This window comes from Macaca mulatta, chromosome 13, assembly GCF_049350105.2.
Source record: "Macaca mulatta isolate MMU2019108-1 chromosome 13, T2T-MMU8v2.0, whole genome shotgun sequence".
In the NCBI taxonomy this organism is placed as follows: domain Eukaryota; kingdom Metazoa; phylum Chordata; class Mammalia; order Primates; family Cercopithecidae; genus Macaca; species Macaca mulatta.
The window spans coordinates 68990402-69134580 of record NC_133418.1 but is presented as its reverse complement, the minus strand read 5'-3'; the positions used below and the strand labels follow the sequence as shown (position 1 = coordinate 69134580).

Sequence of the window (144179 nt, the reverse complement as noted above, 5' to 3'; positions counted from 1 at the left end):
CCAGGCTGGAGTGCAGTGGTGCCATCTTGGCTCACTGCAACCTCTGTCTCCAGGTTCAAGTGATTCTCGTGCTTCAGCCTCCCAAGTTGCTGGGATTACAGGCACACACCACCACATCCAGCTAATTTTTGTATTTTTAGTAGAGATGGGGTTTCACCATGCTGGCTACCCTGGTCTCAAACTCCTGACCTCAGGTGATCCGCCTGCCTCAGCCTCCCAAAGCACTGGGATTATAGGTGTGAGCCACCAAGCCCAACCCAAATATTACTAATTCTTTCAAAGATGCCATTTTACAGTTGTTTTGTTCAAATTAAGACTGAATTATAAGGGACAGTCTATAAACTAATATAAAATATGTCAGGTGGTTATTAATACTACAGAGTAGGGAGGTGAAGTAAAAGGGACTATTTGGTTGGCTATTTAACCCAGAGAGTTCAGGAAAGTCCTCTATGAGAAAGTGACATTTAAACAGAGGTGGGAATAAAGTGTTTCAAGGAGAACATGATCAACTGTGTCAAACACTGCAAATGGGTTACATGTAAGAGGATGACTGAGGCTTGATCTTTGGATATGACAACAGGGAGGTCACTGGGTACCTTGACTAAAGCTGCTTTTGTGGAATGGAGGAGGTAAATGCCTGATTGAAATGGGGTCAGGAGAGAATAGAAGGAGATGAAGTGGAAACAGTAAATATAGAAAAATTTTTTCACATAAGGGGAGAAATATAGAAGAAACAGTAAATATAGACACGTTTTTTCACATAAGGGGAGATGACAAGTGGGACATTGGCTAGAAGGGATGTGGAACAATGGATAGTTTTTTTTTCTAAAAGGGAGTATTAGAGCATGTTTCATACTAACAGGAATGATTCAGTAGGAAGAAAACATTGATGGTGCAGGTGAGAGAATAATTGCTGGAGAGAGGGCCTTGAGAATGTGAAAGAGGGCCAGGCACGGTGGCTCATGCCTGTAATCCCAGCACTTTGGGAGGCCGCGGCAGGCAGATCACCTGAGGTCAGGAATTCGAGACCAACCTGGCCAACATGGCAAAATCTCATCTCTACTAAAAATACAAAAATTAGCTGGGCATGGTGGCACACGCCTGTGATCCCAGCTACTCACTCAGGAGGCTGGGGCAGGAGAATCATTTGAACCCAGGAGGTAGAGGTTGCAGTGAGCCAAGATCGCACTCCAGCCTGCACTCCAGCCTGGGTAACAAAGCAAGACTCTGTCTCAAAAAAAAAAAAAAAAAAAAAATAGAGTGTGAAAGAGGATGGAATTCAGTGCACAACTGTAGAGTGTGTCTTTAGACAGGAGGATGGACAGTGTATCCACAGTAACAGGAGAGAAGGCAGAATATGTGGGCACTGATGCTGGTAGCTATGGAAATTTTCTCAATGAAGTAGGAAGCAAAGTCATCAGCAGAGGGATCAGATGATGGAGAGTTGAAGAGGGAAAAGGAATGAAATAGCCCTTTGGGAGAGTTGGAGAGTAGACGGGCTAGGGAATGTACAGGAATCTATTAAGACTCATTTGAAAGTGGAGCCATGAATTTGCAGTATTTTCTGCATGGTTGGTTGTTTTTCTCTAGTCACATTTAATTGCTGGGTGTGACACAGGAAGAGAGCTGGATTTAACTGGGCCTGGAGTTTGGCCATAAAGCACAGTGAAGGGAAAGACAGAAAAGATATTTAAGAGTTTATGCAAAAAGTAATTATAATGATGGACCATGAAATACAAGCTGGAGAAGTAGGAAAGAGTGAACTTAACAGGGAGTGATGGGCAGTGAAAAGGCGGTAATGGCCTATAGGTTTCAGGAGTGGAAAAACTGTGGGAGTCAAGGAATAGTTAGAGTGAGCTGGAAAAATAGAAGGTGCTGGTAGATTTAAGGCAAAAATAAGGAATCTAAATTTAAGATAATTGAGAAAATATGGAGTCATATGAACTGATAGTGGTAATGTAAATTAGTATCACCTTTTTCGTGTGGTAGCAACATGGCAATATCTAAAATTGCCATGTTACCGAGCATGGTGGCTCACACCTGTAATCCTAGGACTTTGGGAGGCCGAGGTGGGCAGATCCCCTGAGGTCAGGAGTTCGAGACCAGCCTGGCTAACATGGTAAAAGCCCATCTCTAATAAAAATACAAAAAATTAGCTGGGCGTGGTGGCGGGTGCCAGTAACCGGATTGCTGGGTCAAATGGTATTTCTGGTTCTAGATCCTTGAGGAATCACCATACTGTCTTCCACAATGTTTGAACTAATTTACATTCCCACCAACAATGTAAAAGCATTCCCATTTCTCCACAGCCTTGCCAGCATCTGTTGTTTCTTGACTTTTTAATAATCGCCATTCTGGCCAGGTGCGGTGGCTCATGCCTGTAATCTCAGCACTTTGGGAGGCCGAGGCAAGCAGATCACCTGAGGTCAGGAGTTCAAGACCAGCCTGGCCAACATGGTGAAACCACGTCTGTACTAAAAATACAAAAATTAGCCAGGCATGGTGGCAGGCACCTGTAATCCCAGCTACTTGGGAGGCTGAGGCAGGAGAATGACTTGAGCCCAGGAGGTGGAGTTTGCAGTGAGCCAAGATTGCGCCATTGTACTCCAGCCTGAGTGACTAAGGGAGACTGTGTCTCAAAAAAATAAATAAATAAAAATTTTTAAAAATCACCATTCTGACTGGTGTGAGACGGTATCTCATTGTGGTTTTGATTTGCATTTCTCTAGTGATCAGTAATGATGAGTTTTTTTTCGTATGCTTGTTGGCCGCATAAATGTCTCCTTTTGAGAAGTGTCTGTTCATCCTTTGCCCACTTTTTGATGGAGTGGTTTGTTTTTTTCTTGTAAATTTAAAACTCTGTAATCTTAAACTTGAATAGCCTTTTAGAGTACCTATAGACTCCCTGTGAAGAGGAGAATAAAATCCTAGTATCTAATTTTTCTGTCAATAATATTTACATAGTTAAAATGTGTCAATGATTATTAGTGGTTTTCAATTTTTAGCAGTAGCCTAAACACAAAACAGAGAAAATGTTAACCTTTGTAATGTCAAAGTAACAGTATAAGCACAGATAGCAGGAGGAAGAGGGAAAACATGAAAAGATGGGAATTAACCTCATCTACTACAGTGTTTACCAGTAAATCAAGAAATAGTAGTAAAGGCCCATTGTTTAGAATTAGAGAAGTAACCATTAAAAAGCCTTGGTAGGAGGGTCTGATGGCACATACTTGTAGTCCCAACTACTTGGAAGCCTGAGGCAGGAGGATAGCTTCAGTCCAGGAGTTCAAGGCTGCAGTGAGCTATGATGGTGCCTGTGAATGGCCACTGCACTCCAACCTGGGCAACACAGCAAGACTCCGTCTGTTTAAAAAACAAAAAACAAAACAAACAAACAAGAAAAATGAGAAAAAGAAAGCCATGAGATAGCAACAGTTAAAAGTGGTTTCCTCTGAGAAGTTCAATGAGGGGTGAGAGAGGGTGGGGCAGTAGAACACCTTTTTTATTTTTCATCACAAGCCCTGTTACATTATTGTTTTTTTTCCCATGTATGTAATTATTGTGATAAAATGTTTTACAATAAGAAAATTTTAATAAAGAAAGGGAATTACTTACAATTCATTATGCCTGGAGTTTAAATTTTATCAGTTTCCACAGAAGTTCCTGGGTGGGACTGGTTATTAGAGGATCTATGAGCATGAAAAGCAAAAGCAGAGGAGGGAGGAAGAGGGAGAGGGTAATGGGTATATTCAAATATAAAATTTGGTTGTCAGAGGTAATTTTCAGTATGGTGCAATGTATATTTATCATATTTTTTATCCAACTGTGTCCTAGCAACTAGGGCCTTGGGCCAAATCCCTAAGGAGAGATAGCTATTACTTTAGAAAGCGTGAAATCCCTGGAGTCTCTAAAAGTGAGATGTACAAAGGAACACTGTTCTGTAGAGGTCTGGAGGTGACAGGGAACACTGCTGTGGTCTTAAGGGACTAGGGCCCCAGTCTGGATATGTACCAAGAAGAATCCTGGGCACCAGGGCACTCCTTGCAGAAGCACGTGTAGTTAATTTTGAGGGAAAGACAAGGCTTTGCATTGCTGTGGGTATAGGTGAAACTAGAAAAATACTGTCCCCTTAATGTTATTATAACTTACAGTAGCCATAGCCTGGTGTGGTCTATAAAAACATGATAAGCACAGTTGATTTTATAGCAAAAGCATTTAGGAAGACAAGCAGCATTATACCATGATTAAAGACACATTTACAAATAAACACATAAATGCTATAATGGTAAATCTCAAATATAATCCAACAACAGAATTTTGATTTGACAGAGATGCGAGGATAATCCTTTCTGGTTACAGCATTATGGGGGATAACATGGGATAGAGTATGTTATTTTTCCCTATTATTTGCTGTCCTCCCTATGAAAGGATTATGTTTATCCATTTTCATCAACATTAACCTTATGACTTGCTTTGCTTATGGAATGTGTGCAGAAGTGATATCTAAGCAGAAGTTTTAAGAGACATCTGGTGATTCAGACGTGAGGTATGTGTGTCCTGGGTCGAGGTTGCTCCTGGAATAAAGATCCTAGAACAGAGCTATAACCACCATGTATAGTGGATGAGTAATTAACCTTTGTTGTTGTCAAGTCACTGTGATTTTGTTTTTTTGTCATTGTTGTTCTGCAACATAACCTACTGAAAGCTAACTATTATATAGCATAAGCTTAAAACCCTTTTGTTACCAACACCCAGAAAAGCTAGTTTCATTATAGCAAACATAATTTTAAATGCATAAACTCCCAAGAAAGTAAGGGAAATATCCAGGACCACTAAACAAAGGGGATAATGAAACAAAGTGTAAGTTCTTGAAATGATACTGCAGTTATAAATAGTAATAAGAAACAAAGAGAAATGAAATAAATGAAACTTTAAAAATCTACAAAAGAAAATGGATAATTTTATTTTTTGAGATGGAGTCTCACTCTGTTGCCCAGGCTGGAGTGCAATGGCATGATCTCAGCTCACCGCAAACTCCACCTCCCAGATTCAAGCGATTCTTCTGCCTCAGCCTCCCGAGTAGCTGGGATTACAGGTGGGTGCCACCATGCCCAGTTAAATTTTGTATTTTTAGTAGAGATGGGGTTTCACCACGTTGGCCAGGCTGGTCTCGGACTCCCGACCTCAAATTATCCACCCACCTTGGCCTCCCAAAATGCTGGGATTACATGCGTGAGCCACTGTGCTTGGCTAGAAAATGGGTAATTTCTTAAAGGCAAGTGAGAAAAAGGGAAATATTAAAAGCAAAAGCAGAAATAAACAAATTGAGTAATAGAAAACTGAACATAAAATACATGTAGCCAATGACTATATCTATTTGTTTAAAAATGGCTTCTAGAGCATTCCATTTCCCTGCTGTGGTCCCACTCTCTGATAATTAGGCTTGATTTCCAAAGTGTCATGGGTTTGATATCCACTGAGAGAAAGCAAATACATATTTGGCACATTAATAAATACTATTTAACAACAATGAATTATGGTTACATATAGAAATAATTTACATTCTGAACAAATGTTTATGCTTCTGTAAAAAATAAAATGGAAAATATTCTGTATCAGACACTCTACATCTTGACCATAGACTTGTCACGATCTAGGTCAGTGTTTTTCATTTGAGGATAGAAACCTACTGGTAAATCATAAAATCAGTTTAACGGGTTATAATTTACATTAAAAAATAGAAAAAGTGCTCCCTTTGGCGGCACATATACTAAAATTGGAATGATACAGCGAAGATTAGCATGGCCTCTGTAAGAAAAAAAAAAAAGAGTAGAATTTGAAAATATCATTGTGCAGTGCATGTAGGTAAGTACTATTTCATGAAATATTCCTCTTATTCCAAGGTTGAGATTAAAACGTATATTTTACTGTAGGAGGAGTAGGGTTTAAAAAAAAAGTTTGAAAGTTGCTGACTTTGCCCCCTGTAATCAAGCGACGCTCAAAATATTTCACAACTGGTGATGCTTAGTCATAGCCCAGTCAGAACTAAAGCTGGCTGTAATATTGGAATCCTGCTATGCCAGGGTTTACTCCTTTTATGCTAGACTGAGGGTCCTAAGGGAAGGGTCAGGATGGCCGAGGCACTAGGGGGAGTTGGTACAGTGACTTTATGGGTGTATTAGTTTTCTATTGCTGCAGTAACAAATTACCATAAACTTAGTGGTTTAAAATAACATAAATTTATTATCTTACAGTTCTTTAAGTCAGAAGTCAGGCACAGGTCTCACTGATCTAAAATGAAGGTGTTGACATGGCTGCATTACTTTTCCGGTGCGCTAAGGAAGAATAGGTTTCCTTGCCTTGTTCAGCTTCTAGAAATTGCCCGCATTCTTTGATTCATGGTCCATTTCCCCTGTCTTCAAAGCCAGCAACATTGCATCTCCCTGTGATACTTCTCCCATAGTCACATCACTGTCTCTGACTGCAGCTGGGAAAAGTCCTCCACTTTGAAGGATCATGTAAGATTGGGCCCACATGGATAATCCAGCGTACTCTCTCCATTTCAAGATCCTTAACCTTAACCCCATTTGTAAAGTCCCTTTTGCCATATAAAGGAACATTTTCACAGATTCCAGAGGATTAGGGAATGGGCATTTTTGGAGGTCATGATTCTGCCTATCACAATGGGTATGGAAAAGTTTCATATCTGAACAATCAGCACAGCCACACCTGTGAAATGACCCATTTGGAGTCTCCATTGCAGTATTCCATGAATGCGTCTTGAATGTTTACCCTATCACTTCCAAGAGGAGAGAGGGGAAAGTTTATGCTTCACAAATATAACTCAATCCATTGCTTTTGCATATCGGGTATTTTCCTAGAAGGTTTAACTATGAAATGGGTTGACTACCTCCGACCCAGGAGAACTGAGAGAGAATTGTGCACAAACTTAAGAAAAGTATGTAACAGAAATATTCTTCCTTTTATCACAAGTGAAAAATTTAAATGTATAGATGAGCTTATTTTAATACCTATATCAGTATTAATTTGCATTAGTAATATTAGGCATTTTATGATGACAGCAAGTGACAGCTTTAAAAAAATAACTTTTATAATTCTAAACTGTTTCATAATTCTGGAAAAAGTCTCTGGAACAGCATTTCAGAATAGTATCTCACAAAATATACTCATAGATGTAAGATGTCTGTGCACATACACATATGCCCTGGAAAGGAGAAAAGCTTATTTTAAAAACTAGTGTTTTAAGTTTATAAGATCTTTTAAAATTAAATGTGCTCTACTATACAGTAGAATTTTCAAAACAATCTTTGAAATGATTTATGCATGTTTACCATTAGTGTAATCCTTCTGCTCAGCATTGCTCATTGAATGCTTTTTATGCTAATTAACAGAATAGGAATTAACTCATTTTCGAATCATTTAATTCCGGCCACAAACCCTCAGTGAACTCTAACAAAGCACTTTATGAATCACAGTGAGGGTGGAGGAAATAAAAAGAAGCTTAAAAAAATTCCACATCAGGTATCAAATGATGGTAATGTGAGCCTTTTACAAATGCTTGTGGACCTGCCTGAGTGGTATATGAAAAGGAAGTTAATCTTGCGACATAACTCTATTATGCTGTTTTACTCAGTTGTCTAAAGACATTGAAGGATGCTAATTTAATCTAGCTTTTGTATTTTTGGTGACTTGCTCTTCTTCCATTATAAAGGAGACTTTACATATAATTAGTAAGCTAGCTTTTTTTTTCTTATGAATCTCATTGGCTCTTGCCACTTAGACAAAAGGAAAGGTTTCAATTGTTGCTCCTCTACCCCCATCCTCAATTTTGAAGACAAAATGCTAATTGGAAAAAATGGAGTCTTTTTCAAAATCCATGCTGACTTTTATCAAGTTAATTACCTGTAAATCTACTGTTGGACCTGTCTTGCACTGTTCATTTTTCCTTTCCTCATCCATCCTTAACTACCTATCTCGGTCTTGTGTTACTGCCATCCTTTTTAAAAAATTTTTTAAATTTTTGTGGGCACATAGTAGGTGTATTATTGCATCCTAATAAACCTCAACAGTAAGATTTCCCAAGAAATGATTGGGAAGTGATTAATGTTTTATATTTGTTCAGTCATTCAGAAGTAATTTCCTATCAAATGTAACTGATTAAAAATTATTTAACATTCTTTTAATATTTTTTTTTGAGATGGAGTCTTGCTCTGTTGCCCAGGCTGGGCAGTGGCAAGATCTCAGCTCACTGCAACCTCCGCTCCCTGGGTTTGAGCAATTCTGCCTCAGTCTCCCTAGTAGCTGGAATTACAGGCGTGCGCTACCATGCCCAGCTAATTTTTGTGCTTTTGGTAGAGACCATGTTGGCCAGGCTGGTCTCAAACTCCCGGCCTTAAGTGATCTGCCTGCCTCGGCCTCCCAAAGTACTGGAATTACAGGCATGAGCCACCACACCCAGCATAATTGATATTATTGTGCCAGTTACATTTCTTGGCTCAATGTCACGTTCCCTTTCTGCACTCTGTTTTATAACTGCAGGGCCTGGAAGCCTGTATACTCCATTTCCCAGAATCCTTTACCAACTGGCTTCCAGTCAAGTTTGGCCAATGAGAGTTACTGGTGGGAGGAAAGATGCCATTCTGATCTGGCACCAGTGGTGGAGGTGTTTCAGTGGCTACATAATGCTCTTCCGTGAAGGTGGAGAATAGGCACTGGCCACACCGTAACCTCCAGCAGCAAATGCAGCTAGAGGGCTCCAGCCTAAGACTGGTAGCAGCTCTCTCATCTCTGGGCAGTGTTCCTTCCTTTCTCTCCCTTTCTCCCTTAGCGCTTCCAATGCCTTTGCAACCACTTCCCAGAATTAAATCCCTTTGTGTTTGAATTATGTATAGTGTTTTTTGTTTTCCTGATTGGGACTGACTGGCTGATTATAGACCAAAGTATTCAGAAAACTACCAAAGCTTTGGGAAACCAAGGTGTTTATAAGTCAAAATAGTGTAACACTTTTCTGGAAACCAGCCTTCCCGCCAAACTATTATCAGGCAAGTTTTGTGCAGTTCTTTTTTTTTTTTTTTTTTTTTGAGACGGTGTCTCGCTCTGCCGCCCAGGCTGGAGTGCAGTGGCCGGATCTCAGCTCACTGCAAGCTCCGCCTCCCGGGTTCACGCCATTCTCCTGCCTCAGCCTCCCCAGTAGTTGGGACTACAGGCGCCCGCCACCGCGCCCGGCTATTTTTTTGTATTTTTTAGTAGAGACGGGGTTTCACCGTGTTAGCCAGGATGGTCTCGATCTCCTGACCTCGTGATCCGCCCGTCTCGGCCTCCCAAAGTGCTGGGATTGCAGGCTTGAGCCACCGCGCCCGGCCTGTTTTGTGCAGTTCTTAGTCCTAAACACTTGAGGCTCCACCCAAATGCAATGGATCAGGGAGTTTGCCTCCTGTTCCAGTGTGTGGTTTGGGCACCTTGGAAAGTGGCTATGGGCAACATAGTGGACATCCTTGGCTTTTGGGCAGTACAAATAGCTAGGATCACCTGCTGTTCAGGGATACCTGACTGAGGTCTCAGGCTCTGCTGGTTCCTTGAAAAGTTGTTGAGAATATTTAGCAACTTGCAAGTGAGGAAGGAAATTGGTTAGGCAATAGAAGGTTTAGGCACCTAACTGAAGGTGTAGTGGTGGTGTAGGTGCTCTCCTACCCAGGTCTTCATCTGTTTGACAACTGTGTCCAGTAGGAATATTTCTGGCTTTTGTTTCACAAACCAGGGACTTGGATGGGAAACCCCAAAGGGAATAGTGTCCATTAGGGTTACATTTCCTCCGGGTGGTTAAGGCTACATTGGGGAGGGTGTCTTTGGCTGCCAAAATTTCTGGGCTCCTCAAATTCTTTTCTCCAGGACCAGATGATGCATTTACCTTGGTCTTTACTTAATGTCTCTTTCTCCCTCAGATCTGTTTTCGCTTATCATTGTACCTTCTGGGCATAGCAAAGTGCTACATATATTCATTCATTGAATTCTTCATTCATTCAATTAATATTAAATACCTAATTTATTCCCCAAACATCAACATACCAATAACCTCTTCGAAAGTTTCAGAATTTGGGTGAGGCGCAGTGGCTCATGCCTGTAATCCCAGCACTTTGGACGACAAGGTCAGAGGACTGCTTGAGCCCTGGAGTTCAAGACCAGCCTGGGCAACATAGTGAGACCCCATCTCTAAAACAATAATTAAAAATATATAAAAATTTAAAAATTTTTCAAAAGTTTATGTCAATACATATTAAATACTCTTAAGGTGACTTTCTGTAACCAAATCTTCTCTCTACACCCTTGAATCTCTATGCACATATACATACAGAAATTATGTATTTCTTAATTATGTATTTCTTAATTGATCTGCAAAAAGAGATTCATAAATTACTATTTCTTAATTGATTTACAGATCTTCTGGAATGTTTTCCTACTGTTCTAACTCTGCAGGCAAGAGCCCTTTGTCTATATGTGATAACCCCAGCGCTCACAACTCCAGTGAGTCTCAAACTTGAATGAACATAGCATAAAAAGTAGGCATAACTCTTTTTTATTTTTATTTTTTATTTCCATAGGTTTTTGGGGAACAGGTGGTGTTTGGTTACATGAATAAATTCTGTAGTGGTGATTTCTGAGATTTTGGTGCACCATCACCCAAGTACTATGCACTGTACTCAGTTTGCAGTCTTTTCCTCACCACCCCCAACCCTTTCCCTTGAGTCCCCAAAATCCAAAAGTCGGTCTAACTTTTGATTAAGCAAATGGACAATAAACAAAATTTCCATTTTGTGGGAGACTAAAAAGCTTAGTAAAATGTTTGGAAATAAGGTAATAAACATAAATAAGGAAAAAACATAAATAAAATACATATAGTATATATAAAATATTCATGTATAAATTAAATACCATTTACAGGTACCAAAAATACTCAGTTTGAAATAAGTAATCAAAAAGGAATCCTAATTTACAATAGCAACAGATGTGAATAAGTTAATGAACTTTGAGGGAAAATATATCACCAATATGAAGAAAACCAGAAGATTTTTCTGAAAAGTATAAAGTATAAGAAAAGCAATATCATATTTTTAGAAGATGACTATTTTAATAATGTCATTCTCTCACCAATGAATTAATATGCACGGAGCAAAATCCCAATAAAAAATAATTTGGGAAAACTCGACAAAATAATTCTGAAATTTATCAAAAAGAATCAACAGATAAGAATAGCTAGTATCTCCAGCTATCATAGAAAATGATCTAACATTACATTATCTTTTTTTTTTTTTTTTTTTTTTTTTGAGACAGGGTCTCACTTTGTCACCCAGGCTGGAGTGCAGTGGCACATTCATGGCTCACTGCAGCCTCGAACTCCTCAGCTCAGGTGATCCTCCCATCTCAGCCTCCTGAGTAGCTGGTACAGGCATGTACCTACAGGTGTGTGCCACCAGGCCCAGCTAATGTTTTGTATTTTTTGTAGAGACATGGTATTGCCCTGTTTCCCAGGCTGATCTTAAATTCCTGGAGTCAAGCAATCCTCCTGCCTTGGTCTCCCAAAGTGCTAGGATTACAGGCATGAGCCACTACTCCTAGCTACATTAATTTAAAAAATAAATACAAAAATAACGAGGATTATCTCATGTTTTATATTATTTTTTGTGTTCACACTGTTATTTTAACAAAATATTTTTCTACAAAAAATGCAAGCATACATTTTATATCATAAATTATAAATTGGTGAGGTTCAGATGCCATGAGTAGCATAGTAAAAATAAATAAATAAATAAATAAATAGAGGAGCACCAAGGTAGTAACATTATATTTTATCAAGAATTGGGACCAGGCACGGTGGCTCATGTTTGTAATCCCAGCACTTTGGGAGGCTGAGGTGGGCGGATCATTTAAGGTCAGGAGTTAGAGACCAACCTGGCCAACATGGCAAAACCCTGTCTCTACTAAAAATACAAAAAATTAGCTGGGTGTGGTGGTGTATGCCTGTAATCCCAGCTACTCAGGAGGCTGAGATAGGAGAATTGCTTGAACCCAGCAGAAGGAGACTGCAGTGGACTGAGATCACACCACTGCACTCCAGCCTGGTCAACAGAGCAAGACGCTGTCTCAAAAAAAAAAAAAAAAAAAAATCTTAATAGGCAATTTTCTCCATAATAGAAAAATATATTTTAAAACTTGAGTTTGAACTGTTACATATTCAGCCAGTCCAATATTTCAACGTTTTCAATAGCTGGATTGCAGTCACATATAATTTCATTTAAAATTAGCTTAGCTTTTGGTTTTTTATATGTAGGCAGCTACCATTATTCCTAACTACTGAAAGATAATGACTTAAATGATGAATTCATTTATTAAATGATGAAGTTTCAGCATCAAATGAATGGTTGGTCCAACCTCTCTCCAACCTTTCTAAAAATGGTACTTTGATATCTGTTAATCAAAAGATAATTCATTGAAATAATTCCTTGTGTATGCCACCACTCCAAGTATATTTTTAAATATATTTTTTTTTTTTTTGTAGACATGAGGGATGGTGGGGGCTGAGGGAGGGCTGACTTGCTATGTTACCCAGGCTGGTCTCAAACTCCTGGTCTCAAGCCATCCTCCTGCCCTCCTGCCCTCCTGCCTCAGCCTCCCAAAGTGTTGGGATTGCATGCTTGAGCCACCACACCTGGCCTGTAAGGCTTTTTAAAATCTGTATTTTTCCATACATGCGACCTAACAAGTTACCAGAATGTGTTTTAAATATACATTTATACTCCTACAGAAATACAAGAAGCAATATATGCAGGATTGTTACAATAGTATAAACACCAAATCTTAAAGTTTCAGTAATAATGGATATGGCTGTGGATACTACATGTAAAACTGGTGTTTACTGAAGTGCATAGTTTTAGTGAGTTTTAAAAAGAGTGTAATTATGGTAATGGATTAGTACAATGGATTCATCTTTGAAACGTAGTTCAATGATATGGGTGCAATTTCAGTACTAAAGTATTGATTCTATTCTTATAGTTCTCATTAAAATTTTTTTTGTAAACTTTTTTTTTGTTTGTTTTGTTTTTGAGACAGGGTCTCACTCTATCACCCAGGCTGGAGTGCAGTGGCTCAATCTTGGCTCACTGCACCCTCCACCACCTAGGTTCAAGTGATTCTCCTGTCTCAGCCTCCCAAGTGGCTGGGAGTATAGGTGCACGCCACCACGCTCAGCTAATTTTTGTATTTTTTATAGAGGCAGGGTTTCCCCATGTTGCCAGGGTGGGTCCCAATCTCTTGAGCTCAAGTGATCTGCCCACTCGGCTTCCCAAAGTGCTAGGATTACAGGCTTGATCCACTGCACCCGACTGCCAAAGGCATTTTTTAAAATCACAAGACAGCCAGGACTAAATGATTAATATGTCCCTGGATGCTCAACAAAATAAGAACATAATTTAAAGATTAGACACAATAACCCATAAATAGTTGTAAAACCATTCCTTAGATTCTAGAGTGGAGGAGATAACTACTCATAAAAATGAGATATTCAGGGAACCCGTGGAGATGGATGTAACTGGCACTCTCCCAAAGAGCTAGGATGCCCGGCCAGGTAAACTTTTTTTTTTTTGAGACTGAGTCTTTCTCTGTTGCCAGGCTGGAGTGCAGTGGTGTGATCTTGGCTCACTGCAACCTCTGTCTCCTGGGTTCAAGTGATTCTCCTGCTTACCCATGACCATTTTTTGATATAATTATCCCTAATTTATACATGGCAAAAACCTCATGTCCAGTATTTAAACCAAATCACCTATTAAAAAAATAGCAAAAATTCAGTAGGATTAGATGTAAAAGTAGAGACAGAGCTAAAAGCAAAGTTAACCAAGGGAAACAGCAGCAACAAAATGCCAAAGGTGGGAGAAACAGATCCTTCTCAGAATGACAAAATAAGGAAGCTCAGATAGGAAGTGTCAAACCAAATTTTTTAAATGCCAGTATAAATAATTTTGGAGACATCAGCAGAGAATGATACTGATTCTCAATTGTCAAAATACTGGAAATGAAAATTATTTATGCACAATAAGGACACGTTTAGTGGTGAAACATTCTGAGTTTTTAATGTATTCATACTGAGTAAATTTCATACTTTGAAGCTGCACTGTCCAATATGGTAGCTACTAGCTGCGTGTGACTACTTAAATTTAAATTAATTAAAATTAAATAGGCCGAGATGGCGCCTCACACCTGTAATCCCAGCACTTTGCGAGGCCGAGGTGGGCGGATTACCTGAGGTCAGGGGTTCGAGACCAGCCTGGACAACATGGTGAAACCCTGTCTCTATTAAAAATACAAAAATTAGCCGGGTGTGGTGGCGCCTCGCCTGTAATCCCAGCTACTCAGGAGGCTGAGGTAGGAGAATCGCTTGAACCCGGAAGGCAGAGGTTGCAGTGAGCTGAGACTATGCCATTGCACTCCAGCCTGGGCAACAGAGTGAGACTCCTTTTCAAAGTAAATAAATTAAATTAAATTAAAAGAAAATTCAGTTTCTTAGTTGTACAAGCCATATTTCAAGCTCTCGGGAGCCACACTGGACACAGAGACACATTGGACATGCAGAAATAGAACATTTTCATCATGGTAGAAAGTTCTGTTGATGCGGTCATGGAGTATGACTGGTTGTGAGTGAAAAGGTCATAATTAAGCTTTATCAATATTACTCACCTGGAAGTTCATCACAACTACTTTTTAATTATCCATGCCATGAGTTACTTCTATTTTTCTTTTCTTTTTCTTTATTAACACACCATTGCTGGCTTGAAAAGTTACTTCTAGAGGCAAGATATACAACTAGATAAAACAAGGGTCAAATTCTTTACTGCCTTTTTTCTTCCAAGGAAGACTTCCTTGGAATTTTATTATCTATACGCTAGGAAGAAATGTAATGGCTTATTGTGGCTCTTATCTTCCAGCACCTAAGAAATGCAATAGCTTATTGTGAAAAGTAAATATGCAGCAACTTTTGACTTGGTATAACATTTCAGATGCTGAATCACTAGGCATCATTTTATTCTTTCCATGATTGAGCAGAACAGCTGAGGAAAATAAAAGGATTTTGTCTGCTTTATGTAATAGTATAACCCATAGCACACCCAGACAGAAATAATCTTTTATAATGGGTTTGGCAGGCACTTCTTTAACATGTTGGGGTAGAAAAAAAATAACCTCTATTAACAGTTAAAGGTTTTGAATTATAAAACGTCTCTACTGTGATATAGGCATTTATTTATTTTCTACTTTTAAATTTTAAAAATAGCATTCTTTTCAGAAATGCCTTAGGAATGTATAAAACTGATATGGATAAAAATCATTATATATTTTTCTGGAACAAAACAGAAAATAATTGTATATTATCTAGTTCTTTTATGAGCTAAACATAGTTCTGACACTATAATTCAGTAAAGATGTGATACACCAAAAAATTTTAGTAAGGCAAATCTTACTATAAATATTAGATACAAAATAGTTAAAATGCCAACAAACAGTTCAAAAATACATTAAAACCTTAACCTGGGCTGGGCAAGGTGGCTTATGTCTGTAATCCCAGCACTTTGGGAGGTCAAAGTGGGAGAACTGCTTGAGCACAGGACTTCAAGACCACCCTGGGTAACATAGTGAGACCCCCATCTCTACAAAAACTTTTTTTTTCTTTGTTATGAGGCAGAGTCTTGCTCTGTGGCCCAGGTTGGGTGAAAAAAAAAATTAAAATAAGCAAAATGAAGAGTATTTCTTACTTTTTTTTTTTTTTTTTTGAGATGAAGTTTTGCTCTTGTCACCAGGCTGGAATGTAGTGGCACGATCTCGGCTCACTGCAACCCTCGCCTCCCAGGTTCAAGTGATCCTCCTGTCTCAGCCTCCTGAATAACTGGGATTACAGGCTTGCACCACCACACCTAGCTAATTTTTTTATTTTTAGTAGAGACGGGGTTCCACCATGTTGGCCAGGCTTGTCTCGAACTCCTGACGTCAGGTGATCCACCTGCCTCGGCCTCCCAAAGTGCTGGGATTACAGGCATGAGCCACCATGCCCAGCCTTTCTTACAAATTTTAAAAAGTCAGTTATACCTGGTAAAGATGTATTCTTTTGTCTTTTTCCTTTTTTTTTTTGAGATAGAGTCTCCCTTTGTCACCCAGGCTGGAGTGCTCTGGTGCAATCACAGTTCTACTGCAGCCTCCACCTCCTGGGCTCAAGGGATCCACCTACCTCGGCCTCCCCAGTAACTGGGGCCACAGACGCACACCATGCATGCCTAATTTTATTTGTATGTTCTATAGGGACAGGATCTCAAAATGTTGCCCAGGCTGGTCTGAAACTCCTGGGCTGAAGCAATCCTCCCACCTTGGCCTCCCAAAGTGCTGGGATTATAGGGTGTAAGCCACGTGCTTGGTCTAAAGATTTATTCTTTATCATCATTACTAAACATTTCACATTGTTTATCATCTTTAGTAACTGTAATAAAATACGAAACAGAAAAAAGAGAAACAGTGATAGGGCAAAAACAACAAAAAATATTTTTTAGAATATATGTTTGCATAGCAAGAAAATTAAAAAGAATCAACTCATAACTACTATAATTAATAAAAGAACACAGACATTGACCAGGCACAGTGGCTCACACCTGTAATCCCAGTAGTTTGGGAGGCTGAGGCGGGCTGATCACGAGGTCAGGAGATCGAGACCCATCCTGGCTAACACAGTGAAACCCCGTCTCTACTAAAAAATACAAAAAATTAGCCAGGCGTGGTGGTGGGTACCTGTAGTCCCAGCTACTCGGGAGGCTGAGGTAGGAGAATGGCGTGAACCTGGGAAGCAGAGATTGCAGTGAGCCGAGGTTGCGCTGCTGTACTCCAGCCTGTGAAACAGAGCAAGACTCTACCTCAAAAATAAATAAATAAACAAATAAGTAAAAACACAGATATTAAATGTTAATGCTGCCAAAATCAATACATTTCTGTAAAATCATCAAAATCCAATTAGAATATATGTAAAATAAACTCACCCAAGCAAAATGAGTGATATGCATGATCTTTATAAGGAAAACTACAATGCTGATTGAGAGATACAAATGAAGACTTAAATGGGGAAAACACCATATTCTTCAACAGGAAAAATAAATATCATAAGGACCTTTATTTTTTTCAAGCTGTCTTACAGATTTGATGCAATTCTAATTAAAACATTATTTTTGGAGGCCATAAAAGAATGATTAGAAATTCATGAGAAAACATAGATGTTTTACCTGATAATAAAATACATTACTCTCAGATAAGTAAATATATTACTATCAGATAATTAAATGCATTACTATGGTTTAAAACAATGCCTCTGATTAATCTCCCCTCCTCTCCAGTATTAATGGTAGAGCAAGCTCCCCAAGACCTCTGGGTCACACTGAAGCAGGATCTTGGTAGATGTTTATTTCCTTTCCTTTTTTCTCTTTTTCCCTGTGGTCTGCCCTCTGGTGACCTAAATCAGCAACTACGTTTTCACTGCTGCAAGACAGTTCACAACTTATTATGGAAAGTCAAGGAATTAGGAGTGAGTGCCTGGGTCAAAAGGGCATTAAATGACATCTTCCAATCTTCCTGTATAAAATAATATGATGTCTTGGTTTGGCAAAAACGCTGACAATTTTTAAAGCATGATGTTTCTTTTGTGTATGTTTGCAAATTTCCATAATGAAAAGTTAAAAACAGAAACAACAAAAAAGTATTGCTCCCACAAATATAAGTGACCAATATATAAAAGAATCCTCAGTCACATTAGCAATTAAACAAAGGCAAATTAAAGCAAGTAAATTTTTTTTTCATTCCAGACCAAAAAGAACATTGAAACATTAATAGCTTTTAGCGCTAAAGAGGATGTAGGAAAATAAGCAGCCAATCTTTTGGGGAGGGTATTAGTGCTATCTTTTGGAGGGCAATTAAGTAATACCAATGGAAAATTTTATTTTTCCAAAAATGTTTCATATCCTTACACCCAGAATTCCACTTTTATCTTATGAAAATACTCATGGAAGAATGCAAAAATATATGTACATGAATTTTTATTGTACCATTGCTTATGAGAGCAAAACATTGGAAATGAGTATGAATAAATACTTATTAAATAAGTTAAGATACATCACATAATGGAATACATGCATCCTTTTATTTATTTATTTATTTATTTATTTATTTATTTATTTATTATTTTTTAGAGACAGGATCTCACTCTGTCACCCAGGCTGGAGTGTACTGGTGCAGTCACGGCTCATTGCAGCCTTGATCTCCCAGGATCAAGCGAACATCCCACCTTAGCCTCCCAAATAGCTGGGACTACAAGTGGGAGCCACCAAGGCCGGCAAATTATTGTATTTTTGTGGAGATGGTAGTTTCACCATGTTGCCAGGCTGGTCTTGAGCTCCTGGGCTTGAGAGATTTGCCTGCCTTGGCCTCCCAAAATACTGGGATTATAGGCATGTGGCCCATGCATCCTTTTAAAAGAACAATCTCTTTTTATCAACACAGAAAGATATCCTTGGAAAATTAAGTAATGAAACAACTTGTATAAATGAGAATGGCCACATTTTGGTTAAAGACGATAATAATATATGTTAATATGTTCATTTAAAACAAATTTGGAGGCCAATAACCAATTACAATGGTTTCCTTTAGATAGTAGGAAAACTGGGAGACTTTCACTTTCTTCATTGTATAGTTCTGTAATGTTTGATTTTTCAAATGCACATATATTACTGTTCAGCTTAATGTCCTGGGTTCCAAATATGAATCTTGAAGTTATCGTCATCATTTTCCTCAGAATATTCTAAAAGGGACTAGAGCAAATAGGACACTCAGTGACTTCTTTACTTGTCTGACAAGCATAAAGCCCAAGCTAGTGGCCTCCACAGTGGTGCACAAGATGATCCACTGATGCTCAGAGAAGAAGTATTCGAACATCAACATATATATTTTAATCTCATCCTTTGTTAATTTCCATTGTCAATTTTTGTTTTTAAATCATACATTATATAATTATTTATATTCATAAATGTATATTACATGTATATCATTTGTACATAAATATATACTCATATATTGGGGGAGTGTTCAAACATTTTTTTACTGATGGAGTATCTGATCAAAAGAGTTTAGGGTCCATTAATTTAGGCCAGAGCTGCCTTCAAGAGAACTAGAATTAGAGCTAACGTTGATATAAACATTTTCCACAAGTTAGTTGTCCTCCCCAAAGTCACTAATACAGTACTTAAAAGGAAAAAAAAATCAGGAAAATAGGTAAGAAAACACAATGGAAGACATATGAAAGAGTCAACTCAGTAAGTAATAAAAGGTAGAAGAGAAGAAAGTAAAATGGATAGAATGATTATTTACCTATACACAAATCAAATAATAAAACAATGGGGGAAACCTTAACGAATAAAGAAAGGGAAGTCAAAAAGCAGGAATAATCCCACAAAACATTTAGGGATGAAAAAACCACATTCTATCCTGGAAAAAAAAAAAAAAAAGCAAATTGTCAAACAGTTAGAATTTAGAATGTAACACATATGTAGTTCTGTTTTTAGCATAATGCTTCAAGCATAGTATGCACTCAATGAGTAAAGAAAGGATTTTAGGTTATAGCATTTTACACCAAAGTAATGTGTTTAGCTGCAATTTGAAGGGTTAATGCATTTTTGTTATTTCTCTATTTTAAATTGAGCTGCTGAATATTTTATAGATTATGAGAAACAGAATTGAAAAAACAATGGAAATTTTGTGATGCTACATTTGCAAATGCAATGAAAAAGGTAACAATTCATTGGGAGAATCTGAAGATATGACAGGTAATTATTTATTTGCCAACCCTTGGAAACCTCCTCTATTCCTTTGCCATTATATGAGCCAAATAATCAAATAAGAATATTTGCAGGCCGGGCGCGGTGGCTCAAGCCTGTAATCCCAGCGCTTTGGGAGGCCGAGACGGGCGGATCACGAGGTCAGGAGATCGAGACCATCCTGGTTAACACAGGGAAACCCCATCTCTACTGAAAAATACAAAAAACTAGCCAGGCGAGGTGGCGGGCCCCTGTAGTCCCAGCTACTCGGGAGGCTGAGGCAGGAGAATGGTGTAAACCCAGGAGGCGGAGCTCGCAGTGAGCTGAGATCCAGCCACTGCACTCCAGCCTGGGCAACAGAGCGAGACTCCGTCTCAAAAAAAAAAAAAAAAAAGAATATTTGCAATGAACTTATAATTTAGAACTTCTAAAATTTCTATAGCCAGAATAAAGGCAATTAACAGGATTAAAGCGGTGAACTTTTTCCTGCTCTTGAAAGCTGAATTCATTAGTGATGTTCTATAAAGTCTATAAATTATTTTTTAAAATGACACTTCCATTGTGTGGGTATTTTTAAGCCTATTGCTAATAGTAACTTTAAGCCATCTGATCTGGAATGTAAGCATGTTTTGTTAGAGTTAAAACAAAATGAAATCCTATTTTGCCAGTAGTTACAACTTTACCATCTCTCCCAGGGGCAGCAAAAAGAAATAGATTATTTTTAGGCAAATGTGAGGCACTATATTCTTAGATTATCATTCAGATATTCATCAAATATTCAATGAGGGTTTCTCAGTGCCAAACATTGTGTTGGAGTTGGAGATCCACTCATGAAATTAATGAGTCAGCCTCCTCCAGAATTCACAATAATTTCTCTAGTCCTTCCTTGATTAATTTTGCAATCTCCAAACTATTTGAGATATATCTGTGCATGTGTATGGATGTGTAGACTCATGAATATAAAACATTACTATAAAAAAGATAACTACTTAACATTTAACCATGATTATTGTAGGACGTGCAACACTTACTTTTAAAAAATGTAAAGTACAAGTATCTTTAAAAGCCGCATAATGTGGGATTCAACAATTCTACTTTTAGGAATTCATCTTCACAAAATGATAAAGGTTAGCAGCAAATATTTAATTACAAGGATGCTCATAGTAGAATTATTATTATTGTTATTATTATTATTTTAAGACAGGGTCTCACTCTGTTGCCCAGCTGGAGCACAGTAGTGTAATCAGAGCTCACTTGCAGCCTCGAACTCCTGGCTTTAAGCAATCTTCCCATCTCAGCCTCCTGAGTAGCTGAGACTACAGGTGCTCACCACCACTCCTGGATAATTTTTTTTTTCTTTTACAGAGGCAAGGTCTCGCTATGTTGCCCAGGCGTATTTTTTTTAAGTGCAAGAAACATCTTAGATCAATACAGGATTGCTTACATAAATTATGTTCACACAATGGGAAACTAGGTAATATTAAAAAGGATTATGTAGAAATGTCTTCATTGATATGGAAAAAATTCCATGATATATTAGAAAGTGAAAATTAGAAGTTTCCTTGTTGCTTAGGTGTCCAGTACGAAAACAAGTCCTGACTGTGCTCTGAACCTGGGCAAGACACTTGACCTCACAGACTCAGTTCTTCCATCTGTTATGTGTGGAATTTGTGTTACCCTCAAACTCATATGCTGAAGTCCTAATCCACAGTGCCTCAGAATGCAATTGTATTTGGAGATACAGTTTTTAAAGAGGTAATTAAGTTAAAATGAGGCTATTAGGGGGCCTTAATCCAATATGGCTGATGTCCTTGTAAGAAAAGGAGATGAGTACACAGACTGTACAGGGGTAAGACCACGTATAGACACAGGGAGAAGACAGCCTTCTGCAAGGCAAGATGAGAAGCCTCAAAGGAAACCAACCCTGCCAACAACTTGATCAGAGACTTTTAGATTTCAGAACTTTCAGAAAGTAAATGTCTGTTGCTCAAGCCACCCAGTCTGTGGTAATTTGTTACAGCACTCCTAGCAAACTAATACACTATCTAGAAGAGGGAGAAAATCTTAATATTATCTTTATTTAGCTCACAAGTTTGCTGTAAGTCAAACAGATGTAATCCCTTTGTAAACTGTAAAACACTACATAAATGTGAACAATTGTTATTCACATGGTCCTTGAAAATGCAGTCATGTTGTTATGATTTGAATTTTATATTCCTTTAGTAGGGCAGACACTCAGTATCAGTACAGGAGATGGGGAGAAGCAAGAGATTTCCTAGGGCTGTAGCAAAAAACACAAATGATTTGTCTTTGAAAGAAGAGGCAAAATAAAAGGAATAGTTCCTTACATTCATGCTGCAAATTTGAAAGCAAACAGATACCTAAACTACATATAATAACAATATCTAATATGTATTAAGCATTTACTAAGTACCTAGCATAATCCCAAGTACTTTTTTTTTTTTTTTTTTTTTTTTTTTTTGAGACGGAGTCTCGCTCTGTCGCCCAGGATGGAGTGCAGTGGCGCGATCTCGGCTCACTGCAAGCTCCGCCTCCCGGGTTCACGCCATTCTCCTGCCTCAGCCTCCCGAGTAGCTGGGACTACAGGCGCCCACAACCGCACCCGGCTAATTTTTTGTATTTTTAGTAGAGACGGGGTTTCACCGTGGTCTCGATCTCCTGACCTTGTGATCCGCCTGCCTCGGCCTCCCAAAGCACTGGGATTACAGGCGTGAGCCACCGCGCCCGGCCCCAAGTACTTTTAATATGTGTTCTTGGCCAAGTGCGGTGGCTCACGCCTGTAATCCTAGCACTTTGGGAGGCTGAGGCGGGCGGATTGCCTGAGCTCAGGAGTTCAAGACCAGTCTGGACAACATGGTGAAACCCTGTCTCTACTAAAATCCAAAAAATTAGCTGGGCATGGCCGCGTGGACCCGTAGTCCCAGCTACTCAGGAGGCTGAGGTAGAAGAATTGCTTGAACCTGGGTGGCAGAGGTTGCAGTGAGCCAAGATTGGGCCATTGCACTCCAGCCTAGGCGACAGTGAGACTCTGTCCCTCTCTAATTAAATCTCATATCATATGTTCTCTAAATCACATATCAACCCTATGGTAAAAGTGCTTGTTATGTGTATGTGTGTAGTGCACCGTGTGTGTGTGTATATATATATGTTTATGTATGTGCATCTATTTTCGTTTTGTTACATGTATCTTTTTTTTTTTTTGGAGACGGGGTTCACTCTGTCGCCCAGGCTGGAGTGCAGTGGTGCAATCTTTGCTCACTGCAACCTCTGTCTCCCGGGTTCAAGCGATTCTCCTGCCTCAACCTCCCAATTAGCTGGGATTACAGGCGCCCGTCACCACACCGAGCTAATTTTTAGTAGAGATGAGGTTTTGCTGTTGGGCAGGCTGGTCTCAAACTCCTGACCTCAAGTGATCCACCCACCTTGGCCTCGCAAAGTCCTGGGAGACAAGAGCGAAACTCCGTCTCAAAAAAAAAAAAAACAAAAAACAAAAAACAGCTCTTTTAGGATGAAATACTATATTCCTCCTAAAGTGGTTTAGATAGTCACCAAACTAAGGATACCAAATATTCTTACACTTTCAATTGCAGTGAGCCGAGATGTCACCACTGCACTCCAGCGTGGGTGACAGAGCAAGACTCCCTCTCAACAAAAAAAAAGGGGGGTGGGTTGGGAGGGGGGCTATCATTTTAACCTAGTAGATTGGCAAAGATTATTTTTTAAAAATATTTAAAAAAATTAGTTCAGTAATTTTCCCTTGAGAATTTGTTCAAGGGAAATAATGAGACTAGAGTTCAAAAACATACGTGCAAGTATATTCATTACACAATTGTTAATGGGTTTAAAAAATTCAAGTAATTTAATGTAGCAATTGACGTTTGGTCAAATTAACCAAGATATATATTCTTTCATTTAGCAATTCTGTTGGAATCTATCCCTTGGAGTAGTAAATAAAACCAACAGTTCTCAGGATGCAACATTTACAACAGCAGTTTGTAGAAGCAAAAAATGGCAAATCCACAGCACGGAGGAGGAAAAAGAAAAAAATTGCACATGGCCAGGCACGGTGCCTCACGCCTGTAATCCCAGCTCTTTGGGAGGTGGAGCCGGGCGAATCACCTGAAGTCAGGAGTTCCAGGCCAACCTGGCCAACATGGCGAAACCCTGTCTCTACCAAAACTACAAAAATTAGCTGGGTGTGGTGGCACATGCCTGTAATCCCAGCTACTCAGGAGGCTGACGCACAGGAGAATCGTTTGAACCCAGGAGGCTAAGGCTGCAGGGAGCCGAGATCACGCCACTGCACTCCAGCCTGGGCGACAAAGCGAGACTCCGTCTCAAAAAAAAAAAAAAAAAAAAGGCATATAATGATCATCTTTATGCATTCAGGTAAGATATTGTGTGCACATTCACGAAATAAAAATAGACTAAAGGGTGGTTTATGGAATACCATGCAGTTGTGTATGTGTATGTGTATATATATATATATGGTTGTCTGAAGATATTTTGGAACTCCAAACACCTTGACAATGACCACTGAATACCCCCATTCCACCTAAAAGCTGAATTGGAGTTACAAGATTTGGTTACCAAGGCATTTATTTGAGCATTAACTTTTATTTTGCCCTTGAAAAGCTCCTAATTCTAGTTATCTTTATCCAAGCGTAAGAGGTTCAAGACCCGACTGAAGATACAGATGCAAACTGACAGACAATGAGCCAGTCTCACACACCTCGGCTTTGTATTTTCAGACAACCCTTTACTTACAAACTTCTGGGCCAATGGTCTGAAAATGGTTGGGACTGAGGTGCTGGGGATACAATGATGAACAGCAGCCGCTGAAGCCCTGTCAGGTGGAGGAGGCCCGGTTACCTCAGACCCTCACTGAGCCTTTTCTTTTTTTTTTTCTTTTGAGACGCAGTCTCCCAGGCTGCATTGCAGTGCCTCACTGCAACCTACGCCTCCCGGGCTCAAGCCTTTCTCCTGCCTCAGCCTCCCGAGTAGCTGGGATTAAAGGCGGCGCCACCACGCCAGGCTAATTTTTGTATTTTTGGTAGAGACGAGGTTTCACCATGTTGGCCAGGCTGGTCTCGACTTCCTGACCTCAGGGGATCCGCAAGCCTCAGCCTCCCAAAGTGCTGGGATCACAGGCACCAGCCACCGCGCCCGGCTACTGCGCCTTTTCTAAACCTTGGCTCCTACGTACTTACCAGAATAGAGAGCGCAGAGAATCTGTCTACGACTTCCAGCCAATGGCTACACTTCTTTTCTCAGCCCTCGTCCACTGTTCTATTTTAACCAATCAGAAACGTTTTTCAAACGTTTCCCCTCCCCGCTAAGTGCGCAGGCTCCTGGAAAGTTGTCTTCACTTCCGGGCCGCGGTCTAGGGCGGCTACGTGTGTTGCCATAGCGACCATTTTGCGTTAACTGGTTGGTAGCTTCCCTCCTGGGGGTTGAGCGACTGCGGGCCAGCTCTTCCCCTACTCCCTCTCGGCTCCTTGTGGCCCAAAGGCCTAAGCAGGGTCCGGCGGTCTGGCCTAGGGATATTCCCCGTTGCCCCTTTGGGGCGGGATGGCTGCGGAGGAAGAGGACGAGGTGGAGTGGATGGTGGAGAGCATCGCGGGATTCCTGCGAGGCCCAGACTGGTCCATCCCCATCTTGGACTTTGTGGAACAGAAATGTGAAGGTAAAAACCAGAGTCTGAACCGACAATCCTCTTCTCCTCTCTCACACCAGCGGCGGGCAGGGGGTTGGTAACCACAAATCATCTCTCGTCTCCCCCATCCCCTGTGTCCACCCCTGTCGTCAGGTCTTGTTCCCCTCACCCCCTTCTCCACCCCCGTCGTCAGGTTTAGAGCTGGTTATGTAGGAGCAATTCCTTTCACCCTGCCGATGTGTTCTTTCGCAGACCTGAAAATAGGGACCGAGGCTCCCCTTCCCTGGGGCCCAAGCGCACGTCCGAAGAACATTAGACTTGAATCGTAAATTCGGTCTCTCACCCTGTCCCGAACGTTTCTGCCCTGGGCAGGTGGACTGTTTGGCTGGGCTTCTTCAACAGCTTTCCCAGACTTGAGAGGAGAAGGGTCGGTTTACCTGAGTTCCTTATGATCCCTAGCATTTCGCCCGGTGTAGTCAGCTTAGGAAATGAGAAATGATTCACTCCAAACCAACAGTTAACTGCAAAGGAGGGCATGTGATAACTTCAGGAAGCCCAGAACCAGTGTTTTTTGATGGCCTGTATTCCCCTTGGTGAGCTCTACTGTTGGCTATACCAAAACTTTGCGAGGTGGGGCCGGGAACCATTCTTGGAACAAATGAGGCGTATAGATATGGCATTATATTCCCTGTGAAGGACAGACACCTCCGGGTTCTGAGCAGTTCTTCACCTTGGAGTTCTGCATTCAGTTCGTGAAGACTTTGCAGCCCATTCGCAGAAAAGGAACTAGAAAACACGTCATGTAAATGAGTGCCCAAGCGTTTTTGTGGTTGTTTAGTCGGGCAAGACTTTGAGGGTAGTAATATTCATCAGTTGTTTGAACATCTGTTTTGTGTTGTAAGGTTCAATGAAATAGAGCTAGGGTCAGTTGGTACAAGCTACAGGGAAACAAATTTCAGTGAAGGAAGTGCTTCATGACAGAATGTATCCAAGATGAGTTAGCCTGTGTCAGAAGGTAATGAGCTTCCCGGCTCCGGCAGTGTTTGAATGGATCTGATAGCGACTTAATAGGGTTAGAGGGATTCAGCTATTCAGCTATCAAATGGTCGGTTATCCTGGATGACCTTTTAAGACTTCTTTAAATTCCAAGATATCATGAATCTGGTAAAGATGAAATTCAGTTTGACCACTGAATCTTTTTATTACATTTTCATTGCTATAATCGAAATTCAAATCATAGCTATTAAAGGGTTGTTTTTACAGGTAATTTTAAAACAGTGTTCAAAAACGAAATAACTTCTATTTGTACTCTTTTTTTTTTTTTTTTTTGGGAGACGGAGTGTCGCTCTGTTGCCCAGGCTGGAGTGCAGTGGCGCGATCTTGGCTCATTGCATTGTTTTATACATATGATTATTCAGTAAACACTTGTTTTGATTTTATTTAACTTCATTATTTATCTGTGGTAACAAAAATGGACTGGTCACTTTCCATAACAATTACATCAGCAAAATTCCAATACAATAAAATAATCTGGAACGTATTGTAAAAGGATTTAACCATTAACAATAATATTCCATTAAAAGTGATGAAGAAATTATTGCCTCATATTGATTGAAATGTGTTTTTGTCTTAAATATGAGGTATAATTCATTTTAAATATTTTCTCGAGTAGGCAAAAAAGCTGGTTTACAATTAATAGTATATATACATGTGGTGTATATATATATATTTTTTTTCTTTTCTTTTTTTTTTTTTTTTTGAGGTGGAGTCTCACTCTGTCGCCCAGGCTGGAGTGCAGTGGTGCAATCTCGGCTCACTGCAACCTCCGTCTCCCGGGTTCGAGCAGTTCTCTTGCCTCAGCCTCCCAATTATCTGGGTCTACAGGTGCGCGCAACCACGCCTGGCTGATTTTTGTATTTTTAGTAGAGACAGGGTTTCATCACGTTGGCCAGGGTGGCCTTGAACTCCTGATCTTAGGTGATCCATCCACCTTGGCCTCTGAAAGTGCTGGGATTACAGGTATGAGCCATAGTGCCTGGCCAATAGTATATATTTTTAGATATATTTGTTTATATATTTTTCAAAGATAAACCCTAAGAATTCAAAGCTGAAGAGCCAGGTTATAAGAATGATAGTTCTATTTCTAAGGAATGGATTTTTAAATTTGCATTAATAAAATGATTTGTTTTTTACACTGTGTAATATCTTCTTTTAAATTTAGTTTTTGATGATGAAGAAGAAAGCAAATTGACCTATACAGAGATTCATCAGGAATACAAAGAACTAGTGAGTATTTTTTTTTCACTGATTTTTAAGGTAATTAGGCTAATATTACTTATAGCTTTTCTAAATGAAGAAAAATATTTTTACATTAAAAATCCTTAATTTTACAAAAATCCAGTCTACCTTAACAATAGTGCCAGGTATATCTGTCTCCACAGGTGCTCTGAGTATCTCATTTGGATGACTTCTTATCTCCTCTACTCTATGTAATGGTTTTACAACTCTTTATGGGTTCTTTCATGTATTCTTTATATCTTATTCTAATTTTGTTGATGCATCCAGGGACATATGATTCACTTAGTCATGGTTGTCCTGTGATTTTTTTGTTTTTTATTTTTGAGACAGGGTCTTGCTGTGTCACCCAGGCTGGAGTGCAGTGGCACTATCACAGCTCATTGTAGCCTCCACCTCCCCAGGCTCAAGTGATCCTCCCATCTCAGCCTCCGGAGTAGCTGGGACTACAGGTGTGCACCACCATACCCTGCTAATTTTTTTGTATTTTGTAGAGATGGGGTTTCTCCATGTTTCCCAGGCTGGTGTCGAACTCTAGAGCTCAAGTGATCCACCTGTCTGGGCCTCCCAAAGTGTTGGGATTACAGGCATGACCCACTGTGCCTGGCCTGTCTTGTGATTTTAAAAAATGCCTCTGGCAGTGGGGCAGGTGGATTGCTTGAGCCAAGGAGTTCGAGACAAGCCTGGGCAACATGGTGAAACTCCATCTTTATAAAAATTACAAAAATTAATCAGTCATGATGGCATGCGCCTGTAGTCCTAGCTGTTCGGGAGGCTGAAGTGGGAGGATGATCTCTTGAGCCCAGGTCACGGCTGCAGTGAGTCATTACTGTGCCATTATACTCCAGTCTGGACAACAGAATAAGACCCTGTCTCAAAAAAAGAAAAGAAAAGGCCAGGCGTGGTGGCTCATGCCTCTAATCCCAGCACTTTGGGAGGCCAGGGTGGCAAATCACCTGGGGTCAGGAATTCAAGACCAGCCTAGCCAACATGGTGAAACCCCATCTCTACTAAAAAAATAAATAAATAAAAATTAGTCGGGTATTGTGGCGGGCGCCTGTAGTCACAGCTACTCAGGAGGCTGAGGCAGGAGAACTGCTTGAGCCTGGGAGGCAGAGGTTGCAGTGAGCCGAGATCACACTACTGCACTCCAGCCTGGGTGACAGAGTGAGCCTCCATCTCAATAAAGAAAGAAAAGAAAAGGAAAAAAAAAAGGCCTCTGGGTAGCAGAAGAGTTGTGCCACACTGAACTTTGTAATCCTGACTTCAACTATTTCTGTTGGAAGAAATACAATTTCATGTGATTTTCAACAAAAATATTAACTTTTAATTTGTGTTTTGGTGAAAGACAATGTCACTGCCTTGTAATATTATGTAGATTAATATTTGCAAAAAATTTGATGATACTTTTCTAAACTCAATACTTAATATGCAAACTGTCATGTAGAATTTTTCTATGTAATTATAAAAGTTAAACTTTGTTTTTTTAGGTTGAAAAGCTGTTAGAAGGTTACCTCAAAGAAATTGGAATTAATGAAGATCAATTTCAAGAAGCATGCACTTCTCCTCTTGCAAAGACCCATACCTCACAGGTTTTTGCTTTGTGTTATTATGCTAACAAACAGTTTTAACAAATGCCCAGGGTTTCACTCAAATTTGAATGTTTGATTGACAAGCGTAATATTTTAGACATTGTGAGAGGTAGAAAGATAACTCATCACATAAGAGTTCTTTTTGAGAGCAACCCTGAAAAATGATACTTTGAGGCATTAATGAACTGATGTAACTCAAAGTGACCTTTCTAAACTCAGAACTAGAATACGATCACAGGGTTTATACAAACTACTGCTTTATTTACATAGATCTCCAATCATTCTGCAGTTGCTCCTTTTATAATTTTAGCAGATCCACAGTCAGTTGCTCCTGTGGCTTCCTTCTCTTGGAACTACTTATATTATCTTACTGGTTGTGTAGTGCTAGGCTGAAGTAGTAATACATATGTTTATAAACTAATGTTTGTTTTTGTTGTTTTTTTTGATATGGGGTCTCACTCTGTTGCTCAGGCTGGAGTGTAGTGGTGCAATTGCAGCTCATTGTAGGCTCAACCCCCCTGGGCTCAGGTAATCCTCCCACCTCAGCTTCCCTGGTAGCTGGGACTACAGGTGCCACACCAACACACCTGGCTAATTTTTGTATTTTTTTTGTAGAGACAGGGTCTTGCTGTGTTGCCCAGGCTGGTCTTGAACTCTGGGCTCAAGGGATTTGCCCATCTTGGCCTCCCAAAGTGCTAGGATTACAGGCGTGAGCCACCACGCCCAGCCTATAAACTAATGTTTATTGAGGGCTTGTGCTAGTCGATATTTTGGGCAGTTGACATGTTTTATCTCATTTAATCTTCCTGACACCTCTTAAGAAACTGGTACTGTATAACTTCCATTTAGAAATGAAGAAACCAGGCCGGGCATGGTGGCTCACGCCTGTAATCCCAGCACTTCGGGAGGCTGAGGCAGGTGGATCACTTAAGGCCAGGAGTTTGAGACTAGCCTGACCAACATGGAGAAACCCCGTCTCTACTAAAAATACAAAATTAGCCGGGCGTGGTGGCGCATGCCTGTAATCCCAGCTACTCGGGAGGCTGAGGCAGGAGAATCGCTTGAAACTGGGAGGCAGAGGTTGTGGTGAGCTGAGATTGCGCCATTGCACTCCAGCCTGGGCAACGAGAACAAAACTATCTTAAAAAAAAAAAGAAAAAGAAAAAGAAGAGAGGAAACCAAAGCACAGAGATATTAAGCAAATAGTCCAAAGTCCACAGCTAAATAAGTAGTAGAGCCGGTATCCCCAGTCCAGGCAAGCCAACTGAGTGTCCTTGCTTAGAGGGTGAGGATTGGGATGTTGCTACTACCCAAGTAGCCTTCTGCTCAAAAACTGAAAGCCAGGAAGTGGCTCATGCCTATAATTCCAGCACTTTGGGAGACCAAGACAGGAGGATTGCTTGAGGCCAGGGGTTTGAAACCAGCCTGGGCAACATAGTGAGACCCCATCTTTAAAAAATATATGAAAGTTAGCCTGTTGTAGGTCGTGGTGGTGTTCTCCCAGAGTACCCCTACTCAGGAGGCTGAAGTAGGAGCATCACTTGAGCCTAGGAGGTTGAAGCTGCAGTAAGACAAGATCATGCCACTGTACTCCAGCCTAGGCAACAGATTAAGACCCACCCCCAAAAAACAAAACACTGGCTTTGGCATCTCATTTTCTACCAAATAAACAGTAATTTCTTAGCAATATATGGTAAGAATTGTTTAAGATGAGACTCCACATTATATTTTTAGCCATGATCCCTTGCTATAGTTCTCCAATATATTATTTTCTACTGCCATTCCAGGTAACTTTCTCTCTTTTTTTTTTTTTTTTCTTTTGAGACGGAGTTTCGCTCTTGTTGCTCAGGCTGGAGTACAATGTCGCAATCTCAGCTCACTGCAACCTCTGCCTCCCAGGTTCAAGTAATTCTCCTGCCTCAGCCTCCCAAGTAGCTGGGATTACAGGCTCCTACCACCATGCCCGGCTAATTTTTTGTATTTTTAGTAGAGGCAGGGTTTCACTATGTTGGCCAAGCTGGTCTCAAACTCCTGACCTCAGGCGATCCACCTGCCTCGACCTCCCAAAGTGCTGGGATTACAAACGTGAGCCACCGTGCCCAGCAGCCACTTGCTCTTATAAGCATCTGTGCACCTACCTTTGCTCATGCTGTCCCTTAACCTGGAATATATGGCCCCTTCCCCAGACCACTCCATCATTCCTTTCATAATGTGAAGAAATCCTCATTATCAGGGACTGGTTGAAATGCTACTTGTTATAGCAGCTTTGCTGCTTATTCTAGTCAGACCAGAATTCATTCTACTTAACTAGGCCAATTTTAAATTGATATTTTTGTTACTCTGCCTTGAATTATAGTTTCCTACAAGTCTACTTGCCCTACTAAATTGTAAGTCCTTTGAGCTGTTTTTAGTATCTCTGCACTCTCTGCTGGTAGAACAGAGATGAAAACTTAGTTCTTAGTTCATAGTTCTCAATAAATGTTTATTAATTTAAATTATCTTGTTATGATGGCCTAGATGAGGTTGCTTTGACTACTTTTTAATCCAGCACTTCCTCTTTTGCACAACTTTTCATTTGATGATCACCTTTAATTCTAGGAATAGAAAATATTTTTTGTTTGTTTGTTTTTGTTTTTGAGACAGGGTCTTTCTCTGCCACCCTGGCTGGACTGCAGTGGTGCAGTCATAGTTCTATGCAACCTCTAACTCCTGGGTTCAAGTGAATCGCCTGCCTCAGCCTCCTGAGTAGCTAGGACTATAGCTGTGTACCATTATGCCTGGCTAATTTTTCAGTTTTTTTGTAGAGAGGGGGTCATTCTGTGTTGTCCAGGCTGGTCTTGAGCTCCTGGCATCAAGCAATCCTCCTGCCTCAGCCTCCCAAAGCTCTGGGGTTACAGGTATGAGCCACTATATTTTGGCTGGGTGTGATAGCTCCTACCTGTAATCCCAGTACTTCGGGAGGCTGAGGCAGGAGGATTGCTTTAGGCCAGGGGCTCAATACCAGCCTAGGCCACAGTGCAAGACCCCATCTCTACAAAAAATAAAAATATAAGAATTAGCTCGGCATGGTGACACACTGCTGTAGCCCTAGCTACTTGGGAGACTGAAGTGGGAGGATTGCTTGAGCCTAAGAATTTGAGGCTGCAGTGAGGTATGACTGTACCACTGTACTCCAGCCTGGGCTGCAGAGTGAGACCCTGTCTCTGAAAAAATAATAATAATAAAATAATTAAAATGTTTTTGGTATGCCCGCATTAATGTGAAAAAATCTGGCAGTTTCCAAGAAGACATAACAATCTTTAATGTGTATGCACCTAATAACAAAGCAACAAAATGTGTGAGGCAGAAACGGAACTGCAAGGAGAAATAGATGAATACATGATTATAGTTGGAGACTTCAACACCCTCTATCAGTATTGTACAGATCCAATCATTAGGAAATCAGTAAAGACATAGTTGAACTAAACAGCGCCTTCAGGCCAGGCATGGTGGCTCATGCCTGTAATCCCAGAACTTTGGGAGGCCGAGGTGGGTGGATCACTTGAGGTCAGGAGTTCAAGACCAGTCTGGCCAACATGGTGAAACCCCATCTCTAATAAAAACACAAAAATTAGCCCGGGGGGTGGTGGTGGGCACCTGTAATCCCAGCTACTTGAGACTGAGGCAGGAGAATCGCTTGAACCTGGGAGGTGGAGGTTGTGGTAAGCTGAGATTGCACCACTGCACTCCAACCTGGGTGACAGAGCAAGACTCCATCTCAAAATAAATAAATAAATAAATAAATAAATAAATAAGCAAACAAAAGCACCTTCAGTCAACTGAATTTAATTGACATACACCAATTCATCCAACAATCAAAAATACACATTCTTCTCAAGATCACAGAGAATGTTCATCAAGACAGACTACATCATGAGCCATAAAACATACCTTAACAAATTTAAAAGAAGAGAAATCATACAGTGTCTGCTCTCAGACCACAACATAATTAAACTGGAAATAAATAACTGTTGGAAAAAACCAAAATACTTGGAGATTAAACAACACACTCTAAAACTAAACACATGTGAGCCAGGCATGGTGGCTCATGCCTATAATTCCAGCACTTAGGAAGACCAAAGTGGGCAGATTGCTTGAGCCCAGGAGTTTGAGACAATACTGGGCAACATGGTGAAACTCCATCCCTATAAAATACAAAAAAATTAGAAAAGCATTAGAAAGGCATTGAAAGGTACACACCTTCCACCATGTTGACCAGGCTGGTCTCAAACTGCTGACCTCAGGTCTGCCCACCTCAGCCTCCTAAAGTGCTGGGATTACAAGCATGAGCTACTGTGCCTAGCCACAATTTTTGTTTTAAAGAATTATGAGGAATTATATAATTATACTATATATAAAATATATAATCAGAATAATCATAAAGTATTATATTTTATAGAATTATAAAAAAATGCCCCTCTTTATTCCTGATCATCTTTCTTGTTCTGAGGTCTACTTTATCTGAAATTAAATTAAGCTACTTCAGCTTTCTTTTTTTTTAAACAACTTTATTGAGATATAATTTGCATATCATATTAATCTTTTTTAAAACTTTTTTTTTTTTTTTTTGAGAAGGAGTCTTGCTCTGTCACCCAGGCTGAAGTGCAGAGGTGCGATCTTGGCTCACTGCAACCTCTGTCTCCTGGTTCAAATGATTCTCCGGTCTCAGCCTCCTGAGTAGCTGGGACTACAGGTGTGCACCACCACACTCTGCTAATTTTTTTATTTTTTTTTTAGTGGAGACGGGTTTCACTATGTTGGCCAGGCTAATCTTAAACTCCTGACCTCAAGTGTTCTGCCTGCCTCGGCCTCCTAAAGTGTTGGGATTACAGGTGTGAGCCACTGTGCCCAGCCGAGAACCCTGTTTTAAAGGCTATTAAAATACATTTTAAAATTGTCCTTTTGAGACATCTAATCAGAAATAACAATGTAGCATTCTTGAATTAATCTACTGTTTTGCAGTAGAAATGGTCTGAATGTGTGGGAAATAGTTTTAAAACTTGAATCTTCATTTCACTTGAGACTTCTTTCCACAGGCCATTTTGCAACCTGTGTTGGCAGCAGAAGATTTTACTATCTTTAAAGCAATGATGGTCCAGAAAAACATTGAAATGCAGCTGCAAGCCATTCGAATAATTCAAGAGAGAAATGGTAAAATGTTGAAGTTAGAAATCTAAGTGCTAAATGCTTTTTAAAATAGTTTTGACTAATTCTAATGTAGTCTTAAATGTAGCTGTCTCGTGTACATTTATTTCAAGTTTGAAAGACTTCAGCTGACTTGAGATTTCAGAGTATATGGCTGGGCACAGTGGCTCACACCTGTAATCCCAGCACTTTGGGAGGCTGAGGCGGGTGGATCACGAGGTCAGGAGATCAAGACCATCCTGGCTAACACGGTGAAACCCCGTCTCTACTAAAAATACAAAAAAATTAGCTGGGCGTGGTGGTGGGCACCTGTAATCCCAGCTACTCGGGAGGCTGAGGCAGGAGAATGGCGTGAACCTGGGAGGCGGAGCTTGCAGTGAGCAGAGATCACGTCACTGCACTCAGCCTGGGCGACAGAGTGAAACTCCGTCTCAAAAAAAAAAAAGTATAAACTTCCTGATTTGTATTTGACATCTCAAAAAAAGGAGACCAGAATTCAGTGATACTTTGGATTTCACAGAGTTCAATTTTCTGCCCAGCAATTATGTTTATGAAACTGAGTATTTTTGAATGGTTGTAGTTGTAGTTACTGTTGAGAGGTGTCCATCCTTTTTCTGACTTATGATTGTTAGGACCTTGGTAGGAAGCAGTGGTTCTTTTTTTTTTTTTTTTGAGACGGAGTCTGGCTCTGTCGCCCAGGCTGGAGTGCAGTGGCCGGATCTCAGCTCACTGCAAGCTCCGCCTCCCGGGTTTACACCATTCTCCTGCCTCAGCCTCCCGAGTAGCTGGGACTACAGGCGCCCGCCACCTCGCCCGGCTAGTTTTTTGTATTTTTAGTAGAGACGGGGTTTCACTGTGTTAGCCAGGATGGTCTCGATCTCCTGACCTCGTGATCCGCCCGTCTCGGCCTCCCAAAGTGCTGGGATTACAGGCTTGAGCCACCGCACCCGGCTTTTTTTTTTTTTTTTTTTTTTTTTTGAGACGGGGTCTCGCTCTGTCGCTCAGACTGGAGTGCAGTGGCGCGATTTCGGCTCACTGCACGTTCTGCCTCCCGGGTTTACACCATTCTGCCTCAGCCTCCCAAGTAGCTGGGACTACAGGTGCCCGCCACCACTCTTGGCTAATTTTTTGTATTTTTAGTAGAGATGGGGTTTCACCGTGTTAGCCAGGATGGGTCTCGATCTCTTGACCTCGTGATCTGCCCACCTAGGCCTCCCAAAGTGGCCGGAAGCAGTGATTCTTAAGCGTTAGCAAGCATTGGAAATGTTTGGAGGACTGCTGAAGCACATATAGCTGCCTCCCAGTTTCTGATTTAATAGGTCTGGGGTACCGATAGTTTGTATTTTTTTTTTTTTTTTTTTTTGAGATGGAGTCTCGCTCTGTCGCCCAGGCTGGAGTGCAGTGGCCAGATCTCAGCTCACTGCAAGCTCCGCCTCCCGGGTTTACGCCATTCTCCTGCCTCAGCCTCCCGAGTAGCTGGGACTACAGGCGCCCACCACCTCGCCCGGCTGGTTTTTTGTATTTTTTAGTAGAGACGGGGTTTCACCGGGTTAGCCAGGATGGTCTCGATCTCCTGACCTCATGATTCGCCCGTCTCGGCCTCCCAAAGTGCTGGGATTACAGGCTTGAGCCACTGCGCCCGGCCGATAGTTTGTATTTTTAACAATGATATGGTTTGGCTGTTTCCCCACCCATATCTCATCTTGAATTCCCACGTGTTGTGGGAGGGACCCAGTGGGAGGTAATTGAATTTTGGGGGCAGGTCTTTCCATGCTGTTCTTGTGATAGTAAATAAACCTCATGAGATCTGATGGTTTTGGGAAACGGGAGTTTTCCTGCACAAGCTCTCTCTTTGCCTGCTGCCATCCATATAAGACGTGGTTGCTCCACTTTATCTTCCCCCGTGATTGTGAGGCTTCCCCAGCCATGTGGAAATGTAAGTCCCATTAAACTTCTTTCCTGTGTAAATTGCCCAGTCTCAGGTATGTCTTTATTGGCAGCATGAAAATGGACTAACACAAACAAGTTCCCAGGTGATGCTGAAGCTGCTGGTCCTGGGACCACACCAACACTCACTGTTCTAGGGCACTGGGCAGAGACAGATAAGCTTGTACCAGCATCATGTGGAAGAGAAAATGGAATTCAAAGCCCTATTAACCCTCGTTGGCTTTATCTTTCCCCTGACTCTGTGCTTAAGTTCACTTTCTCTCTAGCTCTTCCTGCTCTTGTTCCCTTATTGTGTACCTGAGCTACATTTAACATCCGGACTCAAAACAGCTGAGTTTCTAACCATGCTACTTGTTATTGTGCCATCTCCTTTCTAACCCAGATTATCATGTCTGTTTCACATTTCTTGCTGTGGTAACCTCACCTTAATTTCTATGTCTTCCTTAGCTCGATAGATTGCCATGATATTTTTTTTACCATGGCCCCATAACCTCTTTAATGGTTTGGCAGCAGGACCTTTCCTTTGATTGTTTCTTGAAGATATGAGATCTATAGTTCAGTTGTATCATTGGCTCTTAAGGGCCTGGAACATGCAACAGTAGGGCTTCCATTGTTGCATGGCAAACATGAGAATTTTGCAGGGCCCTTCTTGGGAAGTTTCCTCCTCATTTGACTGATGTGAGTAGAGACTATTAGAGCCAGCCGCCATCATAATCATCTACTAGAATCCCAAGATGCTTTCCCTAGCAGCTAATAGCACTGTTGTCTGTGGGTAGGGGAAGAACACCACCCTAACCCTGAAGAATGCATGACACAGTGCTATTACTTTGATGTAAATAAGTTTGGAAAATAGTCTCTTTCTACTATGGTTTGCTCTATAAAATCCTTTCCTCTGAATTTTCCTGAAACTATGCTTTATTCTGACTTATGGGTTAGATAATTTTAATAAGAATGTTAGTAAACAAATTTTTTTAGGAGATCAGGAAAAGAAATGGTAAACTTGACAATAGCATTCTTTAGTTTTCAGTTTGGAATTTTATTGGAAACTCATCTAGATTTTAATAAAAAGGGAATAAATACATATCTTGTATCATGCGGATGCCTCAGGCTGTCAGTAACAGAACACTCCAGTGAAGAAAAGATCTCCCAGAACAAGAAGTCCAGAGGAAGGGAGAGAAGGAAGACAGGTTCGGGGTTGGTTAATTTAGTGGCTCCGTGATGTAATCAAGGACCCCGACACTTTGCATCTTTATACTCTGCCATTCTCAGGATCTTCTCTCATGATTGTACTCTGGCTGTATTGAATGCAGACTCAACAATGTCTTATGAAGAAATGGAATATTTCCTCCTCTACATCTCTTTTTGTTAGCAAGACAACAATTTCATGGAAGCCCTCCAGTTTTTCCCTCAAGTCCTATTGATTAGGATGGGGGTCACTTGCCTTTCTTAAACCATCTGGCAAGGGGAATGGGACCATTATGATTGGCTTGAACCAATTAGGAGTCACTTTCCTGGGATGGGGGAGAGCCCTGCCTCTAAGTAGTTAGCTGCCTGATAATTCTGCAAAAGCTGACTCCTATTAGCAAGGAAGGAGGAGGGGAATTATGTAGAATAATGACTGTTGTCAGGCCACAGCATGGGGCATTTTACTTACATTTAAACATAAGCCAGTACTTAGTTTCTGCTACAGAATTTCTAATACATGTACTTAAGAGTTTTGCTGGCTGGGCACGGTGGCTCATGCCTATGGTCCCAGTGCTTTCAGAGGCTGAAGCAAGAGGATCGCTTAAGCCCAAAAGTTTGAGGCTGCAGTGAGCTATGATAGCACCACTGCATGCCAGCGTGGGCAACAGAGCAAGACCCTGTCTCAAAACTAAAAAAAAAAAAAAGAATGTTGCCTAACTAAGATCCAGGGTTGGATACCTTAGATTAATGTCGATTATACTCAAAACTGCAGACTAATTTGAAAATAGTTCTAATGATGAGAAAAATTCAAAGGCTCTCTGGATTCTTTTTATCTTTTTGGTATCTCATTAAATAATTTAGAGAAATTGCAAATGAGAGTATTATTTTGATGGTTTCTAACTACTTCATACTATTGTGTTATTCTTAGTACTTTGAGTTTTCCTCAGAAATATTATTAGGAGAATAATAGTTTTATATCTTTTGACTGAGCAAAAATGCACTTAAGATTAATGGATTATTTAAGTCAGTTTTCTGGTTGTGATATTGTACTACTATAGTTTTGTTAGATGTTACCACTTGGGGAAACTGGGTAAACAGTAAGTACATGGCAGCCTTCTGCTTTATTTCTTACAATTGCACTTACCTCAGAATAAAACATTTAATTTTTAAAAATGTGTTTAAACATCAGGAGGATTAGAGTAATAAAGCTACTTCAGAGTGGATCCAAAATCCTACAGTCATATGTGGATAAAGAAATGGAAGATAAAAATTAAGAAGCATTCTGCTAATGTCGTGGAATGTAATAATTATAGATGCAAACAGAACAATTATTACCAGTCCACCTGCTTCGAAGGAAGATAAAAGTAATGAAGTAAATTAAACCAATATTTTAAGTTACCTTTTATTTTCTTGGGCTGAAGTTGCTACTTCCCTGGTTTATAATTATTAGACCAACATCTGAACAGAAGCTTCAAGGGCAGAGATTGTTTTATTCATCTTTGTATCCCCCCAAAGTGCTTAGCACCATGGTTTTATTACACATAGTAAGCAGGGCCCTTTTCAATAGCATCTGTTATAATATAAATGAAGACTTCTAATGCTATTTCAATTAACAAAATTATATTTTGTTTTGTGACTCTTCTCATTTAAGGGACACCTTTGAGAGCAGTTTCATTATTAAGCCTAACTCAATGATTTCCATAGTATATTCTTAGACACTATATGATTATGGAAGAGAAAAACATATTAACTTTTTGTTGCCATACATTGTTACTTTTAACTGCCAATAAAATAATTACTAAGAGATATTTCTAGTTAAAAGTGTGGGGGTTTTGGTGGGGCTTATTCTGTAAAATAGGAAAAGGCTTAAAAGATGATAGTTAAAAATGGCTGGGAGTGGGCCAGGCGTGGTAGCGCACTCCTGTAATCCCAACACTTTGGGAGGCCGAGGCGGGCGGATCACGAGGTCAGGAGATCGAGACCATCCTGGCTAACATGGTGAAACCCCGTCTCTACTAAAAATACAAAAAATTAGGAGGGCATGGTGGTGGGCGCCTGTAATCCCAGCTACTTGGGAGGCTGTGGCAGGAGAATGGTGTGAACCTGGGAGGCAGAGCTTGCAGTGAGCGGAGATCATGTCACTGCACTCCAGCCTGGGCGACAGAGCAAGACTCCGTCTCAAAAAAAAAAAAAAAATGGCTGGGAGCAGTGGCTCATGCCTGTAATCCCAGCACTTTGGTAGGCCGAGGGGGCAGATGACTTGAGGTCAGGAGTTCGAGACCAGCCTGCCAACATGGTGAAACCCCATCTCTACTAAAAATTAGCCAGGCATGGTGGCGGGCAGCTGTAATCCCAGCTACTCCGGAGGCTGAGGCAGGAAAATCGCTTGAACCCGGGAGGCAGAGGTTGCAGTGAGCCCAGATTGTGCCACTGCACTCCAGCCTGGGCGACAGAAAGAGACTCTGTTTTTTTATATTTATTCAAAATAAATGAATAAATATAAAATGGATGATAGTTAAAAAGATAATAGCTTAGGATGTTACAGTGATAGATCTAAAGGTAACTTGTACTTAAGGAACTAGAACAGTGAGAAATATGTTTTCAATTGAGTTGATACTATTCCATGTGGTCTTTGGTTTTGAACAGGTGTATTACCTGACTGCTTAACCGATGGCTCTGATGTGGTCAGTGACCTTGAACAGGAAGAGATGAAAATCCTGAGGGAAGTTCTTAGGTACCATTCTTCAATTATTTTTAAAATGAATCATTATTATATGATCTGTACATAAGCTTTTTGCCCAATAAATATGAACTAATAAAATTGCTAAATTCTCTACTGAAGACTATCAAAATGATTTATCATTTTATGACTGTGAATATATTTCTTAATGACAGAAAAAGGCATTTTCAGGTAACTTATACCAGATCAGCCCAAATGAGAGGGTCTTTTTACACCCCCATCATAGGAATAGGAAAGTAGCCACCAGTGGGAAAAAGTTGCGGTAGACCTAGCCTGATCTCTGGAGAGAGGTGTAATGACTTGAGCTAAACAGCTTACTCCATGGCTTCTGGATCTCACTATGGAGGTGGCATATTCTAGGTGTCACATAGTAGGAGGCTGGGCATCCAGACTCCACAGACTGAATAGCTGACTTGGTGATAGTAACCTTCAAGAGAGGGAGAACAGTGAGAGGGGTCTATCCCAGATGAGTATCTTGCTGGTCTCTTTGTTTCCCCAGTTACATGATTCTCAGCCAAATGCCTGACAAGGAGTATGCAGACCACTAAGGGGGTCCACACACAACTAAGAAATGTTAATGGACATTTCTTTTTCTTTTGGGCCTGTTGTGCCCTGACCTTTACGGGAATTTTGGAAGGAAGGAGCAGTAGTAGCTCCTAATTTTTAAATCTCCTGTGAGAATATGTTAGGTTTAGGGCAAAAGGATGCCTATAATCACAGTGTCACCTGCAGACTATGGCCTTGGCCTTTGGGGTCACTTCTTCTCCAACTCTACTACCACACATGACCATCTTCTAGCACCCTGCAGTTCCCCCCACTTAGGTACTTTGTCCCACCTCCGAAGCAGAAGAGAGGATCCACCGATGGGCCTGGTGGGAAACTATGGCAGGAGCTCCAGGACACAGTGCTTAATTTCAGGGGGTTTGAGTGATTATGGAGAGGGTGGCAGATATGCAGGTGAACTCAACCCTTTCTTGCCAGATCCCTCTTTGGATGGCAGGGGCAAATGGGAGCCTGAGACAACACAGAATGCTTTGAGTTTACAGGTTTGAGAGGTAAGGGTGTTTGGTTCAGAGGACTGGTAACGTTTTGATTTGGACTGGTTGTGTTGGTTGATTGGTGGCCTGAAAACTGGTCAGCACTGTATTTTCAGATTTTATTTTCCAAGAGCTTTTGAGGGTATATACCACTGTGTAAGTAATAGAACTTAGTTATGAACATGTATAACAGTTGAACTTGGTTACTTTCCAAAATCAGACTGTCTCAGCAGTTTACAAAAGTTGATGGGCTCAGATGATAGCTCAGATGCCACTGGAACAATGACATTTTATCGAGAGGGGTGTACTGGCTCTTATCAAGAGGGGTGTAATTGATCACTCGAAAGAGGGAGATTGAAGTCCTTATTAATGAGATTTGCCATTCAAATTTGGGTTCAGGATTTCAAATCTGTTGATCTTTGTTCAGCTAGGGTTCATTCAGAGTTCTAGAAGGAATGGGTAGACCTGTATTTTATGTTACTAACTGTATTATGCTGTATGCCTATGTATGTCTTTCCCAGTTGACTATAAGCCACTTTAGAGCAAAGTTTGATTATCTTCCATCTTTGTGTCTAATGTGCCTTTTATTGTAAGCTTAGGTTAGCATGTTGCTTAGTTGAATATTTGTTCTTTGACCAAAAAAGGAAATTTATCTTTTTACTTTATTTTTGTGTATTTCAGAAAATCAAAAGAGGAATATGACCAGGAAGAAGAAAGGAAGAGGAAGAAACAGGTGCCTAAAGAACATATAACAGAAGTATTTTATTGCTATTATCTCTTATTAAATTTACACCTAGTTCTTACTATTAAAATTTATACTTATGTGGAACTACATAATTTTAAGTACAATGTAAATATTGACTAATAATATTAATATATCAATAATTCTATGTACTTTGTGCATTACTGCTAGCCACCATGTATATTATATAGTACTGTATATACTTAACTGTACATAGTACATACAAAGACAACACAGTACTAATTAATCTTACAGGACATGCATATAAGCAAGAGTAGTCATTTTTTTTGGCAAGTTTAAGCATTTGTATTTAACTTTTTATACTTTTTTCCCCTTTATTTTTGTCCTGGTAACTCACAGAACAACATTTTTTATTTTTTCTTCTTGAGACAGAGTCTCGTTCTGTCACCCAGGCTTTAGTGCAGTGGTATGATCTTGGCTTATTGCAACCTCCACCTCCTGGGTTCAAGTGACTTTCCTGCCTCAGCCTCCAGAGTAGCTGGGATTACAGGCGCATGCCATCACGCCTGGCTAATTTTTGTATATTTAGTAGAGACAGGGTTTTACCACGTTGGTCAGACTGGTCTTGAACTCCTGACCTTGTGATCTGCCTGCCTTGGCCTCCCAAAATGCTGGGATTACAGGCATGAGCCACCATGCTCGGCCAGAACAACCTTTTATACATTTTTTCTTTTTTTTTGGAGACATAGTCTCACTCTGTCACCTGGGCTGGAGTGCAGTGGCACAGTCTCGGCTCACTGCAACCTCTGCCTCCCGGGTTCAAGTGATTCTTCTGCCTCAGCCTCCCAAGTAGGTGGGATTACAGGCATGCACCACCACGCCCAGCTGATTTTTTTGTATTTTCAGTAGAGACGGGGTTTTACCATGTCATCCAACCTAGTCTTGAACTCCTGACCTCATGTGATCCACCTGCCTCAGCCTCCCAAAGTGTTGGGACTATAGGCGTGAGCCACTGTGCCTGGCCAACTTTTTATACTTCCTAATATAGAAAGTATATACCCTTTTTTTTTTTTTGAGACTGAGTCTTGTCATATTGCCCAGGCTAGAGTGTAGTGATGCGATCTCAGCTCACTGCAACCTCTGCCTCCTGGGCTCAAGCAATTCTTGTGCCTCAGCCTCCCAAGTAGCTGGGATTATAGGTGTCTGCCACCACTCCTGCCTAATTTTTGTACTGTTATTAGAGACAGGTTTTCACCATGTTGACCAGGCTGGCCTTGAACTCCTGACCACAGGTGATCTGCTGGCCTTGGCCTCCCAAAATGCTGGGATTACAGACATGAGCCACTGTGCCTGGCCGAAAGTATATACTTTCTTATAAGACTGTATACTTTATAAAGAGGCCAGACATGATGGCTCACTCCTGTAATCCCAGCACTTTGAGAGGCCGAAGTGGGTGGATCACTTGAGGCCAGAAATTCGAGACCAGCAACATGGCAAAACCCCATGTCTACTAAAAATACAACAGTTAGCCGAGCATTGTAGTGCACACCTGTAATCCCAGCTACTCAGGTGGCTCAGGCATGAGAATCATTTAAATCCAGGAGCCAGAGGTTGCAGTGAGCCGAGATCGCACTACTGCACTCCAGTCTGGGTAATAGAGTGAGACTCTGTCTCAAAAGAAAAAAAAAGAAAACTGTATCTTTGGATTCTGAGGTTGCAGTGAGCTGAGATCACACTACTGCACTCCAGTCTGGGTGACAGAGTGAGACTCTGTCTCAAAAGAAAAAGAAAAAGAAAACTATAATATCTTTGGATCCTTTAGGTAGTGAATTAGTTAAAATGAATCTAAATTGTGTGTGTTTTTTTTAAACTGTATTATGGAATCCTGAAGTTATCAGAGGCTAAAACAGAAGAGCCCACAGTGCATTCCAGTGAAGCTGCAATAATGAATAATTCCCAAGGGGATGTTGAACATTTTACACACCCACCCTCAGGTAAGATTGAGGTGTACTGAACTTTCTCTAATAATGTGAATACATAAACACCATATAGAATGTGCCACCTTCTCATACTTATTTAACTTCAAAAGCCCTGGGAGGGAGTATTGAATGTCTTTGGTATTTAACGTTCTTTGTGAATTTGGTTAAAGAGGTTGCAGATGAGATGCTGACCTGAAAGAGAGTGTGTAGTCCCCAAGTTTCCACGTGAAGTCTGAAACCCAGAGTAGAGAGCAAAACTCCTTGAGGGAGTACCTGGCCTTTGTGCACGGCTGCAGCTTACAAGAGAGGTTCACATAACATTTGGTATTCTCTTCCATGCTCACAGTTGTATGGTATTTGAGAGTGAGAAGCTGAACTTGAAAAGATAATATCAAATTTCTTTTCTAATGAATTAAGTACAGCTAGAAAATAAGAGGTAGCCATTTTGTTCAGATATTTGGTCAGAAATCATATCTTTGAAACCAAAATTGATAGGAATCCTTGTAAGAAATATTAGTGGATGACCTTTTCAACATGTGGCAAATCTATTTTCAATATGAACTGATTTTCTATATAAGAAAACAAGTAATTCTGAAACAGAAGTTATGGTCATGAATTCAGTTCATTTTATTATGGATTCCTGTGGTTTTAAATAAACGTCCTTTTCTCAGTTAAAAAAATATAACTCTGTGAGGTAGATATTATAATCCTTGTTTTTCTTTTATTTATTTATTTATTTATTTTTTGAGACGGAGTTTTGCTGTTGTTGCCCAGGCTAGAGTGCAATGACGTGATCTCGGCTCACCGCAATCTCCACCTCCCGGGTTCAAGCGATTCTCCTGCCTCAGCCTCCCGAGTAGCTGGAATTACAGGCATGTGCCACCACGCCCAGCTAATTTTATATTTTTAGTAGAGACGGGGTCTCCATGTTGGTCAGGCTGGTCTCGAACTCCCAACCTCAGGGGATCCGCTTGCCTCAGCCTCCCAAAGTGCTGGGATTACAGGCATGAGCCACTGTGCCTGGCTACTCTTATCTTCCTTAAAAAAATTATTTTTGTTGGGTGTTGCTGAGTTGCCCAGGCTGTTCTCAAACTCCTAGCCTGAAGTGATCCTCCTGCCTCAGCTTCCCAAAGCGCTGGGATTACAGGCATAAGCCACTGTACCCATCCCTTCTTTTTTTTAAAGAAATTCAAGGAAGCTGAGTGACTTGTCCAACCGAGATCACCGAACTCTTCAGTGGTGAAATTATGGCTTACCTTTGTCTTCTGACACCAAATATATTCTTCTAAACCTTAGTTGAGAAGAACTTCTATAATTGAGATTAGTGTGATGTTTACCCATTAATTTTTTAATGGAAGTTGGAGAACAACTTTCTTTTTTTAATATGCTTAATTTAAGCTGTTTTAGGTTCACAGTAAAATTGAGCAGAAGGTGCCGAGATTTCCCCCATATAGTCCCTGCCCCAGTACATGACTAGCATCTCCCATTTTTGACCCCCTCGAAAGTAGTACATTTATTATGTTGGTGAACTTTCCTTGACACAACATTACCAACCAAAGAGCATAGTTTACATTAGGGTTCACTCTTGGTATTATATATTCTGTGGGTTTTGACAAATGTATGATGACATGCATTCACCATTATAGTATCATGTAGTATATGGTTTCACTGCCCTAAAAATTCTCTGTGCTCTGCCTATTCATCCTTCCCACCTCCTAACCCGTGGCAACCACTGATCTTTTACTGTTTTCAGAGTTTTGCCTTTTCTAGAATGTCATGTAGTTGAAATCATACAGTAGTACGTAGCCTTTTCAGATTGGCTTCTTTCACTTAGTAATAATCCATTTAAGATTTCTCCATGTCTTGTCATGGCTTGGTAGCTCATTTCTTTTTAGTGCTGAATAATATTCCATTGTCTGGATGTGTCATGGCTTGTTTATTCATTTATCTGCTGAAGAATATCTTGGTTGCTTCCAAGTTTTGACAATTATGAATAAAGCTGCTATAAACATCCATGTGCAGGTTTTTGTGTGGACATAGCTTTCAGCTCCTTTGCATAAATACCAACGAGCATGATTGTTATATCTTACAGTAAGAGTATGTTTAGTTTTGTAAGAAACTGCCAAACTGTCTTCCAAAGCGGCTATACCATTTTGCATTTCCACAGCAGCGAATGAGAGTTCTTGTTGCATCCTTGCCAGCATTTGGTGTTGTCAGTGTTCTAGATTTGGACTATTCTAGTAGGTGTGTAGTGCTATCTCATTGATGTTTTATTTGCATTTCCCTGATGACATGATGTGGGGCATATTTTCATATGCTTGTTTGCCATCTGTGTATCTTCTTTGGTGATGTGTCTGTTGAGGTCTTTGGCCCATTATATTTGTTGGGTTGTTTGTTTTCTTATTGTTAATCGGGTTCATTTTCTTATTGTTGAATTTTAAGTGTTTGTATATCTTGAATAACAGTCCTTTATCAGATTTTGTCTTCTGAAAATATTTTCTTCCAGTCTGTGGCTTGTCTTCTCATCCTCTTGATACTGTCTTTTATATAGCAGAAATGTTAATGAAGTTCAGCTTATTAATTATGTCTTTCATAGGGTGTGCCTTTGGTGTTGTATCAAAAAAGTCATCATCATACCTAAGGTCACCTAAATTTCCTCGTATGCAATCTTGTAGGATTTTTACAGTTTTACATTTTACATTTAGGTCTGTAATCTATTTTGAATTATTTTTTGTGAAGGGTGTGAAGTTTGTGTCTAGATTCATATTTTTTCTTTCAGATGTCCAGTTTCCTTTCGTCATCGTATTGCCTTTGCTCCTTTGTCAAAGATAATTGATTATATTTATGTGAGTTTATTTCTGGGCTCTCTATTATGTTCCATTGATCTATTTCTCCATTCTTTTGCAAATACCACATTGTCTTGATTACTATAGTTTGAAGTCTTCAAGTTGGGTAGTGTCAGTCCTCCAATTTTGTTCTTCAATATTGTGTTGGCTATTCTGGGTTTTTTGCCTCTCCATATAAATGTTAGAATCTGTTTGTCAATATCCATAAAATAACTTGCCGAAATTTTGATTGATATTGTGTTGAATCTGTAGATCATGTTGGGAAGAACTGACATCTTGACATTGAGTTTTCCTGTCCACAAACATGGAATAGGCCAGGCATGGTGGCTCATGCCTGTAATCCTAGCATTTTGGGAGGCCAAGGCGGGAAGACTGTTTGAGCTCAGGAGTTCAAAACCAGCTTGGGCAATTTGGCGAAACCCTGACTCTACAAAAAAAATACAAAAATTAGCCAGGCATGGTGGTGCATGCCTGTAGTCCCAGCTTCCAGGGAGGCTGAGGCAGGAGAATTGCTTGAGCCCAGGAGGTGGATATTGCAGTGAATCGAGATCGCATCATTGCACTCCAGCCTAGGTGACAGAGTGAGACCCTGTCTCAAAAAAAAAAAGAAAAAGAAAAAAAATAAAAAGGCCAGGAGCAGTGGCTCACACCTGTAATCCCAGCAGTTTGGGAGGCCGAGGCAATGGATCACTTGAGGTCAGGAGTTCAAGACCAGCCTGACCAACATGGTGAAACTCCATCTCTACAAAAAATTAAAAAAAATTAGCTGGGCATGGTGGCAGGTTCCTATAATCCCAGCTACTCGGGAGGCTGAAGCAGGAGAATCGCTTGAACCCAGGAGGAAGAGGTTGCAGTGAGCCAAGATCCTGCCATTGCACTCCAGCCTGGGCAACAAGAGCGAAACTCATCTCAAAATAAAATAAAATAAAATAAAAACCATGGAATATCTCTCTATTTGGTTCTTTGATTCATTAGAATTTTCTAGTTTTCCTCATATAGATCTTGTGCATATTTTGTTATATTTTATATCTAAGTATTTCATTTTTAGGGGTGCTGTGCTAATGTAAATGGTATTTTTAATTTTAAATTCCATTTATTCATTACTAGTATAAAGGAAAGTGATAAACTCGTTTATTAATTTGTATCCTGTAACCTTGCTATATAATTATTCATTTCAGTTTTTCTGTCAGTTCGTTTGCATTTTCTACATAGATGATCATGTATTCTGCAAATAAAGACATTTTTATTTATTCCTTCCCAGTGTACATTTTATTTCTTTTTCTTGTCCTACTGGATTAGGTAGGACTTCTAGTATGATGTTGAATCAGAACGGTGAGAGAGGACTTTTTGCTTTGTTTCTGATCTTAGTGAGAAACCTTCTAATTTGTCACCGTTAAGTATTGTGTTAGGTTTTAGAGTTTTTTGTAGATACTCTTTATGCAGTTGAGGAAGTTCCCCTCCATTCCTAGTTTACTGAAAGCACCATTAATTTTAAGGAGGTAGATTCTTATTTGACAAAACAATAAGAGTATATTGAACCAGAAGCAGATTTGTGAAGTTACTTTGCTTCTTTCTTTGCACCAAGTCAAACCATTTATTTCTTTTTTTTATATATGCTACAGATTGTAAGTAGAAATATCATTTTAATTATATCCACGAAAGCCCCTGCTTTAGGTTTGTCTATGCTCTAGTTTGCTGACCCAAATTAACTTTGTTTTATATACACCTAAGTACATATACTATTTAAATCTTGTGTCTAACCTAATTTGAATAAATTTGCTTTGTCTGCTTTCTTATCTAAGTGAAGCTATAGAAAACTTGATTTCAAACCACATATGATTCAGTTATACATATTAATGGCACAGCATAAATGGTAGATAATTTCAAAAGTAATGATTTCAGTTTTTAAAATTATTTTTTTAAATGGGCATATCTGATATTTCAGAGAATCACTTCATACAAAGTGATGGAAGCCCGGTATGAAGACCTGAGTTTGGAAGAATCATGAAGTTGTTTGAGCTCCTGTTTTGTCCTTTTGCCTGTCTTTCCCTCATTCCTGCTAGCAATTGATAGTATCTTTTCTCAGATTGATGCAGAGTTGCCAGAGATGAGATGATCTTTCTTTAGGTTTTCTGGCTGTCCGATCTTCCCTTTCTAGAAATTAGAGAAGCTAAGTATTTTGGCTTCAAGTACTTTCCTTTCTAGGTCTGAGAATATATGTCTGTTCATAATTAACCCAAGGCAAGAACTGTCCAGAGAAAGAACATGAGTGGAATATATATGCTTATATGTATGGGTTCCCCAGGAATTATTTGAACTGTCCCTTCTCCAGTTCTGTGAGTCCATTGAGGGCTAAGCCTACCTCTGCTAACATCGCTATCAGTAACAACAGCAGTGTTTTACCTCTATCTTTATTTGTTAGTTATATAGCTCCCTGTCTAGGTTGGCTTGGAGTGCTGGTTCCAGCTTGTCTCTTCCATGGAGATTTCCCCTATTGTCCAAGGGCCTGGAGAGCTTTTCTTCCTCCAACGTCTCTGACACTGTAGTCAGTCTGGTCACTGCTAGAGCAGTGGTCTGCTGTCAAGTTTCTTGAACAGACAAAATTCTGTTTTCTGTTTTAGTATGTATGCTGGCAAGGTGTTGTTTTTTTTTTTTTTTTTTTTTTTTTTTTTTTTTTTTTTAAACTGGCAGAATCAACCAGGTGTGGCAAAAATTTTAATCATTTAGAGACATGTGTGCCATGTTTTCCCATCATGCTTTTAGATCTTAGCATCATTTTAATGTCTTTGCTTGTCTCACTGTGCTTTCTTTCATAGCCCATGTGTTTACACTGAAAATGTTTTATCTTTTTAAAAACAATCACCTTATAATAATAAATGGCTCAGAGGAGCAATTAGAATGTTAACCTCTCTCTTGGTTGGCACGGTCACCAAATGGCTGGAAAGTATTAGTGCTCATGTTTATATGTGCTTCCAAGTTCTGCTTGCTTTAGAAATCTTTACATTTTCATAATGCACTGGCAGGTTTATAGTTATCTTCAATACATAATTATAAACAAAAATTATTGACATTACTGGCACACACTCTTGCAATACAAAAAATTATAGTTTTACATTAATTGTTCTGAAAATGTAGGGTGACTTTTTACATGCAAGCAAAAGTTTGGAAACCAATTACATTGTAGTAAGGAATTAGTATACTGTTTATTTGGCTTATGTGGCAATCTTGTATTATATTATAGTGTAGTTCTAATCTTTAGACAAGGATTTTACCTTTTTGTAGCTATAGTACTGTACAAACAGCAGGAGCGTGGTACTTGTTGAGATGTAGGTGAGAAACTATAGTTCCAGGCTCCTTAAGGGTAGAGATGTGATGTTTACTGTTCTTACCCAGTGGCTGGCACAATATAGGCATTGAATATATGTTGACTGAATATGAGGAAAAACAAGTATTATTAACATTAGCTCATTTTGGTAAGCCTAGCCTAATACTTAATATTTCTCATAATATTCTAATTGGTCTTATTGTCTACTTATTGCCAGAAGTTAAAGTGCATTTTGCTAATCAGTCAATAGAACCTTTGGGAAGAAAAGTGGAAAGGTCTGAAACTTCCTCCCTGCCACAAAAAGGCCTGAAGATTCCTGGCTTAGAGCATGCGAGCATTGAAGGACCAATAGCAGTAAGTAAAAGACATCACTTTTAAGAACTATAAGCAAAATGACAAGGAAATCAAACTTCGAATTGAATCAGTCAGTGGGCATCTGTGCTACTTAATAAATGGACTTGAATTTAGATAGCTCCTTTTCTTACTTGACCCAGAGTTTATCAGTACTTGGAACAGAAGAACTTCGGCAACGAGAACACTATCTCAAGCAGAAGAGAGATAAGTTGATGTCCATGAGAAAGGATATGAGGACTAAGCAGATACAAAATACGGAGCAGAAAGGAAAACCCACTGGGGAGGTAGAGGTATGGCTAGCCTTAATATGTCAAGATTTACAAATTGGTAGTGGAACTCTCAAAATCAGAATATGTGAAAGAAAGCCTCTAGTAAATTTTGCTTGCAGACCCATTCCTATTAACCACCTCCTAGTGCAGTAGCTGCTAAGTCTTTTCTAGGAAGTGAAATTGTTGTGATAAGGATTTTTTGAGGCAGAAAATAAGAGCGGTGTCATTATACATTTTTTTCTTATGCTGTTTCTTTACTTGCTCTTCTTTGTGGTCTGTTTCACCTGAGCATTCTGAAATGTTTTATCATAGAGCAGCATTAGTACCCTAGCCCCCACTTCCAAGAGGGCTTCTCCAAGAAGAGACTTTATGAAGAATAGATTTAGGAAACCTAGTCTATGTCTGTCTCTCCCTCCACCCCACAAGAAAGTGCCCCTGATTTTCGTTCATTTGAGGCAGTATGTTGGGAATTTTAGACAAATGATCCTATTTCATACTGTAGCCAATTTTTTCTTTTTTTCAGGAAATGACAGAGAAAGCAGAAATGACAGCAGAGGAGAAGCAAACATTACTAAAGAGGAGACTGCTTGCAGAGAAACTCAAAGAAGAAGTTATTAATAAGTAATAATTAAGAACAATTTAACAAAATGGAAGTTCAAATTGTCTTAAAAATAAATTATTTAGTCCTTCCACCGAGGTTTTTAGTTTCAAACACTTTTGTAAATCCAAATATCTTATTAAACACTTTAGGTAAAGGACAGTAGGGAAGGCAGCTACTCATACTGATTAGTTTAATACAAATTCCTGAATGTTTTCCCTTGGAAAGAGGGTATAGAAAGAAACCAGTTGATAGTATGTTCATTCATTCAAACTCGGTTACCTACTGTTTGTGCCAGACATTGTGCTAAGCGCTAAGGATACAGTAGTCCACGAGACTGACAGGGTCATTGTCTTCATGCGGCTAGTGGAGAAGGCCCAAAGACCAAACTGTTAGAAAGGCAAAGTGTAAAGTCCTATGAGCAGGGCTGGCTAAGCCTCTTTAAGCTGAATGGAAGGTTAATTACACAAAGAATAGGTAAGGAACAACTCAGGTTCTGCAGCAGGAAATAAAGCATATACTGAAAACTTGGAATATACATATGAGTGGAGAGGGTTAGCATATGAAATTGGAGACAGGTGGAGTACTGATAGTGCAGTCTTGTAGGGAATGTGAGGATTTAATTTTTTTTTTTTTTTTTTTTTTTAGAGACAGGATCTTGCTTTGCTGCCCAGGCTGGAGGTAGCACAATCCCAGCTGTGGATTTTAAATTTTGTAATACCAGCAGTGTCAAGTCATTGAAAAATTTTAATGCAAGGGCTGGGCATGGTGGCTGACACTGTAATCCCAGCACTTTGGGAGGCCGAGGTGGACAGACTGCTTGAACCCAGGAGTTTGAGACCAGCCTGGGCAACACGGCAAAACTCCATCTCTACTAAAAATACAAAAAAATTAGCTAGGCATGGTGGCACACACCTGTAGTCCCAGTTACCTGGGAGGCTTAGGTGGTAGGATCACCAGAGCCCTGGAGGTCAAGGCTGCAGTGAGCTATGATCACAGCACTCCACTCCAGCCTGGATGACACAGTGAGACCCTGTCTCAAAAAATAAATAAAAAAAAATAAATAAAGCATGGAAGTTACATGATCACATTTTTATTACTGTATGGCAACTAGTGCATGAGGTAAAGTAGTTGTGGGTGTACCATGTATGAGACAGTCCAATCAAGGGTATAGATACCCTGGGCAATGGTAAGGTAGATTTTACATTTATCATTTACACCTATATAAGGCAGGAGCAAACAGGACTTGGAAAATAGATGTGCGGGATGTAAAAAATAATTACTCTTTCTAGACAAACTATTACTAAAACACAGGCAAAGGGAATAATTGATTGAGCCTGTTGAAGGAGATGCCACCATTGGGTGTTGGTGTTTAAGAGAAGTGACCCTAGGATAGTTTTCTGTAGTCTATTTAAAGATAAACACAATAATAGGAGACCTTTCTTTCAGAAACTTCCAGGCCGGGTGTGGTGGCTCATGCCTGTAATCCCAACATTTTGGGAGGCTGAGCGGGGGCGGATCACTTGAGATCAGGAGTTCAAGACCAGCCTGACCAACATGGTGAAACCCCATCTCTACTAAAATACAAAAATTAGCTGGGTGTGGTGGTGCGTGCCTGTAATGTGCCAGCTACTCTGGAGGCTGAGGCAGGAGACTCGCTTGAACCTGGGAGATGGAAGTTGCAGTGAGATCACGCCACTGCACTCCAGCCTGGGCAACAACAGAGCAACACTCCATCTCCAAAAAAAAAAAAAAAATTTCCAATCTTGTAATATCCCATGTCCACCCTTTTCTAAGTACAGGATACTCCTGAGATTTAACTTATAATCACATTTTATCTCCTTAAGTCTACGATTATAAGCTTTTAAAAAAGGATACCAAAATTAGTGTAACAAGAATTACTCAGTTTCAGTTACACAATTCCAACCTTCAACCTGCAGAAAAACCAGTATTTACGTTTGTTGTATTTTCATCACTAGAGGGATAAGAGGAAATGCTAAGTGATTAAAACACAGAAATCTGTTTCATGTAACTTTTTATTAAAAATAGTTTTTATATTGGATACATGTTTACAGATACCATTTTAAGAGGACCTAAGGCATACAAATGTGGGCTCTTGGCTTGCTTCACTGAGTAAAGATAAAGATACAAAAATCCAGATCTGTCTAAGGGTAGTCATTTAAAGACAGCTGCTAACGTGGAATTCTCACAATTGTTCTTTTAAGGGATATTTTAAGCCTTATTCTCTTATCGTCGTAGGTAAGCACTTGTACCATGAAAACTGTAACCTGTACTTCAGGAAAACATTCACATTTCTGCTACGAGAAAAAGTTCAGATGATGATGTAAATGTTTAAGACTTATGGCAGCTCTTCAGAAAGAAAAAGGAAGTCTTCATAAGATACAGAGACAGGGAGGCTGAGGCAGGTGGATCGCAAGGTCAGGAGTTCAAGACCAGCCTGGCCAAAATGGTGAAACCCCGTCTCTACTGAAAATACAAAAATTAGCCTGGCATGGTGATGGGCACCTGTAATCCCAGCTACTTGGGAGGCTGAGGCAGAGAATTGCTTGAACCCAGGTGGCAGAGGTTGCAATGAGCTGAAATCGTGCCACTGCACTCCAGCCTGGGCAATGGAGCGAGACTACATCTCAAAAAAAAAAAAAAAGAAAAATAGTACTTCCTACTAGGACTTAAAGTTACTTAAGAGGAGTCAAGAGTAATGAGGAGGGCTGGACACGGTGGCTCATACCTGTAATCCCAGCACTTTTGGAGGCCGAAGCAGGCGGATCACTTGAGGTCAGGAGTTCAAGACCAGCCTAGCCAACATAGCGAAACCCTGTCTCTACTAAAAATTAGCTGGGTGTGGTGATGGGTGCCTGTACTCCCAGCTACTCAGGAGGCCGAGGCAGGAGAATCAATAGAACCCAAAGGTGGAGGTTGCAGTGAGCTAAGATTGCGCCACTGCACTCCAGCCTGGGCAACAGAGCGAGATTCAAACAAACAAACAAACAAACAAAAAGTAACTAGGAAACTGTTTTACATGTGGGCTTATTATAAGAAGAAATTTAATAAAAGCTGAGAGATGGGTCTGGATAAAACTTGCTGATTCAAAGAAAGTGGATGGGAACTTTACTGATCTTGGTTTAAAATATCCTGAGTCACCTGCCTTATGAGGTGGAAGGTCTTTCTTTCTTATTATATGTACACCTTTAACTGAAGAGGTGAGAAAAGCTCCATACCATGATGCTTTGATTTCCCCAAGGCTTACCTTCTATAAGTAGTCAGTGATAAAGTGCCGTTGACCCGCATGTGTTTAGAATTATTTCATTAAAACTGGGGTATGACCTAGCAGTTTATAATAAATATTTATGTATAATTTTATTGCCTTTTAAAAGATACCGTAAAATTGACATATCTCAAAATGGAGTTAATTTATATTTACAACAAACCAAACACAAACATCAATTATGGAATTACAGGGTCACATTTTAATTCCTGAATTTTACAGTTTAGCATTAATATCACCACATGTATACAAATGGTGTAAAACAAGTACAGTGGTATTTTTAATACAAAATAAACATCTGTTTTATGGAAAAACTATACTTCATATCTACACAGACAGCTCATCTTTTCCAAACAATAGCCAAAATTAAAATTAACTACAAAATCTCCAAAACAGGGGAAACTGCTTCAGATTAAACTATTCCAGGAAAAATGGACCCATAACACATTACAAGGGTGATCTAAAGATTGTGGCTGGAATTACTATTAAAAATTTTTTTTTCCCAATGCATTAAATTGTATTTTGGGGACATTTTTCTCACTTCGGCATGATCTCAGATCATAGATGAGCAAACTAACATTAAAATATGTACAGTTAACTTGTTGCTCTAAAAATAAAACGTAACTGTTTGCCTCAATTTAATTTTAAAATTCACTTACGTACATGGAATGTGCTTTTTACTCTTCTTAAAAAAGCAGCTTTCATATCACACCCTTGTTTACAGAAAAGCTACATGTGCTGTATGCTGACTTTCATAAGTTGCTTCTTGGATCAAAATGGCTTCTAGATACTAAATGCCACTTAATTCAGCACTATTCTTTGTTGGTCTGTATAAGTAACACTTTAAAACTTGCAGCTCTGGAAAGAGAGAGAACTTTACTAACAAAGCAAAAAGTGATTTCAAAGTATCTTCCACAAAAGATTGTACTGGTAGGTGGTTGAAAACATTCTGTTCTATCCACTTTCAAATTTCTAGAGAAAATCATTTTGGAATACTACTGTACTGATTCTTGGCCTTCATTGTCTCTAAAAGTGCTGATTTTAACATTATCTTAAAACTGTCCAGTTTGAATTGAGCTTGTTTTCATCAATATACATATTGAAAATTCCTGATGTAGAAAATTCAACATGTGCTGAATATGGGGTGTACTTCCCTTCAACTACCTAAAAGGCTGAACTTTTGTTAAATCTTAAATAAATGGTCCCATCAGCTTAACTTCATTTTTTTAATGATAGTTGAATGTGTTTTCCATAAAAATTTCTTTTAAAAAGAGGCAACTGATTAAAACAACAACATGGCCAGCACCATTATACAAGTAATGTTATTGAGTTTACAACTGAAGTTCTATAAAATTGTTTTTAGATCAATACCCCGAGGAGCAACCCTGCATTATTATATCAACCTTTTCCCCTCCCCTAAACCATCCCAAAACCTGCGACTTTTCCTTGCTGAGAATCTGTCTCCCAGGTTCTGGTTACTAACGTTTGTTTTGACAGCCTAAAAGGCAAACCCCTTAATTACTAGCAAGCAATGAAGTTCCTGGGAAGCCTGTTTTTTTATTAGAACTAAACTCCCTTAGCTGATATATTGAGTGTCTTTTGCTACTCCTTGTATATTTTCTAAGTTCCATTGAGAAAGCTTTCTGATTCGGATTTACAGCTCATTGAACAGTTGCAGCATTTTAAGACCACATGTTGAGGGTCTCCTAATAAATATTTTATGAGCCAAGACGAGGTCTTTTCCTGGGGGATGTTTCTTCTTCTTCATCTTCCTCTTCATCATCTGGATAATCCACTAAGCCAACCAAACTTCCCTATTGAAGAATTTAAAAAATTTTCTTTAAACATATATAACAAAAAAGAGTTTTTAGTACAAATCCAATCACTTGTAAAGATATCAGAAATCGTTTTTCTAAATCATATCAGAAATTAACACATTTGAATTTGATAAAGGAACTGCTTGAAATTACGAACATCTGAGTACTAATTGGTAGCACTTGCAGTAACCCTTAACTTTTCTATCTGGTTCTTGGATTATTAATGATACTTCAAAACTCAATTCTGCAAAATTTTACTGTGGGAAAATGCCTACTTTTCCAAATAGGGATAACAATGATAACATTTGGAAGCTGGAAAGGACATTGGAGATGCACTAGTGCATTTCTCTAATTTTATTACCACAAGAAATCCCTTTGTAGTCTTTGTTCATCTTGTGTATATTTCATCACTAAGTACACATCATTGTTTTCATTGTGCTTTTGAAGTATAGCTTAAATGGCTGAAGACAGACACATGAAATGATTCTTATAAAATAATAAGTAAAACATTCAGGGCTAGCTCTCTGACCAAAAGAAAAATAAGCATGAGGTAATTCATGGTCTTGGCCTTTGATGAGTAACAGACTGCTGTGAAAATCCTAGAAAAACTCTGGGTATTCTCCAGAAAATTATACATCCACAGCGTTTCATTCATTTTGAGTCAATCCCATGAAAACTTATGTCCTATAGGTTAAGAGGGCTTCTGTAAACACTGTATTTAGTTCAAACCCTTCAGACCTCTAGGAGATAAACAAATACAACAGAAGTAACTCATTTTTCATATCTAAAGTACTGAGATACCTGGTTTTACCAGAATGTAACCAAATCACTATAATATTAACCAACCAAAAAAAGGCCCCTGGGCAGCTAGAAACAGTTATCAGAAAGACTTATATACCTGTCTGAGAATCTGTTTCTCAACTTAATCACACACACATCTTAAGTCTGGATATGCAAGAAGCAACATGGCTAAATTGTTAAAAACAGGCTAACTGTAGGTCTGATGTCAAATTCTAATGACAGCACGTTTTATGTAAACAAACAAACAAAAAAAACTTTGGGGGCAGGTACAGTGGCTTATGCCTGTAATTCCAGCACTTTGGGAGGCTAAGGCAGACAGGTCACCTGAGAGATGATGAGTTCAAAATCAGCCTGGCCAACATGGTGAAACCCTATCTCTACTAAAAATAAAACATTAGCCCAGCGTGGTGCCAGGCACCTGTAGTCCCAGCGACTCGGGAGTCTGAGGGATGAGAATCTCTTGAACCCAGGAGGTGGAGATCATGCCACTGCATTCCAGCCTGGGCAACAGAGCAAGACTCCATCTCAAAAAAATAAAAAAATAAAACCGCAAACCCTTGGGCAAGTGGTTTAATATCTCTGCCTCAGTTTGTCTGTAAAATTGGTATAGTAGTATTTAGGCCTCAGTGAACTATTTTGAAAATTAAATTGATGGCCAGGCGCAGTGGCTCACGCATGTAATCCTAGCATTTTGGGAGGCCAGGGTGAGTGGATCACCTAACGTCACGAGTTCTAGTCCAGCCTGACCAACATGGTGAAACCCCGTCTCTACTAAAAATACAAAACTGAGCCAGGCGTGGTGGCGCATGCCTGTAATCCCAGCTGCTTCAGAGGCTGAGGCAGGAGACTCGCTTGAACCCGGGAGGTGGAGGTTTCAGTGAGCCAAATGGTGCCACTGTACTCCAGCCTGGGCAATAAGAGCAAGACTCCGTCTCAAAACAACAACAACAACAATAAATAAATAAGTTGACAACAAAACATCTAAAGCACTTCAGCACAGTGCTTGGTATGTAGTTAGTGTTCAATAAGTGCTATTAGCTGCTATTACTACTATCATTTTTCTATTATTTTGTTTCTAAGCCAAATTGGAAAAGAGGAAAAACAAGAAATAATTCTTGTATAAAAAGGCACCAATCTGATAATCAAAACGATGACAGCAAAGTTGCAAAGTTTTAATTATGCTTAGTATTACATATCATAATATATAAACATATGTATTCCAAATGGTTAATACTTGTTTTTGCCCAAGATTAATAAATTGTCTGAAAAACTCAGTTATACAATTTGAGTTTTACTTATATTATCTCTGCAAACATACATTTAAAACATGTTTACAATAAAAATAATAAAAATGCAAAATGTGAAATGTTGGAAGTAAAAAGGCCTGAATCTAGAGATGCACTTTGTGAAGCTGATTCCATACTTTTAATATGTATCTAGAAATGTACTGTTTTAAAATACCAGATTGAAATTATACTTACTCTTTTACAATCATGTTCATATAAAAAAAGCTTTTGATGTCAGGACATAAAGTTCCATTTCATTGTTTTAAACCCTTGCATTCCATGGTATGAATATATATATATGTGTGTGTGTGTGTATATATATATATATATATTTTTTTTTATAGTCTTGCTCTGTCGCCCAGGCTAGAGTGCAGCTGTGCGATCTCAGTTCTCCAGGGTGCAAGTGATTCTTGTGCCTCAGTCACCCAAGTAGCTTGGACTACATGCACGCACCAACATGCCTAGCTAACTTTTGTATTTTTAGTAGACACGGGGTTTCACCGTGTCTTTTACCAGACTGGCCTTGAACTCCTGGCCTCAAGTGATCTGCCTGCCTCAGCCTCCCAAAGTGTTGGGATTACAGGAATGAGCCACCATGCCCGGCTTCATCATATACTTTAATTCCTGAGTTTCTGGTGGGACATTTGGGTTGTTTTTGCAGGGTATTTACGTAAGGAATTTAAAAAGTAAATACCAGCAAAGAAAACAGGAGAAGAAAAAACAGCAGTTTTAGAGTTGCCAAAGCATTTCTGGAAAAGAGAAATCAGAGGCAAGGCAACTCATACAACAGGAAGAAGCCAAGAACTAAATATTTGCAGACGGATACAGAAACGAGAAACTGGCGTGTCTTAAGAGAACCCCAGAAAGAACCTAAGCAGTAAAGGCACCAAAATACTGGGGAAAGCAGGGAAGACAGTTAAATTATAGTAAAACAGACAACTGGGTCATTGATTCTACACCTCTGACAGCCAGGAGATTTCTGTTCCTCCACCATCACCAACTATAGGGAATTCTACAGAGAAAATGATTCTATAAAGAATAAACTCTATAGAGAATGTAATGAACTTTACAGAGCGAAGGACCGTATATTTCATGATTTTAGGCAAAGAAAAGGGCATGGGTAAGGCCAGGCTGAAAATGAAAGAATACATTTAAATTTTGTATACTGAGCAGACATGCTACCCTACAATAAGCTTTGCTATGTAGGCTCTCAGAACACTAACAACCACGCTTATACTTACAAGGTGTAAGAGACTAGCTTTGTCCGTAAAAGTTAGATGGCTTCACAGAAGGGGTATGGGGAGAACTAAAAACAACTAACATCTCCCCAAAAAAGCAGGGCACTACTAAGTCCATACCATAAAGTCAACTTTTTAAAGTGTGTAATTTTCACACACCATAAACTCACCCTTTTAGAACATATAATTTAGCGGCTTTAGTATATTCACAAGTTATGTAATCACCACTAATTCCAGAACATTTCCATCATTTCACCCACCAAAAAAGTCCCCATAAACAGTCCTCATTCCCCCACCACACCCCCCACCACCCAGCTCTTGGCAACCACTAACCTACTTTGTTTCCGTGGATTTGCTTATTCTGGACAGTTCATATAAATGGAATCATACAATATGTGGTTTTTTTGTGACTGGTTTACTTCAATTACCACAATGTTTTCAAAGTTAATCTATGCTTAGCATATCAGGACTTTATTCCTTTTTATGGCCAAATAATATCCACTGTATGAATATGCCACATTTTGTGTATCCATTCATCATAAACTGAGAGACATTTGGGTTATTCCCACTTTTTGGCTATTATGAACAATGCTGCTATTAACATTCATATACAAGTTTTACAGTGGACACGTTTTTAGTTTTCTTAAATATATACCGAGGAAATGAGGTAGTTGGGTCTTATGGTAAGTCTGGGTCATACGGTACACTGACTTTTTAGGGAACCTCCTGACTATACTCCAAAGCTGCTATACCATTTTATTTTTATTTATTTATTTATTTATTTATTTATTTTTTGAGACGTGGTCTCACTCTGTTGCCCAGGCTGGAGTACAGTGACGTGATCTTGGCTCATTGCAACCTCTGCATGCTGTGCTCAAGTGATCCTCCTACCTCAGCCTCCTGAGGGACCACAGTCATGTGCCACCATGTCCAGCTAATTTTTGTAGAGACGGGGTTTTGCCATGTTGCCCAGGCTGGTCTCGAGCTCCTGGGTTCACGCGATCCTCCTGCCTCGGATCTCCGAAAGTGCTGGGATTACAGGCATGAGACTCTGCACCTGGCCTGTTATGCTATTTTATATTCTCACTAGCAACGGATGTCACAATTTACATTCTTGCTAACACTTGTTTTTGTGCATCTTTTTTATTATAGCTATCCTAGAAGATGTGAAATGCTATCATATTGTGATTTTGATTTGCATTTCCCTTACTAATGATGTTAAACATCTTTCTACATGCTTACATGGGCCACTTGTGTATCTTCTTTTTAGAAATGTCTATTAAAATCCTTTGCCCATTTTAAAACTGGGTTGTCATGCTGAGGTGTAAGAGTTCTTTATATATTCTGGATACCAGTTACTTATCACATATGTCATTTACAAATATTTCTTCCCATTTTGTGGATTGTCTTTTCAATTTATGGTAGTATCCTTTGGAGTACAAAATTTTAAAATTTTGATGGAGTCCAATTTATTATTTTTCTTTTGTCACTTGTGGTATTTGTGTCATATTCTAAGAAATCATTGCCTAAATCCAAGGTCATAGATATTTATGCCTTTTTTTAAAAAAGAGCTTTAGACTTATAACTTTTACATTTGGATCTTTTCATCCATTGTGAGAGTTTTGTATATGATGTGAGATAGGCCTCTAACTTCATTCTTCTGCATGTGGATATACAGTTGTAACATTTATTGAAACGGGTATTCTGGCCAGGCGCAGTGGCTCACACCTGTAATCCCAGCACTCTGGGAGGCCGAGGCGGACAGATCACGAGGTCAGGAGATCAAGACCATCCTGGCTAACACAGTGAAACCCCATCTCTACTAAAAATACAAAAAATTAGCCAGGTGTGGCGGGCGCCTGTAGTCCCAGCTACTCGGGAGGCTGAGGCAGGACAATGGCGTGAACCGGGAGGCGGAGCTTGCAGTGAGCCAAGATTTCGCCACTGCACTCCAGCCTGGGCGACAGAGCGAGACTCTGTCTCAAAAAAAAAAAAAAAAAGAAAGAACAGAGTACTCTTTCCCCCATCAAATTGTCTTAGCACTCTTATTAAAATCTGCCTTTTTTTTTTTTTTAATGAAAGGAAATCCTAAGATTACCACTTGAGTAGTTTCCAATGTGAATGAAAGGATCAAAATAAATGACAACAATAACCTATGAAAAAGCACTTTGGGAGGCCGAGGTCGGTGAATCACTTGAGGCCAGGAATTCCTGATGAGCCTGGCCAACATGGTGAAACCCCATCTCTACTGAAAATACAAAAATTAGCCATGCATGGTGTCGCACACCTGTAATCCTACAACATTATAATAAATGCACATTCTATACAGAAATACACATGTATATGTAACGATGTATGTAAGTGGTCACACACTGCAGCAATGATTGTAACTACAAAAAGCTGGAAACAACTTGAATGCCCATCGATAGGGGCTAATTATAAATTAAGGTATATCTACACTTTTGAGTTCTATGCAGGAAATCTCTAATGTTCTGATATGCAGAATTCACCAAGATAAATTTGCTACATAAAAAAGTAAGATAACAGGTTTCTCTACTGTGAATCTGTGACAAGTGTTTATTTTAGTATCCACAAATGGCTTCTCATTCTGATTTTATATATTTTTCCTCATAGAAAACATGCAAGTTTTACAGTTATACAACTAAAGAAGTATTTTGTCTTTATGACATTTATATCATAAAAACAAATGTTCTGTTTAAATTCATTACTAGCTAATGTCTAGCCAGCCTTCAACTATAGCAATTAACACTGTTGGTGAAACTGGCTAAACCAAAGGGCAACTGGTGATAAAGAATCTGCCACCCCTTAGGAATGTGGGCATGCTTTGTTAAGAAGGCTGAGAGCAAATTAAAGCGGTGCTTAACTTCTGTCAACTCCTATCTTGCTTAATTTCCAAATTCTGTATCTACAGTGATTGAGCAACTGTTTTCCAAGAACATTGTTTTTATCCCTGTCTCTAAAAAGGATGTATAACAGATGTATTCTGTAATCTGCTGTTAAGTGTCAAGAAGAGTGAAAAAGGTGTTGGTGCTTGCATTTAATTTTGCTCATTCATAAGTAAATTATCTGGAAGGATAATAAAAACTCAGGGAAATATCACAGAAAATATAATAGGAAAACAAAATGAACAGGATATAAAAGTAGGATAGAAAAGGTATGCAGTATTGACATATTATTAGAAATAAAAGACATAGCTAAAAGAGTTCAAAGGTATCTTTGTGGAGGGGAACAGAGGGACTGATTTTTTTCTAATATAAACTTGCCTTTTGGTAATATTTGACTTCTGAAAGTAAGTGCACGTATTACTTCGATTTGAAAAAAAAAAAAAAAAAAGCTAACATATATTGAGAAGGTGTCAAGCAGTGTTCTCAGCATTTTACATTTGTTAAATAATTTAATCATCCCAACAAGCTTATAAAGTAGGTACTATTTTATCCCTTTTTAAAACAAGAAAGTCAGCCAGGCATGCTGGCTAACGCCTGTTAATCCTAACACTTTGGGGGGCTGAGCAGGACTGCTTGAGCCCAGCAGTCTGAGACCAGCCTGGGCAACATGGCGAAAACCCATCTCTACCAAAAATACAAAAACTAGCCAGGCATAGTGGCATGCACCTGCATCCCCAGCTACTCGGGAGGCTGAGATGGGAGGATCAGTTGAGCCCAGGAGGTAGGGGAGGCAGTGAGCTGTGATCGCACCACTGCACTCCAGGCTGGGTGACAGAGTGAGACTGTCGCAACAACAACCGGGAAGCAGGAAGGCAGGCAGCTTAAGGCCCAGAGAGATTAAATAACTTATTCAAGGTGATACAGCTAGAAAGAGGCAGAGTCAACATTTGAACCCAAACAACACAACTCTATAGCAAATACTCTTTTTTGAGACAGGGTCTCACTCTCTTGCTCAAGCTGGAGTGCAGTGGCAAGATCATGGCTCACTGAAGTCTCCACCTCTCAGGTTCAACCGACTCTCCTGCCTAAGACTCTTGAGTAGCTGAAACCACAGGTGTGTGCCACCACACCCAGCTAATATTTTAATACTTTTTGTAGAGATGGCGTCTCACCTTGTTGCCCAGAGTGGTCCTGGACTCCTGGGCTCAAGCGATCCTCCTGCCTTGGCCTCCCACAGTCCTAGGATTACAGGTGTAAGCCACTGTGCCCAGCCCAAACATTCTTAATGTAGTGTCACAATATCACTCTAAATTGTCCTACCATAAAGTTGAAAATTAATTTTAAAATTTTCCAGTTAAAAAACATAAAATATATTTCAAATACAGAATACCATGAAAATGCTATTGTCAAGAGCCTATCTCACTATACTACTGAATGAAAATTCTTCATTTTTGTAAAATAAACTTAGACTTATATTTTGTGTTCCAAACAAGATGCATTCCTGGCCGGGCGCGGTGGCTCAAGCCTGTAATCCCAGCACTTTGGGAGGCCGAGACGGGCGGATCACAAGGTCAGGAGATGGAGACCATCCTGGCTAACCCCGTGAAACCCTGTCTCTACTAAAAATACAAAAATCTAGCCGGGCGAGGTGGCGGGCGCCTGTAGTCCCAGCTACTCGGGAGGCTGAGGCAGGAGAATGGCGTAAACCCGGGAGGCGGAGCTTGCAGTGAGCTGAGATCCGGCCACTGCACTCCAGCCTGGGCGACAGAGCGAGACTCCGTCTCAAAAAAAAAAAAAAAAAAAAGATGCATTCCTTCAGCTAGGTGTGCACTACCACGGTGTTTCTGCTTGTCTTTCTATTTTTATACAATAGTTGTCCCATATTTATGCCTTTTTATTTTAAGCCACTCCTTTTTGGGGAAAAAGGATGATTTCATATAACATATGAACAAGAAAAATGTTTCATATAAAATTTAAACTTGTTTATAAAAAAAGGTAACCAAGGGAAATACATTTGTTATAAGAACAACAGAAAGTCTAATATCCTTAACTAAAGATTCATCAACAATAATATAATCCAATTTGCAGAGAAGAGCAGATTCAAAAGGCTAATATTTAGCCTTACTACCAATAAAGTATACACAATTGGAAATGAGATATTATATACTGTCTCACCTACCTACCTGGCAAATACTAAAAATAATTATAGCACTGGCAAAGCTGCAATTGGCCAGGCACACTCATATACAGTTTATAGTAACATCAACTGGCACAGACTTTCTGAAGATGAATGTGACCGTATGTATGAAGATATTCTACTACTCAACTATCCAAGAAAATAATTTAAAATGCAGTAACACTAAGTAGTCAGTGAAATATTAGAATCAACTTAAGTGCTCCAAAATAGAATGGAGGACAAGGAGGAAGGATGCTTACATTTATTATCATAAGCCTAAATAAAATGAAATTCTCCTTGGGAGGCCGAGGTGGGCGGATCATGAAGTCAAGAGATCGAGACCATTCTGGCCAATGTGGTGAAACCCCGTCTCTACTAAAAATACAAAAATTAGCTGGGTGTGGTGGCATGCGCCTATAGTCCCAGCTACTTGGGAGGCTGAGGCAGGAGAATTGCTTGGACTCGGGAGGCGGAGGTTGCAGTGAGCTGAGATCACTCCACTGCACACCAGCCTGGCGACAGAGTGAGACTGTCTCAAAAAATAAAATAAAATAAAATAAATAAAATAAAATTCTATAATCAACAATGTTTTGATAACAAAAATTCTATTGAAATTGTTTTGATTATCCAAATTTTTTTCAGTAAACATGAAAAAAATCTCACAGATGGGAAAAGCAAAGTTCGTGTGTAATGCTGTTTCACCTACCTTGGTGGCTGTTACTGACGTAGCCAAGTTTGTGGTTTTGGAAGAGGATCCATTAGAAGTTGCTGGCGGTGTCTGAGCCACTACAGATTTACTGTTTGTTCCATTAGCAGCACTGGCAGAGTGGGAGAAAGTAAATTTGAAGCCACCAGGAGATGTCCTTTTGGGAAGGTTTTCCTTGTCTTCACTTTCTTTTGCTAAAGTAAAAGTAAAATTTTGAACGTATATCAATAAATACTGCTAAGTCAAAACATCTAAAAAGAGCAATAATTTAAAAACTTATAAAACATTGCTGCCCGGGCACGGTGGCTCACGCCTGTAATCCCAACACTTTGGGAGGCTGAGGTGGGCAGATCACCCGAGGCCAGAGTTCAAGACCAGCCTGACCAAAATGGAAAAACCCCGTCTTTACTAAAAATACAAAATTATCTGGGTGTGGTGGCGTATGTCTATAATCCCAGCTACTTGGGAGGCTGAAGCAGGAGAATCACTTGAACCCGGGAGGCAGAGGTTGTGGTGAGCCGAGATCATGCCACTGCACTCCAGCCTGGGCAACAAGAGCGAAACTCTGTCTCAAAAAAAAAAAAGAAAAAAAAATTGCCTTTGTTTCCTAAGAACTTTTTAAAAAGTAGAGCATGATGTGTACAGTGATGATACGGTTTGGCTCTGTGTCCCCCCCTCAAATCTCAAATCAAATTGTAATCCCCATGTGTCAGGGGAGGGACCTGCTGAGAGGTGACTGGATCATGGGGGTGGACTTCCCCCTTGCTGTTCTTGTGACAGTGAGTTCTCACGAGATCTGGTTGTTCTAAAGGGTGGCATGTCCCCCCTTGCTCTCTCTCTCCTGCTGCCATGTAAGACATGCCTTGTTTCCCATTCACCTTCCACCACAAGTTTCCTGAGGCCTCCCCAGCTACGTGGAATTGTAAGTCAATTATACCTCTTTTCTTCATAAATTACACAGTCTCAGGTAGTTCTTTAGAGCAGCGTGAAAACGAACTGACACAGAAAATTTGTACCAGGAGTGGGGTACTGCTATAAAGATACCTGAAAATGGCAAGGCGTGGTGGCTCACGCCTGTAATCCCAGTACTTTGGGAGGCTGAGGAGGGTGGATAACTTGAGGTCAGGAGTTCAAGACCAGCCTGGCCAACATGATGAAACCTCTTCTCTATTAAAAATACAAAAATTAGCTGGGGGTGGTGGCAAACACCTATAATCCCAGCTGCTCCGGTGGCTGAGGCAGGAGAATCGCTTGAACCCTGGAGGCAGAAGTTGCAGCGAGCCGAGATTGTGCCACTGAACACTAGCCTGGGCAACAGAGTGACACTCCATCTCAAAAAAAAGATACCTGAAAATGTGGAAGCAACTTTGGAACCGGGTAATAGGCAGAGGTTGGAACAATTTGGAGGTCTTAGAAAAAGACAAGAAGATATGGGAAAGTCTGGAACTTCCAAAAGACTTGTTGACTGGTTTTGACCAAAATGCTGACAGTAATATGGACAATGAAGTCCAGGCTGAGGAGGTCTCAGATGGAGGTAAGGAACTTACTTGGAACTGGAGTAAAGGTCATACTTGCTATGCTTTAGCAAAGAGACTGGCAGCATTTTGCCCCTGCCCTAGAGATCTGTGGAACTTGAACTTCAGAGAGATGATTTAGGATATCTGGTGGAAAAATCTCTAAGCAGCAAAGCATTCAAGCAGTGGCCTGGGCTGGGCATGGCATGGTGGCTCACGCCTGTAATCCCAGCACTCTGGGAGGTTGAGGTGGGTGGATTACTTGAGGTCAGGAGTTCAAGACCAGCTTGGCCAACATGGTGAAACCCTGTCTCTACTAAAAACACAAAAATTAGCTGGTGGTCATGGTGGCACACACCTGTAGTCCCAGCTACTTGGGAGGCTGAGGCAGGAGAATTGGTTGAACCTGGGAGGCAGAGGTTGCAGTGAGCTGAGATCATGCCACTGCATTCCAGCCTGGGCAACAGAGATTCCGTCTCAAAAAAAAAAAAAAAAAAAGCCTTCTGGCTGTTTCTAAAAGTGTATGCTCATATGCATGAAGAAAGAGATCGTCTGAAATTAGAATTTATATTTAAAAAGGAGCAGAGCATAAAGTTTGGAAAACTTGCAGCCTGACCATGCAGTAGAAAAGAAAAACCCATTTTCTGAGGAGAAATTCAAGCTGGCTGCAGAAATCTGAATAAGTAACAAGGAGCCAAATGTTAATTCACAGGCCCAGAGGCCTAGGAGGGAAAAATGGTTTTGTGAACTGGGCCCAGGGACCTACTGCTCTGTGCAGTCTTGGGACACTCTGCATCCCAGGTGCTGCAGCTCCAGTCATGGCTAAAAGGAGCCAAGGTACAGCTTGGGCCATGGCTTTAGAGGGTGCAAGCCCCAAGTCTTGGTGGCTTCCATGTGATGCTGGGCCTGTGGGTGTGCAGAGGGCAAGAACTGAGGTTTGGTAACCTCTGATTCTCAAGCCATCTAGATTTCAGAAGACATACAGAAATGCCTGGATGTCTAGGCAGAAATCTGCTGCAGGGCAGAGCTCTTATGAAGAACCTCTACTAGGGCAATGCAGAAGGGAAATGTGAGGTTGCAGTCCCCACACAGAGTCCCCACTGGGATATTGCCTAGTGCAGCCATGGGCCATCATCCTCCAGACCCCAGAACAGGAGATCCACCAACAGCTTGCACCATGTACCTGGAAAAGCCACAGGCACTCAACTCCAGCCCATGAAAGCAGCTATGGGGGCCGTACCCGGCAGAGCCATAGGGGCAGAGCCAGCTGGGGCCTTGGGAGCCTACCTGTTGTATCAGCAGGCCCTAGTGTTAGACACGGAGTCAAAGGACACGATTTCGGAGCTTTAAGATTCAAAGACTGCCCTGCTGGGCTTTGGACTTGCCCAGGGCCTGTAGCCCCTTTGATTTGGCCAATTTCTCCCATTTGGAATGGGAGCATTTACCCAATGTCTGCACCCTCATTGTATCTTGGAGGTAACTAACTTGTTTTTTATTTTATAGGCTCATAGGCAGAAGGGATTTACCTTGTCTCATATGAGACTTTGTGCTTGGACTTTTGAGTTAATGCTGGAATAAGTTATGACTTTGGGGGACTGTTGGGAAGGCATGATTGGTTTTGAAATGTAAAAAGGACATGAGATTAGGGAGGGGCCGCGGTGGAATGATAAGGTTTGGCTCTTGTCCCCACCCAAATCTCATTGTGAATTGTAATTGTGTTGGAGGACATGATTGAATCATGGAGGCAGAATACCCCCTTGCTATTTTTGTGATAGTGAGTTCTCATGAGATCTGGTTGTTTAAAAGTGTGTGGCACCTTGGTCGGGCTTGGTGGCTCATGCTTGTAATCCCAGCACTTTGGGAGGCCAAGGCGGGTGAATCATCTGAGGCCAGGAGTTCGAGACCAGCCTGGTCAACATGGTGAAACCCCATCTCTATTGAAAATGTAAAAATTAGCCGGGTGTGGTGGTGCATGCCTGTAATCCCAAATACTTGGGAGGCAGGAGAATCGCTTGAACCCGGGAGGCGGAGGTTGCAGTGAGCTGAGATCACGGCACTGCACTTCAGGCTGGGCAACAAGAGTGAGACTACATCTCAAAAAACAAACAAACAAACAAACAAAAGTGTGTGGCACCTCCTCCTTCACACTCTCTGTCTCCCGCTCCACCATGGTTAAGATATGCTTGCTTTCCTTGCGCCTTCAACCATGACTGTAAGTTTCCCGAAGCCTTTCAGCCATGTTTCCTGTTAAGCCTAAGGAACCGTGAGTCCATCAAACCTCTTTTCTTCATAAACTACCCAGTCTTAGGTAGTTCTTTATAACAGTGTTAAACGAACTAATACAAGTGATAAGTCTTTATCAGCTAGAATCTTAGAAATCTCAGTATTAGGAAGGACCTTACGGATCATAACAAAATTAGCCATCCTATGCTAGAACTCTACATTGTGGTATCTAGCATATCCATCTAAAATCTCATGAGCTGTCTGACTCTTCCTTTTATTGTCTCCCTGTAGCTTCCACTCACTGATTCTACACTTCTTTACTCATTGTAAAAACCTAGTAATTTCTCTCACAAGTCAATATTCCAAATGCCTAATGACAATGATCAAGTCTGTAAGTCCTAAATATTCCAGGTTCCCTTTTCTGTTTGTTTTATGACATAGGTGTCCAATCCCTTTTAACATCTGGTTATTATTTTTATATATGATTCTTAACAGTGTCTCACTCAACACTGGATACAGAACTTCAAATATGGCTGTATTGCCTCTTTTGACTGTAGTCAGGGCAGTACCTATAATGAGTAAAGGCAGAAGAATTTGTCTAGCAAAGGTACCCATTCCTTAGGACATTTTAATAGGCTTTTTGCTCCACCATGCTGAGGCAAAAAAAACTTATCAAATTAATGAGTTGAAAATGAGTAGGAACAATAGTTTCAAAGAAAATGTAATAAATAAATTTTCTGAGAATTGCCTTCAGAAAATGTCACATTCAAAATCACAAACTTACATAATAAATCCAAGAAAGGCTTTTATCTTCTAAGACATAACTTTTTGTTTTGTTTTTGAGATAGGGTCTTTCTCTGTTACCAGGCTAGAGTGCAGTGGCAGCTCATGGCTCACTGCAGCTTCGACCTCCTGGTCTCAAGTGATCCTCCAGCCTCAGCCTTCCTAGTAGCCAGGACTCCAGGTAAGTGCCACTGTGCCCATCTAATTTTTGTGTTTTTTTTGTAGAGACAGGGTTTTACCATGCTACCCAGGGTCGTCTGGAACTCCCGGGCTCAAATGATCCACCTGCCTCAGCCTCCCAAAGTGCTGGGATTACAGATGTGAGCCACCATGCCCAGCAAGGTATAAATTTTAATTAAATATTTAAATGACATACACAGGGCAGTATTCCAAAAAATGGTAATTCCTCAGGCCACAGAAATAAAATGATTAGTTCTTTTGAAAGATACAGTACTAGCAAGATCTTCATTTTATAAAACAAGTTAAGCACATCTGAAAGCCAAGGGAAGTTTTATTTTAGTTTTTCACTTCTCTTGATAGTATATCTTTATGCAACTTTTGTAATTTTAAAATTTCAAAGAGCAAAGTTACTTGTTTGAGTTCAGTTTATCAGCTGTAAAAGACACAGGCAAAGTACTCTAGAAGGTTTCTATGAAGCTATATGGTCTTTGTTATTACTGAGAATTTCAGTATAGAAATAAAGCCAAGACTATTCACAGAAAGAAAAGTGTAAGTAGGTAACTCAATTTCTAACTAGCAAATTAATAGCATTACAAAATGGCAAATTTGAAGAGAAACATTTTAAACATGAAAAGAATTCCCAGACAGATTTGGAAAAAGTACATAATTTTAAAAGAACACAATTTGGTATAAAATTCTTGTCTTTCTTGCTTTATAAACTACAAACAAAACTTCACTAGCAACAAAATAATTTCTGCACTAAATAAGAGGGTACACTGTGCAAAAATTCAGAATTTGAATACCTTTTTTAGTCTCCATAAACTTTTCATAATTATCTGGAAAATCATCTTCTGGTTTAGATTTTTCCACTGGCGCCACAACCACTTTTCCTTCCTCTTCCTCATCTTCATTAAACCACATTTCTTCATCTTCTTCCAAGGCTTTTGCATCTCTGCGAAATCTGTTACTACGCAATATAGATGGTACACTGTAAGAAATATATCACAAATACTGAGTAATGATTTAAAGGTCATAACCAGATTGAATTGAAGGAAAGATATGTATAACCAAGAGGAACTGAAGTAATTTTAACTGACTATAATTTATATCAAAATAATCTCTGTAATGATAGAAGATGTAGCCAGAGAACACTCCAAAATATTTTAGAATGTTGTAAATTAAACTAAATATTCTTCTTAAGTTATAATCTTCTTAATACAAAAATTAAACTAAATATTCTTCTTAAGTTACAATAAAATACAACTACTTAAGATAAAGTAGTAATTTATCATATAAATGATATGGGGTAGTGGGGGACACTTTACCCTCCTATTCAACTCTATGCTATCCAGTGATGAAAAGAAACTTCCTCAATAAATTTCACACAGAAAATCTGAACTACAGACAATTTTGGACACAATTTTTTAGGCTACAAAAGCAGTATACTTAAACCATACCTGTTCAGTTTCTGATTTTGTCTGTCTTTTTCTTGCTCATATTTAGTCTTCAATCCTTTGAATGTCTGAACATATTCAATCGATTCAAGTGCTTTATAAAAGTTTTCAACTATATGTGCAGTAAGAGACTTGATATCTTCCTGTACAAGCACAAAATTTACATTTAAAATATAATACAATGCTTATTAGAAGAAAAACTTTAAAATTTTGTTTTGTAGTTCTAAAGCTGATCAAAAAAGGTTTTTCAAAATCACCTTCCAAAATGTAATGTCCTGGTTTCTTTACACATGAGTCAGGACTGCACAGAAAACTTGAAAAAAAAGGAGAAGCAATTTACTGGAGCCCTTTTGTAGGACTATAAAGAACATTCGAAAAGTAAATAGATTTATTTTACATCTTCTGTTTATTTTTTGCATTTTATATATCTATATATATATATAAAATATATATATAGCACCTTACAACTTTACATACAATTTCATTTGATCTTCGCAACAATTCTTTGAGATAGGTTTTATTATCCCCATTTTAGAGAAAAACAAAATTGAGGCTCTAAGAGAGGCTGGATGGTTTGATCCAGAGTGCACAGCTGGTTAGAGGGCAGATGTTAAAATTATGTTTTCAAAATACTCACGGTGATAGATATCCCAAATACCCGGACTTGATAATTACACATTCTATGCATGTTAAAATAAATATGTGTACCAAATACATCTGTACAATATTATGTATTAATAAAAGAAAAACGTATTTTTCAACAAACAGGTGTTATTTAATGACTTCCTGTTTAACTGCTATCAAAATGGGATATGGCTGTGGTGGTTTTCTTTCTGGTACATTTGTTAAGTTTTTGAATGAGCCTAACTCCACCACATGTATTACATAGGAGCTGGCAAAGGCTTGATGACAAAGAGATCTCTCACAAGTCTTTCTCACATCAGAGGCTGGCTCTCACATATAGAAGAAGAAAAAACAACAGAGGATACATCTTACCTAAGTAATAAGAAGCACAGATTTCTCTGACTATATTATACACACAGATCTGATAAACTATCTGGAATTCTACTTGTCTATTCCTATAGTCTTCCAATAGTATAAGCTTTGTGAAATAAACTACTTGATAGTGATAACTTCTAAATTCTAAACCATCACTGCAGATGCATGCATGCCCAGTAGGCTTATTTAAAAAAAAAAATTAAAGATGTGATTCAGGACTTTATAGATAATACTACATAGTAAGAAACACACAGGCCATTTCCTAAAAAGATATACCATAATTTGGTTGCATTATGGAATTTAAGTCTTAAAACTAGTTCTCCTGTACATCTCAATTAAAAACATGCAAATCGGAAATTAGAAACCTAGGCAATGGCTCTGTTATATGTGAAACGAAAAAATACATTAAGTTTTGGGGCACAAGGTACACAAATCAACCACTCAAACTTATTTTCAGAAAAACAATTCCATCATAGGCATAGGGACGGGGTTGTAAACCCTACAATTTGCTTTATCTGTATCTCACCAAAATGTTAAAGGATAAAAATATAAAGTAAATAAAACAGAAAGTTTTGATTTATTGTAGCAGTACAATGGGAACTAGTGAGCTAGTTAACCATGTTTCTTCTTTTACAGGGTTAAAGACTTCTATCCTCTTCATCCTTTTAAAAATCACATACTTGGCAATTGACCACTTTTAGAAAAACAATCCAGTCAGCCAAATAATCTTCATATGAGAACAGCATGTTATCAGTAGATATCTGATTTGTAAGAAATAAAACTAGAGAATGAATTTCTAGCTTCGACTTTCTTTTTTCAAATTATTTCCAGCCAGGTGCAGTGGCTCACACCTGTAATCCAACACTTTGGGAGGCTGAGGTGGGAGGACTGGTTGAGCCTAGGAGTTTGAGACCAGCCTGGGCAACACAGGGAGACCCCATACCTAAAAAAAAAATTAAAAATTAGCCAGGCATTTTAGTGAATGCCTGTATTTCCAACCACTCAGAAGGCTGACATGGGAGGATCTGCTTGAGCCCAGGAGGTCGAGGCTGCAGTGAACTCTGATTGCATTATTGCACTCAAGCCTGGGCGACAGACAGCATGAGACCTTGTCTCAAACAACACAAAACAAAAAATAAAACCCAAATTCTTTCCAACCATGTGGCCATTTCCTCAGTAGAATGATTTCAGCATGTTTAAGTACAGGCGAAGTAAATTTGTTGTAGTGGTTCTATAGTTATCTGTCGCACTCCTGTTATTCACATAGATTGCCCTCCAGACTGTTTATGACAAATCTTCTGTTGCCTAAAACTAAGCTGGGACAAAGCTTCAAGTTCTGACTGGTCCTGATTGTGCTACTATCCAAATGGATGTTCTTGCATAGGTCACTTAATAACTTTGGGTGTCTTAATTCCCTGATCTATAAAATACGGTAATTGGAGTAGTCCATCTAACTTCCTGATCTCTTTAACTTAAAATTCTAGGATTCCATTCTACCTTTTATGCACCTTGTATAATGTCTACCAAATGAATTTTTTTTGAGACAAGAGTCTTGCTCTGTCACCCAGGCTGGAAGGAAGTGACGTAATCTTGGCTCACTGCAACCCCACCTCCTGGGTTCAAGTGATTCTTGTGCTTCAGCTTCCCAAGTGGCTGAGACTACAGCTGTGTGCCATCACACCCAGCTCATTTTTGTATTTTTAGTAGAGCCAGGGTTTCATCATGTTGGCCAGGCTGGTTACTAACTCCTGATCTTAAGTGATCGGCCCGCCCAGGCCTCCCAAAGTGCTGGGATTACAGATGTGAGCCATCACACCCAACACCAAATGAATTATTTTTCCATCTTTATTCTTTTTAAATCACTACCTTTACAATAAAAATATCACCTTCTCCTAAAAGATCACATGACTAAGGCATGATTGACTGAAATGTCCACATACACCAAATGAGATCATAAAACATTGGGCCAATAAAAAAGGAACTGAGAAAATCAAGTAAATATGGGCTGAAAGACTACGCTGAATTTCACTTTTATATTTCACAATTAAAAATATTAGTGTTAAAAAATATTAGCGTCAAAAATAAAAACCACTAAACTATAACCATGTGGCAAATAAGAATTAAAAAGCTACTGATTTTTTAAATTTCAGTTCATTAGAAATAGATTCTAAGACACATGGAATATATAATTTCAGGGGTGAAAAGGGAATGAAATCACTTTGCTTACATATAATTCTTTTACTTTTACATAAAAAATTATTTATTTGCATAAAATTACATATAATAACTGTTGTTTTATATAAACTTACCACTCTTATAAATTCAAACAACTCAATAACAGCTGAATTCAATAGATTGTACCGAGTTCCATTATCCAGAAGTGCATTTATAACTGGCTCAAAAAGATTTCCCTTGGTGATGTAACGATTATAAAATTCATCTTTAAGTCCAATTATCCGCCTCATAAAGCGAAGAGCACCTAATAAAACATAATATAGGGGATAAGTTAATGATCTTACTAAAATCAATTATTATACAGGTGTTTTCCCACTATAAAGCAATGTATATGCTCTTCTAAAATGAAAAGTAAAACTGTGCATAAAGTAAAAAGTAAACTCCTCTAAAATGAAAAGTAAAACTGTTCAGTAAAACTGGACTTTGAGGAAAACAGAGCTGCAGAGGACCGCTCAAAACCTGTACAACTCTGTAGCCAGAACTAACAACAACAACAACAACAACAACAACAACAACAACCAGTAATTAGAATCTAGGAGATAAACTACCCAGGCAGGTAGCTCTACGACAGAGATTTAAAAATATGCAAAATGCTAGCAGTATTTAGAGCAGTGCTGGTAGATGCTGAGACAATGCAGTGAAGGCAGCTCAGAATCAGTTGGGGGCACTGTCATTAAGGTGGGCACAGGAGTGGGCAATCTGCCATGAGCTAAGATTGCCTTGCCTCTCTGAGGGAGTGAGCTTTAGAGGCAAAAGCTTGTTTTTAATTTTCTGAAAATACAGCTAAAGAGGTTCCTGATGCCAGATGCCAATCACATAACAGGAGATCTAAAGGTTTTTTACTTCTTTGATCAAGGCTATTTCCACTCAGACTATTCTACTTCTCCTTGCCTTGAAAAAAGATTTGTGCCGAGGCGGGCGGATCACAAGGTCAGGAGACTGAGACAAGCCTGGCCAACATGGTGAAACCCCGTCTATTCTGTCTCAAAACACAAATAAACAAACAAACATTTGTGAACCAATCCTATCTCCATATTAGAATGACATCATTCTCTTATGTACCAATTGCTTACAAGCTATTTTACCTGGCTAAACATGCACTGTGGCAGATCAGATTGTATTTGTTAAAAGCAAAACAGAGTAATGATAAGAAGTACAACTTCATTTCACATTTTAGGATACTGAAAAGAAATCTCCTTTTTAACTCGTGAGTAGCTAAATAAAGCTTACTAAATTTAGCAATATTACTGCTAAAAATTTTATGGAAGAGGAAGGACTGTAATTTCAATCCTTTATTTTTATATTTGTTGATCCTTTAACTTGTACACTTCCCCCTAAGTAGTTTAATTTATTCTACAGATACCACTAGCCAAATCTTCAAAACACAAGGGTTCTGATTTTATAAGTCATTTTCTCATTCCAACCCTCTGTTCATAGATGAAACTCATTAAATAAAGAAGTGTGCCTGTCACAAGAGGTTCTAAACATTATCTGAGAATAAAACAGAAATAGGCCACATAAGGGATAAATGTTAACTGTAGCACCCAATAAGTATGGGGAGAAATGTTAGACTTGCAATCTCCCCTCTTTTTGTGGCAGGATAAGAAATGGTTTACTTAAGATGCAACAGACTGAAGCACTGGCAAGTGTGTGAGCAAAGAGGCAGACTTATACACTGCTGGTAAATGAACTGATATGTACACAAAACTATAGTTACAACAGCCCTGCTTATAATAATAGAAATCTTGAAATGATATAAACATTTAAATATTGGAAATTGTGGCTGCGTGCAGTGATTCACGCCTGTAATCTCAGTGCTTTGGGAAGCTGAGGAGGGTGGATCACGAGATCAGGAGTTCGAGACCAGCCTGGCAAACATGGTGAAACCCCGTCTCTACAAAAAATACAAAAAATTAGCCGGGTGTGGTGGCAGGCGCCTGTAATCCCAGCTACTCGGGAGGCTGAGGCAGGAGAATCACTTGAACCCCGGAAGCACAAGTTGCAGTGAACCGAGACTGCACCACTATACTCCAGTCTGGGCAACAGAGCGAGACTCTGTCTCAGAAAAAAAAAAAAAAAAAAAGGAAATGCACTCAGTTGACATGTTCATATTAAGGGAAGTACTCTGCAGTCATCAAAAAGTACTATTTATAGAGAACCAAATAGGAAAATCTGTCTTAAGAACATCAACCATTCCAAAATTAATATAAAAATATAATGTAATTCCAATCAAAATGAACTGGATATAATCATTTAGTTATTATGAAAGAAAAAAATGTCTAAGAACCACCAAGAAAAGTATGAAAAACAAAAGCGAAGGGGTCTCAGTAGGTATTAAACCTTACAACAGAGACACGATAATGCCTGGCATAATATAATAAACACTGGGTTTTTTTTGTTTTATTTGTTTTTTTTTTTTTTTTGAGACAGAGTCTTGCTCTGTTGCCCAGGCTAGAGTGCAGTGGAGCAATCTCAGCTCACTTTAACCTCCGTCTCCCGGGTTCAAGTGATTCTCTTGCCTCAGCTTCCTGAGTAGCTGGGATTACAGATATACACCACCATGCCTGGCTAATTTTTGCATTTTTAGTAGAGATGGTCATGTTGCCCAGGCTGCTCTCGAACTTCTGACCTCAGGTGATCCACCCACGTTGGCCTCCCAAAGTGCTGGGATTACAGGCGTGAGCCATTGCGCCTGGCCAACACTGGTACTTTTTCATTTGTTGAAATTAAACGACAATCCAGAAATAAAACAAAAGTATACATATGTTAACTTATTGTATAACAGAAATTATATTTCAATTCAGAAGGAGACCGGGTGCGGTGGCTCACGCCTGTAATCCCAGCACTTTGGGAGGCCGAGGCGGGCGGATCACAAGGTCAGGAGATTGAGACCACGGTGAAACCCCGTCTCTACTAAAAATACAAAAAATTAGCCGGGCACGGTGGCGGGCGCCTGTAGTGCCAGCTACTCAGGAGGCTGAGGCAGGAGAATGGCGTGAATCCGGGAGGCGGAGCTTGCAGTGAGCTCACATGTGTTACATATATAAATGTAAAAAAGGAAATAAAGATATTAGAAGAAAGTGAGAATATCTGTATAATCTTAGGACACAGACTTTCCTAAGCAAAACAAAAAACCTAAAAGTCATAAAAGGAAAACAAAGACATTTTTGTCATCACAAGGAAATTTTAAAGTTATTTGGAAAACAACACTATAAATAAAGGCAAAGACAAAAGACAATGAAGATAGACATGTTCTCCTCAAAACATGATAAACCATTAGTATCTCTAATATGCAAAAAGCTCTAAGAAAAAGATAACTGGCAATTCACAACAGATAAAAATGCAAAGTACACTAATATATGAAAAGATGCTGTCAGGGAAAATGCAAATTAGAGTAACAATGAGATACCACATTTTCCATGATCAGATTGATAACATTTTAAAATTAGTAACACTGAATGCTGGGAGAATATCAAAGTGCTTCAATTTTGGGGGAAGTAATCTGGCAGCTATATGGTAAATTAAAACTTAAAGGGATACATTAAAAAGTATAAAACAGATAAACATTTTGTCTTACCAGTCCCATTATTGAGAATCTATCCTATAGAAAGAAATAAATCAGTACTTAAAAGATTTATGTATTAGACTATTTACCACAGTGAGGTTTGGAGTGGCAAAAAAGCAAAAACAATCTTGTAATTTATTCACTGGAGAATGGTAGAAGAATCTGTGGAAGAGCCATACTATAAAATCTTACTCAGCTATCTCCAGGAATAAAATCAGTCTACACAATATTGATTAAGCTAGAGTAGTACTAGGGGGCTGAGAAATGTATTGGTATGATCCTGTTTTGTAAATATAAAAAACACAAAAAAATCCTCTATACATGTGTGAATATGTTTATTATCTAAATTGGTATGGGTATTAAAAAAAGAACGCAGATAGTTAACACTGGCTATTTTAAGTCCATAAAAATAAAGATTAGGGAGATTAACATTTTCTCTTTACATTAAATTAAATGTCTATATTTAAGCTATAATTTTTATGGTCAGAATAAAATCACAAAATCCTTTTCATTTGGAGGGAGGATGTTTCTTTCTCTGTTTGCAGGTGAAATTATGAAACTTTTTTAGTTTATAGTCTGCCAAAAATCAACATTGATGCAAATATCAGGATAATTATAAAGAGTGACTACTAAATGACAGTTTGATGAAGTAGATGTAAAAAAAACAGCAGGACTGGCTCTGTTAGGAAAATGCTGTCACTGCACATGGTATTTTATCACAACAAAAGTTAGGCTCATTGAATCTAAATGTGAGCAATATGTGGGTGGGAAAATCACTACAACCTAGTCGTCTCACCCTTTACATAAGAACAAAAGAGTAGGACTTCTCACAATCATCTCATTCATAGAATATACACTGCTAATAAATAACTTCAAATGGGTAACTTCAGTTTTATCTCTATTAAAAATGTTGCTCCTTAAAACATTTTATACTTACACAAGGCCAGAAAAGTGTGCTTTGAATTCATCAAGACCAAGACTCTTCTTAGCAAGTCCTTGTTCATAATATAGTTTTTAATGTGATATGTGTGATGTTCCACACAAAATGTGAGTAACTCTAAAATTAAGGCAAGTAGCTGTGCTGTTTGATAATTATCTACAAAAGAAAGTAATCTCATGAAAATACTGAATATATCTAAATAAAGAATAAATAAAGCTTACATCCTATTTTATAACGAAATCTAAACTGTAATTCCTTTTTTTTTTTTTTTTTTGAGACAAGGTCTCACTCTGTCACCCAGTTTGGAGTGTGGTGGCACGATTATGGCACATTGCAGCTTCCACCTCCCAGACTCAACTGTTCCTCCCACCTCAGCTGCCAGAGTAGCTGGAACTACAGATGTACACCACCATGCTAGCTAATTTTTTTTTTCAATTTTTTGTAGAGATGGGGCCTCACTATGTTGTCCCGGCTGGTCTCAAACTCCTGGGCCCAAGCAATCCTCCCACCCTAGCCTCCCATAGCGCTGGGATTACAAGTGTAAGCCCCTGCACCTGGCCCATTTCCTCCATTTTCATATCCATTAAAAAGGCTGTAGATTTTTACTTTTTCATTAGGCAGAAGCATATTACCAGTTCTACCTACTAGATAACTAAGACTCATATTTGCATAAAATATGAAATACAGAAAGAAGAGCAATAAAAATATATGAACATGATAATAATACCTTGATGGCATTGAGGAGTTCTTGGTAATGTTTCTGTAATAAATGCTATATTATTAATATTAATAAATCTACAAAAGGGCCCACCGTTAAAAAAAATACTTAAAACATTTTGCCTAAAGTGGCTCAATGCAAATTTCTCAAGAAAAATTATATGCTTTTAGAAAAGACATTTTAAGAAAAGGATATTTTTGGCTGTTTGAATATCAAATGAAAAATATTACATCAAGATTCTTTTTTTTTTTTTCATACGGAGTCTTGCTCTGTTGCCCAGGCTGGAGTGCAGTGGTGCGATCTTGGCTCACAGCAAGCTCCACCTCCTGGCTTCACCCATTCTCTTGCCTTAGCCTCCTAAGCAGCTGGGACTACAGGCGCCCGCCACCACGCCCGGCTAATTTTTTTGTGTTTTTAGTAGAGACGGGGTTTCACCAGGTTAGCCAGGATGGTCTCAATCTCCTGACCTCGTGATCTGCCCACCTCAGCCTCCCAAAGTGCTGGGATTACAGGCGTGAGCCACCACGCCCAGCCTAAGATTCTTAAGCATAATTTAATATAATTTCATATACACCTTTTTTTTTTTTTTTTGAGACAGAGTCTGGCTCTGTAGCCCAGGCTGGAGTGCAATGGTGCTATCTCGGCTCACTGCAAGCTCCGCCTCTCCGGTTCACGCCATTCTCCTGCCTCAGTCTCCTGAGTAGCTGGGACTACAGGCACCCACCACCACTCCCGGCTAATTTTTTTTTCTTTTTGTATTTTTAGTAGAGACGGGGTTTCACTGTGTTAGCCAGGTTGGTCTCAATCTCCTGACCTTGTGATCCGCCCGCCTTGGCCTCCCAAAGTGCTGGGATTACAGGCATGAGCCACTGAGCCCGGCCTATATACAACTTTTAAAATATCAACTCATGATATCCATAGAGAGGAACTTAATGAATAAACTTGCATTTTTCTTTTCCTGAGGCTTTGGTTTATACATCCATGAAATGATTTTGAATTGCTTCCTGAACATCAAATTTTAATTTATGTCAAGGGCTCATATGGACAATCATGCACCCCTATTATAAGTGCTTTAGACAAGGAAATATTTTCTTGTTGTTTGAGACAAGGTATCACTATGTCACCCAGGCTGGAGGGCACTCGTGCAATTTCGGCTCACTGCAGCCTCAACTTCCCAGACTCAAGTGATCCTGCCACCTCAGCCTCCCTAGTAGCTGGGACCACAGGGACATACCACCATGCCCAGTTTATTTTTTGTAGAGACGAGGTCTCACTATGTTGCCCAGGCTGGTCTCTAACTCCTGGGCTCAACCGATCCTCCCGCCTCGGCCTGCCAAAGTGCTGAGATTACAGGTGTGAGCCACCACGCTTGGCTAGACAAGGAAATATTAAGCTGTAAGGAAATTATAAAATCACAGTCTTACAGAATTTTTAAAAAAATGACATCATCTAGTACAACTATTTTATTTACTTGAGATTATATACATAAATATTTTGGGGAACTACAATGCTATTGGGAATAAATTAGCATTCTTTCTAATAACAGAATGACCATCACACATAAATACACAAAATAAAATTCTGATATTTCAAGGATTGTTTCTACTTTAAATGCAAGTAAAGAGTTTCACTTGCTCCAGACCAATTTCTATAACAGCCAGTACTACAGCCAAAATTTGAACTAGTCCCTCACCATTAAAGGCAATTCCTGGCCAGGTGCGGTGGCTCATGCCTGTAATCCCAGCACTTTGGGAGGCCAAGGTGGGTGGATCGCCTGAGGTCAGGAGTTTGAGACCAGTCTGGCCAACATGGTGAAACCCCGTCTCTACTAAAAATACAAAAAAAATTAGGTGGGCGTGGTGGCATGCACCTGTAATCCTAGCTACTTGGGAGGCTGAGGTGGGAGATTGCTTGGACCCAGGATGTGGAGGCTGCAGTGAGCCGAAATCATGCCACTGCACTCTAGCCTGGGTGACAGAGTGAGACTCTGTCTCAAACAAACAAACAAAAAAAAGCAATTCTTCTTTATTTCTCAATTCCCAAATTTTATTACAAAAGATTTTTTAAACTTGACCCTCAATGCTGTATGTGGAAATTAAATTGAAAAAACAAAAACAGGCCAGGCGCAGTGGCTCACACCTCTAATCCCAGCACTTTGGGAGGCCGAGGCAGGTAGATCACGAGGTCAGGAGATCAAGACCACCCTGGCTAACACGGTGAAACCCCATCTCTACTAAAAATACAAAGTTGGGAGGCTGAGGCAGAAGAATCGCTTGAACTTGGGAGGCGGAAGTTGCAGTGAGCCAAGATTGTGCCACTGCACTCCAGCCTGGGCGACAGAGTTAGACTCCATCTCAAAACAAAACAAACAAAAAAAAACAAACAAAATAAAAACAATGACCTACAGTGTTAAACAAATCTCTTGTCTTCATCTTTATAACTGGGACAAGAAATTACTCATATCTCTAAATAGTCCAATCTCTGAACAGCCTCCTTATTTGAAACTGGCTCCCCTTTGAGATTTGATGAGGCTGGCAGAAAAGGCATGGGACACTAGGTGTACACAGCACATGTCTTTATTAGTATCAAGCCCATACCTAGTATGCCTGTTCTAAATAGGAACAACTACTTTTTGACTCAGATTCATGAACAATAAGCATAAAGTGGTCATGAAAGTTAGTTGCAAAGTAACTGGTCTTAGTTACTACATTTCAAAAATAAGAACTAAATCCTCGACTTTCAGACAATGCCTTCTCATAACAACGTCAGAAAACAAGCTATACATTTTCAGGGAAAAAACAACAGAATTCAACTAGTTTTCTATTTTTAATACTGGAGATAGTGGAATTTTTTCTTTACAATACAGACAAAAATAAATTTTTGGATTTTGTTTTTATGCCAAAATATGCTTTTCTTAGCCTTATATAAGTGCATTACACTTAAAGTAGAAAAAAAGTTTATAATTTGCATGTATTCGTAAAGTATGAATTTATACTTACCAGGGCAAATTGTGTTGTTTTTGTTTGATCCAACTATATTATCTAATAAAAAAATTAAAAATTAAAATCAAATACTTCAGTAATAATATCCCACCTTTCCCTAGTACTTTATAATATACAATGCATGACTTCAATCATAATTTCATTTTACCCTCAAAATAACCATTAAGACTTAGTTGCTTTGGCCGGGCGCGGTGGCTCAAGCCTGTAATCCCAGCACTTTGGGAGGCCGAGACGGGCGGATCACGAGGTCAGGAGATCGAGACCATCCTGGCTAACACAGTGAAACCCCGTCTCTACTAAAAAATACAAAAAACTAGCCGGGCGCAGTGGCGGGCGCCTGTAGTCCCAGGTACTCAGGAGGCTGAGGCAGGAGAATGGCGTGAACCCAGGAGGCGGAGCTTGCAGTGAGCTGAGATCCGGCCACTGCACTCCAGCCTGGGTGGCAGAGCGAGACTCCGTCTCAAAAAAAAAAAAAAAAAGACTTAGTTGCTTCAGCAAAATTATAACTATATCTGCAATCTTTTACAAAAGTGGATGTAGCTATAGAATTATTAAAAGACAACATAGCATATATATTCTGATAAAAAGTAAGATTACAACCAGGGATAAAACCAACATATCTTCTTTTACCTTCTCCTATTCATCATTCAACAATTAGGATATTTCTCTTCATCTCATTTTTGTTTTTTTAATTTTAATTTTTTAAAATAATATTTGCATTTGATCATCCATTATTCATCTCATTTTTAAAAACAGAAAATACAGGAATTTTTAAAACTCCAGAATAATAAATGTGTTTATGCTTTAAATTTAAAAAACAAAAAACTCAATTAAGTAGGCCATTATAAATAAGTTCCAATTTCTAGGCATACATTCTAGAGCACATCAAGGCACATGTGCATAGGGAAACACAAGAATGTAACTGGAGCATTATTTGTAATAGCAAAAAGCTAGAAACAAATGCACATTAGAGGCAGAATGGCTCTATTACAGCATACTCATAAGAGAGGATTATGTAGGAGTTAAAATTAAATAAGAACTCTATTTCAATATGAATTAGATCAATATGAACAGGTATCAATACGAACAGATCTCAAAAATAACACTGGATAAAAAATATGCAGAATAATACGTATGACAGACATTAAATTTATAGCAACTTTGAAAATATGAAAAATAATACCGTATATACACATCATAACAATATAAGTAAACACAGGAGTGATAAACTCCAAATTCAGCATACCTTGAGAGATGGAGGAAGAGGGGGTAGAATGGGAATGGGAATGTGAAGGGGTACATACGAAACTCCAACTATATCTGTAATGTTTTAAAAAAAAATCTGAAAAAAAATATGGCAAGTTAGTTTTGATAAAGCCAACAGGGAGTATATGAGTGTCTGTTATACTATTATCTATATATTTCTGTAAGCCGGAAGTGTTTTATTAAAATGAACATAAAAAATGCATTATTTTTATTTATATAAATGGAACCATTCTGCAAGAAAACTCTCTGTGATGTGCTTTTGTACCCATTCACCTTGATATTTTGGGGAATTATTCAGTTGATACATCAAAATTCAATTATTTTAACTGCTATATAGTATTCCATTATTTGAAAAAAACATATTTTATTCATTTTCCTACCACAAACAATGCAGCAACATTCTTGTACCTGTCATGCATATGCACAAACATTCCCTAGAGTATATACTCAGAAATGGAACTGATAGTATTACACAGGGTGTGCTCATGTTTCAACTTACTAGTTTCATAAAATTCTCCTAACTAACTTCCTTTTAAGTGACTCTTCAGGTTAACAAATATTTTCAGATAGTGGCTAATGTTCTATTATGCTCCACATATTTCTGATTTCACTAATTAAGTTGTAAGCTTTTCAAAGTCCTTTGCTTACATTAGTATGTATTATGGTCATATGGTAACATATGAGATTAATGAAATCTCTGAGGTTGATGAAATCTCAGATAACTGTAATATCTATGGCTCAGTTGAATATAGTAGAAGTCAATTTAAAAATTGCCTCCAAATTAGATATATGCAAGTATGATTACCTAGAGGGATATACTAAAACCATAGTAGGATTCTACACTCAGACTCCTTCAAAAATATTTTTAGATTTTCACTCCATTTTAATAAACTGAAACAGAAATTGCAGCTGATGAATTACGGGTGATGATTATATAAGAAAGAGAATATGGAAATGCAATTTTAAAAATACTAATGATAAAGCCTTGCCCATATATATCAGCATATATTGGCATATGAATGTGCATTTGGAGACTAAGTTAAAATATTTATACTATTTGCTCCTACTCATTCTAGATATCAACTCTCACAAATTTGGGGACAATGCTTTCTTTTGGTAAGTGTCTACATCTCAATTCCTTAGTGTGTAATACTGTTTGCCACATTTTCTTTTTTTGTTTTCCGCCAGTGGTCTACACATTCAGAGAAACTTCTGTAGTAACAAACTATAGAAATGGCCCCTGAAAGAATAGTCACTTCCATAACCCTAAGAAACAAGAAAATCGTAATTTTATATTGCAGTTTAAGTTTTTCAGTCATAATTTCCCTGTCATATAAAGTTTCAAGTAAATTGCCTGTTAGTTTAATATTTATCTCATCCTTCTTTAAAAACAGAAATCATAGCAGATAAATAAGAGATCCTACCCTTTTCACATTTGTCTTCTGAAGTATTGGTCAAAAGTGGTGCTGTGAGAACATGCATACAATGGTTGTAGAAGAAATTTAGAAATTCACTTTTTTCAGTTTTCTGAAACAGAATTTTTAAAAGAATACTGTTACTTTTGTAAATAAAAAACATCTTCAAGATTAGCAGTACATACCTTTTCCAGAACCAAAACAAAACAAAAAGAATTAGCAGTACAGATCATATATAAGCAGATACTTTAAGATACTATGAAAAAAATCAAACACTTAGTTATATATTGTGAAAGAACCAAAAACTAACTATATTCACTTCAATCTTATTTCTGTGGAACTGAAAATTAAGTCTACTTCATATTATATACTAAGTAAAACTGAAGGCAAGATAAAGATCAGATAGCATCACAAAATGTTTTTCTGAGGAAAATTATTCAAAATAATTTTTTCCAAAAGATGCCTGTGATATGAATATGAAATTCAATGAAGAACCAATCTATTGTACAACATATATAATAACAACATATTACTAACCATTTATTACACTTGCAAACTGCTAAGAGAGTAGATTTTAAGTGTTCTCAACAAAAATAGAAAACATATAAAACACACACAAAATAAATAACATGTAAGTCAGAACAGCATACACCATAATCACTATGGATCCCATTTGTCTCTCTCTCTTTGCAGTGTATTGAGTTTTTCCCAAGAATGTAACAAAGAGAGAAAATTCTCTCAACTTTAAAAATAACATTCAAATGTGGGGAAAAGGCACATATGAATCTGTTTTGGAAGAATAAAAATTTTTAGAAAGAAAAAGAACCAATTAAGCCCATGTGATAGCAACTTAACTACTTAAAATTTGGAACCCCAGATTTCACCAACTCTATCCAAATTTTAAAAACCACTGAATAACGTTATCAAGCCACTAGATGAAAAGACAAAATTTAAATCAATTTTTAGCATTTTAAAATTTTATAATTTGAAAATTTGGAAAATAATGTCTATGGATTTTGCCACTATTTTTTACACAATTGGGCATACAAATTTGTAATGATTTAAAAACATTGTACATATTCTCTAAATATGAAGGAAATTTTATAAAGAAAATATTCCTCCATATTGAGAGAATGACTATTAATATTCTGGAGTATCTAATCCTTAAGTATTAAGGAGTTACTCCTTAAATCTTTTTAAATGTCTTATGTAATTAAGATCATTCAGTATACATTTTTCCTTTTTTATTATGATAAAATCACACAACATAAAACTTGCTATTTAAAAATTTATTGGTCAGGCGCAGTGGCTCACACCTGTAATCCCAGCACTCTGGGAGGCCCAGGTGGGTGGATCATCTGAGGGCAGGGGTTCAAGACCAGCCTGACCAACATGGTGAAACCGCATCTCTACTAAAAATACAAAAATTAACCGGGTGTGGTGGCATGCATCTGTAGTCCCAGCTACTCTGGAGGCTGAGAAAGGAGAATTATTTGAACCAAAGAGGCAGAGGTTGCAGTGACCCAAGATTGCGCCACTGCACTCCAGCTTGGCGACAGAGTGAGACTCCATCTCAAAATAATAATAATAATAATTTTATCATTTTTAAGTGTACAGTTTAGTAGTGTTAAGTATATTCACACTGTTGTGTATTAAATTTTAAGAAATTAACACATAGAGGCCAAGGGCCATAAATGGAATTCTTAACATTTTACTAAGATTTTAATAGATTACAATTTTGTATTTTACCACAAATGAATTGCTGTAAGAATCCACTGCTACTTAAATACCAACTGGACAAATACTTAAAATACTTGTTTCTCAAGATTTTATTACAAAGCCACCTAAAACTGACTAGGTCAAAACATTTTTATCTCAGAATAATTTCTTACATTAGTTGTAGCCAGCATGTTCTCTGGATCAATTAGAGTACGAAGAAGTCCCATTAACTGAACAGCGCCTCCTAGCTCAGGATCAGTATCACAGATCATTTGTTCAATTACCACATTAATAAGAAGAATATCCTGGTGGCAAAACAAAACAAAACAAAACAAAACAAAACAAAACATGTTTCCATTAGACCTGGTATAGATCTAAGACAAAAACACCAACTGAAAGAGCAAAGTGAGAATTATATAGAGAAAAAAACAAAGAATGGAATAGCTTATTTAAACTTTTATTCCTACTGCTTTTGAAGGTTCTATAAAATACTACACTAGAGTGAAAAAAATGCCACTCCAGAAAAAAAAAAAAAAAAAGAAGAAGAAGAAGAAAAAAACCCCACAAAAGCAGAGCATGCTGCAACTTATAGGAAGTGGAAAACAATTCTTTAGCAGTAACTCTTATTCATTTTGAGTTTCAGATTCAGGCATAAATTTAGAGGTTGACTAAACAAACAAGATCATGTGACCCTAAGACATAAATTATCTCAGCCTCTAACTAGTAAATCCTTCCTAGCAAAAAAAGAAAAAAACAGAAAAAATGACCAAAAATAACCCAGTACACAACTCTTCATGCAAGAAGACACTGTGTTATATAACAATCTAGTATCAGCTAGATTTGCTACATTAGTAACATGCTCTTGGGTTTTCTATTTATTTATTTATTTATTTATTTATTTATTGAAACGGAGTCTTATTCTCTTGCCCAGGCTGGAGTGCAGTGGGGCAATCTGGGCTCAGTGCAACCTCACAAATGAGTCTCCTGCCTCAGCCTCTTGAGTAGCTGGGATTAAAGGCGTGAGCCACCATGCCTGACTAATTTTTGTATTTTTGGTAGAGACTGTCCGGCTTCTAAGCTGCCATCTCTATTTTCTGATTGGGAAATATAAATAAAATTAGATGTTTACATTTGTTTCATTGATTCTAAAACAGATTTCTTAAAAATTTTAACCTCTTAATTAAGATACATTTTGTAATTGATGGCATTGGACAGTCACTATCAGCCAAGTGGTAATCATGACAAAATTACATAAAAATCTTTTACTGACACTGTCTTGTAAGATCAAGGAAATATTAGCATCTGCATATCTTAGGTTTGATGGATACAGTAAATAAGAGGAGAAAAGAAGAAATGGCAAGAGCAAGAATATTTTGAACCAGAGTAAAAATAACTGGTGGATGTTGTGAAAACATTTCCAGTTTGCTTAATACAAACACACAAGAATTTAATAAAAAGTCCATTAATTGGCTGGGTGCAATGGCCCACGTCTATAATTCCAGCCATTTGAGAGGCTGAGGCGGGAGGATTGCCTGAGGTCAGGAGTTCGAGAGCAGCCTGGCCAACATGGTGAAACCTCATCTCTACTAAAAATATAAAAAAATTATCTGGGTGTGGTGGTGGGTACCTGTAAACCCAGCTACTTGGGAGGCTGAGGCAGGGAGAATTGCTTGAACTCAGGAGGCAGAGGTTGCAGTGAGCCAAGATCGTGCCACTGCACTTCAGCCTGGGTGACAGAGCAGGACTCTGTCTTAAAAACAACCACTAACATAATTTGCTTTACAGCAACTTTAATGAATGCTTCTAAGTATGTGTGTGTGTGTGTAAGTAATACAGTTGGTCCTCTGCAACTGTAGGTTCCATACTCATGGATTCAACCAAGTAAGGATGAAAAATACTTGGGAAAGGAAAAAAAAAAAAAGGAATGGTTGTATCCATACCGAAATATGTACAGATTTTTTATTTTATTACTATTGTTATTATTCTCTAAACAATGTTTATTCTCTCAACAATACAGTATAACAACTATTTACATAGCATTTGCATTGTATCAGGTATTATAATCTAAAGTATAAGGGAAGATGTGCATAGGTTATATGCAAATTTTATGCCATTTTATATAACGGACTTGAGCATAAGTGGAGTTAGGTATCCTAGTGTCCCAGTGGGAGGGGAAGGTGGTTTCCTGGAACCCATCCCCCACAGATACTGAGGGATGACTATATATAACATATATATACACATACATATATAAAAACCAATACTTCTTTCAACTCATTCTGATTTGAAGAGCGCAACTATAAGTAGCTCCTCAAGTTCTACAGAACGTAATGGTCCAAATTCTTAAGTCTGTGGAATGACAAACACCCTGGACAGAAAAAAATGAAAACTCAATCGTTTTGTTTTGTTTTGTTTGAGCAGGATCTTGCTATGTTGCCCATGCTGGTCTTGAACTCCTAGGCTCAAGAGATCCTCCCACCTCATCCTGCCAAGTAGCTGAGATTACAGGCATGCACCACCACCACATCTGGCACATTCTTTTTTAAAAGTTGGGGGGATTTCCTGATATGACACACTGAAGGAAATGATACTTCTATGCCATTTCTGCCACAAAGAAGTAACTAGAATCTATCTAACTGTGAGGAAACAACAGACCAACCAAAGTTGTTGGATAACAGATCAGAAATTTTTGTTTTTGTCTTGGTTAAAATGGACATTACTGAGACAATGAATAAAATATGAATGAGTACTGTAGTTAGATGATAGTATTATAAAAATCTTAATATCATGATTTTGATAATTATACTGTGGTAATGTAAGAGTTTTTAGTTGGTGGCAGTGAAGTAACTAGGGGTAAAGGGACAGTTTGTCATCATTTCTGCACCTTATTCCTCAATGGTTCAGAAAGAAAATAATACCCATGTATGCATATGTATTTATACAAATGCAAGCATAAAAAGAATGACAAAACAAATGACAGATAAAATATTAACAATTGGGCCGGGTGCGGTGGCTCACGCCTGTAATCCCAGCACTTTGGGAGGCCGAGGAGGGCGGATCCCGAGGTCAGAAGTTCGAGACCAGCCTGACCAACATGATGAAACGCCATCTCTACTAAAAATACAAAAATTAGCCAGGCGAGGTGATGTGCACCTGTAATCCCAGCTACTCAGGAGGCTGAGGCAGGAGAATCACTTGAACCAGGGAGGCGGACGTTGCAGTGAGCCGAGATCGCGCTACTGCACTCCAGCCTGGGTGACAGAGTGAAGACTCCGTCTCAAAAAAAAAAAAAACAAAACACACAACTGGGGAATTTATGTGAAGGGTATCTGGGAGTTCGTTTTATTATTATTGTGACTTGGAGAAATTTTAAGAAATAAAATGTGACCTAATGCAAAATACTGAAAGGTCAATCTATAGAGATTAACTTATGTATTTCCTAACTTCTTTTTATGATAAATCTCAGATATATAAAGAACTAGAGAGGACAATACAATAAATCCCATGTATCCATCCCAGCTTCAACAATTATTAATTCACGACCAATCTTGTTTAATACACCAACTTATCTCTACACTACAGAATTTAGTTTGAAGCAAATTCCATATAAATATGTCAGCATAAATGTTTAAAATATAAGGATTCTTTTAAAATAACACAAATGTTATTATCATATCTAAAAAATTAACATGAGATTTTATTCTTAAATGAGAAAACACCTAACAAATCCAGTCAGGTTCTCTAAGTTTTACTGAATGTTTCAAAGGCCATTAATATAAAAATATATGCAATCTGTGGCATAACAAAAAGACGACATTATTGCTAAATTTACTCTTTCTGCTTGGATAGAAACAATGACTATAGTAAAATATGTTAATATTTCTTTTTATCTTAATACATATTTAAATATTGTAACCCATGTTGCCATAATCAAATCTGCTCCATAATACTTTACCAAAAGGAAATGTTTGAATGCTGAGCATTTATTTTAAAAGGGCACTAAAATATCAACTGCCACTGAATATACAGATAAGTCATTTTCTGTTTCCTTCCTAAAGGTCACCACCAGCCCAGTATAGAATTCAGCATGTAGAAGACTTAATTTGGGTTTTTTTTTGTAATTAGATTTATCTTCTCTTGTGGACTAAATTATTTTGAGGCAACACAGTTTTAAAATTGTAAAATTGTTAGCTCTCAGAAAATTCAGGAAAATGAAACCCCTTGAAGGTTGTTATAAGAAAAAAAAACACTGAGAAAGGAACTTTTCATAGTGAAAAAATCAATCGCTGCTTTTCTAAGTCTTATGCATCAATTAAACAAGAAATATTTCTAATTAAAACAGGAACCAAAGCTTGAAGAGTTAAGAATTCTGAAGTTAACAGTTTACTATGATCATGGTCTGAGATTGATTCATGGTCATTTTATGATAAATGCCTTTAATCACACACATCACTGAAAATGGAGCAATGGGAGTGTTAAATTTCAAAGTTATCTTTTGTAAAGGGTGGCATTAAGATAAACCAATGAGATTATAAAATTATTAATAAAGTAGGCATTTCTTTTTAAAGTCAGAATTAGCATTGTTTGATTTTTAAAATATATAGAGAGAACACAAAATATTACTTCTCTACTGACTATACTGCATTAGCCCAAGTTGATTCTAAAATAAAATCACTTTAAAAAACATTGAAAATAACTAACAAATATAGAAAGCATAAAGCTAAGGACACATTACAAGAGTAAACACAAAACACATAAAACAACTATAATTCAATGGTAACTCATATAAGCATCAAATTAAAATTGGGAATCAAAAACTTTCCTTAAGAAGAGGATCAGACATGGTGGCTCATGCCTGTAATCCCAGCACTTTGGGGGGCTGAGACGGGTGGATCACCTGAGGTCAGGAGTTCGAGACCACCCTGAACAACATGGTGAAACCTCGTCTCTACCAAAAATACACAATTAGGCAGGCGTGGCGGTGCACAGAGGTTACAGTGAGCCAAGAATGCGCCATTGCACTCCAGCCTGAGCAACAAGAGCAAATCTCTGTCTCAAACAAACAAACAAACAAATAAAAAGGAAGACAATTATAATTACCTTCTACTTAAAACTAAGGCATTTTTAATGTTAAAAAAAAAGTACTTTAAATTATAGCTCTATGTTCATTTTGTCCTTAAAATAGCTTAAGGGGAAAATTTAAATATATCAGTAGTGGGAAAACACAATATTGGTCTCATTATTAAACTTTCTTTTTTAATTTCTTTTATTTCCACAGGTGGTTGGGGAACAGGTGGTGTTTGGTTACATGAGTAAGTTCTTTGGTGGCGATTTGTGAGATTTTGGTGCACCCATCACCCAAGCAGTATACACTGCACCCTATTTGTAGCTTTTTATCCTTCACCCCCTTCCCACCCTTTCCCTGAGTCCCCAAAGTCCACTGTGTCATTCTTACGCCTTTGCATCCTCATAGCTTAGCTCCCACTTGTAAGTTGAGAACATATGATGTTTGGTTTTCTATTCCTGAATTACTTCACTTAGAAAAATAGTCTCTAATCTCATCCAGTCATTATTAAACTTTAATTCCTACTTAAAACATATTCTTTGAACAAACAAAAGCAACTTTTTAGGTATCCTAGGTAAGTACCTGACCTGTAAATCTCCTAAGGCTTGAAATTACATTTTATTAACACTTGAAATTTAAGACCAATATTTACAAATCTGATTCTATTATAACCTGTTTATCTCAATACTGGTTTGAATATCTGGGTTTTTTGTTTGTTTGTTTTTTGTTTTTTTTAACAATAAACAAAATCAGTTGCCACATATTCTAATTTGGCCAAAGTCACAACTAGTCAGAAATCTAATATTTTATTTCCAAGAAAGATTAAGATTATGTTATGTTTTTTCTCTCAATAGTTTGCAAACACCCCTTACTCTACAGGTAATTCACATAGAACCACAGCATTATTACTTACGTCATCACTCTGCTGAGCTTCTTGCATTACAAACTCTCGGACCATAGATGGACTAAATTCTACTAGATAAGAAAATATATCTGTAGCAGCTGATCTGACTTGCAAATCATCCATGCCCTGATAAAAGGAAAACTAGGTTACTTAAGAGACTGTTAACAAAAGTTATTCTCACATTTCTTTTTTCTTTCCCAAATCCATACACTAGCTCTCAACTTTTTGGATTAAGATGTTTTACTGCAATCAATATGCATAACCTCGCCAGTATGGTCTTCCTTTCTTTTATAAATATTAAAACTTTTAGGCAATTCAATGATCAGTTTCTGCAGATTTTTACCACTGCAAATAAATATTCAGAGATTTTAAATATAAGAATTGGCACAGGATTATAAGGCAATGCTTTACAAATGCTGTAAAATATATGGGAAGGGGTTTTATTTAAATATATGTAAAAATTTGAATAATGTCTCCTAGCCAAGACTTCAAAGTCTTCCAGAATCTGCCTTTTGTCCTGAATTTGCCAAGGTTACCCTTAGTAACTGTTTCTATTTTCTGTGACTCACCTAATAGAGCATGCTTTTGAAAACTCTTTTTGGGCATTTCTACCCTTTTGTGCAACTTAGTTTTCTAAGGAAGTAACCCTAAATACTTTTCCCCTCCAACACATGAAGAGTATGTGACTTATAAGTTACAAAATCTTGAGGTGATTCTGAAAACACTCCCCAACCCAGCAGTTCTCAAAAGTGTGGTCCAGGGAATCCTGGTGAGCGGGGTCTAACATCCTTTTAGGAAGTATACAAGATTAAGACTATTTCATAATAATAAATAATACTAAGCCTTTGTCATTTTCACTCTCATTCAATCACAAGTACAGTGGGGTTTTCCAGAGGCTGCGTGACATATCACATCACCACAAATTAAATGTAGAAGCTGCTTTGTGAATCTAGACACCTTCTATAAAGCAAGGTATTAGAGAGATTAGCAGAAAAAAAAAAAAAGTAAAAAATGGTACTCTTTTCACTAAATTTTTTGTTTTGAAAAAATTATTTTTTCATAAAAGTTATATTGATTTCAATCTCAAGAAAATGTGGTGAAAAAAGTTCTATTATTTTTGTTAACATATAATAGGTTATCATTTTTAAACGAATACTTTAAAAATTTGTTTTAATTTTCCATAAAGTAAATACCAATGGGTAAAACTCATATAAACAAAAATCTAAGAATTATGCCCTAACCCTGTGTTGCAGCATGAATCCCCTTGTTTCAGTCTGTCCTCATTCCACTCACTGATCTAAAAACAAAAGATATTTTACTGGCTTCTATGAAACACAATACTGTTACAGAAAAGAACATTCTTGCAAAAACGTGGGTTTTTTTACCCACTTGAAAGCATACTATATGCAAGTGATTACATACTGATGTTTAAAATTAAATAAAAATCTGAAACTGAAGATATTCTTGTAGTAATTCAATATAAGATAGCTAAACTATAGAACTGAATATACATTATTATAATATAGAGTTTCTCATCCATAATATAAGTCTATTACAAATTTACAACTTCAAAAACATGAAAAGAAACGGCATAATTACCATTACAATTTCAAGAGCTGGAAGAATTCCCAATTTTGCCAATGTTTTGAAAAATGCATCCCTGTTTTGAGGTTGTAATGTCTGAGAAAACGCACAAAATTCCTTGAAAAAATTAACCTGTAATGTTAGAAATTTTAGTGAGACGTTGATAAACATAAACTTGGGGCACACTATAGTAATAATCTACCATGGTGTGGTATTCACCCTTCTGAAGGATCTCATCTTTTTTGGAGTTTCCTGGCTCCTCAAAACTACATTAAAAACAAACTAAAAATTAGCACCCCATTAAAAGTAAAACTTGCATTACTGGACGCTGTTAAGCAGAAAGAGAAATCCACCAATAAAAGGTAAATGTAAGCGGGCTTTCTGAAAGATGCATCACAAGCTGCTTTTTTCTTTTTTTTTCCAGTGAATAGCAGTGTTTGACAACACATCTTTCTAAGTGAACCTTTCAAATATGTTATTAGAACATTTTTATTACTCCATTGGGACCTTATAGGTCAACAGAGATATTTGGTGATAAAAGGCAAATGAGAGTATGCACACTTTGTTTAAGATGCTGGATTTGCCTATTGATCTATTAGTACGCAAAAATGCAAGATATACTTTTAATGGGGTGCTAATTTTTAATATGTTTTTAAATATCAGTTGTGAGGCACCAGGCTACTCTGAAAAGATGACATCTGGCGGGGCATAGTGGCTTGCGCCTGTAATCCCAACACTTTGGGAGGCTGAGGCAGGTGGATCACTTGATTCCAGGGGTTTGAGACCAGCCTGACCAACAGGTGAAACTCTGTCTCTACTAAAAATACAAAAATTAGCTGGGCATGGTGGCACGTGCCTGTAATCACAGCTACTCGGGAGGCTGAGGCACGAGAATCACTTGAACCCAGGTGGCAGAGGTTGCAGTGAGTTGAAATCGTGCCACTGCACTCCAGCCTGGGCAAAAGAGCAAGACTCTTTTTCAAAAAGAAAAAATAAAAAAAGATGATATCTTTCAGAAGGTTAACATTGACCAATTAACTCTTTAAAGACATTCAGTGCAAAAATGCCAGGTAAGAAATTTGTTTTGAATTATGAACACATATTTTCACAGAAACCATCCTGTAACTCAACTCTAGCTGGGTCCCCAGTAATCTCCCAAAAACATAATACTGGTTTAAGGACTGAAATGTACATCAAAGCTTCCCTAGTCTAAAACACCACTATTACAATTGAGAAAACTAAGTAGGTTACTAGTAAGTAACTACACTAAAGATGACTTACAGGTTTTAAATCAGCCATCTTTCATTATTTTGTGAAATCCCAATAAATTAAAATCTGAAACTGAAGATATTATTTTAGTAATTCAATATCAGATAGCTAAATTATAGAACTGAATATGCATTACTATAATATATACTTTCCCTTCTCATCTCATTATATTTGAAAAAAATGTCAAACATCTGGCAAACGGCAATCACTATTCTCTTCCTCAAAATGGTTTATATCTCAAAGAAAATGCTTATAATAAAAAACAAAAAATCTCCAAAGAACCAAATTATTTACATCATTTATTCAGGAAGCATTTTCCTTATCTCTTGTTTAAAAAGAAAAGCATTGTGGCTGGGTGCAGTGGCTCATGCCTGTAATCCCAGCACTTTGGGAGGCTGAGGCGGGCGGATCACCTTAGGTCAGGAGTTCGAGACCAGCCTGACCAACATGGAGAAACTCCGTCTCTACTAAAAATACAAAATTAGCTGGGCGTGGTGATGCATGTCTGTAATCCCAGCTACTCGGGAAGCTGAGGCAGGAGAATCGCTTGAACCTGGGAGGCAGAGGTTGCGGTCAGCCGAGATCGCACCATTGCACTCCAGCCTGGGCAACAAGAGCGAAACTCCGCCTCAAAAAAAAAAAAAAAAAGAAAAAAAGAAGCATCGCTATAATGTAAACTTCTGCAACTATAAAAACGTCTGAGATTTGTAGTTGTGTTCTAACATAAGGCACTTATCTGGTTTGGGGATTTATAAGGCATACAATGGTGGGGGGTGATACATCAGAGCATCCTAAGAATTTTCTAAAATATACAAATTCTAGAAACAAACAAATTTTAGAAACTCTGAATAATCATTTTGCAGTTCAATTTAAATACACACTTTTCATCTCTTACTAATCTAATTACAAAAAATTGTCTCAAGTTAGCAAATTCAAGATTAAAAGCTGTGCATGTCAAAAGAATAAGTGCTCTATAAGAGTTTGAATTTCATAACTTACCAATTCACGCCGTTTATCATCATCTGTAGCCTCATCTGTTAATTGTGCAAAAACTTCAGACAAAAACTTCTCATCTTCCTGCATGAAAAAAATAATTACTATGAAATATTAACAAAAAGATAAGGTTATACTCATTTATATGACTTACACAAATTATAAAAAATAGCTGACAAGTAGCATTTTCATTATGAAACCTAATATTCTGGGGTATATTTGTGTGTTAAAATTTTGTAAAATTTGATTACACCATTCAATTCTTGTTATAAATACATCAATATCTACTTTAACTAAAAACCTCAACTACAAATAACTCTTTGGAAACCAAAAATATTTGTTCTAGAGGTGTTATGTGAAAACTCACTGAATTTAGATTCTCTAGCCCCCTTTCAGGGTCTACTTTCTCTTAATTTAAACATAATTCAAACAAGTCTAAGGATCTTATTGTTAGTCCATAACAGATTAGAAAAACAGAAGAATTATAAGACAAGGAACAAGGAAAACAGTAAAGGAGGCTGAATTCTGGCAGCAGATAAAGTTACAAAGCTATTTAAAATACAAGAACTCATAAAATACAGTAACCTACAACTGGTGCAGAGTCTTACACGTTCTTGTGGTCCCCAAGGATATAACTAAATGACAAAACACTACAATAACTGCTTTTCATACTAATGACTCTGAGGTATTAAAAAGAAAGACAAGTGCTAATTTCTCCAGGCGTTGTTTAAAAGGTCAAACAAAAATTTAGTCAAGCATGTACTTTTAAAAAATAAATTTGTGGGCTGGGTGCGGTGGCTCACGCCTGCAATTCCAGCACTTTGGGAGGCTGAGGCGGGTGGATCACCTGAGGTCGGGAGTTTGAGACCAGCCTGACCAACATGGAGTAACCCCATCTCTACTAAGAATACAAAACTAGCCAGGCGTGGTGGCACATGCCTGTAATCCCAGCTACTAGGGAGGCTGAGACAGGAGAATCGCTTGAACCTGGGAGGCAGAGGTTGCGGTGAGCCGAGACTGTGCCATTGCACTCCAGCCTGGGCAACAACTCAACAACAACAACAACAAAATAATAATAATCATAAATAAATTTGTGTGTCTAAAGTCTAGAAGGAGTACACGTTAGAATGTTAACTATGGTTATTGCTTGGTGATAGGTTATGAGTGATTTTCTTTTTTGGTTATCTATATTTTCTAATTTTCTACAAAGACTATTAAATTACAAAAGAAAAAATGGGCATAAATATTAAAATTCACCTTAGAGAAGATTTCATCAAAATCTGCTAAAAAATTGATGGAAATTATTGGTGGTTTTAAGCTTCAGTTATCTTCAAAATTCATTTTTATGAAATGTAATTTCCATTAAAGTAACTTGTTCTAAAAAAGTTTATAACAATAATATCTGTAGAGTTGATAGTAAAATAAAACCCTAACATTTAAAGGATACACCCCCAACTACCTGTCCTTTTTCTTACTGAGGATCATACATTAAGTGGTATCAATCCCTTAAGTCCTTTTTGAAATAAGGTGGAACATATATTTTTAAAAAATGAATAGAAACCACTACGTACAATCAGAGTATAACATGCTATTCCACTAAAAATCAATTGGTGCTACTCAAAGACAAGACACTGGTAGATAAATCATTTAGTTTGACTCAGAATGGTGTTTCCTTTGGTATTTCATTGACTCCTTTTGGACCTTATGCATTGCAGCCTGAACATCCATCTTTTGAGGGAGTTTATATGCATATGTAATCTTTTATTTAGCCCTTAAGTTACTTTTTCCTTTTTCTTTTTCTTGAGTCTCACTCTGTTGCCCAGGCTGGAGTGCAGTGGTACAAACATGGCTCACTGTAGCCTGGACCTCCTGGACTCAAGCAATCTTCCTCCCTCAGACTCCCATGTAACAGAGACCGTGGGCACGTGCCACCACACCTGCCTAATTTTTTAAACTTTTTGTAGAGATGGGGGGTGGTTCACTTTGTTGCCCAGGCTGGTATCGAACTCCTGGCCTCAAGCAATCCTCCCACCTCAGCCTCCCAAAGTGCCAGGACTACAGCCATGAGCCACCATGCCCAGCCTACTTTTTCGAAATACTTTTAGTCTCAATATTTTAGGTTAGGGTGAGTAAGTACATATTTACCTCCATTCACACCTTTTATAAATTTCTATTTTCCTGCATCTGTTGTAGATTACATCTTCATCCTTTACTACCTGAAAATTTAACTTTTTCAAAATATTTTCATAAGAAAAAAGTTCCAACTCCTTGATAAATGCAATTTCCCACTTGAATTCTTCTTATATGATTCGGTACTTGTGAGCTGATAAGTAGAACTGCATAAAATATTACAGATAGAAGCAATCTCAATTATTACAGTCCATTAAGAGAATGTGGATTCCTAGTATTTTTTCCTGATTTCCAGCATTACTCTTGCTATTATTCATTAAGCTATAAAAGCACTCTGTTCCAATATATTTATGAAGGAAGCAAATAATCAATAACTTAAAGCCTATCATATAGTTGAAATACTTACTCCAAAATCTCTGGTTCTCCAAGTAATCAAACTAATCTCTTTAGTTTTTCTTTTCTATTTGGTTTTAACAGCTCTTGTTTTAATAAAACCTATATATTTAAGTCAAAATTTGTGTGGCTGCTTTTCTGGATAACATAAAAAAAACACTGTGGGGAAAAAAAGAGGTTGCTTCTAAACAGTCTAAATCAAACTCTTTTCTTTTTTTTTTTTTTTTTTTTTTTTTTTTTTGAGACAGAGTCTCGCGCTGTCACCCAGGCTGGAGTGCAGTGGCCGGATCTCAGCTCACTGCAAGCTCCGCCTCCCGGGTTCACGCCATTCTCCTGCCTCAGCCTCCCGAGTAGCTGGGACTACAGGCGTCCGCCACCTCGCCCGGCTAGTTTTTTGTATTTTTTTTTTTAGTAGAGACGGGGTTTCACCATGTTAACCAGGATGGTCTCGATCTCCTGACCTCGTGATCCGCCTGTCTCGGCCTCCCAAAGTGCTGGGATTACATGAGCCACCGCGCCCGGCCCAATCAAACTCTTTTCTTTGCAGTAATATAAATACAGGGCAAACAAAAGGAAAAATAGAACCCATTCATTTTTAGAAACATATAAACACAGAAACTTAGAATTAGATCAGATTTTGCAACATTGTTACAGAGACTGTCAAGTGCTATTTTAAATTTCAAGAGACTGAGGTCCAAAAAGTGAATTTTTCTGAGGGTAGTTAGTGACAGATGGATTTAGAATCCAGGCCTCCCAAATAATTAATGAGGTTTTTGTCACTCCTACTAGGTAAACCACAGGACAGGTTCCTAAGTATTTCAAACTTCAAACATAAGTTTGAAGTTGAATCAAACTTATGAATCAAATCAAAGCGAAAGATACACACTCAAGCTGGAATGGGCCAAATCTAGTACGATAAAATTTAATATATTAAATCCTGTACTTGAATCCAAAGAAAAATCCTAAAAACAAAATGAAAAGCCCTATTACTCTAAACAGTCTTTCAAACAGTATTTGAAGATTTTACATATTTAATTTGTAACTGGGATGGAAAGTTAGAAATTTTTCTCTCTTGGTGCCAAAACCTTAGTATCTGCAAAATATGTTAAAAGGAAAACTAAACCGCGGATCCTGCTGGGCTAATTTTAAGCTTAACTCTTACCTATGGAAGAGCAGAAATATGTATATAATATAATATATGTAAATGTGTTAAAATGTCAACATTTGAGATTTCTGTCCTCTATCATTTCTAGTAAGGAGAGAAATTAAAACGTTCTGTTCTGAAAAGGATCTTATTCTGTAGCTGTTTGTGCAGAAACAACCTCACTTTATTTGCTTTCAAAAATTTAATTTCTGGCTGGGGGCAGTGGCTCATGCCTGTAATCCCAGCACTCTGGGAGGCTGAGGCGGGCGGATCACCTGAGGTTGGGAGTTGGAGACCAGCCTGGCCAACACAGTGAAACTCTGTCTATACTAAAAATACAAAAATTAGCCAGGCGTGGTGGCTGCTGCCTGTTATCCCAGCTTCCGGGGAGGCTGAAGCTTGAGAATCACTTGAACCTGGGAGGCAGAGGCTGCAGTGAGCCAAGATGGCGCCACTGCACTCCAGCCTGGGCGACAGAGGGAGACTGTCTCAAAAAAAAATAATAATAATAATTACTAAAACATTTTAAAAGAATGTTGCTCAATTCTGGGCTCAGGGGATTTTGATCTGCAATTAGGTAGAAAATTCAGAGTCGCAAAAGTCTTCTGTTCCTATCATGCTTAAGACATTGTCAACATGTATTAGCACACATACTAGGAGCCAGTGACTATGCTAAGTACTTCCATATAATGCAACAGTTAATTAACCTAATTTAGGCTAGGATTTATAAGGACCTTTGTACTACCTCACTTTGGCCCAGTTACATAAAATTCTTACATATTCACTTGCCTTCTACAACTCACACAGCAGCAAGTTAATGCTCATTTAAGAAACCACAGGTGGCCAGGCGTGGTGGCTCACTCCTGTAATCCCAACACTTTGGGAGGCTGAGGTAGGCGGATCACAAGGTCAGGAGATTGAGACCGTCCTGGCTAACGCGGTGAAACCCCGTCTCTACTAAAAACACAAAAAATTAGCTGGGCTAGTGGTGGGTGCCTGTAGTCCCAGCTACTCGGGAGGCTGAGGCAGGAGAATGGCGTGAACCCGGGAGGTGGAGCTTGCAGTGAGCTGAGATCATGCCACTGCAATCCAGCCTGGGGGACAGAGCGAGACTCCATCTCAAAAAAAAAAAAAAAAAAAGAAACTACAAGTGAGTGTACTAGATAGCCAGATAGGTATCTGGAAACACCTACTACCTAGCCAAAAATTTCTACATGGAAATCTCAGAGTGAGACTTTAGGAAATAAGGGCTTAGAGGCCACTGCAGGGCCAGGTATGGTGGTTCACGCCTGTTATCCCAACACTTTTGAAGCCTTGAGGCCAGGTAAGAACAGTTTAGGCAACATAGCAAAACCCCCACCTCTACAAAAAATAAAATAAAATAGAGACCACTGGCCACAATCTTATTTCTTTCCTTTTCACACATAGTTGAAAACACAATTCATACCCAAAGGAAAAAAATGCATTATATTAAAAAGACACTTGCACTTGTATGTTGATCGCAGCACTATTCACGATAGCAAAGTCATGGAACCCACCTAAGTGTCTACCAAAAGATGATTAGACAAACAAAATGGGGTGTATATATATACTGTGGAATACAAACGAAATGTTAAAAAAGAATGAAATCATGTCTTTTGTAGCAACGTGAATGGAGCTGGAGGCCATTATCCTAAGTGAACTCAGAGGCAGAAAATCATACAGTGCACGTTCTCACTTACAAGTGGGTACACATGGACATTAAGATGGAGATAACAGACACTGGGAACTCCAAAAAGGGGTAGGATGGGAGGGGAATGAAGGTTTCAAAATTATCTACTGGGCACCGTGTTCAACATCTGAGTGATGGGTACACTAGAAGCCCAATCTCCACCATTACTCATGCAATACCCATGTAACAAAGTACCCTCTGAATCTAAAAAAAAAAAAAAAAAAAAATCAACATCTTTGCTGGCACATAAGAGATAATTAAGTAGTAAACCTTACGTAAATAACAGTTCACAGAATCTGGCTATTTCATGAAATGCATCTCATGAAGCAGAAATGATTAAGTCTTCTTTTAGGAAAAGAAAAAGCTGCACTTGATTTACGTAATTATAGCCTTCACAAATAAACCTATTGTAAAATACATAAAATGACATACAAAGGTTTACAAATATTTATAGTTTACATAATTTATTTTCTGAATATATAAAAGTATTTACAATTTACTATTATGAATTTGGAAACCCTTCTGAAGACAAGAACAGTCATGTGAAAGCTACATTTGAGCTTCTGTTACTGGGTTCCCTTTTTATCAACTACAGACTGTGACTCTATTTCCAATCTCCTAAGATTATTAAACGTTTTTCTGTCAACAAGTGAAATAGCACCCTGAATTGTATACTATGGTTTAAAAATAAACAGGTCCTATATATTATAAAAAGAACCTGATGTGTACATCTAACCTTCCCCACACTCATTATTGGGGAATAACAAAAAATTGGTAGGTGAATAAATGATCTGAAAGAAAAGTAAATCCTACATAAAAAAATAAAGTAACAATAATAGGTGGCTATTGGTGGGAAATGTCACAAAATGAAGTCTAGTAGCTGGCACTAAGTCAGAGACAGAATTCAATTATTTGTATCAGGACCCTTTCAAACTCTTTTTTTTTTTTTTTTTTCAGATAGTCTCGCTCTGTCACCCTGGCTGGAGTACAGTGGTGCAATCTCAGCTCACTGCAACCTCCGCCTCCTGGGTTCAAGCAATTCTCCCACTTCAGCCTCCTGAGTAGCTGGGATTACAGGCATGTGCCACCATGCCTGGCTAATTTTTGTATTTTTAGTAGAGATGGAGTTTTGCCATGTTGGTCAGGCTGGTCTCAAACTCCTGACCACAAGTGATCCTCTTGCCTTGGCCTTCCAAAGTGCTGGGATTACAGGCATGAGCCACCACACCTGGCCTAAACTCTTAAGAATTATGCAGAGGCTGGGTACAGTGGCTCACACCTATAATCTCAGCACTTTGGGAGGGTGAGGAGGATCACTTGAGGCCAGGAGTTTGAGACCAGCCTGGGCAATACAGTCAGATCCTGTCTCTATATAAAAAATAAAATGAATTTTAAAAAATTATGGAGGACCCTGAAGAGCTTTCATTATGCACGTTATGTTCATCAATATTTACCATAATTACAATTAAAACCAAGACTTGTGAAAATATTTATGAATTCATTTTTTAAAATAAGTTATTTTATGTTTATATAAATGTTTTAAGAGAAACGGCTATATGATCCAAAATTTTAAACTTTTAGTAAAAAGAGTAGCCCCTTTTACATTTTTGCAAATCTCAATATCTGGCTTAACAGAAGACAACTAGATACTCATTTATCTTTTTTGTCATTCAATTTGTTGCAATATGTTCTTTAGGCAAAAGTACATGAAAAAAAACCACACAGCCTCACACTGACATCAAACTAGAAAAAGGAAAACCTCATAAATGCCTCCAAGAGGGTCTCAGGGACTTTCAGAGGTCCACAAACCACACTCTGAGATCCATAACACTAAGTATATAGTAGCTGCTCAATAAATTTAGTGATTGATATGGAAATAACAAAAGCAGTTATGCAGAAAGCTTAGTATAGTCTACCGTTACAAGTACTTTAAAAGCATGCTTTTTATACTGTTAGGGTGTAAAGGATTAACATGATAAATATAGTATAAAGCTCCTATTTCACAACTCATGAGACAGAATAAAATCACCTTCTTATAGCAAATAGCCACATACTCATATACACCCCAATAATAACAGTATCTCTCAAAATGGAAGAAAAGATACTTTTAACCCTTTCCCCAATTAGAAAAAAAAAGTGCAGCTTGCTGCCAACACTCATTTCATTTTACATAAACACGCTCTTTGAGGCTGAAGCAAATCTGATTTTCAATGTGAAAATAAAATATAAAAACGTTCCTGGAGTTACTTCTAAACAGAACTAACATCAGAATTGTTTGAATCATCAAAATTGTCTATTTAAAAAAAAATCAGATTCATCAAATGAATCTTTGGCCAACAAATGTTTGAGAACGACATTAATATCATGGGCAGGAATGCTATGTTTTCTAGAATTAATATACCACAGCAATGCGAAAATAATAATAAAAGCTAGGTATTTTGTGGCAAAGCTGTCTCAGGGTAAATGCTGCAGCCAAGCATTATTGGCGAGTATTCGCGGGACAGACAGGGAAAACGTTAAATATAGCTGCATCAGCCAGGTGCGGCGGCTCACACCTATAATTCCAGCACTGTGGGAGGCCAAGGAGGGTGGATCACCTGAGGTCAGGAGTTTGAGACCAGCCTGGCCAACATGGTGAAACCCTGTTTCTACTAAAAATACAAAAAAATTAGTCGAGCGTGGTGGCACACACCTGTAATCCCAGCTACTGGGGAGGCTGAGGCAGGAGAATCGCTTGAACCCAGAAGATGGAGGTTGCAATGAGCCAAAATCACACCACTGCACTCCAGCTTGGGCAACAAGAGTGAAACTCCATCTCAAAATAATAACAATAATAATAATAATAATAATAAATAGCTGCATCATCGATATATATAATAAACAAATTCATAAAGAGTAGAATAGTGATTAACAAGAGCTGGAAAGAGGGAATATGGGTAGTTACTGTTCAATGGGTTGAGTTTCTGTTTGGGATGATGAAAAAGTTCTGTAAATGGATAGTGGTGACTGTTGCATAACACTGCGAATATACTTAATGTCAATGAATTGTACACTTAAAAATTGTTAAAACTGGCTGGGCGCAGTGGCTCACGCCTGTAATCCCAGCACTTAGGGAGGCCGAGGTGGGTGGATCACCTCAGGTCAGGAATTCGAGACCAGCCTGACCAACATGGAGAAATCCCCCTCTACTAAAAATACAAAAAATTGGGCCGGGCGCGGTGGCTCACGCCTGTAATCCCAGCACTTTGGGAGGCCGAGGCGGGTGGATCACAAGATCAGGAGATCGAGACCATCCTGGCTAACACGGTGAAACCCCATCTCCACCAAAAACACAAAAAATTAGCCTGGGGCGGTGGCAGGCGCCTGCAGTCCCAGCTACTCAGGAAGCTGAGGCAGGAGAATGGCCTGAACCCCGGAGGCGGAGCTTGCAGTGAGCCAAGAGCACACCATTGCACTCCAGCCTGGGCTATAGAGCAAGACTCCATCTCAAAAAAAAACCAACAACAAAAAAAATCAGCTGGGCATGCTGGCGCATGCCTGTAATCCCAGCTACTCAGGAGGCTGAGACAGGAGAATCACTTCTCTCTGCCAAGAGGCGGAGGTTGTAGTAAGCAGAGATCATGTCATTGCACTCCAGCTTGGGCAACAAGAGCAAAACTCCATCTCAAAAAATAAACAAATAAATAGTTAAAACGGTGAATTTTATGTTATGTATATTCTACCTGAATTTTAGAAACACAAATATTATATTTTATAAAAAGCTGAAACATAGACCACTTAAAAATATAAAAGGCTGGGCCAGGCACAGTGGCTCACACCTATAATCCCAGCACTTTAGGAAGCTGAGGCAAGCGGATTGCCTGAGCTCAGGAGTTCGACACCAGCCTGGGCAACACAGTGAAACCCCTTCTCTACTAAAAATACAAAAAATCAGCTGGGCATGGTGGCGCACACCTGTAGTCCCAGCTAATTGGGAGGCTGAGGAAGAAGAATTGTTTGAACCCGGGAGGCGCAGGTTGCAGTGAGCCGAGATTGTGCCACTGCATTCCAGCCTGGGTGACAGAATGAGACTCCAATTCAAAAAAACAAACAAATAAAAGGTTGCACTAAAACCACAAGATATAAAGTCCTAATTTCTTTTGTTTACTTTAAATATACTTAATAATGCATTTAAACAAAATAAATCTTTCAAAAAACAGAGGGTAAAAACACCAGCTTGAACTATTAAGGGAACTAAGTATCTGAAAAATGGAATTGTGAAGAATATCTTTTTACTTACCTGCAACATGCTGACTATCTCAACTTTGTTGAAGAAAATAAAAGACGTAAGAGTAGAAAGAAAATTCTCTTCAAAAACAGATGGTGTGGGCAAAATGATGTCCTGAATGTACTGTACCCTGTAAGTCTGATGTATTTTTTGCCTTAGTTCAGAGTCTGTTATTGGTATAACTTCCTTAAACTTTGCAGTTTTGGTCAAGAATTCTCTATGTCTTTTTGGCTGAGCCAAAGCAGGGTCATATTCAAGGCATCCCACGACATCCATGATACACTCATCAGAAAACATTACCTCAAAAAGAGTTGCCTTATTTAGGAATAAGATTCCTCTAATAATTTCATACAAATGGTGTAAGCCTTCAGTGTTTTCTAGGTTCTCACAAGCTTGGAACAGCTGCAGTAGTTTTTTAATATAGCCTTCATTTTCCAAGGCGAGAGCCAGCTTTTCCCTACGGATAGGTGAGGAGAGCACTGAGGTAACTAAGTCAGCAATCTCTTCAAGTTTATTGAGTTCACATGTGGGCAGGTCAATCAGATGACTAGTTTCAGGCATTTCTTCAAATCGTTCTTCTTCAGATTCATCAATGAGGTCCTGTGTGACTTCCACTGATGGGTCTTTACCTTGAACCTAAAAATATCCAAGTATACAGCTAATTACCTTAAAATACAAAAGAATTCAAAATTTTGGAAAGCAAATCCCTGACCACTGAATTTAAGTAAAATATCTTGCAAAGAAAAATATTAGTAATAGTCACTACTAATTTATTATTATTTTTAATAGAAACAGGATCTAACTCTGTTGCCTAGGCTGGGGTGCAGCGGTGCGATCATAGCTCACTGTGACACTAAACTCCTGGGCTCGAGTGATCCTCCTGCCTCAGCCTCCCAAGTGGCTGAGACTACAGGCATGTGCCACCACACCTAGCTAACACTTTTACTTTTTGTGGAGACAGTGTCTCACTATGTTGTCACTACGACTAGCCAGGCACGGTGGCTCACGCCTGTAATCCCAGCACTTTAGGTGGCTGAGGCAGGCGGGTCACTTGAGGTCAGGGGTTCAAAATCAGCCTGGGCAACATGGTGAAACCCCATCTCTACTAAAAATACAAAAATTAGCAAGGTGTGGTGGCATATGCCTGTAATCTCAGCTACTCAGGTGGCTGAGGCAGGAGAATCACTTGAGCCTGGAAGGTGGAGCCTGGAAGGTGGAGGCTGCAGTGAGCTGAGATTGCACCACTGCACTCCAGCCTGGGAGACAGAGCAAGACTCTGTCTCAAAAAATAAAATAAAAAAATAAAATAAAATAAAATGAATTCTCTTCCAGCTTGGTCCCTGAATGACTCACATGAGCAGGGCCCCTTCCCCTATTGGTCAAACAGCATTAAGGAGAAATCAACTTTTGTTGTCACAAGCCATTGAAATTTTAGGATTGTATTGCTACAACACAATCTGATTATAACATCTCAAAGATAGCCAATGAACTCTGCTGTATGGATTCACAATAAATCTACACTATAGATAGGGTTTTTCAATAAAAATTCTCTATTCCATAATCCTATCGTCATCCCTTACAGCTGCTGCTTTAAATTTTTTTTTCACTTTCCAACTTCTCAAACATTACCTTCACCTTTAAGTCTCAGAAGATAAGAGGTTTCCTTTGAATAAAAAGTCCATCAGTACTCAACTTCCTCTAACATTTCTCCATCTCATAACTTACCTTCACACATTTCTTTCATTCACTTCAAAGAAAATGTCCATACCATTTCCTAAGGTTAACATTTCCATATGTACTTCTAAATTTATGCTTTCTCAAAGCTAAACATATCAAAATTATCTTTGCTCTTGTTTTTATAATTTATTTATCTACAATGGTTCCTTCTATTTCATCATCTCCATTCCCCTTAAGACACTCTGAACCATCTGAACCATCAAACTTTTTCAGGGAAGCTTTTTTGTTCTATTTTCTCATTATAAGGGCTTAAGCTTGGGCGTGGTGGCTCACTCCTATAATCCCAGCACTTTGGGAGGCCGAGGCTGGCAGATCACCTGAGGTTGGGAGTTCAAGACCAGCCTGACCAACATGGAGAAACCCCGTCTCTACTAAAAGTACAAAATTAGCTGGGCATGGTGGTGCATGCCCGTAATCCCAGCTACTTGAGAGGCTGAGGCAGGAGAACCGCTTGAACCCAGGAGGCGGAGGTTGCAGTAAGCCAAGATCATGCCATTGCACTCCAGCCTGGGCAACAAGAGTGAAACTCTGTCACACACACACACACACACAAAAAAAAAAGGCAGGGGAGGGGGGTGGTTAAGAAATAATTAAGTAATATGGCGCTTATTGAAACTGAAATTGTTCTTTCAAAGATCAGCAATGACTTCCCAGAACTGAAAAAGTAAAACATGACGTATGATTCTGTGAAATATCATGCAGTAGTTAGGAGCAAAAAACTAAATACATATTCAGCAACATGCATAGACTTTAAGAAGTAGAGTACTGAGTGGTACAGTAAAGAGTTAACTTTGCTGGACCATCCCTTCCATCTAATATCCCTTCCAAAGGTGGAAAAGTCTGAATAAAAATCAATGACAAAGAATAAATATAAAATTTTTAAAAATAACGACAAATGGAAAGGAGAAACAGTAAAAGAGGAAAAAAAATGAAAAAATGAGTAACGTAAGAAGGAAAATTCAGTATTAACATTGGTGCCTAAGCTGGGGGCTGTCACTCATGCCTGTAATCTCAGCACTTTGGGAGGCTGAGGCAGGCAGATCACAAGCTCAGGAGTTCAAGACCAGCCTGTGCAACATGATGAAACCTCGTCTCTACAAAAAATACAAAAATTAGCCAGGCATGGTGGCGCACACCTGTAGTCCCAGCTATTAGCAGGCTGAAGTAGGAGAATCCCTTGAGCCTGGGAGGCAGAGGTTGCAGTGAGCTGAGATCACACCACTGCATTCTAGCCTGGGGACAGCTAGACGATGTCTCAAAAAAAAAAAAAAAAAGCAAAAAAAAAAAAAAGCAGTGATGCCTCAAGAAAGGCTGAAGGCCAAGAGATGACATTGTCTCTTGGCTCAGTTATAACAGATGCCTGGAAGGGTGAAGCAATAGGTTTGCCAAGACCACCCCTCCTCTTGAAACCTGACTAGGTTAAATGGCAGCCGGTAAGCTTCGAAGAATGACACTGCTCTGGGAGACATTTCATCATACAATATGATGATGAACCAGACCAACTGTTGTTTTTTTTTTGAGACAGAGTCTCGCTCTGTAGCTCAGGCTGGAGTGCAGTGGCGCAATCTTGGCTCACTGCAAGCTCTGCCTCCCGGGTTCTCGCCATTCTCCTGCCTCAGCCTCCTAAGTAGCTGGGACTACAGGCGCCCGCCACCACGTCTGGCTAATTTTTTGTATTTTTAGTAGAGACGGGGTTTCACTGTGTTAGCCAGGATGGTCTCAATCTCCTGACCTCGTGATACGCACGCCTTGGCCTCTCAAAGTGCTGGGATTACAGGCGTGAGCCACCATGCCCAGCCCCAGACCAACTGTTAATGACTAAGTGGGATTCTAGTAATGTGCTAGAATCTATCAACTGTTACTTTTCAAGTTACATCTACTACCATACTGTGATATGGTGTAACACTAGTATTGTTCATCCAACTACCTTATCTACATAAATCTTATAATACTGATATTGATGATCAAATGTACTGGGATATTGAGTTAAAGCTTCCTGAGGATGTAATGCTGATAGAAAAATCACTGGCCCATGCTGAGTTATTTGAATAATTAAACTAAGAAAAAGGAAAGTCACTGGCCCTACAGAATCATGGTCTGGAACCTAAGAAGAAGAAAAAAAATCACTGGACTGACAAAAAGCTGGATTTTGTTGACTATCAGTTTCTATGGTATACAGTTCTGTACAAGTTTATCATAAGGTAAAATCTGCAGATGAAGGAGAGAAATAAGAAATCAAAGTAGTACAAAAATACAAAAGGTATGACACGGTTTTACAGGAAAAGTTAGTTGTGTCTTCAAACCTGTTTCTACTCCACACTGGACCCAAATGCTAGGTATATTCATACTGATATTATTTCTCCATCTGTGATATAAATCCTATACTAAATGTAGATGCTCACACAAATATGATCATTTTGGTGTAAGAGAGTCTTGGTCAAGGAGTGGCCTGTGCAGTAAAGGACTGACCTTGCCAAAGGAAAAGTTTGGCCCTTATCTAGCTCCAGAGAGGTAAACTCTAAGCACTCAGAATATCCTGCTTCATAATAGTGTTTTTGTTTACCTGGGGGCCTTCACCTATGCCAGACATACTATACTAACAATGTGGTATATGGTGGGGGCCTTGGACCACAAGATATTCTTGACCTCTGGAGGTGCTGGAATAAGGTTAGCCACACAGGTGGTAAGCCATGCTTATGTAAACCCTAATCCCCAATGAAAACCCTGGACACAAAGGTTTGGGTAAACTTCTCTGGTTGGCCATACTGAATGTGTGCTGCCATATATCACTGCTGGGAGAAAGAAGTAAGTGCTGTCTGCATGATTCCACTGGGGGAGAGAATTGGAAGCTCAAGCCTGGAACTCTCCTAGACCCTACCCTATGCACCTTTTCCCATTGGCTATTTGAATCTGTATCATTTTGCTGTAATAAACGGTAACTGTGAGTATAACGTTTTGCTGAATTCTGTTGAGTCTTTCCGATGAATTATGCAAATTGAGAGCATTCTTGGAGACCTCCTGAAACTACCTAAGTGAAAGCAGTAATAAACAAATTTCCACAAAAATTTCTAGGACGAACACTTTTTTTTTTTTTTTTTTGAGACAGTCTTACTCTGTCGCCCAGGCTGGAGTACAGTAGCATGATCTTGGCTCACTGCAACCTCCCTCACAGGTTCGAGCTATTCTCCTGCCTCAGTCACCCTAGTGGCTGGGACTACAGGCATGCGCTACCACGCCCAGCTAATTTTTGTACTTTGAGTAGAGATGAGGTTTCACCGTGTTAGCCAGGCTGGTCTCGAACTCCTGATTTCAGGTTACCCGCCTGCCTCGGCCTCCCAAAGCGCTAGGATTACAGGTGTGAGCAATTGCGTCCGGGTGGACAAATACATTTATATCCAAGAACATGTATTAAAAAGTAGGTGTTGACATATAGAGGTGGGGTAGTAGGATGGGACAAGGATAATCTTATACAGAAATCACTAAATTATCCACCATATAAATTTATGTTCCAGCAGATTTGTAAATCAATATCTTAGTTATAAATAAGAGATGTTTGTCTTCTCCATTATAGTTATATTTTCTGTAAATCTAAAACTGTTCTAAAATAAAAGGTTTCTTTTAAAAAAATTCTAGTTACTTAAGAGTTACCACATATTCTATATATCCTACTACACTCTAAGTTCCACATAAACTAAAGTCATGAATACTGTTGATCATTAGTGCCTCGTACGGTATTCATAAACATCAGGCAAACATATGACCAAATATTTATTATTTTTAATCTAAAAGCCTGACTTAATTACTTAATCTTCTTTTGGTTTGTTTAAAGTACTTGCCACTCTATAATATAAGGTATTAATTATGAGTATATGCTATCAAAATCTAAAGTGGTAAAACAAAACTATGACAAAGTTGTTTTTAAAAAACTTGAAGTAAAATAATTTGCTGTAGAAGATAAAAAAATTTCAAGTTATATTATCAAGTCTCACATTAAGACACTATCTCTCCACATCCTAATACATGTTTGAAGTAAAAAGGAAACAAAAATTCAAGAAAAGATGCAAACGTTAAGTTAAATACTATAAAAAGAAACTCACCTGACAAATTTTTTCCCAGATCTCATCACAGCCAGCTTTTTCCTGAAAACTCAGAGCCAAATCATAGTTCTCTGCTTCTGACCAAACAATTAATGTATCCTGTTTAAAAATAAATATTTCTATATCATCACACTAGAAAAGAGATATCTACAAAGTATAAATAAAAATCAAGAGGACTGAAAACACAGCAATGACAAATGCCCCGATAAAAGTAATAAATGTATATTCGATTGGCATTATTAGTAATATATTGGCAATAAAATAGCTCAGTACTAAAAATGTACTAAAATGTACTAAAAATGACACTGAGCAATTTTCTAAAACAAAAAATATTAAAACAGGTTAGTAGGCTCTGACTCATGTTACCCAAATAATATTTATAAAAAGGCTAGCCATTCTTGGTTAAAACTGTAACAAAGACATTCCAACCATCTACTTTCTGTTGCTTCTAGAAAATCAGCTGTCCCATTCACTAACCACCTATGTATTTATCCTTCCCTTTGAGCTGGTTAAAAGTAAGCTAACTAATACCTGAAAATAGGTTAAGGCTTAACTCTATTTTTGCCATTTTTTTTTTTAATCTGGAAAAGACTTCAGGATCTTAAGAAATGCAACACCATGGTGAAACAAAGCTATTTGCTCTTATTTACAAGTGCTACCAACAGCACCCAGTTCAGTACCTTAGGGTGTAGAAAAATTAGCCCAAGGTTTAGGTAAGCAGTCTCCTAGAACGTCTTCGATTACATGCCTACCAAAGGGTTAGTTACGCTTTTAGGAAAAGGTCGTCAACCCTTGTATTAGAAACTAAAGTTTGGATTTAAAATAAAACATACACCACACACACACACACACACACACACACGTATACATATATATATTTTGTTGTTGTTTTTTGTTTCCCCCCTAAGACAGGGTTTTGCTCTGTGACCAGGCTAGAGTGTAAGGGTACAATCACGACTCACTGCAGCCTTGACCTCCTAGGCCCCAGCAATCCTCCCACCTCAGCCTCCCGAGTAGCTGGGACTACAGGTGCACACACCACGCCACACTAATTTTTTGTAGAGACAGGGTTTCACCATTTTGCCCAGGTTGGTCTGGAACTCCAACTCCTGGGCTCAAGCAATCCGTCTGCCTCGACCTCCCAAAGTGCTGAGATTACAGGTGTGAGCCACTGCACCCAGCCTATACACACATTTTTAAACACTAAAAACACTATGCAATACTCAAATGAACAATCTTTAAAGGATATATAATAATGAAAGTTTAATATGGCTAAAACTTTGATTTTCAAACAAATACAAATTGAGTTTATACTCTACCAAAAATATAATCTACAAAACACCTTATATGTGATAATTTGTTCATTTAACTAGTACTTATAAATATGATAACCTGACATGAATACAAACTAAAAATCATCTCCAGATCAAAGACAAAGTTTTGAAAATGGGAACATTTCAGTACTTTTTGGCTTTAAACAGTAAATGAAAAATATTATTTAATTAATCCAGGCCTCAGATTAATACTTCTTATTTTCTGTGTCATCAGGTAAAAATAGCTAGAAATCGGTGTTCTACCTTCTTCCTGGCTATGCTTTTTGGGAGAAACTTGCTACCAGAGTTAGTCTAAAATTCTCTCAAGTCACTCCTTTGTCTAAAATCCTTCAGTTTCAGCCAGGCGTGGAGGCTCACACCTGTAATCCCGACACTTTGGGAGGCCAAGGCAGGCGGATCACGGGGTCAAGAGCAGACCATCCTAGTTAACATGATGAAACCCCGTCTCCACTAAAAATACAAAAATTAGCTGGGTGTGGTGGTACGTGCCTGTAGTCCCAGCTACTTGGGAGGCTAAGGCAGAAGAATCGCTTGAACCCGGGAGGCAGAGGTTGCAGTGAGCCGAGATTGTGCCACTGCACTCCAGCCTGGCGACAGTGCAAGACTCTGTCTCAAAAAAAAAAAAAAAAAAAAAAAATCCTTCGGTTTCTCTCATCATCCACAAAAGTTTTCAAACCTTTTTAAAAAAAAACAGAACCCCTTTTACAAACAAAAATTTACTAAGAACCTCCATATATAAAAAAGAGATAAATAGAGCTACTCTGGTCAGTGCTGGTTAAAACACCAGGGTACCCGCTCAGGCTCCCTACATTCCCAAGTCATCTTCTTAGAGCCTTCCTCAAAATAGCTTCACAAACAGTGATCTCCAGAATATTTTTGACTGTAGTTTAATTTGCTTATATATTATATACAAGAATATATTAGCATATTAATGCATTATAAAACACATGCTGAAATAGAAAAGGCTTATAAGAACATAAGCAAAATTTTTAAATATTTGAACTGTAATGGCTCCATATCATTAGTTAGTATTAAAACTCAATACACACTTAAGGCATAAGATACCCAAACATAACAGTGGATATAAATCCATATTTAAAATTATTCTTTCGTAGAATGCAATGGCTCAAGTCTGTAATCTTAGCATTTTGGGAGGCTAAGGCAAGTGGATCAATTGAGGCCAGGAGTTTGAGACCAGCCTGGGCAATGCAGTGAGACTCCCATATCTAATTAAAAAAAAAATTATCGGTCAGGCATGGTGGCTCACACCTGTAATCCCAGCACTTTGGGAGGCCGAGGCGGGTGGATCACCTGAGGTCAGGAGTTTGAGACCAGCCTGGCCAACATGGTTGAAACCCCATCTCTACTAAAAATACAAAAATTAGCCGGGTGTGGTGGCAGGCACCTGTAATCCCAACTACTCGGGAGGCTGAGGCAGGGGAATCACTTGAACCCAGGATGTGGAGATTTCAGTGAGCCGAGATTGCACCATTGCACTCTAGCCTAGGGGACAAGAGCGAGACTTTGTCTCAAAAAAAAAAAAAAAAGTTAAAAAAATTATCTTTTTAATAACTGAACTTTCTGAGGGGATAACTTCTTGTCAGATCTATTACATCATTGTTTCTGCTTTGTCGCATGGTTGACAGTTAAGCAGTAAATGTTAATTTAACCATTATGTAGTTCATTTGTACTTATATCATTATCAACCCCTTTTAAGGCACCTATCCATTTTGTTTGAGTTAGGACAGTTTAAATTACAAAATATTTGCAGTTATCTCCACATATAGGCTACAATAATTCACAAAAGGTGGGTATGAGAATATAGGAATAAACAAACTGTTTCTCATACTATACTCTCACAATACAAATCACTGCTGTCACCTTCATCACCAAGAAGTGTGGGGATTTCTCCCCACCAATATCAATCAGTTCTATACTAGACACCAGGTGGGTATTCTCCAATTCACCTTTGACACTGTTTACCTGGAGACACCGTCAGATACCACAGTTGAGGGCTCAGCCCTACAAGACTGCCCCTACTTCTAACGCCAACTGCAAGACTGGGTTGTTTTACCTATGCTTTCAACCAAATGGCTATAAATCAGGCTTCCCATGACCCCCTCCTTGGATTTGATTAATTTGCTATCACAGAATGCAGGGAATCAGTTGTATTTACCAGTTTATTATAATATAAAGGATATTTTAAAGGATACAAATGAAGATAGGTATAGAGCAAAGTATGGGGTAAGAGGCTCAAAGGTTGCATTACCTCCCTGGGGACATCATCCTCCAGGAACTTCCACTTAGTTATCTGGGAGCTCTCCAAACCCAGTCCCACTGGGCTTTTATGGAGGCTTCATTAAACAGATATGATTAAGTAAATCACTGGCCACTGGTGATTAATAAACCCCCAGTCCCTCTCCCCTTCTGGAGGTTGGGGGATGGGGTTCAAAGTCACAATTTTCTAATCATGCCTTGGTCTTTCTGGTGTCTAGATCTATAGACAGTAGTATCTACAGTCAGGTCAATGGATATGACTAATAGAATGAAATCCAAAACGCTTTATCCAGCCATCCAGTGCCTTTCCCATTTTGGCTACAATCAATGTTCTGAGAGAAGGTCCAGGTAAACACTGAAATCTGAATTAAGGTAACTGAGCACCTTTTCATCATCACTTTCTTTTGCTCTTCTTTTTTTTGATACAGTGTCTCACTCTGTTGCCCAGGTTGGAGTGCAGTGGTACAATCTTGGCTCACTGCAACCTCCACCTTTGGGTTCAAGTGATTCTCCTGCCTCAGCCTCCTGAGTAGCTGGGATTACAGGTGTGTGCCCCCACACTCGGATAATTTTTGTGTTTTTAGTAGAGACAGGCTTTCACCATGTTGGCCAGGCTGGTCTTGAACCCCCAACCTCAGGTAATCTGCTAGCCTTGGGCTCCCAAAGTGCTGGGATTACAGGTGGGAGCCACTGCACCCAGCCCCTCATTCTAAACTTCAACTTAAATTATTTTCTCTGATCTCGTCAACATACCAGAAACTAAATGGGGTTTATATTTAGAGTTATTTTCCAATGCTAAGGACTGACCTTGGGAAACAGTCAATGGTTATGGATCTTCCTTCTTCCTGATTACCAATAACCGATCCATCGCACGCCCTGTAAATTCTACCTTCGATATGTATCACAAAATCCATCCATCTCTCTCCATCTCTATCACCTCAATCCAATCCAACATTATCTTTTGCTTGGACTATGCAACAATCTCCCAATGAGTTTCCCACTTATTGCTTCTCTTCAATTCCACAGATCGATACCAAGTATTCTGGATCATGCCATCACTTTGCATAAACTCTTCAAAAGCTTACTTTAAAAATCCCAATGGCCAGACGTGGTGGCTCATGCCTGTAATCCCAGCACTTTGGGAGGCCAAGGCAGGCAGATCATCTGAGGTCGGGAGTTCAAGACCAGCCTGACCAACATGGAGAAACCCCGTCTCTACTAAAAATACAAAATTAGCTGGGCGTGGTGGTTCATGTCTGTAATCCTAGCTACTAGGGAGGCTGAGGCAGGAGAATTGCTTGAACCTGGGAGGTGGAGGTTGCAGTGAGCCGAGATTGCGCCACTGCACTCCAGCCTGGGCAACAAGAGTGAAACTCTAATAAACAAAAACAAAAATCCCAGCTTGGCTGGATGTGGAGGCTCACGCCTGTAATCCCAGCACTTTGGGAGGCCAAGGAGGGAGAACTGTTTGAGTGCAGGAGTTTGAGACCAGCCTGGGCATCATAGTGAGACCTCATCTCTACTAAAAATTAAAAAAATTAGCCAGGCATGGTGGTATGTGCCTGCAGTCTCAGCTACTCAGAAGGCTGAAGTGGGAGGATCGCACCTAGGAGGTCAAGGCTGCAGTGAGACATGATCATGCCACTGTGCTCTTGGCTGGGAGACAGTCTCATCTAAAAACCACCGCCCTGCCTCCAAAAAGTTCCAAACGAAAGATAGTGACCAGCCAGAAGCAGCATTCAATGAGGTATTTCTGGATGAATGAATAAATGTGGTCAGATCAACAAGACTCAGTCTTGAGCTCTGTTCTTTTCTCAATGTATAGCTAGTACCTCAAAGGAGGTTACCTTGCAGCTAAAAATTCATAATTAATCTGATTTTTTTTTTTTTTTTTAAGGCTGGAGTGCAGTTGGCTATTCACAGGTGTGATCATCACGAACTACAGCCTCAAACTCCTGGTCTCAAGCCATCCTCCTGCCTCAGCCCCAAAAAGCTGGGACCACTACTGGCACGCCAGGCCTTTTATGATTCTTAAGTTATAATCTCCTGCTGGAAAGTCTTACCCTATCTCTATTCCCAGATGTTCCTTTTGAGACCTTTTCATGGGCTGGGTGTGGCGGCTGATGTCTGCAATCCCAGTACTTTGGAAGGCCAAGGTGGGTGGGCTGCTTTAGCTAAGGAGTTCAAGACCAGCCTGAGCAACATGGCAAAATCCCATATCTACAAAAAATTAGCCAGGCATCATGTGCACACCTGCAGTCCCAGCTACTCAGGAGGCTGAGGTGGGAGCCTGAGCCCAGAAGTCAAGGCCATGATCCATGATTCATGATCATGAAGCCATGAGCCATGATCGCGCCACTGCACTCCAGCCTCGGCAACAAAGCAAGACTGTGTCGCCAAAAAAAAAAAAAAAAAAAAAAAAAAAAAAAAAAAATCTCTTTCCATTTATTTTACTATATTTATTATAAGCCCAGATGGAAAAAAAAAAAAAGCAATGCACAAAACAGTACATAGTATGCTACCATTTATACCAATAAAAGGGAAAAAATACCTACAATTGTATGCATATTTGCTTACATATGCATATCTCCGGCAAGATATATAAGAAAATGGTGTGAGTGGCCTCTAGCGAGGGAAACTGTATGGACAGAATCTGGCGTGGGAAAGAGACTTCAATAAATACCTTTTGAATTTTTAACTGGGCTAATATATTACATACTAAAAAAAAATTTTTTTAAATAAGCCTCAAACCAAAAGATTAATGTAAACCTGCTTAACTTCCCACTTTCTGGAAAGAACCATCATTTTCCTGGCCAGATTCAAAAACACTACCAGTGACCTTTGATTCCTTGTCTTTCATATTTAATCATTTACCAAATGTTCCAGCACTTTCTTGAAAATATACTGGAGCTCTGTTCCTTGACGTCCATTTACCATGGTGGAATAGACTTTCATTTTTTGTATCTGAATTATTGTAAAAGGTTTTGCTACTCAAAGATCTTCTGCTCCACCCTATCCCTCCTCCCCAATTTATTATTCATAACATTGCCACACTCTTTTCTTTAAACACAGTATCACTTTAGGCCCCTACTCAAGAACCTGTAATGTCCCCTTCTGAACCTGTGTATTATCACATTTGGGATTAAGGGGGGGAAAAAAGAAACCACTGCTACAGATAGGCTTAATACCTTGTGTAGCAGGTATATTTCCTTCCCTATCACAGTTCCTTCCACAACCACCAGGAATGAAGTTTTTCTTAATGATTCCAGCTTACATTAACCTCTTCCTTAATTTTCTATTGCTTTAAGTCTGTGGAATACAAGTTTACTTTTTATATTTTGTGTCAGCACATACCTGCTGTATAATCTCAGTCAAGAATCTTACCCTTTCTGTACCTTTGTTGCCTCATGTGTGAAATGCTTTCATGGGCTTTCAGTGAAGACTGTGGTAAAACATTTGTTATCAGCTATCTTACTATCATTCTGTATCTGTTTCACCTGTTACGTCCTGCCTCCAAATAAAACTGCAATGAGGATTTTCCTAAACCCAGTTAATACACAACTGTGTTAAATAGGTACACATTCTTATGACTCTTTTTTTTTTTTTTGAGACAATCTTGCTCTATCGCCCAGGCTGAAGTACGGTAGCACAATCACAGCTCACTGCAGCACTGCCCTCCTGGGCCCAAGCAATTCTCCCACCTCACCTTCCCAAGTAGCTGGGACTACAGGTGTGTGTCACCATGCCCGGCTAATTTATTTTTTTATTTTTTGTAGCGACAGAGTCTCAGTATGTTGCTCAGGCTGGTCTTGAACTCCTGGACTGAAGTGATCTTCCGGCCTCAGCCTCCCAAAGTGTTGAGATTATAAGTGTTGAGCCACTGTGCCTAGTAGGACTCGTTTTTATTATTTTTTTAAGATATGTTGCCCAGGCTGATATGCAATGGCCATGCACAGGTACAATCATAGCATACTACAGCCTCAAACACCTGGCCTTAAGTGATCCTCCAGCCTCAGCCTCCCAAGTAGCTGGGACCACAAGCACATGCTACCATACCTCGCTTTGACTCTGCTTTTGATTTAGTCAGTATTAGTGGGATTGATGTTAAGTAACTTAAAATTTCTGTCACACCTATCAGGTATCTTATTTCATGTTGTATCATATAATGATTCTCTCCTCTTTCCAACATGTTTAAATGCTTAAGTTTATTGAGTAAGTACATCTTCTTCCATTAACTACTTCAGTATTGTGCACAGTAAGGAAGTGATGTGAATCAATAATGACTTTTCAATATCCAGTCATATGACATTCAGCTTGACTCATTCTAACTCCTTTTAAGCTCACAATTCGGTACTTCATTTTTGAAAGAAAAGATGTATCTTGAGCACACAATTTAGTAGTTGGCTCATTTTAAAACTGTAATGTTAAAAGAAGAATATTAAACATTCCCCTCTGAATTTACTCAACTTTTTTTTTTTTTTTTTTTGAGACAGGGCCTGGCTTTGTCTCTCTGACTGGAGTGCAGTGGTACAATCATGGCTTACTACAGTCTTGACCTCCCAAGCTCAAATGATCCTCCCGTCTCAGCTCCCAAAGTAGCTGGCACTACAGCTGCACACCACCACACCTGAACAATTTTTTAATTTTTTTTTTGTAGAGATGGGGTCTTGCTATGTTGTGCAGGCTGTTCCCGAAATCCTGAGCTCAAGGGATCCTCCTGCCTTGGCCTCCCAAAGTGCTGGGACTGCAGGTGTGAGCCACCATGCTTGGCATAGTCAACATATTTTAATACAGCAAAATGGCCTATAAACATCTCATTCACTTACTCATTAAGTTTTTAATAAAAAACCCACTAATGGAAACAAAAAGATTTTTTAACCCATTACTATAGTCCCAGCCACTGGAAAAGCTGAGGTGAGAGGATCATTTGAGTCTAGGAGTTCAAGCTCAGCCTGGGCATCATAGTAAGATCCCATCTCTGAAAACAAATTTTAAAAAGAATTTTAACTCCACTAATGAACAACAGACTTCATGTAAAATTTGGAAATCAGTAACTTTCTAGACTAATTTATTGAATAATCTAAATGATGCCTTTTACAAAGGATAATTCTAACAAACATAGAAAAATATTACTGTATTTGGAAATTTCAATTTGTGTAACTTCAAAAAAGTACAAATTAAGCTGAATACAGTGGCTCACACCTGTAATCCCAGCACTGTGAAGGTGCTGAAGCAAAAGGATCACTCGAGGCCAGGAATTCAAGATTAGCCTGGGCAAACATAGTGAGACCCCGTCTTTACAAATACAACAACAAAAAAAATGTGTAATAAATTTTTTAAAAGTGCAAATTTAGCCTGGACAACATAATGAGATCCCATCTTTACAAAAGTTTTAAAAAATTAGTCAAGCATGGTGGCTCACATCCATAATCCCAGCTACTCAGAAGGCTGAAACTGGAGGATCGCTTGAGCACAGGAGGTTGAGGCTGCAGTGAGCTGTGATCAAATCACTGTACTCCAGCCTGGGGGACAGAAGAGCCTCTCAAAAAAATTATTTTCAAAAATGCAAATTGAAAATTTGGGTGAAAATACGAAAAACCACATCCATTACAAGGAACTAAGTTTAACATAACCCCTAAATGGCCCTATGATTTCCATTAGAAAAGTGTACTCGATTTAAACAAAACTAAACAGGTAATATCATTCACACAAGTTTTTCACTCTTTTATAGCGTTTCAATATTCTTCTCATTACCAGAGTTATCTTATATACCTGAATGTTATGTTGCAAAAAAAAAAAAAATTAAAAAATAAACTATTAAAAAAAGCCCAAATATTGTATTATTTACATGTGATTACAGAAAACATTTCCAAATGGTGTAGTTTTTTTAAATAATGCAATTTTTCCAACACTTTATACTTAGTGTATACAAAAATACTAATGATCTAGAACTAATTTTCTAGTAGAGTAACATACATGAAATTACCTACATGTCCTAATGATTCTAAAGTATTCATAGAACCACTGTGTATTTTTAACTTACGCTGGGTGACTATTTTAACTACAAACCTACTCCATAATGTGATCTTTCCAAAGTAACAACAGCTAAAGGATCTTATATACAATCTGAGAATCCATTATTATAACTAAATTTGTAGGGAACTGCTTATGACTTAGTTACATTCAAGAACAAAGTTCCTGATAACTTTATATTCATGCAGATAAGTGAAATACTGTAAAAAAAAAAAAATTAGTATTTCTTTCCCTACAAAGAAGCAAGCAAACAAAAACAAACTAAAAGTGATTATCTGGTAAAAACTTGGTATAAAGACAGAGAGTAAGAGCTGCTTGGCTAACTTAGAAATTAAATTTACTTAAATGTCTACCTTAAAATGTCTAAGGTATAGGAAACATCTTTAGGTTTTCAATTCAGGACAAATGTTTAATTTGTTTCTCCATCAAAAAAGACACACAATATTTTCTAAACAGAGAAAATAAGCTATGAATTGAATATTGAAAATTTTAAAGTATTTCAAATAACTGATTAAGAATGTGTTGTATACATAAAACAATTGTTTAACAGTAAGACTTTGTATTAATAAGCTGCACAACAGACAGAAGTTTATTCCTCCAACTATGAAGTACTTGTTTCTGGGCATCCAAATTTTCATAAACCTTGAAGTGGGCACTGATGCTGTAAATGTAATCCTAAAATAATTTATCTTCCTTCAAAAATCTCTGCCATCGTGACTTTACATACCACACACACACAAAATACCTGGAAATAATTCAAATGTATAACAATAGGTGTATGTCATACATAAGAATACTATACAGAGTTTAAAAAGAAAACTAGATCTACATTGTTAACATGAACAAATATTCAAAATGAATGTGTGAAAAATGCAAGCTGCAGAATACATGTAAGAGTACGATATCAACTGTGTAAAGTTTAAAAACACACAACAGACTACATATTATTTATGGATACATACATATGCAGAAAAGGTATAAAAGCATGTACACAAAGAATACACATCAACTTCAGAATAGTGGTTACCTATGTAGGGGATGGCGAATGTAAAGAACGGGATGGATACAAACAAGCTTTAACTCTATCCATAATGTTCAATATTACAAAAGTATTTGAAACAAATATGGCATAACGTTAACATTGTTAAATCTGGTGGTGTTACAGTAGACACCCATTATTCTCTGTACTTTTCAATTTTAATATATTTCATAATAAAAATAAAAACATTCACAGAATAAAAAAAGCTCGAATCACTGCTACCATTTTCAGATTAATCAGGCATGCTAAAACGCAACACACATTTTCTTTCCCAAATAAGACAATAAATATTAACAGAAGATGTTACATAATTGGCAATGTACACTTTTATAAGGTATCCATTGATTACTATATTAAAAATACACAACAATTGAACAGCAGGATTTAATGCTTCTACTTCAAAACCTCTACCTTTACTTGAGTCAAAGGATTTAATTTCACACCACAAATAGGCTTTCCTTGCTTTAAGAGTATCCCTTTGAATTTTGTTTTATGTCATTTCCTTTAAACATGACTCAGAACAAAAGGTTTCGTGTACAAGGTATAGAAGAGACTTGACTAACTACAGTTAAATAATACTAATAAATACATCTTAGAATAAACCAACAGTGGATCAATCCAAAAATGGTAATTATCACCAGTACAAAAACTTTCACTTTTCATTCTGAAACTTTTAACCTGCAAGAGAAATACACATGATCTCTGTTTACCAAACATGTTTTTTTCTTGTCAGGAAAGTTTTCCCACCTTTGTCAGATTAATACTTCCTTGATCACAGATGAAGTCTTTCAAATTAAAGATAAACAACTACTTGCCTGTTGTTTCTGATATGCAGTATTTGGATTTATCTTTGATTCCAAGAGTAGTGATCCTGAAAGATAAAAAATAATATATAATAAGTCTCAGATGATAAAACCCTGAAAAAAATAAGAATACACATTAAAGTCGGGCACGGTGGTTCACGTCTGTAATTCTAGCACTTTGGGAGGCTGAAGCGGGCAGATTACGAGGTGAAGAGATCGAGACAGTCCTGGCCAACATGGTGAAACTGTCTCTACTAAAAATACAAAAATTAGCTGGGAGTGGTGGCGCGTGCCTGCAGTCCCAGGTACGCGGGAGGCTGAGACAGGAGAGTCGCTTGAGAGAGAGAGAGAGAGAGAGGAGGCAGAGGTTGCAGTGAGCCCAGATCACGCCACTGCACTCCAGCCTGGCAACAGAGCAAGACTCTGTCTCCAAAAAAAAAAAAAAAAAAAAAACACACACCACCCGCAAACTTTTCATGTCTTTTTACCCAGTTGGACATCTTAACAAAATGTATTCAAATTCACATTTTCTCTCCAAATCTAGGCTTCATATTTAATCTAAAATATTTCACCCTATTCCCATACACCCTTAAAGAAAATATTCATCTAAAACCAACATTCAAACCAAGGAATAAGGAGACTAGATGACTATTAAAATTTTATTGAAATAAAAATTTTAAGGTCTAAATGACCACTTCAAGCCATTCTTTTTAACAAAAGTTGTTTTATTGCATTCCCAGTTTAACAAATAATGCAAATTACAAAACAAAATCATGACAGGGATTAAATACTTAGTGTAGAAATTACAGTGCTGCATTTATCCTTTTCTCGTGAAGAACAAAAGAATACCTTCTGTAGAAATAAGTGATAACTATTTAAAATAAAAGGGAACAAGCAAGAATACAAAATATGTCAAGAATAAACCTAAGATTGTTTTTCTAACTGCCCATATCAGTTGTTCAAATCAAGTCCAGATTACACTATAAAAGGCATTTTAATTACGGCTCTACATTTTGTAATTTAAAATACTTCACATGACTACAATAAACCAAAGAATACAGCAGTTTACAACCCGCTCTGGTGTTCCAACTTGCTTAGATTGTAAGGCATTCACTTTCTCATAGCGCCTTCTACAAAGGCAGCCCGAAGAAATCCCAGACTAAAGATGTATGTGCTTGTGTGTCCATGTATCGTGGCAACAGTCAGCAAATACAGCCAGGAAAAGGTGCCTTTTGGTTTTCCCCAACACCTGTCGACTGTGGCACCTGGTTGGTACAAGTGTTTTTTTTTTTTTTTTTTTGGCTTGTTTTGTTTTTTAACGACACTCGGAAAGAAAAGTTTCGCTAAACCGTTTGTACTAGACGTATAATGGATAAGAAAATACAGGAATAAAGGGGGAGGAGGGCGACATCAGTACCTAGTCTCTCACTAGTTCCTCCCTTCTCTCTCACACTCTCCCCTCTTTAAAAGAGGAGGGACTGGAAAGGAAGGAGTCCAATCCTTAAGAGGGATGGGAGGCGGACAGAGTCTCGGTCTCTGAGGATAAGTCCAGTCAAAAGTACAGTAGTTTGTTTTTGCCGTACACAAGAGTCAGCTCAGAACCAACGCGCTGTCCCGAAGTGGTAGCAACGGTAACGGGCCCAGGGCCCTAAACCCCAGGCTGTGCCCGGATCAGAGGCACTATCCCCTATTCTACGGTTCCGATAACCTTACCGTCGGACTCTGCCCGAACGAGCAGCGACATCCCCTTGAGCTCCTCCACGTAAGTGGAGGAGACGTGCCCGGTGCCTCGGTCGTCCCATTGCCGGTCTTCGTTCAGGGTATAGACCTTCACTCGCCGCCGCGTATCCGACATGGTGGCTGCTGTCTCCACCGCTCCAGCCGCCGCCTCCTCGCTCACCTCGTCCGCGTCCCTCACTCTTGGGAGACGGTAGACGCGATAGTGGCGGTGGCGGCGGCGGCGGCTCCAGAGAGGCCCGAATTCACCATGGCTTCAAAGGTTCAGCCGCGAGAAGGGGTGACAAGAGCCACTGAGACCCTCCGCCCGGAGGTCTGGTTACCTCTCACTTCAACCCCGCATACACCCACCCTCCCGTCCCTTTGCCCCACAGGGCTCGCTCGCTCTCCCGCCGCCGCCGCCGCCGCCGCCGCAGTAACTACTACAGATCCGCCATCTTGTAACCCGACTCTCTCTGCCTTTCTCTTCCTCCTCCAGCAGGCTCGCACGGGCTGTCCTAGCAGGGGCTACGGCGGCCGACAAGTCCCATGAACAGCACCTCCGCTTCTGCACGCGCTTCCCAGGCCGGAGTGCTCGGCGCTCTCGCGAGGAGGGGTACCCGACTAGGGCGGGAGTACTTCAGCGAGACTTCCTCCTCTTTCGGCCCCGCCTTCTGGCGCGGGGTCGCAATTGGGCGGGAGGTTCTCGCGATCTCCCGGTCCCCGCCTGAGCCGCGAGAGGCCGCTAGGTGGAAGGCTACTGCCGTTCTGCACTTCGTCGGGTTGTTGGCTTGCAGCAGGGTGTGACGTTCCGAGCGACTCAGCTCTGAGGAAAAAACAAAGCAAACGGGGCAAGTACGTAGCCTTGAAGCGGAGTAACCAGGGACAGAAAGGAAGGAAAAGTGCTTTCATACCTTGACGGAAGGAAGCTCACTCCGTCCGCCTGAGGGGGGAAAAAAAGTTTAAACCTTTCTGTGAAAAAGAAAAAACGTGGAGCCCTTTCAGCCGAATGGAAGCCCACTAAACCTCGTTATGGAGTCTGTTACAATTAAGCATTTGCCCAGGAATTGTCTATGGACACAACTTTCCAGGCAATTCGTGCAAAAGTGTGTTGACGAATTCCTGTTTCCCGCAGATCGCCTTACCGTTAAGGCTCTTAGTAGCTGGCGATTGAAAAGCACAATTTCCGCTTCATGAAAATACAGTGCTCTTCTTGTTTTTGTAACCTTGCAAAGTAAATCTGCAGATAAGTTTAGGGAAGTGGCGGGGAGCTACTTTCCTAACACATCTGTGATTTTTTTTGATACTTCTGAGTTTCTCGTGGGCATTTCCTGCGTTCTCTATAGGGGTCTTCTGCACTGAATAAGGGAAGGAGGAATTCTCTGCATTGAGGTTATTATCGAACATTGTGCGGTGGATATAGTCACGCGCTGGGTCGTAGTAGCGTGTCGTTTATTTCAGTACCAGCTCGCTCTTGGTAGAAACCCTTAATTCGTTTTGTTGTTGTTTTTGATAGTCTCCTCTCTGCCGCCCAGGCTGGAGTGCAATGGCGCAATCACGACTCACTGCAGCCTCAGCCTTGAGGGCTCAAGCGATCCTCTCACCTCAGCCTCCCGAGTAGCTGGGACCATAAACGCCGGCTCCCCACCCCCGCTATATTCGTTCTTTAATATAGTCTCTCAGCTTGTTCAGCTGCCACTTCTGTGCAGCTGGTTAGCCAGATCGGTGAAAACCAGGCGAGAAGCGCACACTGACCCTGCAGTGCATCTTGGGAGTTGTAGTCATAACAGATCAATGGTCTTGTTAAAACGTGCTTATGTTTTGACCAGATCCCTTATGTGTGGACGCCCTTCAGCAGTACACTACAACGTGGGTCAGTGTACAGAACACATGCTGATAGAAATAATTTCAAAATCTGGATTCATCGTTTTTTTAAATCTACAGGAGACCTCAGAAAATGTACTAAATCATCATAATATAGTACATAACAATAGAGCCAGTTAATCGATGTGATGAATGTGGACAAAATGTATTTTGACCTTAGAGAAAATAACATTGCTGCCTTGGAAGAATCAGAATGCTTCACACAATTTTTGAGCCTGATGTTAGACACTCCAGCCTTCTGTCCAAGCCTCACCCTTTGGTTATTCCTCAGGAAGACTGAACTTGGGAAGAGGATTATGCAGACCCTGGAGTCAGGCTTGGCTTTTGGGGTAGGGAATTCTAGAGTGCCCACAGCATGGTTTGAAAAAGGGAGAGTGGGCTACACGTGGCTGCAGTCCCATGATTCCATGGATTTCAGACCCCTCCAAAACACAGGGCCTAGTGCTTGCCCAAGTCTGAGGGCCCCCCACAACCACATTTCCCCAGCAGATGTTCTTTAATTCAGGCAGTCATCAAAGTTCCACTTCAAAGAGCTGTTAACCAAATAAGCCCACAATCTTCCTTTTTTGTTGTTGTTTTGAATAAGTAATGCCTTTACACATATGAAATTAAAAAGACAGGCTGGGCATGGTGGCTCACACCTGTAATCCCAGCACTTTGGGAGGGCGAGGCGGGCGGATTGCCGGAGGTCAGGAGATCGAGACCAGCCTGGCCAACACGGTGAAACCCCGTCTCTACTAAAAATATAAAAATCAGCCGGGCGTGGTGGCGGGGGCCTGTAATCCCAGCTACTTGGGAGGCTGAGGCAGGAGAATCGCTTGAACCCGGGAGGCAGAAGTTGCAGTGAGCCAAGATTGCGCCACTGCACTTCAGCCTGGGTGACAGAGTGAGAGACTGTCTTTAAAAAAAAAAAAAAAAAAAAGCAAAGGTATATAGTGAAAACGAAGTCTTCTTTTTTAGTCTTTGTCTCCTGGCACTCATGGAATTTTCCTCTTGGAATCACCTCTATTCCATTTTCCTGTGTATGTTGCCAGAGCAGGGCTGGCTTCATGGAGGTGACCTGTACAGATAGGCACTTGATTTAAGTTTTGCTATCACTAACTTGAAATTCAAAGTTTCTGAACAAGGGCCCTGCAGTTTTATTTTGCACTGGGTCCACAAAGTATGTATCTAGTCCTGTTCCAGAGATATTCTATGCATATACAGGTAACTATAAATAAATGTGTATGTAGTGGTCCAGTAGTGGTCCGGGGCCTGTTAGGAACTGGGCAGCACAGCAGAAAGTGAGTGGCCGGGAAGCCAGCATTTCGGCCTGAGCTCCGTCCCCTGTCAGATGAGCAGGGGCATTAGATTCTCGTAGGAGCAAGAACCGTATTGTAAACTGCACATGCAAGGGGTCTTAAGTTGTGCACTCCTTATGAGAATCCAACTCCCCCCTTCCATGGAAAAATTGTCTTCCACAAAACCAGTCCCTGGTGTCAAAGGTTGGGGACCTCTGTAGTAGGCTATGCCATCTAGGTTTGTTTAGGTGCATTCTATGATGTTCACACAACAAAAAATCACCTGATGATGCATTTTTCAGAAAGTATCCCCATTGTTAAGGGACACATGACTGTAATGGAATACTATTCTTTTCCTTCCTTTTTATTTTATGTATATTTTGTGGAGACAGGGTCTCTACATATTGGTGCCCAGGCTGGTCTCAAACTCCCGAGCTTAAGGATCTGCCTGCCTTGACCTCCCAAAGTGCTGGGATTACAGGTGTGAGCCACCATATCTGACCCCCTGACCCCCACTTTTTCTTCTTCTTTTTTTTTTTTTGAGACACAGTCCAGGCTGGAGTGCAGAGGCGTGATCTCAGCTCACTTCACCCTCCGCCTCCCAGATTCTAGCGATTCTCCTGCCTCATCCTCTTGAGTAGCTGGGATTATAGGCAACCACCACCACACCCAGCTAATTTTTGTATTTTTAGTAGAGATGGGGTTTCACCATGTTGGTCAGGCTGGTCTCAAACTCGTGACCTCAGGTGATCCACTTGCCTCAGTCCCCCACAATGCTGGGATTACAGGCGTGAGCCACCGCACCTGGGACAGCCTTTTTTGGGTCAGTGTATGTAGAGCTAACTCATTCTACTTAATGGCTACATAGTATCCCACTGTGATAGCCGCAAGAGGCAGACAAATCCTAGGCAGACAGGGGCAGGTCCCTGGTGAAACCATTCCTTCAAGCCGAGGACAGTTTAAAGGCTAGCCACAAATCCAGGATAAATCCACAGACCGGACTGAGAACCTCTCTTCCCATTTGGTGTGCTTTCTTCTGATTGATCCCCACCCTTCACCTATTTTACACATACCTACCCTTCCCTAATTGTTTTTTTACACTGTCATGCCTACCTTTGAGTGGTGCCGTCGTTTTAGGCTTTTTTGCATACTCACAAACCAATCAGCATGCACTCCCTCATTCTGAGCCCATAAAAGCCCTGGACTTAGCCACACTGAGAGACCATCTGACTTTGAGTGAGGGAACACCCTTGCATCCTTTCTTCCCTGAGAGCTGTTTCATAGTTCAAATAAAACTCTTCTCCACCCTCCTCACTCTTTGTCAGCGTAACCTCATTCTTGGACATGGAACAAAAACTCGGGACCCACCAAACGCAGATACAAAGAAGGCTGTATACACTGTGGCCCTCTGCCCTCTACTGGTGGAGGGCAACCACTCCACGCAATGCGATGGGAAACAGCAGTGGGGCAGAGCCAGTCCTGAAGCCACGGGCCCGAGTGGGGCAATGGGACTAATAGAGCTGTTAACATGCCACTGTCCATTGGGCTGCAGACGGTGGAACTAAAAGAGCTCTTAGCATACTGTAACACCCCCTTCTGGGCCTTCAGGGTCATGAGCCCCCTTTGGGTGCCACCTCATTTCCCTCAATGCGACACACCTGGTCCATCTGCAAGCCCCGCGGAGAGCCCACTCTTGCCCTGCACTCACTCACTCACACACTCCCTCCTGCCAGGGGCTGAGGCCGTGGTGGCTGGAGGATTCGAGTTTGAGCACAAGCCGAGTAGATGGGGTGTTGCCAGCCAGAGGTCTCCGGGTGTCAAAGTGGTCAAGAAAAATCCTGCATCAACTGTATAGATGTACCCCAATTTATTTAACTTATTTCTTGTATATTTGTGTCATTTCCAATGGTTTGTAATTTCAAACAATAAATGATTGTGCAAAAGTTGTTTTATGGGTGCCAATATCTTTGTAGGTTAATTTCCTAGGGCAAAGTTTTTCAACCTAAACACCATTGACATTTGGGGCTAGATAATTTGTTGTGAGGTGCTGTCATGTGCATTATATGATGTATCCTGTCCACCCCTATATATTATGAAAAATATTTCAGTGGCCAGAATCCTTTCAATGACTTAAAAGGCCCTTTTTATCCTGCTTCTGCCTACCTCTCCAGCTGCATCTTAGAACCCAAAGTCTTTTTTTCAGACTCATGCCCACGCTTGCTGTAGTGTCTTTGCACAGGTATTCTCTTTGTCTGGAGTTTTCTTCCCCACCAATCATCTCCTAATAACTCCCATTTTATCTTTTAAATGTTGCCACTATTATCACTTCCTTGGAGGATCCTCCTTGGACTCCCTAACTAGTTCAAATCCCTTGGGTGTGTGTGTTTTTTTTCCTTTGACAAAAGCCACATTCGAACAAATCCCCCTTGGAATGTTACGATTGCCAAAAAATCCAATTTAAACTAGTTTAAATGATAAGAGAATTTATTGGCTCACATAAATGAGAAGTCTGAAGATAAGGTGAACCTCAGGTTGATTTGATTGAGTGACTTAACAGTATCAGCAAGAACTTGATTTCCTTCTGCCTTTCAATTTTCTTTCTGCTGTCAGATTTATCCTAAGGCTTACTCCTTTTGTATCATAAAATGGTGGCCAGGAGCTCCCAAGGTTATGTAGTTCTTTGTCCATATCAAAAGACAGTTTCTTTCACATATTTCACAGTTTCAATGTGATTAAACTAATTTAGGTCACATGTCCACCCCTAAACCTAAAGTTCTGTGGTATAGAGAATGTCAAGCACTGATTGGCTGGGGCAAATCAGGGCCTATTTATCCCTGGAACTGGAAGTTACATTAATCCCACCTAAATCCCATGAATGTTACTCTGTGAGGTATACGTAAAATTGATACTAGGAATACAATCAGAGAATCCATTATATCCTGTTACACACTCATAGCACCACGCACCCTTCCATTGTAGCAGCTGTCATACTTGTAGCTTTATATTTATTTGTATGATTTCTGATTAATAACTGTCTTCTCATCTAGATGAAAAACCTCTATTAGTCCAGGGAACTGCATTTTTTCACCATTGTATCTCTAGTCTAGCATAGGGTGTCAAAAATAGCAGGTTCTCTAGGCCGGGCGCGGTGGCTCAAGCCTGTAATCCCAGCACTTTGGGAGGCCGAGATGGGTGGATCACGAGGTCAGGAGATCGAGACCATCCTGGCTAACACGGTGAAACCCCGTCTCTACTAAAAAATACAAAAAACTAGCCGGGCGAGGTGGCGGGCGCCTGTAGTCCCAGCTACTCGGGAGGCTGAGGCAGGAGAATGGTCTAAACCTGGGAGGCGGAGCTTGCAGTGAGCTGAGATCCGGCCACTGCACCCCAGCCTGGGCGACAGAGCAAGACTCTGTCTCAAAAAAAAAAAAAAAAAAAAAAAAAAAAAAAAAATAGCAGGTTCTCAATAACTGTTCAAAGAATGAAACTTTCCTTAGAAGTTTACTACTCAATTTGATATTCCCTTTAGCAGGCAATTTAACAGCTACCATATCAGACTTATATTACATCTTTGAAAGTCCCAGACTGAGATCTCTAATTTCTATCTCCAGGCAGTCAGTTCGTGACACACCACTGAGTAAGATTCATGGAATAAATCTGACCATATTATATTCCCTTGACATCTTTCAAGTGTTCCTGATTTCTTTTAGGATAAAGTTCTTTATGACGCCATTCAAAGCTCTGCATGGTTTGGTCCCTATCTGGCTTTCTATTCTCAAGAGCAAAACTATAGACTTCTGGCCTTCTTCAGGGTGATCTTTCTCTTTCAATCATAGTCCCTCTCCAACCACTCACCAAATATCAGTTTTTAGAGGTCTTTTCTCTTGCAGGGAGTAGAGAGGGGGCAGTAATAGTTTATTCAGGGATTCCCCATATCCTTCCTGGGTGAAGGTATTCTAGAAGGAGGCAGAGGAAGAAGGCTAGAGGTCCCACTGTTTGGCATTCAGGCTTTCACTTAATGCTTACTTTAGCTCTGCTTCACAATCCCCTACTATCTACTGTGACCAATGTTCTCAAGTCAAGAGTCTCTCCCATTCTAGAAAATAAATCAGGATCCTGGGATGTGGTGGTGGTGTTATAGGGGCGTGCGTGGGTGAGTGTGTGGGTATGAGTGTGTGTGGGGGGGTGGCAGTCCTTTGGTTATATGGGACTGGGAAGTAGACCCAGGGCTGTAGCTGTTCTTTATGTAGGCTTTCACCTTTCCCCAAAATTTTCTGCCCTGATCCTTTCCATTTTTTTTGTGGAAATAATTAGCTCTTTTTATTTATTTATTTAATTTTTTTGAGATGGAGTCTTGCTCTGTCACCCAGGGTGGAGTACAGTGGTGTGATCTCGGCTCACTGCAACCTCTGCCTCCCGGGTTCAAGCGATTCTCCTGCCTCAGCCTCCCGAGTAGCTGGGACTACAGGTGCCTGCCACCATGCCAGGCTAATTTTTTTTATTTTTAGTAGAGACGGGGTTTCACCGTGTTAGCCAGGATGGTTTCAATCTCCTGACCTCGTGATTCGCCTGTCTCAGCCTCCCAAAGTGCTGGGATTACAGACGTGAGCCACTGCACCCAGCCTTAGCTCTTTTGTTTCTTTAATCACCTGTGGGGGCTTTTAGATTGTGCCTTTTGCTGTTAAGTCTACTTCTACTCTTCCATCGGCTTGTCATACAACCATTTGTTGAAATTGCTTTTGTATTTTGTTTGCCTTTTGGGCTCTACACTTCTTAAAAAATTTACTTAGCTGTCAAAGAGATGACATACTGTGTATGGTTAATTTTCCATGTATTCTGGTGTTCTAATATATTTTTATGGTTTTAAATGTTTAGTTCTTTAATCCAGTTAGAATTTTAAAAATATATATGAAGTAGGTAGGATGATGCTAATTTACAAATTTTCCTCCAAATGGATATCCAGTTGTCTCAACATCATGTACAGAAAAAACAATCTGAAAATGCTATATTTTCATATGATATACTAAATTTACATGCACACACATATAGTTACATATATATAGGTTTGAGTCTGAATTCACTACTGTTTCAATTGCTGTAGTTGGTCAATTCTAGTATGATAGTTTTTATTGCTACAGTTTTGGAGTGATTGTGGGGTTATTTTTGAGACAGGGTCTGGCTATCTTGCTCAAACTGGTCTGAAACTTATGGGCTCAAGCAATCCTCCCATCTTGGCCTCCTAAAGTGATGGGATTATAGGTATGAACCACTGCACCTGGCCGTGGATTGCATTTTGACAGTGGCCATAGAAGTTTCCACTCAGATCTTCAAGAGAACCTACTCTGTGGATTACAGGTCACTGACAGCCTGTAGTCGGTGCCACCCCTTTGGAACTACCATGCATTCACATCAATGCCAAATATCTCGAGTCGCCCCCAGCTAGTGGCTGAGCACAGTAGGAGTACTAAACTTGTTCTTTCTTGCCCAATGCAGAACTCCTCTAATGGGCAACTTTGGCTTGGGGAAACGTCTCATCAGCCTGGATGAGACTGTCTTAGAACTACAGTGTAGTCCAGGCTCTTTCTACCCAATATTTCCTTCTCTTCTTTTTACAGAAGTCAGGCCTGTACCACAGTCTGAAGGCTCTCTGCCAATTCCTGAGCCTTTCCACTTTATCCTTCACAAACATTTTCCCCAATAAATATCTTGCATGTCTAATCCCTTCTTGGCATCTGCTTCTCTGAGCACCAGAACAGACAGGTGGTTTACCAAATGGTGCAAGAAAACAGATAGTAAGATGGGTTTTGGGGAATGGCTTATTTGGTCCCTGGCACAAAGCAGCCATTTGAGTCCTGATTTAGCTAGCAGTGACCTAGGAAAACATCCCAGAGAAGGGAAATCCTCTTGCCTGTGCAATTCAGGCATTTAAAAGATAGGGGGAATAGGATGCCTACAAAGACAGCAGAGCTGGCCAACTGTTACTAAGACAATTAATGCCTTGCAGATAGATAATGAGAAACCGAGAGCACTTAAACAGTTAAAGGCTAAGTGTGGGAGCCAGGGGGCTTCTCTGGAGCTTAACAAAGAAGCTTTTTTTTCCTGCAATGGAAAAGCAGAAATGGGATTTGATGTTCACAGAGCTCTAAAGATATTTGAATGCTCAGCCTAGGGAGATCCAGTATGTAGTCAGGGCCCTGGTTGGGGAAACCAGCCTGAAGCTTTGAAACATGGGATAGGTGCCCCTGAGGATTTTGGCTCTGTAGATACCTCTGGACACTCAAGAGCTTGCAGAACTGGCTCACACTTCCTAGTAAGAGCAAGCACTTCCCTCATTACAGAAAGCCCTCTTCCATAATTGTTCTCAGTTCTTCTCCTGGCTGCCAGGCCATGGTAATTGGAGTTAACATCTCAGCATAATCTGCCTAGGAAGTGTTGGCCCTGATAAGAAAGGAAGGATTACACACCAAAGGAATTGAAGTTAGCATGACTATCAGGAGCCAGAGAAGCACACTTAGAATTGGATTTTAAGGGTGTTCAATTAAGGGGGCTGGAATTTAAGACGAGATAAGCAAGACTTTATGGACTTGGAGTACTTTTTTGGAACAGATTTAACCTCAGCAAGTAGTCCCGAGGTTAGCTTTTCAAAGCCTGGAAAAAGTGATGGCTTTGAAAAAGTGGAAATGAATTCACACCATGGCAGCTTTTTTTTTTTTTTTTTTTTTTTTTAAATTTTTATTTTTTATTTATTTTATTTTATTTTATTTTATTTTTTGAGACGGAGTCTCGCTCTGTCACCCAGGCTGGAGTACAGTGGCCGGATCTCAGCTCACTGCAAGCTCTGTCTCCCAGGTTTATGCCATTCTCCTGCCTCAGCCTCCCGAGTAGCTGGGACTACAGGCGCCCGCCACCTCGCCCAGCTAGTTTTTTTGTATTTTGTAGTAGAGACGGGGTTTCACCGTGTTAGCCAGGATGGTCTCGATCTCCTGACCTCGTGATCCGCCCGTCTCGGCCTCCCAAAGTGCTGGGATTACAGGCTTGAGCCACCGCGCCCGGCCCATGGCAGCTTTTAACTTGAGGAGAAGATAGCTATTTATTTTGGCATACTTATGTGGTTACTGCTCACTTACTAGTCACAATTGTTTTGTAACCACTATTTATTTATTTATTTATTTATTTATTTAGAGATGGTCTCATTCTGTTGTCTAGACTGGAGTGCAGTGGTGCACTCTTGGCTCATTGCAACGCCTACCTCTCAGGGTTAAGCCATCCTCCCACCTCAGCCTCCTAATTTTTGCATTTTTTTGTAGAGGTGGGGTTTCCCCATGTCACCCAGACTGGTCTTGAACTCCTGGACTCAAGTGATCTGCCCATTTTGGCCTCCCAAAGTGCTGAGATTACAGGCGTGAGCCACCACACCGGGACTGTTTTTTTTGTTTTTTGAGATGGAGTCTTGCTCTTGTTGCCGAGGCTGGAGTACAATAGCATGATCTCAGCTCACGCCAACCTCCACCTCCCAGGTTTGAGCAATTATCCTGCCTCTGCCTCCTGAGTAGCTGGGATTACTGGCGCCTGCCACTACACCTGGCTAATTTTTGTATTTTTAACAGAGACGGGTTTTCGCCATGTTGGCCAGGCTGGTCTCGAACTCCTGACTTTGTGATCCACCCACCTCAGCCTCCCAGGAGTTTGAGATCAGCGCCTGGGCAACAGAGCAAGACCTCACCTCTACTAAAAAAAAAAAATTAACCAGGCATGGTAGTGCATGCCTGTAGTACCAGCTACTTGGGAGGCTGAGGCAGGAGGATCCCTTGAGCCTAGGAATTCGAGCTTGCAGTAAGCTATGATTATATCACTGCACTCCAGCCTGAGTGACAGACCGTCTAAAAAATAAATCGTGGTTTTTAGGTGATCATCTGCAAATATTTTTGTTCTTTCCCTGTATCTCTTTTTAATCTCATCACACTGATTAGGACATCCAGAACACTGGTGATTCTTGTTTTGTTCCTGACTTTAATGGCCATGTTTCCAGTGTTGTATACATGTTCCTAATTTTTGATACATACCACTTGTGACGTTAAGGACATTTCCTGATATTCTAAACTCTCTAGGACATTAGGACATGGATACTGAATTATAAGAAATGTCTCTTTTTAGCCTGGGCAACATAGTGAGACCCTGTCTCTAAAACAACAACAACAACAAAATTGGCTGCCATGCTGGTGCATGCTTTTAGTCCCAGCACCTCAGAAGGCTGAGGCAGGAGGATCGCTTCAGCCCAGGAGTTTGAGGCTACAGTGAACTATGATCCTGCCACTGCACTCCAGCCTGGGCAACAGAGCAAGACCCTGTCTCTAAAAAAGAAAAAGAAAAACAGGACCATTTTTTGCATCTGGTGACCATATGGTTTTCTCTTAATATTATGACAATTTATAACTGTTCTCATAAATGATAATGATCTATAAATTTTTATGTTTGCTTTTTTTTTTTTTTAAATCATCTCTTCTAGGTATGAGTCCTGGGCAATTGCATTAAATTTTATAACCACAGTATTAAAAAAACTATTTCTAGTCAACAACTCAATTTTGGTTTTCATGAAACACTGGGTATTTTTCAATGCTTCCCATCCCATGCAGGATGAAGTCAGAGTCCTAAATCTCATATTCTAAACTCCCACACAATCTGACCTCTACTTACTGGCTTCTTCATCCATTGATAAAGCTGTCCCTACTCTACAAACTGCCTTTCCCTTTATAATTATCCTTTAAAGCCCAGCTCAAATACTAGCTCTCTATATTGAAATCCAATTCAAATTCCACTTCTTAGAAACCTTCATTTTTCCTTCTAGTTTACCTCTTCTCTTTTTATAAAGCATGACTTTTAAAAAACCTTCATTAGAGTGCTCACCAACCTGCCTTTCATTAATTAGTAACTCTGTATTAGACTATATTTAAGTCTCTTAAGGAAACAAATTATTCTACAGCAGAGTACTGTGCTCCTAATAGGTAGTTTTAAAGTTTTTATTACATTAAAATTAACTTTATAAATTTCAGTTATATTGAAGCCTCTTGCAATGATTTGAGATATGCTTGAGATGGCAAAACTGAGGTTGCTTTAAATATTGCCTCTACAAAAGTCACTTATTACCAAATTGCTTTTTAGATCATTTTATCTATATGTTGGTTGATGACATCATACTCATATTTAATGAGTCAGACATCTCTTTTTTTTGAGACAGGGTCTGGCTCTGCTGCTCAGACTGGAGTGCAGTGGCACAATCACAGCTCACTGCAGCCTTGAATTACCAGGCCCAAGTGATCCTCCGACCTCAGCCCTCAGCCTACCAAGTAGCTGAGATTACAGGTGTATACCACCATGCCAGGCTAATTTTTGTATTTTCTGTAGAACGAGGTGTGACCATTTGGCCCAAGCTGGTACTGAACTCCTGGGCTCAAGTGATCCACCCACCTTGGCCTCTCAAAGTGCTGGGATTATAAGCCACCACACCCTGGCCATCTTTCTCTTTAAAACTATTTTGTTCATTGGCCAGGTGCGGTGGCTCACACCTGTAATCCCAGCACTTTGGGAGGCTGAGGCGGGAAGATCACGAGGTCAAGAGATTGAGACCATCCTGGCCAACATGGTGAAACCCCATCTCTACTAAAAACACAAAAATTAGGCCGGGCGCGGTGGCTCAAGCCTGTAATCCCAGCACTTTGGGAGGCCGAGACGGGCGGATCACGAGGTCAGGAGATCGAGACCATCCTGGCTAATATGGTGAAACACCATCTCTACTAAAAAATACAAAAAACTAGCCGGGCGACATGGCGGGCGCCTGTAGTCCCAGCTACTCGGGAGGCTGAGGCAGGAGAATGGCGTAAACCCTGTAGGCGGAGCTTGCAGTGAGCTGAGATCCGGCCACTGCACTCCAGCCTGGGCGACAGAGCCAGACTCCGTCTAAAAAAAAAAAAAACACACACACACACAAATTAGCTGGGCATAGTGGCGTGCACCTGTAGTCCCCAGCTACTCGGGAGGCTGAGGCAGGAGAATCACTTGAACCTGGGAGGCGGAGGCTGCAGCGAGCCGAGATCACACCACTGCACTCCAGCCTGGCAACAGAGCGAGACTCCATCTTAAAAACAAAAACAAAAAAACCCCCTATTTTGTCCCTTTTAGTTTCTATTTATGTAACAGATCCTATTGTCCTCACGATCCTCAGGCTGAAATCCTTAGTCATAACTGCTTCTCTCTTTCCTCCACTTTCTACTCACTCCCCGTTTTATCTGGGTTAAATCCATCCATTATCCCTTATATTTGCTCTGCAACATCTTGGTATGTGCCCAGCCCACTTTTTCTGAGTATACTCTCTTCTCAGAAGTAAGCTCTTGGTAATTGCCTGACTAGTTTCTTATACCAGGTTTAGGGTTACCAGAGTTAGCAAATAAAAATATAGACAATTGTCTGACCAGTTGCTTATATCTGGCTTATGGTTACCAGACTTAGCAAATAAAAATATAGGACATTCAGTTAAATTATTTGAATTTCAGATGAACAAGGAATAATCTTTTAGTGTTACATGGGACCTACACTGAACATCTGTTTATCTGTAATTCCAATTTAATTTGGCATCATTATTTTATCTGGCAATCTCAGGCAGGTTTAACACCTTTCCCAAGCTGAGCTTCTCATTTCCTCCAAACGAACACAACCTTAAGGACAGGTAACATCCTGTGGGACAGCCATCCTTTGCCCTATGCTGAGAAAACAGGTTTGCAGAGAATAAAAACAAACAAATAAACAAACATTTAAAAAAGCAGTTGTGTGGAAAGAAGCACAAAAGAGAGGCCATGAGACTCCATAATTAAGCAGAGATGAACTGCCCTAGTTCTTAATGGCTTGTTAGTCCTCATTCCAGTCTTCCACAGGGTGTGACTTGGCTTCCATAAAATAAACTCACGGTCCCGTGATCATTTTCCCTCTTTGCTTTAGCAAGAATCTTTAACTAAAACAGCTCTCCTTTCATTTCCACTGTCTACCACTCTAGTCTCAACTCTCACGAGTCTCAAATTTTGCAAAAGCCTGATAAACTTGTCACATGATTCTAGTGTCTACCAATTCCTTGTAAGTAACCAAGATATTCTTGCCTGATTAAATGCTTTGAAAATATCATCTTGGGCCGGGCGCAGTAGCTCACGCCTGTAAGCCCAGCATTTTGGGAGGCCGAGGCAGGCGGATCACTTGATATCATGAGTTTGAGACCAGCCTGGCCAATATGGTGGAACCCTGTTTCTACTAAAAATACAAAAATTAGCCGGGTGTGGTGGTGGGTGCCTATAGTCCCAGCTACTCAGGAGGCTGAGGCAGGAGAATAGCTTGAACCCAGGAGGCGGAGGCTGCAGTGAGCCGAGATCACGCCACTGCACTCCAGCCTGGGCGACAGAGTGAGACTCCATCTCAAAAAAAAAAAAAAGAAAAAGAAAATATCTTGTACTGGCCATCCCTTGTTTCATATTCATTAATAAACTTTGCTTTCTAATTTCGGTGAAGAACAAGCACAAGATTAAGGAGTAAGACTATGTGAAATTGGGTTATAAATTGAAAGGCTGTTGTATCTTGTAAACATACAATGCAATGCCAAGTGAAAATGAAGTTGTTAGTCCCTCTATCTAGAATTCTTTCCCAAATAGCTGCACATCTTTTTCCTCAGCTTCATTTAAATCTGTGTTCAACTGTTATCTCCTCAGAGAAGACATTCTGGATCATTTCATATTAAATAGTAACTTTTATCACTGTATCCCTTTATCCAGTTGTTTTTCTTTAAGGTACCTACCACTACCTGTCATGTTGTATACAGTTAAGTCCTTACTTAATGTCTTCAATAGGTTCTTGCAAACTGTAACTCTAAGATAAACCACATAAAATGTAACCAAATTTACCACAGGCTAATTGATATAAACAAGAGTTAAGATCCTATGGCACATTTCTGGTCAAAAAAATATTACCAAACTTGCAAATACAGACCAAAACATTTCTAATGTTAAACACTGAAGTAAATGTGAGCTAGACAACATTTAAGAAAGATGAATAAAAACAAGATGATTTATCAAATTACAACAGTTCAGGGTTTTGGGTGGTTGGAGCCCATCCTGGCAGCTCAGGGTGCCAGGTGGGAACTGATACTGGACAGGACAGCCATCCCATTGCACGGCGCACGCACTCACACACACACCACACTCGCTCAGACTGGGCAACAAGAGCAAAACTCCGTCTCAAAACAAACAAACAAACAAACGAAATAAAATAAATTATCCAGTCTCAGGTATTTCTTTTTTCTTTTTTGAGATGGAGTCTCCCCCGTCACCCAGGCTGGAGTGCAGTGGCATGATCTAGGCTCACTGCAATCTGTCTCCCAGGTTCAAGCGATTCTCCTGCCTCAGCCTCCCGAGTAGCTGGGATTACAGGCATGCATCACTACGCCCGGCTAATTTTTGTGTGTTTCTTTTTTTAGTAAGACAGGGTTTCACCATGTTGGCCAGGCTGGTCTCAAATCCCTGACCTCAGGTGATCCACTTGCCTTGGCCTCCCAAAGTGTTGGGATTACAGGTGTGAGCCACCGCGCCCAACCTCAGGTATTTCTTTATAGCAATGCAAGAATGGGCTAATACACTCCTGCAGACACAGGAAAAAGTGCAGACTCCACACAGACAATAGGCCTGGCCAGGAATCAATGTTTTGTTTCCCTCTCAACATTATAATGCAAATGATGTTGAAAAAAATGTTATTCAAGGACCTGCTGTATCCTAATTTGCTGTCAATTTCCAAACTCTAGAATATGAGCATTGGAACTTCAGCTGTTTTGTCTGTTTTTGTTATTTTGAGATGGAGTCTTGCTCTGTTGCCCAGGCTGGAGTACAGTGGCGTGATCTCAGCTCACTGTAACCTCTGCCTCCCGGGTTCAAGTGATTTTCCTGCCTCAGCCTCCCGAGTGGCTAAAACTACAGGCATGTGCCACCATGCCTGGCTAATTTTTGTATTTCTAATAGAGACGGGGTTTCTCCATGTTGGCCAGGCTGGTCTCGAACTCCTGACCTCAGGCAATCCACTCGCCTCAGCCTCCCAAAGTGCTGGGATGACAGGTGTGAGCCACTGTGCCCGGCCTAACTTAGGAGTTTTATTTACTGACACATCCCCTGCATACCTTATAATGCCTGGCACATGTTAAATGATGAATAAAACAATGTTATGCTTGGCTGAACTGAACTAAGAAAGATATTCATGCTTTCATTTTAGATCCAAGAATGTAAGATACTCTGTAAGAGAAGAAAAAATGATTATATAAAAACTGCACTGTGATAGAACAGTAACTTATGAAGTATGTGTGCTTGTGTGTCAAAACAAAAGTCATGGGAAAAAAGTCTTATAAGTACTTGTATTGAGCTAACCACCAAAGATGGCATTCAATTTGATCTGGGTCACTATAAATTAGAGTTTCCAGCATATAATATAGCCGTCATAGAAAAATTTCACTGGGGCCAGGCGCAGTGGCTCATGCCTGTAATCCCAGCACTTTGGGAGGCCAAGGCGGCCAGATCATGAGGTCAGGAGATCAAGACCATCCTGGCTAACACGGTGAATCCCTGTCTCTACTAAAAAATACAAAAAAATATATATATATATATATATATATTAGCCAGGAGTTTTGGCAGGCGCCTGTAGTTCCAGCTGCAGAGGCTGAGTCAGGAGAATGGCGTGAACCCAGGAGGCGGAGCTTGCAGTGAGCCAAGATTGCACCACTGCACTCCAGCCTGGCAACAGAGTGAGACTCTGTCTCAAAAAAAAAAAAAAAAAAAAAAAACAAGAAAGAAAGAAAGAAAAAGAAAATCTTCATTGGAAAGTAAGGAAAACTACCAACATTTAAATGAAGACAAAAATATGACAAGTTCAGACATAAAGTGTAGGCTTTTGGTTTAAGCAGAAATGGGGTTCTTTTGGTGGTCTGCAGTTAGTAAGCTATATTTGTACTTTGTGTCACTACAGGTTTCTGGAGTTTGTTTAAGAACTACCTTCATTTTCCATATTAGGAGTTAGGAGTTCCTTTGAAAAAGAACAGAAAATTTAAGAAAAACATCAATTGCAATTTTGAAATTCTACCATTAAGGATGATATCTTAAAGTAAGCATTATGTCTCAGAAAACAGAAGTGAGAATAAAAACTTTTGTTACTGTGATTAGTCTATCAATTGTAGAAAGCAAATACATTTAATCTTTCATTTTCAATTAATCTTTAATATTTCAGAAAGTATATCAACATTGCCTAACATGCTGTTTTACACATAATAGATATATAATCAATGTTTATTGACTTAAAAATCTTTGGTTTAGCCAGCTAAATTTGTAATATTTTATGAACTAGTTTACTCTGAATCATGAATTCACCTATTTGTTGTTGTTGTTTTTTTTTTTTCTCAAGACGAGTCTTGCTCTGTCACCCAGGCTGGAGCACAATGGTGCAATCTCGGCTCACTGCAACCTCCGTCTCTCAGGCTCAAGTGATTTTCCTGCCTCAGCCTCCCGAGTAGCTAGGATTACAGGCACCCGCCACCATGCCCTGCTAATTTTGTATTTTTAGTAGAGATGGGGTTTTACCATGTTGGCCAGG

General features: G+C 39.4%; 2 protein-coding genes and 2 non-coding genes across 26 annotated transcripts; 3 read left to right on the top strand and 1 right to left on the bottom strand.

The window, feature by feature from the left end:
* The first annotated feature begins 5746 nt into the window (after positions 1-5746).
* On the top strand, positions 5747-5850 carry LOC114671991 (U6 spliceosomal RNA). Its single transcript, XR_003722193.1, has one exon. It is a non-coding gene; the product is annotated as a U6 spliceosomal RNA (small nuclear RNA).
* Positions 5851-25376: 19526 nt separating this feature from the next.
* CFAP36 (cilia and flagella associated protein 36) lies at positions 25377-51728 on the top strand. Of its 2 annotated transcripts, none has more exon segments than NM_001190915.2 (10): positions 25377-25608; positions 27800-27864; positions 29364-29465; positions 34541-34655; positions 40428-40515; positions 42240-42291; positions 44153-44255; positions 50629-50765; positions 50906-51055; positions 51558-51676. In NM_001190915.2, coding segments are annotated over 10 exon segments (1029 nt in total). In that variant the 5' UTR covers positions 25377-25493; the 3' UTR covers positions 51660-51676.
* Positions 51729-55100: 3372 nt separating this feature from the next.
* On the bottom strand, positions 55101-126829 carry PPP4R3B (protein phosphatase 4 regulatory subunit 3B). Of its 22 annotated transcripts, XM_077959538.1 has the most exons (19): positions 126793-126829; positions 126355-126597; positions 124654-124709; positions 113156-113254; positions 107334-107957; positions 97683-97760; positions 95430-95546; positions 93840-93956; positions 88035-88166; positions 86152-86254; positions 84708-84803; positions 83459-83500; positions 80469-80501; positions 79739-79897; positions 75311-75480; positions 72006-72145; positions 71352-71536; positions 65849-66042; positions 64086-64205 (listed from the first exon to the last, which is right to left on the bottom strand). In XM_077959538.1, exons 2-19 carry the CDS (start codon positions 126494-126496, stop codon positions 64101-64103), a joined length of 2592 nt encoding a protein of 863 aa, XP_077815664.1. In that variant the 5' UTR covers positions 126497-126597; positions 126793-126829; the 3' UTR covers positions 64086-64100. The 22 variants fall into 22 exon arrangements, with proteins under 22 accessions (XP_077815666.1, XP_077815668.1, XP_001112386.3 ...); XM_077959540.1 differs by lacking the exons at positions 64086-64205; positions 126793-126829 and adding an exon at positions 55101-56732 and having other exon boundaries at positions 126355-126634; XM_077959542.1 differs by lacking the exons at positions 64086-64205; positions 126793-126829 and adding an exon at positions 55101-56732 and having other exon boundaries at positions 71352-71515; positions 126355-126634.
* LOC114672028 (small nucleolar RNA SNORA12) lies at positions 72817-72964 on the top strand. Its single transcript, XR_003722227.1, has one exon. It is a non-coding gene; the product is annotated as a small nucleolar RNA SNORA12 (small nucleolar RNA).
* Positions 126830-144179: the final 17350 nt, after the last annotated feature.

Bases quoted from the DNA above. Each gene is read 5' to 3' on its own strand.
- PPP4R3B (XM_077959538.1), bottom strand. From the start codon at position 126,496: ATGTCGGATACGCGGCGGCGAGTGAAGGTCTATACCCTGAACGAAGAC. The intron at 88,167-93,839 runs GTAAGTAATAAT...TTTTGCCACCAG, and splicing joins AAGCTCAGCAGAGTGATGAC to GATATTCTTCTTATTAATGT. The intron at 64,206-65,848 runs GTAGGTGAAACA...CTGTAATCCTAG, and splicing joins CGTCAGTAACAGCCACCAAG to GACTGTGGGAGGCCAAGGCA.
- CFAP36 (XM_015112352.3), top strand. From the start codon at position 25,494: ATGGCTGCGGAGGAAGAGGACGAGGTGGAGTGGATGGTGGAGAGCATC. The intron at 40,516-42,239 runs GTACCATTCTTC...TGTGTATTTCAG, and splicing joins ATCCTGAGGGAAGTTCTTAG to AAAATCAAAAGAGGAATATG. The intron at 44,256-50,628 runs GTAAGATTGAGG...ACTTATTGCCAG, and splicing joins TTTTACACACCCACCCTCAG to AAGTTAAAGTGCATTTTGCT.